Below are 141,341 nucleotides of genomic sequence, written 5' to 3'. Positions count from 1 at the left end.
GCGGTGGCAAGGAGTTAAATGTATTAAGCAATTTACAATTAATATAGAAGTCATTCCAGAGATAGCTACTAGAAAGAGTACAACAGGGCAATTAACCCACTAATACACTAGGCTATTACATCGCTATGTCTCTTATTTTAGCCTGAGGTGATTTGAAACGCATTGGATTAGAGGATATTACAGGAGATAGCATGAAAAATAGCTTAATGTAATGAGCCATCCCGTGATGTCTGCTATTAAAGATGATTTGCAGTTGAAAACTACAACATACAGTAGTTCAGCTATTTGAGGACCGATGGGGTGGGGGCTGGGGCTATGCAGTTAACCCTTCCCTCTTTCCCACTGCCCCAGCCCCCCACCAAATCCTCCACCACCCTCAAACCAAGATTATCAAGTGCATCTTATTAGGGACACAATAGCTTCATTGGGAGATTGGAGATTGAGGCCCTGGGTTGATAAAGAACCAATAATCTGCTAATAACCTTTAAAAAATAGATTCCCCCAGGGAGCCGCACTAATGGGCTGAGGCTGGGGAGAGAGGTTGATTGGCAACTCGGAAGCTGAAGGGGAACAGGGTATGTATGGGCTAGGTTGGGGGCAGAGGAGGTTGAGATGCCCGGCCACTTCCCAAGGGAGAAGCAGGGAGACGTGGGCATGGATGGCCTCTGAGAATCATGCCTAGGTGTGGGGCAGCAATTATGCCACACAAAACCCCCGACACAGCCAGCCTTTGTGCGGCATACAGGTGCAGAGGGCATTTCACTGGACTTCACAGGCATCCCAAGAGGCAGGGAAAAGGACACCCCCTGCCCCCGCTGCATGATAAAGTACCCGAGCTCAGGGGAAAGCACATGACTTACCTGGGGTAACTCAGCTAATTGTATTTTAGAAAGCAGGGGTGGGGGTGGGGGGTCAGGTAGGGAGGTAAAGATGGGTAGAGTTGGGGAAGGCTAGCGGTTTTTCACTCAAAGTCTGTGCCTGTTGCTTTGTGTAAAACTGGAGCTGTGACTGCCTTCTGCCAATAACTTTGTCTTCTCCCATGTCTGCCTTCTGAAGTTCTGTGGTTTGGTTTTATGGTCTCAGATCCATTTTCCATTGATTGCTGTGTGTGTGGTAGGAGGCTCGACATGCATTGGTTTCAGTTAAAACAGACATTAGCATGGCCATGCGCGAGCAAGCAGTGAGGAGCAGGCACGTGCTGGCCACCGTGCACAGTGGCCTTAGGAGTCCTGAGAGTCATACTGCAGACATGCAGTAGCATGGTAGGCAGGAGGGGGCGAGTGTCACCTGCTGGTAGGGGTAGGCACCTGGGAATGTATGTATCTCACAAACATGTGTATGCCGATGTGTGTGCACTGTGCACACGTGTTGGCCTCTGTGTCTGAGTGGGGACGTGTCCCTGGGCATGTGTCAGGCTATGTGTGTGTTCGTAGTGTCCGTGTCTTCAGGTGTCTTTGATTGTGGTCGGCCTTCATGGCTGAGTCTATGTACAATGTGTCAGAGTGTGTGTGTGTGTGTGTGTGTGTGTGTGTGTGTGTGTGTGACTGAGTACAGTTCCATGGACAGTTCCCTGTGTTGCATGTGGCTGTGGGACTGTGCCCCCTGGTGCTGCCACCACTGCCCACTGCCAGCTGCAGGGCCAGCCACAAACCGCCCCATCCCCACCCCAATGTCTTTTATCATCCTTTGCTGAGAAGGGGGGGCCAGGAGGACGGTGATAAATAAGGGCCACTTAAAATATGAGATGGCCACTCTGACTTTGGGGAATATTTCTTCTGTGGCGCAGCTGGTGCCGCCTCTGCCCTTGTGGGAAGAGGTCCCAGGGGCCGCCAGCCCCTGCCAGCTTCTTCAGGCTCCTGGGCCTCCTCCCAGCCACCCCTCCCCCTTCCGGACCTGCCAACTCTAGTCCAAGAGGCCTGAGGAGGCCTCCAGAGGAAGCAGAAGAAATGGCTGAAGCCAACTGGACAGACTGGGGAGGCAGGCCCTAGGTTGTCCCTTTCACAAGTTCAAGGCAGGCAGGCTTTCAGGCAGAGGCTTCCAGGCCTCAGGAGAGGCGGCCTCGTAGGGTCCATTCTGGCCCTCTTCCTTTCCAACCTACATATGGAGGAAGTTTAGGGGCCCTGGGGAACTGAGACACTGGGGACACAGGCACACGACTGCACACACCCCAGTCACCCGACTGTGAGCTCCTATAATGGGCCAAACCCCAAGAGAAAGGCAGGAAAGCAATCCGCTGTAGACTCTGTAGTGAGCAGCACCACGCAGGCACCGCCCACGCGACAGCTGCTATGGAGACACATTGAGGCAGCGGTCTGAAGAGAACAAGAGAAAGCAGAGAGGGAGCTGGGAAAGGTGTGTGTGAAGAGCGAAGCAGCAGCTAAGAGAGGCTCAGGGGGAGCGTGGTTCCGTGTGGAGGCTCGGTGCTCTCACACGAAGGGCAGGAGAAGGCCGAAGTCCGGCTTCATCCAGCAAGCTCTGCCCTGGTTAGAGGCTGTGTTCAGAGAAAGCAGCATCCCACATGGCCACATCTCTTTGGAAGGTTCCTTTGTCCCAGGTTCCTTTTGAATGACCCAGAACAAACAGCAGGACACTTCAACTGTATCTGTAAGACACAATTTCCTTAGAGGATCGTCGAGATGCCACACTGGCTAAAAGCGCTTGCTGCCAAGCCCGAGACCCCATGGTAGACAGAACCAACTTCTACAAATTGTCCTCTGATCTCCACAAGCACCTCACGGCAGCACAAACTTACCCATATACAAAATAATAAATACAAATAAAATTGTAAAACAGTATTCCCTTAGAAAGTCAAAAAAGGAAAGTGCCCTACGTGGTGGGATATAACTGTAGTCCTGGCACCTGGGAAATGGAAGCAGATGGGTCAGAAGTTCAGTGCCAGCCTCTACCAAAACAAACAAACAAGGAAGAAAGAAGAAATGGAGAAAGAAAGCAAGGGAGGGGAGTAGAAAGGGGGAGGAAGGGATGGGTCACAGACTTCTCATCAAAGAGCCCGCCACTGTCACTGCTAGCTGAGTGTTTCCCACTCTGGTGGGCAGGGAACCTGGGAAAGCGGAGCCTAAAGAAGCAGGCTACAGTGTCACGCGGCAGCCGACTTTACATGGTACCATATACTTGGGGAATTATGAGTCACATGAGTGTCCGATCACAAGGATAAGCTGCACGTGGTAAAGCCATGTGCATCTCCCACGTAGACAAACACCGACAGCCAGTTGTAATGAATTGCCGGAAACAAACTCACTCCTATCTGCTACACCTGAGAGGGGCCCCAATGCACAGTCCAAAAACAATTCTGCGTTTTCAAAGACACTGAAATCACAAGACTGCTTGTTTGTAGGAGTTTTCTTACAAGCACTCAAAAATCTTACTCCACTCCATTCTTGGACCACGTTCCAAAAATTGAAATGCCAAGACTAATCTGGGCTGACAGCCTGGAGGTGGAGACTCTGTGTGTTTGCACGCATGTGTGGGACCACATGTGAAGTGCATGCATGTGTGTGCATGTGTGTGCATGTGTGTGTGCATGTGTGTGTGCATGTGTGTGTGCATGTGTGTGTGCATGTGTGTGTGCATGTGTGTGTGCATGTGTGGGACCATGTGTGAAGTGCATGCATGTATGTTTGCATGTGAGTGTGTGTGGTCCCTTCATTTACACATCCCACTAACATGTCCCATGTCCCGTCCCATCCTAGGTGGCCGAGGACCTGTCATGTCTCATCTCTTCCTGCTAGGACCAGTAATGGGGCTGGGTAAGCCGGAGCCGACCTGAGCTAACCTGTCTCCTTCAGTTCCCCTCCCAGGTGCTGTCAGCCATCAGCCACGGTGCACTCACACCTGCAACACCATGACCTTCCTCCACAGGACCACATCCTACACAACACGGAGGAAGAGGAAGGACAGAGCACAGCTACCTCATTTTCCGTCTAGGGATGGCAGACCCCCTAGTTCCTCCAGGCGGGACCCCAGGACCTGCCACACCACACCTGGAGCTCCTGAACCCCAAAGGGCTCCCCCACTCCTTCCTCCCTACACATCCTCCAGCTCCCGGAACACCTTCCCAATATGTCTGCCTGCCAAAAAGGAAGCCTCTGGGTTCCTCCTCCTTGGCCCCTGACCTCTTTCTCCGACTGTGTGTCCTAAGCTCTGGATCTACTATTTAGAGCTCATAAGAATCCTTTGAGGTGCTGGGCAGTGGTGGCACATGCCCTTAATCCCAGCACTTAGGAGGCAGGCAGATTTCTGAGTTCAAGACCAGCCAGGTCTACAGAGGGAGTTCCAGGACAGCCAGGGCTACACAGAAAAACCCTGTCTCAAAAAACAAAAACAAAAACAAAAAAAACAAAAAAACCCAACAAAAACAAAAGAGAATCCTTTGAGGTGAGTAGGTGAGTTGTCCTTTTGTGTTATGACAGAATCTCAATGTTTTAGCCCAAGCTGCCTTTGAACATTTCATGCCAGCTGCCCAAGCTAGGGAGAGTTTTAACTCTGAATCGCCAACTGTCAGATGCAGAAAACTTCAAGCTGTAGCTAAGACAGCCTCTGGTTTATCATGAAGACACAAGAAAAGTGACCCCACCCTTACCCTCACACCCCACTGCTGTACTGACCCTCTCTTTGACATTTCACCCTAACCAACCCTCTCAGTCTGGACTCTGAGGGCCTGTCTGTCTGTCTGTCGTTCTGTAGCTTGCTGCTCCTGCACCATGTTAAAGGAGCTGCGTTATCTCATCCAGCCTCACACCTACCCAGGAGGACGATTTGATGTCCGCAGATGGGGAAACTGAGACTCACAGAGGTAAAGTAATTTGTCCAAGCCACACAGCCTGGGTAAGGCAGACCCAAGACTCACAGTGCCTCCAGACTCCTACTCACTCGCTCTTTGACCAGTTGGGTGGTAATATAGATTCTGTGCTCTGGCTTGTAGCCAGGAGCCAGCAACAGGCCTGCCGCCCCAGGCCCAGCAGAAAGAGATGAAAGGCGTCTAGGGCGGAGCACTCAGACCACAAGCAGACAAAGAGGGAGAAGTACTGGGGTCGAGGACTTGGCGGTCCCTATCCTCCCAGGAGCTCTAGGCCTATTGTCCCCACAAGTGCCCTCAGACTGTCAGAGCCAGGGCCTCATCTGGCCCTCAGAATATATGGCCACAGAATAATATGACAGCTGGGGGAGGAGGGTGGGAGTCTCGGGTGGAGAGGAGAATGAAGAAGGCTCACACAGCCCCCAGAAGAAAACTTAATAGTCTGGGGGCTCCCTTGGGTCCTTCTCATTAAAAAAAAAAAAATCTCTATTTAAATGCAAATTTGAGCCTGCGCTGCCGTGGGTTGGCAGGAGACAGAGAGACATCCAGGCGCTGAGTTTGCACACCCAGACTTCAGATCCTGCTCCCCAATCTTGTCTGAAGATCTGGGTCCTGAACCTGGTTTCCCTCCACCCTCCATTACCAGTCACCCCCAGCCATGGGAAAGCCCCTCCAAGGGACCTTTCCCACCTCAGCTGCTTTCTACGTCTCTGTCAGTCCTTCCGTCTGTGCGTCTGTCTCTACCTCCCATGTGCGCATACTCATATTCTGACCTTTCTATAGAAATACTGAGCACACAACACAAAGCACATCAGATTCCATGTTTCTGGCGGGATTTTAGTGTTGGGGTACGGGGCTTGTTTGTTGTTAAGAGAGAGAAAGAACCTGAAGTTGGATGGGTAGGGAGGTGAAGGAAAACCCAGGGGCAGTTGGGGGGAGAATCTGATCAAAATATATTGCATGAAGTTCTCAAAGAAAAAGTAAAAACACTTTTAGAAAGAAGTGTTGGACATAGGTTGAAGGTCTCAGCGTTAGCTTCTTCCATCACTTCTTGCTGTAAGGAAAGAACTGGAGCCTAGGGAGGGAATGCAGGACCTGGTGGTGGCAAGTGTGTCCCCAAATTTGAAACCTTCCATGGAGGTGGGGGAGAAGATTTTGAAGCAGACGATTAGAATGCAAACATGATCTTCAAATCAGGAAAGAAGTAAGACTTGGGTGGACGACAAACTGTCACATTGAGGTACACCCCAGTCAGCGTCACTTTAGGAAAAGTAGACAAGGATGGAGGTGTGGGGGGTAGTGTCTGAGACCCCACCTACCCCTACTGGCATCCCGTGAAAGAGGGGGAGTCCAACCCCACCACTAGGCTGCAGCCCTGGCTCTCCAAACCCATTACCTCCAGGGATAATTATGTGGCTGATGTGCCAGCCCTGTAGAGCTCTTGAGCAGCATTAACTCAGGATGAGGTGGGGAGGGAAGGTTGCCCTGGTTACCGCCATGTGCCCCCCCCCCCCCATTGAAGGTCTTCATCCAGGAGAAGTGAGCAGCAAGAGGCTTCATACATACATCCGGGGCACCAATCCAGGCGCATGCTCAAACTTAATCAGCCATCTCTATTTCTGCCTTGCCGGGGAAACTGAGTCAAGATCCTCCCCTAAGTGAACACAGAGGCATCTCATAGTTGAGAATTTCAACATTCCCTGCAAGGCTGCCTTCTCTCAGCCTCATTCCTCATCCTTCCTGATTCTCCACAGTTCCAATCCTCTCCAGCCTTTCCTGGCCTCACACCATGACTGGGGTCAAAGGAAGAGTTGGCGCAGGAAATGCCTGTTGAGACTGAGCAGAGGCCAGCTGCCTCATGAGAAGCTATGAGAGAAGCATGAGGAAGAACCCGAAGGAAAGCATCAGAGGGGAGGGTGGGAAGGTCCTCGGTCAAGGGAGCGAGATCCCAGGATGGACAACAGCTGCCTCAGTTCCCAGTCGTAGCTGGAGGAGAAGCTTACAAGCCCTGGATTCAAGCTGGAGATAGAGCGAAGAAAATTAGCCTGCAGCTCCCATGTGATGTGTCTGTGTGACTGCATGTGGGTCTAGTGACAAGAGCAGCAAGTGTGCAGAAGGGCCAGGCAGGAGCCCGGGAGCCATCCTTTTAAGGTGGTTGAGGATCAGAAGCCAGGGGGAGTTGAGCCTCTTCTATGGCTGTCCTCGGGAGGCAGCTGAGGGACACACACACACACACACACACACAAGCTGTGCCAGGCCCAGCTCCTTCCCTGAGGACCTCACTGGAGGCTCTGCTGCAGAGACAGGAGGTAACCCTCTTCTTCCCATTCTTCTCCAAGCTCCCCATATAACAACAGGAGCAATGAACAGAGAGATGCTAATACCCAAAGGAAAACATGTCTAAAAATCATCTGCCAGCCTTGCCTCAAAACTGGGATTTTACCACTAGGAAGTGTATTATAAGATACTTTTATTATAAGATACAATTCTAATAAATACAAAAGGTATTTATTAGAAGATACCTTTTCTTTTCGTATAATTATATAACCTTTAGTCATCATCTCCTCCTCTCCTCCTCCTCCTCTTTTCCTCCTCCTCCTCTCCTCCTCTTTCTTTTTAGAGTAGATAGATAGGAGGGGTGTACACTGAATGTTTTATTTGTTTGTTTATCAAAATACAACTTCACGATAGTTCTCTCCTTCCTCCACCTGAGATCTAGCTCTGGAACTCAGGCTGTCAGCTGTGGCTGCAAGCACCTTTACCTACTCAGCCGCCTCGCCAGCCCTGTGTGTTTTAAGTCAATCCATTCAAAAGGCTGAGGCAGGAGGATTGCCAAGAGTTCAAGGCCAATCTAGGTTACCTCAGGCGAGTGGGTATAAATGAGCAGGTGGTGAAGTTCTACAAATGAGTCACGCTTGAATCTGAGTGCCCACAGACACCTCACAGCAGGGGTGACTTCAGAAGCTACCAGGTAAACCCTGGGAGACCAGGGGCCATGCTCTCCACTCTGGAGAGAGAGAAGAGACAGTGGAACAGTGCCCTGCTTGACAAGTGCACAGACTCATTCACTCATTCACTCATTCACACACCACAAATTCATGGAGACTTACACACACCATGGAGTCGCCAGACAGGCCGGATGGACTCCCAGGAAACTACTGCAGTCTGCTTAGCTTTCAGCAAGTTGTTGGCATCCTACCCTTCAAAGCCTCCACTTTCCCATCTTTCAGAAGAACACATCAAATGCTTTCTACAATCCTTGCAAGCTTTGACTCCTTAGCCCAGCAGAGAGCTCCTCTCTCCTGTCTTTTGGGGAGTCTGCGTCAGACAGGCCTGGACTCTAATCCCCATCTTCCACTCACTAACGCCGAGATCCAGAGAGCTTGTTGGAGTATCTCTGTGAAATGATTTTCCTGTCTGTAACATGGAGTAGAACAGTTGGGTCTTAAGACAGCCAAACATCTACACATACTTATAGCAATTAGTCCTCAGGGAAAGACCCTGGAAGGTCTGTGCGCTCCTCTGGGAAGAATCCAGCCATAGCAGGTACGGACTGCCCACGCTGACAGGAAGCACACACACTGATGGGATCCCTTTCTTGGGGCAGGCCCCATCACTTCTTAAGCAAGTGGTCTTTCCTGCCTATTTGCAGCCTCATCCCCTGCACTTTCTTTGTTCTTTGTGTGTGTGCTAGTGGTGTGTGTGCACGTGTGTATGTGTGCATGTGGAGATCAAAACAAAACAAAGAAGGAAAAAAGTCTTCAGGTATCATTTTGGAGGTGTGGTTTTGTTTGTTTGTTTGTTTGTTTGGCCAGGGTCTCTCACTGGCCTGTGGCAGCACACACTCAATAGGGAAGAATGGCTGCCTAGCAAACCCCAAAGATCCACCTCCCGCCACTGCTCCAACACTGAGATCCCAAGAACATGCTATCCCAACCCTCACCCTGTGCCGTTTTACATGGGTTCTGGGGACTAAACTCAGGTCCTCATGTTTGCAAGGCAAGCACTGATTATTCCCCCATCCCCACAATCACCTTCATCATCAGCTCTATAAGCCAGGAGCCATCTCTACCTGGCAATGGGAGGCACAGAAGCAACCGCAGAAAACCAGATGCCCTTGCCTGCAGCCCACAGGACCTGTGCTGTCCAGATGGGGTAGATGCAGCCAAGGAACAGCTACTGCAACCCCCAGCCGCAGCCCCAGCTCAGCCCCAGCTCAGCCGCAGCCTGTCTCCACACTTAGCTACTAATGTAGTGAGTCCTATCAAGACACAGTGAAGCGGGGTGTAATTTTTGCAGAAAACAATGTGGGTGATGTATGCGCACAACTGGTACACAATAAAACTGTAGTAGAACGCAGGGAAAAAATGCACCCAGTCAATACAATAAAATCAGCACAAATACACTCGTGTAAAGCAAACAAATCTCCCAGTCCGAATGTGTGACAGCACACACAGGAGGGGGCGGAGCAGAGTGTCCGCACCAGTCAAGTGTTCCCAGAAATCCTGAGAGGAAATAGACAAGCTGACCAATGAGTCTGCCCCCCAAATAAAGAAATAAAGAAATATAAATAAACAAATATAAAGATGAAGGACTTTGGGGACTGGTTTGCATTTCTGGCCTCAGATTTCTTCTGGCAAGGCGACCAGGGGCTAGAGGCCCCCAAATTACCATTCATCTGGCCTTGTTGTGGAAATTTTCAAGGGATTTGCAGTAATTATATGACAAAATGCTTGCAAATCTCACTCATTGCTGAACAGAAACAGGCGGGTCAGGGATTGAACACTTTCAGCTGGGTAATTTGTAAATGTCAATCAGGCAACGGGGCAGAGAGAAGGGGGTGGGGGAGAGAGGGAAAGAAGCCAGAAAAAAAGACTGTAGTAACAAGAGGCTGCTTCCTCCTCCCAGAACTAGGAATCCAAAGGCACAGGCCAGACCCTGGCAGGAGCACCAAGAGAAGGAAGGGAGGAGGGAGGAGAGGGACACAGACACGGTGGGGACAAGCATGGAGCGGGGGCTGGGTGAAAGGAGATAGGGGAGGGAGACTTGTGGATGGAGAAGAGACTGAATCAGGAAAAACAGTTTAAATAAAACCAGGCGAGATTAAATTAACTGATACATACATTCCAAGAGGTAGGTCGCCGGAGCAGCCATAAATACCAGCCCCCTATCTCCTCTGCTCGAGACAGCGGGGAGAGCCAAATAAAATTAAAAGATATAACAATAAAAATTACAAATGAATCTGGAGGTCCTGTACTCCAGGTCTATAATGGAGGCTCTGAGCAAAACGAGCCTGGGGTCCTTACACAAACCAGGGAGCCCCTCCGTGTGGAGGCAGGGGGATTATGCTATTTGACTTTCCACTATTCGCTGGGTCTACAGCTTCACCCAACAGGACACTGGCAGGGGTGATGGTTTATCACCAAGGCAAGTGATTTTGCACATTGTAATTTACAAGGTCTTTTCTGGTTGTTACAGCCTGGGGTTGGGGGTGTGGGCTTTATTTCACTCGTTTCAGGGTGAGGCTTAAAGAGGCTGTGATGGTCAAAGCAACAGGTAGAGGGAGAATTTGGACCCAGGACCCCTTCCCACACCTCTCCTTCTTATGGTTTGAAGCTGTGTTTGAATCCTTGCTCCCCAGCTGCTGGATTCATTTTGGAAGATGGTAGAACCTCAGGCGTTAGAGCCAGGCTGTGGGAAGCAGGCCCGAGGGGCGGCCCTGGAAGGTTACAGCCTGCCCTGGCTGCTGCCTTCTCTGCTTCCCAGTCTCCTGGGATGTGAGCATCGGCCTGCTCCACCTTCCCTGCCAGGATGCAACCCTCAGAAACCAGGAGCCAAAAGAGTTCTTCCTCTTGTAGGCTGTTTTTGTCAGACAAAAGCAGTGAGTAAGTCACCCCCAGGACCTCCTGGGGTCAGGCTGTCTTCTAGCAGAGAAGCAGCATTCCATCCCTAAGCCCGGAGCAGCTTGCCTCAGGTTCTAAACTGGCCAAGGCAGCGTTCTCAGAGCAGAAACATCCAACTTTCCTCATTCGAGAGACTACTTCTTTTAGAATCTAAAAGTTGCCTGCCAGCCTGCCAGCTTCACGCACATTCCTGGCTATAATTCTAACACCTATAGAGTCAGGAGGTGCCAAATAGCCCCAAAGCTTCAATAAATCAAAAACACTTTTAAAGAAATGTTAATTTCTTCTCAGCACCATAGAACTGACTGAGGAAGGGCATAACCACAAAAGCACAAATATAAGATAGTCCCACCGGGCCTGGCGGCACATGGCTAAGTCTCCACACTGGGGAGGCAGAGGCAAGCCTGGTCTACATAGTAGGTTCCAGACTAGCTAAGGCTACACTGTGAGAGCCTTTTCTCAAGAGGAGGTGGGGGAGAGAAAACAGAGTCTCCATAGGTCTCCAAGCACATTTAGACATACCTGAAGCTCAGACGACCTGCTTTCTTGGGAGAGTTCCAGAGCCTGTCCCTCACCAGTGTCTATACCCTCAAGGGCTTCTGAGGGAGACAGCCTGGGCAAGGTTAGACCAGGATAATCTCCTAAGGAAGCAGATCCTGAAGAGAGCTGAAAGGGAAACAGCCTGGCACCATCAAAGCTGTGCTCAACAAAGCCTGGGGGAAACCAGAACAAAACCAGCTGACAGGTTGCTGTCTCACCCCCACCAAAGCCCCGCCCCATCGTGCACTTGTGTCGTAGGTCCCAGGTGGGACTTGTTGAGAGGTGTTTCTATTTCAGGGTTAAAGTGAACCCTCATGGCCCTGTAGTGTCCCATCTTCTTCAGGGGGACAGCGAAGGCTGGAGAACCCTTACTGCATGCTGCCTGCACACCAAGCAGCCATCCAGGCACAGAGCTGTGGCAGGAAACACAGAGGGACCGGAAGGTTTGCTCTCCAGGAGCATACAGCACTGTCAACATTGACATTTTTTTCCTAAGCCTAGAAGTGATTTTTGTCAGCACATAATTACATGCATTGTCTTCTGTGAGTTCAAAGTGTTTACTTGTGGAATGCTAACCAGTTGATAGTTCCCCAGCCCTGTTTAAGAATGTTTCTTCTTCCTCCTCCTTTTCCTCTTCCACCTCCTCTCTTCTCCCCCTCCTCCTCCTCTCTGTTGTTGTTGTTTTGTCCGTTTCCATCTTGCAATGGGGAGCTTGCCCTGATGCCCAGGCTGACCTTGAGCTCCTGGGCTCAAGCAGTCCTCCTGCCTCAGCCGCTAGAGTTGCTGGAGTTACAGGTACTCATCACATTCCTAGACCATTTATTTCTCTTATTCTTCCTCTCTCCATACACTCATTCTCTTACTGCGGCAGGGGTGCATGTTGAGGCATGTGCAGAGACCAGCTTGCAGGAGTTGGAGGTTTTCCTTTTACCTGTGGGTCCTGGAGATCAAACTCAGGTCATCGGGCCTGGTAGAAAGCACCTTCGTTCACCGAACCTTTCTTCTTTTTTTTTTTTAGATTTTTATTTATTATGTACAGTGTTCTGCCTGCATGTATGCCTGCACGCCAGAAGAGGGCACCAGATCCCATTACAGATGATTGTGAGCCACCATGTGGTTACTGGGAATTGAACTCAGGATGTCTGGAAGAACAGTCAGCGCTCTCAATCTCTGAGCCATCTCTCCAACCCCCAACCATCTTCTTTACATTTATAAATATTGACGCTTCAGGGAAAAGAGGCCACAGATTCATGGAAGGCTCTGGGCCCGGGAATGGGCTAGCTCTCAAAGCCATTTGTTAAGCAGGAACTGCCTCCATTTTGTTACTGTGTTCCCAGAGGCCCAGACTCTGGGAAAAGGGTGTGAGTACCCATAATCCTCTCCACCTACCATAGCTGAGAGCCTTCTTCCTCTGCCGCCCTCTCCCTCAACCAAGATCATAGCTCTGGAAGTCAGAGAGCTCTGCTCTGATTGGCTTAGCTTAAATCTGGGCCTGTTGCAATTCCTACCCACTTAACAATGAAAACCATCCAGGGGAAAGGTTTTCTGGAACATGCCCAAATGATCTGCTTAGTTTTAGCTGTGTAGATGCTGTCCCTGCAGAGACCCGAAGTTTGGAGTCTCTGACCATTCTTAGGGTCTCATGTCTTTGTAACTGGTTTGTGTCACCTGAAAAATCAGGCTACTTCCCAGCAGCTCTGATAGGAAGATTGTGAAGAAGATGAAGAACATACTAAGTATGTCCTGAAAATGGCTTTTTCCTCTGAGGCTCATAATAAGACATAATATTGGGAAGAATGAGGGGACTGGGTAAAGCTAAGTAGGGGTGATCTCCTGCCACTCCTGGGAGTCAGCAGGAAGTGCCATCATCAACATAATAATTGTTATTAGTATTATTTATTATTAGTATTATTTTCCAGAAGCAATGGGCAGTGAGATTGCCCACTCTGAATTCAGCAATGATGTCTCCCTGAGCCTCAGTTTCCCCATCTGTAAAGTGAGGGGGGTAACTGAAAGATCTGGAGGTGTCTCTAATTCTAGGAATTGATGTTGAAAAGAATGGGAGAGAAAGGTAGAGAGGGAGTGCGGTATAAACCTAAATGATAATCTATGACTGAACAGGGTGATGCTGGACCTGCTTCAGCCTGGGCACAGCCAGGAACTTCGTTGGCAGGGTGACCTGGAAAGTCAGTGTCCTAATGAGAAAGGTAAGCGGAGATCACCCAGGGAGCAGCGGCACCACCAGCTGCAACCAGTAAAAGAAGGAACCTTAGGGGGCAGGGGGAGGGGAGAGGAGGAAGACAAGCAGAGCAGCCCCCACCTGCTCATCATTGGCTCCACCCTCAGTTGAATTTAATGAATCTGAGAAAAATTACAAAGTCTCATAAAGCCACAAGTATCATAAAAAGTATAATAAAATTGAGAAAAGCTATTAAGTTATAAATACACCCAATGCGTACAACATCACTCAGTCGGGGAGGAAGTCGCTATAAAATAAAGTCATTCCACAAGTGACTAAACCTCTTAATTCACAAGGCTCACGCTGCCCTTTACTGGTGCCCAACCCCGGTGTCCTCTGTCCTCGACAGGAGTTTGTGTAACAAGACTTGCTTGTGACAGACCCCTGTAGGTAAGGAGACAAAGAAAGAACAAAGATCACACGGAGACCTACCTACAGACAGACGGATGGATGGGCAGGGACGGACAGACGGCAGGAGCTCTGCACCCCAATACAGTGGGTTCATCAGATCTCCAGTCACACACTGTACACTCGCAAAGGAAAAATGGCAAAAACAAACAAACAAACATGAAAGGCCAGTCCCAGAGGGGAATTGGTATCTGCTTTTGGCTGAATGCCCACTACCCTCCCGACTGGGCCTCAGTGAGTCCTGTGCTGGTCCTTCACCCACAGCCACCCAACGCTATGAATATTCATCGCTGTAATTAGAGAGCGAGCGGTGTGGGGGTGGGGAGCGTCCATCACCCATCACCGTTATTTGTGCGTCCAATAAAAACAAACACGCTAATGAGCCCCTTTCACAAGGAAGCTACAGAAAGCACTGTTCAAGTGCCAGGCTCAGAGAGAAAGAAGAACACCCCAGTACCCGGGGAGAGTGACCTCAGGCCGAGGATGCCAACCGAAGACCCTGAGAACCTCCCACACCCGGCAAAGAACCAGACGTCCTCTTCTATGAGGGGGGTCAGAAACACGCCCCCCAAGAGAAGGGTGTACAGCGGTCCTCACCCCAGATTGCAACAAACAGCTTTGTCCCACGCCTAAGCTGCGACCAACCTGATGACTCTAAAGATCTTTCCGGTTGTCTGAGGTATCTGCCCTTAGACCAAGGCCGGCGCCCTGGGCGTGGCTACCCTCCCAGAACACTGCCAGGAAGCCAGGAGTACTCTGGGATGCAGGCAGGAGGCTGGATGCTGAGTGCCAAGGGCAGAACAGTGGGTAGCAGTGGGCTCCAGGCTAAGAAGGCGCATGCCTGGCCACAGGAGAAGGCAGATGCAGGGTTTCTAAAGGTAGAGGAATTTGGGAGGCACGCTGGGGAGACAGGCTCTCCAGAAGGGCAGTTTTTGATTTCACCCATTTTACCAACTCAGCAAACAGGATCTAGAGGTTAAGAGCTATCACACTCCATCAAGTACTTGGCTTAGAACCAGGTGTGCAAGCAAGCCCCTCAACTTCAGGCCTGCAAGCTTTATTTGATGGTTGATAGAGGGGAGGGAGGCCCCTATTGAGCCCAAGAAGTCTCTGAATGTTAGTTGGGCATAGGAGGCTCAACTCTTCCGGGAGACAGTGTGAAGAGTCTCTGTGCCACCATGATTTGACCCGACACACACAGTATGCCCTTCTACCCTTCTAAGCATGATGGATGACCTGAGTTTACTCCTGACAAACACACATAGTAGGAGAGAACTGTTGTCCCAAAAGTTGTTCTTTAACCTCCACGCATCTTGAATGTGCAAATGCACACTGCTCACCCGTGTGTGTTCACATGGGCACACACATAAATAAATAAATAAATAAATAAATAAATAAATAAATAAATAATAAGAAAATAGCTGGGTGGTAGTGGTACTCGCCTTTAATCCCAGCACTTGGGAGGCAGAGGTAAGTGAATCTCTAAGTTTAAGGCCAACCTGGTCTGCAAAGTGAGTTCCAGGACAGTCAGGATTGCACAGAGAAACCCTGTCTCAAAAAGACAAGACAAAATATTTTAAATTAAATCATGGCAGACTCCTACAATGGAATACTATTCAGCAGTGCAAAGGACCCAGCACTGACACATCATGCACACATCGTGAACGAACCTGGAATATAGTTGAGTGCAGAAACCAGTTCCAAGAGGATGCATAAGGTATGATTTAATTATGTGATGCCCAGAACAGGCAACTCTTTAGAGATAGAAGCTACAGTAGTGGTTCCTAGGGTTAGAGAGACAGAGAATTTAGAAATGACAGGGAAGCAGGGCTTTGGGAAAGAGGTAATGAAACGTTCTAAAATCTGGTACTGATGGCGGCCCCACATCGGTGACTATAAAAGCCACCGAAATATGTATTTCATATGGATGAGTCGCATGGCATGTAAATTCTATCTCAATAAAGCAGTTAGCAAAACTAAACAAAGAGCTTGCTAAATGAAGGATTTGATCCAAAAGACTGTCCAGAAAAAGCAAATATATATAGACATAGTTGATTAGTGACCGATTAGCTCCTGGGAGGAGGAGGGGATTAACCGCAAAGAGGCAGCAGGGAACTGAGACCAGAGAAACCCTCAACTAGCTCAAGTGATGGTCGAACACCTCCAAACACTCCCTGGAAACCACTGCATACTGTACTTTAACCAGGTGAATTGTATATGTGTGTGAACTTTATCTTAACAAATTCTGTTTGTTTTTGAGACAGGGTCTCAAGTAGCCCAGACTGGCCTCCAACTTGCTGTGTAATCAAAGATGATTTAGAACCTCTGAGTGTTGGGATTATAGGTGTACCCTGCCACACTGGCCTTTGCAGTGCTGGGGTTAGAACCCAGGGCTTCATACATCCCAGACAAGCACTCCTCCAACTGAGTGCCAGCCCAGCCCCAAAAATATGATTTTTGGTTTTGTTTTATTTTTAACAGTTTACGAGGCAATCAGTGCATAAATTTAATCCCACCCCTTGGGAGACTGGGGCAGGAGGATCATGAGATCTAGGCTCAAACAAACAACCACAGATTGATGTTCCTTACCCTCAGATTTTCTGATTTTATAGGTAGCTAGAGAATCTGAATTTCCTAATAAGTCCCTTGCAGAAGTGGCCGCTGCTATAGTGATTCTCAACCTGTGGGTGGTGACCCCTTTGGGGGACTTGAAGGATCGTCTATCAGATATGTCGCATATCGCATATTTACATGATGACTCCTAACAATAGCAAAATGTAACAAAAATAAGTTTATGGTTCCTCACAGCATGAGAAACTGAATGCATTAAGGCTGCAGCATTAGGAAGGTTGTGGGCCACTGCTCTACAAGAAGGCCACGGCCATGAAGAAAACTGAAGTGGGTACCAGCTCTGTCAGGCTCCACCCATTCCTCCAGGGAGACCCAGGTAGATAGCCCATGCCATGGAGGGCAGGACCCACTTACTCTCCAGTCCAGGGCTTTCCTCAGTTTCAGAGAGCAGCATAGTTAATTTCCCAGCAGCCTCTCCACCATCGACTGAAACTGGCAGTGTAAATAGGAAATGCTGTTTATTTACCACTAACCTCTGTCTTGCTTCGCTTAAATACTGAGGGAAAACCAAAGCCATTAGGGTCAGGAGAAAATTACCAACATGCAGTGTCGCTGTGGGTGGGTGAAAATGATATTAGAGATGGGGGGAGTGGCAAAAAAAAAAAAGCAAATAGAGGAGGGAGGAGGGAGGGGAGGAGGGAGGATGCCTCCTACTAACAGAGCATGAAACACAATAAAATTAAATAAAGATCTAATGGATGGTGGGAAACCTCAGACCCAGGAAGGGGGAGTGGGGAGGGGAGCATTCTGTAGTTGTCTTTCTAATGTTTATTATATTTATTTATTTATGTGGGTGTGGGTGTGGGAGTACACACAATCCTCAATGTGTGCAGAGGCCAGAGGACAATTTATGGAAGTTGGTTCTTTCCACCATGTGGCTTCTGGGTACGGAACTCAGGTTGTGAAGCTTGGTGGCAATCACCTTCACCCACTGAGCCATCTTGCCAGCCCCAGGGAGTGGGTTTTAATTCTAGATCATGCAGAAGTTCCATTTTGTTCTAGTTTTCTGAGCCAAAGGACCCGGGAAACTGCTTCTCTTTATTTCTTTCACCAGAAAACTGGTTCAGAGAAAGTCTCAAGGGCAAAACTCACCATCACCCCCACCTTGGGGGTATCATTCATAGCTCTGTGGTCTTGGAGTCTTGGACTGCCCCTTCTCCTGAGGGTCCACCCCAGAGTATCCCACTTCTCCACGTCCCCACCCTGGCAGAATTAATTGGAGGCAAGAGAAACACATTTACTGCCTCCCTCCTTCTCCACACTAAATCTTGCCGCGGTGCTTCTAAAAGTCAATAAAACGAGAGGGGAGACGCGATAAAATTAAGGTGGAAGTGTGATGAGGAAAGGAAATAGGAATCTTCTTTTTAATTTAGCTTTAATTTTAATTTTTTTGTCACCTCTCCAAGCAGTCTTTCTGCCGTAGTGGTGGAGGGGGCGACCGGAGCGGGACCATTAGCCTGGGTTTTCAAGGACCAGACGAAAACTGCACACTGGGCCTGGTCTTGGGGAAGACATCAGTGGGAACAGGCATGGGGGAGGGAACATGCCTGCAAAATGCTGCCCATCAAGGAGCCGAGAGGGGGACCTCGTTCTCTGTGCGCCCGGCCTGTGGTCAGCCCTGAGGACTGTGTCTGGTGGGACACTGAGCAGGAACTGTGTCTTAGCTGTCCCTTTATCCACAGATCCTGGCTCGTGACTCGATGGCAGTGGTGATAGCAGCTAAGGTTCCTGAGTGCTCACTGTGTTCGTGCTGTGTTTGAGGAGATCCAGCACTCTCCAGCTCCTCTCTTTCTGTTCCTCACCTCAACGCTAGGAGGCACTGTTCCTCACCTCAACTCTAGGAGGTAGAGAAAAGAGGGAATGTTTGGGTTTAGTAGGTTTGCTTTGTTTTGAGACTTGGTGTCCAAGGTGTGTGTGTGTGTGTGTGTGTGTGTGTATAATTTTTAATGTGTCTTTCTGTGATTATATACATATGAATACAGGTGTCTGAAGACCCAGAAGCACCAGATATCCCTAGATCTAGAGTTATAGGTTATTGTGAGCCACCGTGTAGGTGCTCAACCAAACCCAGGTCCTCTGCAAGAGCAGTATGTGCTCTTAACCGCGGAGCTGTCTCTCCAGGCCCCAGTCTGAAACTCAAGCTTCTCCTGAGTGCTGGCATTACAGGAGTGCACCATCATACCCTGCTTTGATAATGGATAATTCTTAGTGAGTGGATGAATAAATGAATGAATGAAACTTAAATACAAAATCCTAATAAAGTAACCTGGGCATGGAGGTACATGCCTATAATCCCAGCCCTAAGGTGGCTGAAGCAGGAGGAATTTATGTTTGAAAACAGCCTAGACTGTAAATCAAGAATGCCTCAAAAAAAGAAAAAAATCAAACAAAAACTAATAAAATAACAAGATGTCAAAGACTGGGTAGGGAATGTAGCACAGTAGTGGAATACATGCTTAGCAAAGAGGTCCAGTGTGTGTATGTGTGTGTGTGTACACATACAGATGCATATATGTGTGTATGCATATATATGTATATGCATGTATATACACGTGTATATACATATAATGCACACATATAAACATATATACATACATGTATTGCATATAATGCACACATACATGTATATATGTATACATATGTGTGTTTATACATATATGTGTGTACATACATATGTGCATATGTGTATATATGTATATGCATACACATTTATAGTCTATTTCCCAAAAACCATTCACTATGAGTATATGTCCTTCTGTACATATGTAAGAAATGACACATGGATTTTTAGATGCTGCTTCATTTGCCTGAAACTATTAGTGGAAGAAAAACAGTGAAACTTCAAGACATCGGTATAGGCAAGGAAGGACCTTCTGAATGGGGTACAGTGGCTCAGGAAATGGGGCTGACAATCAACAAATTAAAAGGATTCTGTATAAGAAAGGAAATAGTTGCTGAGAGCAGAGACAGCTTATGGAATGAGAGGAAAAAATTACAGTTATATTTGACAGGAGGATTGATATATAGAATACACAAAGAACTGAAAAAAAACCAAACCACAAATTAAACCCAATCAATAAATGGGTTAATGAAATAAACAGATAGTTCAAAAAGGAAGAAGCACAAGAAGCAAGATGACTCAGCAGGTAAAGGTGCTTGTCACCAACCAGGACTAGCTGAACTCAGTCCCCAGGGCCCACAATGGTGAAAAGAGCTGTCCTTAGACCTCTACATGCAAGCTGGGATTCATGTGCACACACACACACACACACACACACACACACACACACACACACAACCGGATCAATAAAATTAAAAGTAAATAAAATAAACAACTTATCTTAACAAGATGAAGTTCAATGACCAAAAATATTCACTTTCATCAGAGAAATGTCCATCCCTTCTTACCCAAGTCATATGTCCGTCACTACAAAACCAACAAGGGGAACTGGAGGGATGGCTCAACAGTCAGCACTGGCTTCTCTTCCAGATGAGTAGGGTTCACCCACATGGCAAACTGAAACCATCTGTAACTCCAGTATATGTTTTTCTTGCCTCTAATGATACTATATGTGCATGGCTCACAAATATTCATGCTGGCAAAACACCCACACACATTAAAAAATAATAAAATGTCAATAAAATTGAAAACAACAAAAATGGACAGACAGAAAGAAACCCTTCTAAACTGCTGCTGATATGTAAGCTAGGTCAGCCACTGTGGACATCAGCAGGGAGGGTTCTCATAAGAACTGCAAATGGATCCTCTGAATGACCCACTCACTCTGTGGGTGGGTGGTTGACAGAAGGACCCCAACCAGCATGTCACAGAGACACTTGCACATCAGTGTCCATGCAGCACTGAGAGCCACCTAAATGCCCATAAACAAAGGAATGGGAAAAACTATCATACAGACACACACACATACACACACACAAAAAAAATGGAATTTTTCAGGCATAGAGAAGAATGAAATTATGTCTTATGCAAGAAAATAGAACAACAGAGATGATCATATTGCGAGGTAAACCAGTCTCAGAAAGACAAATAGATGGGGTTTTTTCTTCATTTGTGTTTCTCAGATTTTACATAGCTACATAAAATCACCATGTAACTGTAAAATGAAAGTATGAGTAGAGAGGTCTGTAGGAATGAAGGAGGGAACTAGGGAGGGAAGAGACAGGAAGGAGGAGTGAGGCTGCAGGGAATATGTTCAATATATAATATACGCTTGATGATCAAAAAAAACGCCTTGTTAAAAAGAGGGGAGAAGAAAGGAAGAAATTCTGTTTTATTAGGTTTTCATTTTTAAAATACCAATCCTTCAGTCAGACATGTCCGTTATCTCAGCGGTCAAGAAGCAGATGCAGGAGCATTACCACAAGTTTGAGGTCTACCTCGTTGGTCTGCATGACAAATTCCAGGCTAGGCACAGCTACATAGTAAGACATCATCTTGAAAAGAAAAAAAGAGGAAAAAAAGATTTTTATGGTGTGCTTGCTTTGTAATCTCACAAATAACAGCCAAGAACAATTCATTTGAGAGTATACACGTGCGTGCACTTGTGTGTGCACCTGTGTGTGAGTATGTTCGTTCACATATGTGGGGTATGTGTGTGTGTGTGTGTGTGTGTGTGTGTGTGTGTGTATAGTATGTGTGTGTGTATGTGTGTGTGTGTGGAGTGTGTGTGTGTGTATGTGTGTGTGTGTGTGTGTGTGTGTGTGTGTGTGTGTGTTTGGGCTTCCAGTTCCCCCACCCTCTCCCAGTGGCTGCTGTTCATCATAACCAGGACAATTAACCATCCCCTTATTATTCACACGTCATGATTACTAATCACCCTTATTAATATCCATGCTTTGCAAAACCAGGCAGCAGTTTGGCTCGGATGCTCTGAGCTCCGCAGGAATCCAATCCCGACCTCAGGCGAGTTCTTTCCACGTTGGTGCCTCCCACTCTCCTGGATCAGGGAAATCCGCCCTTTCCTACCCTTCCACAGTGACCCACGGGCCATGGTTGCTTGGCTGTGTTTATTCATAGTGACCTCACACCCCTGGAAGGCCATCTACCATCCGAACTCCATGCAGCACCTGAATCACAAACCTCCCTTAGCTGAACAGAAACAAAGGCTTCTTCCCACAACTGATTCCTTCTCGCAAACCACCCACCGTTGTAAGTAAGCTTTACACCAGACAGAGCCACAAACCCAGAGCATCATGGCTACGCCATTCATCCACGCTTAGTCTGTAACCATATTATTTTAGGGTGTGGGGCACACTAACAGTTCCGCGTTACATCAACAAAAGGTAACTGGCTGCTGGCTGTGTGTAACTCCCTGGCTGATGGTGTTTAGTGCAGGTATACACGGCGGCTCATTTTGCTCCTCAGTTTTGTGGGTGCAGCTCTAGGAAATGTTGAAGGGAGCGGTGTGTCAGGCAAGCAAGACCACATGGCCAAATATGTACACCCCAAATTTATAGTGCATCAGCATGCCAGCTAAAGGGGGCACTCTAACCTCTTCTGGCTGCAGGAGAGTCCAAATCTGTCACCAGAGGTGGTTCCATCCATTTTGGCTTCGGGTCTGGAGAACAGGTATGGACCATTGCCTGGCCCTCCTCAGAGGGAGAGGCTGGACCTGCTCATGAGACAGCCTGGGGTGAAATGATAAAAGATATTTGAAGAAAACACACAAGGCCTGGGCATGTGTTATAACAAAGTAAGTCCGTGTCATGTGCCTGACAACAAAGGAGTGACCAAACAAACGCTGATCCGTCAACATGATGGAATGCCGTGGCCACTGAAAGGACAAGAGAGTGTCACCCGCCACCTGGGGATGTCCGCAAGAGTCTGAATCAGCCTAAAGTCAGACAAAGGGAGGACGGGGAGGACGGAAGGAGGCGCGGCTGAGGGGCACAGCCCCGGGAAAGCTGGGTTCCAGTCTAAGCCCAGCCATAAACCGGCCGTGACTATCCCGGTTGTGAAAGGTGACCCTGGTGTCAGAACTGACCAAAATGTGTTTAGAAGTAAATTTCTTTGGATTTTTTTGGGGGAGGGGAGTAAGTCCATATGAGATAAAAGCAGGCTTACAGTATGAGCACTCCCATTTTAAAAAGAAAGAGAAATCCAGACATGGAGTGCACTCCTTGCACTTAGAAGGCAGAGGCAATAGATCTCTGTGAGTTCAAGACCAGCCTGGTCTACATAGTGAGGCCCCCATCTCAAAAGAATTTAAAAAAAATAGAGAGGAAAAGAGGAAAGGAGGGAAAGAGGGAGGAGACCGTGTCACTGTGTGTGGTTTTTGGGAGAGGGAGAGATAGACTGTGTTATTGAGATGAAAGGGCTATCTGGCAGCAGGTAATCCCCCCAGTCTATGTCCAGTGTCCAGAACCTGTGACTTCATTGTGTTACATGCCAAGGAGAGGTAAAGGCTATATTCGGAAGACTGCTCCCAGCTGGCTATAAAGTAGGGATGATGCAGGGCCGGGTGGGTGTGTCCAATGAGGTCAGAATGGTCCCTCAAAGATGAAGAGGGAGGCAGAAGAGCCATCTTATGAGAAGGGCTCCAGGCCGTGGCTGGCCTTGAAGACAGAGGAAAGAAGCCAGAGGCGGCCTCTGGACCACAGATGGCCTTGAAAAGACAAAGAACCAATATGGAGTTTGTGCCGCATGCCTGTATCCCAGCATTTGAGAGCAGAGGCAGGGGAGTTTCCATCCAACTCAAGGGTGGCCTGATCCATAAGTTCTAGGACAGCCAGGACAGTGAGACCTTGCCTCGCACAGAGAGAAACAAGTTGCACAAACCCACAATCCCAGCACTAGGGAAGAGAAGGCAAGGGAACTAAAAGTTCCAGGACATGGGACTGGAGGGACGCCTCTGTGGTTACGAGCATTTGCTGTTTTGACGGAGGACTCGCAGAATCTACATGGTGGCTCACAGCCATCTGTAACTCCAGCTCTGGGGGATCTGATTGCTCTTCTGGCCTCTTCAGGCACCAGGCACGCCTGTGGTACACAGACACACATGCAGGCAATGATCCCACACTGAAGAGATTGATTCCTCCCCCGACTGCCAACACATTCACTGTAACCCAGAGCGAGCCACCCAGGCAAAGAAAGGCATCTCGGGTAAGCCATGGAATCTGCACTGGTGTGTGGCCAAGATGTTTGGAAAAGAGCTTAGAGCTACCAGGAACTGTTAAGGGGGTATTCAGTCAGGAAGTGGGCTCAGGAGAAGTCTATACTGGGATCAGGAGAGGAATGCTTGGAACTCAGTAAGACTCCAGTAAAAACTGATTGTTTTTTTCTTTTTCAAGACAATGTCTCACCGTGTAGCCCTGGCATGTGCCACACCCAGCTTCTTTTCTTTCTTTCTTTTTTTTTAAACTATTTTATAGGTTAATAAGTATAATAAAGGTTTAAAAAAACATGAAAATGGACCGGAGATGTAACTGGTAGAGTGTTTGCTTGGCATGAGCAGAGCTCTTAATTTGGTCCACAGCACTGCATAAACTGGGCACAGTGGTGCACGCTTCCTTGGGACACGAAGGCAGATCAGTTCAAAATCACCCTCCATTACACAGGGAGTTTGAGAGCTACAGATGACTCCAGGTGGGGAGGGAAGGAGGGAGGAAGGGAGAGAGAGACAGAGGTTGAGAGAGAGACAGAAACAAAGAGAAACAGAGACAGAAAGAGACAGAGACTAAGATGGGGACAGAGACGGAGACAGAATATGAATTTCTCCTTGCTTTTTTTTTTTTTTTTGGATTTTTTTTCCCCCGAGACAGGGTTTCTCTGTGTAGCCCTGGCTGTCCTGGAACTCACTCTGTAGACCAGGCTGGCCTGGAACTCAGAAATTTGCCAGCCTCTGCCTCCCAGAGTGCTGGGATTACAGGTGTGCGCCGTCACCACCTGGCTTCCTCTTTGCTTTTTAGCCTCTGCTCCCAGGTACAAGCTGGCGAGTGAGCCTCCTCACCTTCGTTTTCTTGCCTCCCCGCCCCCTCATGGAAAACCTTTTCCTCTTCAGTTCTCCTGGGAAAGAAACACATCTAGACATCTAGAGCTCTAATATAAACATGAAAGATACAGGCAACATACTGTTTTCTCTCTCTCTCTCTCTCTGTGTGTGCATGTGTGTGCGTGTGTGTGTGTGTGCGTGTGTGTGTGTGTGTGTGTGTGCGCGCGCGCGCGCGCGTGTGTGTGTGTGTGTGTGTGTGTGCGCGCGCGCGCGCGTGTGTGTGTGTTGTCTAAAGCTGAACTATTAAGAAGATGGCTTCTAGCTGCTCTTTCCCTCTCTAAGGGTGAGGGTGAGCTGTGCGGGAGACAGAGCTGCGCCTCTGCCTGCCCTGCAGAACAGCTTTCTCGTTGATGTACTAACGTCAGGTTGTACACCCGAAGGTTACATGATGTTTTCTGCCTCCTTGTGGGACAGAGCCCAGCTGCACAATTGTTCCCTAGGTTCTTCTGTAGCTCCCCAGCAGGGAGTAGGATTGGCAAAGAGGAGCGGGAGGGGGGAATGCACCCCAAAGGGAAAGAATCCCCCCTATGCCCATTAACAGTCCCACCCAGGTCCAGCTCTGAGTTGAGTAGCTGGAGGGCGGGGGGATTCTATCTTCATCTGGAGATTTATTTCTTGACTTCCCTCAAGCCTTTGGGGAGCAGTGATACTTCTCAGCTGAGCCCGGCATTCATCTCCAGAGCTCTACCAGCATCTCATCCCAAGGCTATGACTTGCCAGGGCACCACATGTGCTCTAGGTCACACCCTCCAGAATCAGTGGCTACAATACCGCTGACAAAGCCGGAAGCAGTTTCTGTTAACTGAATGCCTGGCCCTGAGCCTAGTGCCTTCTAGGAATCTACCATTCATGATGGCCCTAGCCCAGAGACAGTATTATCCCCATTTTACAGATGAACTGGGGACTTGAAGATGGTAGAGGTTGCGTTAGTCACTTCCCCCACAGAGCCTGACGCCATGAGACTCCACAGCTGGTGGGGAGACCTGGTCTATCTGAGTGCCTTCACCCGAGCTCTCATAACCCCATAGGCAGAGAGAGCATAAAGGGCTCTCCAGCCAGCCTGTGTGAGCGTCTTCCCTGGGAGTGCAGGGTGACAGTCGCCGAAGCATCTGAGAGACTGGGAAGGCTAATCTACCACTTCATTTACTCTGCGTCCCCAATCCTTAGCGTTTGTGTTTGTCTCTGCATACATGACCCTTTGTCACCATAAACAATACCCAGGAGACTCCACACATAAAAGGGAAAGGTTGATTTTGGCTTGGGGATTTCCAGTGCATAAACACATTGTTTTAAGCTACCCCTAGAGGTGACAATGGCTGGGAGCATGTGGCAGAGTAAAACTGTTCACCTCAAGGCCAGGTAAGTAAAAGAGGAAGATGAGGGAGGGGCCGGTGTCCCTTCAAGGGAATACAACCAAAGACAGTCTCTAGGCCTGCCCTCCCAAAGGTTTCATCACTTCCTGAGAGTGCCAGTCTTGGGGACAAGGCCTTCACATATGGGCCTCTGTAAGACACTTGAGGTCTAAACTACAGTAGTCCCTGGGGTCTCCCATGCCTCAGTTTCCTTAATTGTAACAAACATGGAGTAGACTTCTGGAAAGAGGCCCTTGGCAAGCCTACCTCCTGCTTCCTCTCCCAAGCTGCTGCTGGGGTTTCCGCCCCCTCTGGGTTCACTGGGCCCTGACAGTGACAGGGTGTAGGGCAGGCACTGTGTGGCTAGACATGGCTGCAGGCCCTTCCATTTCTGTCCTTCCTTGCTGCCCTGATGACCAAACATTCTGACCAAAAGCAACTCGGGGAGCGAGGGGTTTATTTGGTTTATTCACCGGGTCAGGGATTCCAGGCAGGAGCCTGAAGGCAGGAACGGAAGCAGAGGCCGTAGATGAACGCTGCTTACTGGCCTGCTCATCTTGTTTTCTTACACAACCGGGGACCATCTGCCAGGGATGACACCACACACAGTCACTGTGTGTGTGGGACCATCAATCATTGTCCCCCCCCCCCAAAAAAAGATGCCCCTGATGACTTGCCCACAGGCCGGTCTGATGGAGACAATTCTTTATTTGAAGTTCCCTCTTTTCAGGTGTGTGCCAAGTTGGCAAAAATAAACCAGCACAAATTTCTAAGGACAGAAGTGCTAAATTCTAATGCCAGATGTTCTAGAAGATTGGACCCCATCAGGTGGGCAGGCTTTGGAGATTACTGACAGCCACGGAAGCTTCCACACCCTCCATCCCCAAACCCCTCACTCTATCTCAGTTTCTGGTGATGGGAAGAGATCCAAAACAGAGAACAGGGTCATAGGCTCCTGAGGGTGGCTTTGTGTGACTAATCCTATTTAAGTCTCCTCCAAACTCTGATCCCCAAACACCAAAGACCAAAAAGTCTCAGTGGCTCACCCAAGGACACATGGCTAAGACAGCTAAATAGGACAAAACCTCTCAGACCTCTGGGGTCTGGGTCTTGCCTCTGGAGCAAGGTTAGAACCCCCACCCCATCCCACCCCTATTCCCTCAGACTCAGGCACACACAGCCCAAGGCTCTCGGGACAAGACCAACAAGACATTCGGGAGTTCACAGCAATCAGCGAGAGGATAGCATCTCCATACCAGATGAACTGCTTAGCCTGGCCCCACAAATGCAGCTCCTCTTCTGTCCCCCCAACCCACCCCCACCCCGGCCTTCTCTCTCCTTCCTGTTCTCCCCCATCCTTCTCCCTCTCCCCTCTCCTCTCGCTGATTTTCTGTGTCCTTCCCACTGCTGCTGTTTAAGGCCTAAAAACACTGGGGCTTCACAAATCGTGTATGAGTGATGCTTGGACCCCGACCCCAGCCTGGCATCTATGTCCAGGTACCCTTAGCATAGCTCTTGTCCTGGGTTTCTGGCTCAGAGAGATCTGCCTTCCTCCTAAGCTATACCCACCCTGCCCACTGACCACGGGCACAATCGGAGCATTGGCCAGTATCAGAGCGCCACCTAGTGCACCTGGCAGGCAGCTGCAGCTCAGAACTCAGCCCGCACATTGTCTCCGTGAGTGGGCTGCTACTCAGGGCGCAAGGGCGGGAGAGGAAGGGTTACTAGACTGGGACACATCTTTACAAACGACCCAAATGTAGACTTTTCGCGTGACATTGAGATGGTAATTCTCCTTCAGTCACGGAGCCCTCAAGATCCAGTGAGCAACCCTTTCAGTTGCTTTGTTCTGGAGTGGGTGAAATGACTCAGTGAGAAAAGGCACTGGTCACCAAGCCTGGTAACCTGCGTTTCATTCCTGGAACCAAGATGGTAAAAGGAGAGAATCTACTGAGCACTGAGACCATACAAGAAGGCCAAGCAAATCTAGGTTTGAAGCTTGAGTCCATGTCCAGTGTGTGACTTTGAAAACTCACTCAGTTATTGTGAGCCTCATTGTCCTCATCTGTAAAATGGGGCTGTAATGAGAGTCTTTGAAGATAAGAGAAGCTTCTACCACTCAGCTGGAACATGTCAGCCACTGGTCAAAATGCCAGTAATTGCCAGACTGCTCCTTCTTTGTGCCCAGTCGCCCCACCTACCCTGCATGGATGGCCACCATTGTCTATCTGTCAGAGTTCCTGTGGTAGTATGTTCTTCACCTCCAGCTTCTGCAGATATTTCATTCCCTCTCCCTCACCCTGCCCCGACCTCTGCTGAACCCTCCCCCTTGCCCCCCCCAAGCCATGACCAGCACTGAGCCCACAGCAGGATCTGATTCTCTTAGAAAGAGAGGGCTCTATACAGAGAGCCCAGGTTTCCAGCTCCATCAAGGCAGCTTTTCACTTGGCTTGGAGTGCTGTATGCCTGCAGTGTCAACATTTGGGAAGCCATGGAAAGAGAATCTTGAGTTTGGGGCCATCCTCAGCTACACGGTAAGACCCTGTCTCTAAAGAAAAAAAAAAAAGCCATGGCTGGAAACACAGTTCAGTTGATGGACAGCTTGCCTAGGACACACGACATCCTGGGCTCTGTCCCCAGCACTGCATAAACCAGATGCCCTCAGAAGGGACTACCAGGCTCCCAGGACGAGCACATCTTTACTAGTCATGGCGGTACATTCCTGCTATCCAGCTCTCCAAAGGCAGAAGTGGGAAGATCAGAAGTTCAAGGTCATCCTTGGCTATGTAACATGTTTAAAGTTAGCCTCGGCTACATAAGACCCTGTCTCAAGAGGGAGAAATAAAGACGTAAGGTCACGTTAATTCCCGTGTTTAATTTAGTCCAGTAATGTGTCCTATTTATTGTTTGGGGCTGGGGATATAGTTCAGTTAATAGAGTGTTTACGTAGCAGAAATCCTTAGCCATATGGAAAGTTTGGGGGCTATCCTGGGCTACATGAAAGTCTGTCTCAAAGAAAAAGGGGAACCTGGCGAGATGATTGAGCAGGTGGCAGTTTGCCACTAAAGCCCAGTGACATGAGTCACTAAAGTGACATGAGTTTCATCTCCAGGACCCACATGGTGGAAGAGAAAACTGACTCCCAAAAGTTGTTCCTTCCACGTGCACTCCATAGTGTGTTGGCATGTACAGACACACAAAAACTGTGTGTGTGTGTGTGTGTGTGTGTTAAGCCTCTGCATTTTATGTTGGCACCTTAGCCTTCTCATTTGGGAAATAGTATTGAAGTCCCAACTCACACAGCTGGCACAAGGAAGAGTCCTTTTGCAAAGGCATTTGCAAAGAACACACAGGAGGCCCTCAGTAAACAGGATTTCTTATCATGGCAGCCTTTGAGGCCTGGCTGGTGTTGTGCAGCACACTGGAGGCACACAGGATGGCGGTAGCATCTCACCTCAGCAACTTCCACACAAATGTTGCCTAGGAGGCAAAGGTAAGACAGGTGATGCTTTGCGCTGCTGATTTAAAACCCAGGCAGGATCGCGGTCCACAGTCCATCAAAGGATGCAGGATGCCCCCGACTGGAGGTAAGGAGGCAGGAGGAGCTGCTTTTGCCCCAGGCAGGGATGGGAAACAGGCCAAGCAGGGTAGGGGGTGGTGGTGAAGGACCAACGGCCTCTTTATTAACATAATTATTTTATTTGCCGAAAAGTAATCATCCTAAGTGAGGTCAATGCGGCTGGCACAGGACCGGCCCTGCAGGCGGCTGGTCCACGTTACCATGGCAACGGAGCCCGACCACTTCCAGAAGCTGTGAAGGCTTGAAACTCCTAAGGAAGGAGACCCCCAGATCCTTCCTCCTCCCCAAGAGAAGCCTGGAGGAGACATTGGGAGTTCAGAAGCCCCTCCCGGCCTTCAGTATGTAGAACAGGAGTCGGGGGTGGGGTGGGGGCGGGGAACGGTCTAACCCCAAGTCACAGGGGTTCTTGAAGAGAGGGGTCTCGGCAGCTTTCATCGCATTCCATCCCACGGAGCCCTGAGGAGAAGGGGCCAAGCGCCATCACCTGACCTGCTTACAGAAAGCTGCCGCTCAGAGGCGCCAGGGACCCCGCCACATAGGCAGGGTACCCGAAGGTTTGGGAAATGGGGTCTGAGGATCGAGGCATCATTTTCAGTTGCCTTCCGTGTGACAATGATAAGGATTAGACCAGGATCTTGAATAACTGGAAAGGTTGTGACAGAAGAATAGACATTTACATGGAAGTCAGAAAGATCTGGATTCAAATTTCAGCTCTCTGCCTTCAGGCCACGTTTCCCTCAGCAGTTTGCACTGGGCCTCTCTTTAATCAGTTCTCTCTGCATATCTGACATACCGTCTGTCAGCCTCTGTGAAGTGCAGCTGTGACTAAGACATTTCCCCATCTGGAGTGCCGGCCAAATCAACCCTGTCCTTTGGACACCTCAATATGACGGCACCATCAAAAGCTCCTTCCGTCATTTCCACACACATCTCACAGGGGATCTGCTCTGGTGAAATATGTCTTGTCCCCAAATCCTCTAGTTTTGAAATCCAGTAGTGAGGGCCTCAGGCCGGAGGTCCTGGGGACGACAGCACTGCAAAGCTAAGGATGGCTGCAGCTCATCTGGGCTCAAACTTTGCTTGTGTCTACTGCCCTCTAGCGGCGAACTCTGCCATCACACGAGGCAGCTACAAAACCCCTGAAAAGTCAGGCACCACTGGGAGTTGACCTGTGCAATCCAGTAATGGGGGTAAGATCAGGAGGTGCTAAGTGGCACTAAGACTTCCTGATGTGGATGTGGGGGTGGGCTTGGGAGGGAAATACATTTTATGGGTGGAAACAGCACTAATAAAAGTCTATAACCTACGTGATTTCTCAGGAGCTGGAGACAAGAAGATCAGGAGCTACATGAGATCCTGTCTCAAGTGGGAAAAGCCTACATGGGGCTGGAGAGATGACTCAGGGGTTAGGAGCACTGGTCCTTAACCAGGTTCCATTGGCTGGGGTTCAGTTCCCAGTTAAGCAGTTTACAACCATCCATAACCCCAGCATCAGGCCCCTGTGCCACACAGATGTACGAGCCGGCAAGACACTTAAGACATATTTTTTTTTCTTTAAATGAAGATATGCAAGTCATATTGGAAAGAGGAGGAAGGAGCTGAGGCCCTTCTCCTGAGGCTCTGGTGACCCTGACTGAGACTCAATGATTTCGTTTGTCAAAATCAAACCCAGATCTTGACTCAATTAAGAATAGCCCCTAGCCGAGCAGTGGTGTCATATGCCTGTAATCCTAGCACTCTGGGAGGCAGAGGCAGGCGGATTTCTGAGTTCAAGGCCAGCCTGGTCTACAGAGTGAGTTCCAGGACAGCCAGGGCTATACAGAGAAACCCTGACTCAAAAAACCAAAAAAACAAAAAAAAAAAAAAAAAAAAAACATAAATAGCTTCAGGCCTGGTGAGACATCTCGGGAGGTGAACGCACTTGTTGACAGGCCTAACAACCTAAGTTCAGTCTCCAGGACCCATGTGGTTGAAGAACCCCCTCATTCATCCTCAAACTTCCACTTGCACAGCATGGTGCATGAGTCAGCCCCCAAATAATAAATAAATGTAATTAAAAAATAATCACCCCTGACCCCAAAGTTCTTCAGACCCAAAGCAGAAAAGAAGCTACCCTCCTCTTCTCAGGAGGCCAAATTTTGAAGGCCTTCCAACACCCCTTCCCGGCAGGTACAGGAGGATCTCAGTCTCCTGTGACATGTTCATGCAGAACTTCTGTTTAGAAACACCTGGTGTGTGGAAGACGCGAAGATCAACAACTCCATGCTCACAAGTCTCAGCTGTGATTGCCAGCTTACCCTTGGCCCGTGCCAGGTGATACCACAGTGTCAGGAGGTAGCAGTGGGGACTGCTCAGGAGAGGAGGCACTCACAGAGCTGACAGACACACCCCTCTTCCCCAGAGGATGCCTCGGGGACCCTGGCAGTCGAGAGCACACCTAAGGAAAGGGTGGGTGGTGGAAGAGAGGGCTTGTGGGAATCAGTCACACAGAGAGCCCTGAAAGATGGGGAGGCTCTTGAAGGGAGACCAAAGCAGCAGGGCCGAGAGGGCTAATCAATCAGCCTGGGAAGAGATGGCGGAAGGCAAAGCCAGGAAGAGTAGTTTTGGCTCCACAGCTGGGCCCCGCCCCTCAGCCGCTCCTCAATTGGCAGCCATGCTCCCGGCTAAGCAGGAAGCTCAGCTCCCGTCTAAACTTTAATCAACGGCTCACAGCCTGGAATCCAGCCAGCCATGTCCTGAAGCAGGTAGGGAGAGAGGTGTTGGAGTCTAGAAGCTGTGTGTGGACTCCATAGCAGGCCGGCCTGGGAGCCACTGAGTGTCCCTTCCTGCACAGGAAGAACACATGGGCTGAGCTGCATCCGTACAAGGGGCCAGACTCGTCCCATTTGGACTCAGCAAGAAAAGAATTCACCAATCGATTGAGGTGTGAGGAGAGGATAGCTCAAGATGTTCGTTCACCTGATCCTTACCTAGAGAGGTGGGTCTCAGCAAAGAAACATCAGCACCCCGATTTTCCCCTTAGGCCAGGCTGGCCCAAGGGATGAAAGGTATGGATCACGTTACCATACCAACTGGTGTAGATGAGAATGGAAAGAGAGAAGCTGCAAACCAGTATGTCTGCCCCATATAACTTATTAACATCCAGGCGAGATTAATCAAGCCCAGAAACCTCGAGCAGACCCCTAATTAGTTGCTGCTGATAACTATATTTGTCACGCTCTCCAATTATTCCACTGTAAATTTCAGAGTTTAATTGCACCTTCTTCTTCATTGAAGTGTCACTATTTGCACACGCTCCCCTAATTCTTTAGCAAATTTGACAAAATTCAGCATTAAATATAGATTATCTTTAGATTTCCATAATTAACACAACTAAACTGTCTCAGGCCTAAATATTTCTCCCAGCACCATAAATCTGGCCTGTCCCTGGTACCCAGAGAGCCGCCTCCAGCTCCTGGGCAGAAGCTGTAGGGAGAACATACATGCACATCCATGAGCTTGTATGATGCCCCTGTGCAAGGACAGGACCGGAGGTGGAGCAGGCTACATTTGGGACACACCCCTGCTGACACATCCCTGAGCAGGAGGCCCCTCAAGTTGCTGCAGTGGAGGCTGCTTACAAACAGCAGGTGATGCAGGTGGCAGCATCTGGATGCTGGAGCTAAGATGGGTGAGTTAGGGGTAGTGAGCTGAGGAGTGTAAGGACTCAGTTGATCACTTGAATACGCTATCGCACAGGGCCTTCGGGCTGAGTATATGAAGGTTGGGCTTATCGCCTCTGGTCCCTTCTATTAGTCTATAAGGAAAATGGCTTTAAGAGTTCAGCCAGGAGGGCTGGAGAGATGGCTCAGCAGTTAAGAGCACTGACTGCTCTTCCGAAGGTCCTGAGTTCAAATCCCAGTAACCACATGGTGGCTCACAACCATCCGTAACAAGATCTGACACCCTCTTGTGGAGTGTCTGAAGACATCTACAGTGTACTTACATATAATAAAGAAAGGGGGGGGAAAGGAAGAGAGAGAGAGAGAGAGAGAGAGAGAGAAAGAAAGAAAGACAGACAGACAGACAGACAGACAGAAAGAAAGAAAGAAAGAAAGAAAGAAAGAAAGAAAGAAAGAAAGAAAGAAAGAAAAGAAAGAAAGAGTTCGGCCAGTGGGTTGAGCAGGATCATGGTTGACCAGTTCTCTGAACTGGAAGATCTCTGTTTCGGGTCTATGCAGGAGGCCCCCCTGGATTCTGGTCAATGTGAAGCCTGAACCCAGATCCTGGACCAGCTCCTTATGGTGACCTGGGCTGGAAGAGGGGAGAGATAAGGATATAGCACCTTTAGGGCCTGCCAGGGGCCGCCTGGGACAGACTGGAGGACGCTTGGGCGTTAGAACCCGCCTCCACCACCCACCAGCTACATGGCTTTGGGCCACTTCTTAAATGTCTGTGATCCTGGCTTTCTTCACTTGAACAAGGGGCTATCTATTATTATTATTTGGAGAACATACTAATGATCTAAAGGCTCAATCATAGAAGCTTGGAAAAGGCTGACGTTTTCAAGGCTTTCTGAAGAACTGTGGTAACAGGTTCCTGGGCCTGTCCGGTTCTCAGTAAACTACAGTGATCAGATTAACGCACTGCTGCAGCCCCTCCGAGCACACACAGTAGGCGCTCAGTAAGTACTTGTTAGCATGAGCTAAGCTTGACCGTCTGTCCTCAGAAGCGCTTTGCCTGTACTCTCACCTGGTAGAGCTCTTAAGAAGTCCCACTTCCAAGTCCCTGCAGGGGAGAGGGAGCCCCACTTCCATCCCCCATGGTCCCCAGCTCCTAGCCACACTCCAACCCAGCCCCAGTACCCAGTCTTTCCATCAATACTGGCCTGGAGCAGCCACACTTGGATGCCCACCCAGATCAATAACCAGCGGCTGTGATTGATCAGCCCCTGGGGTAATGAGAGTCAGGGGAGAAAATAAAAGACGGATAGGCAGTGAGTGCAGTTGTGGGTCCAGAGAGGGCAGCCCCAGGGAGCCCTAGTAACAGCCCAGGGCAGGCAGACAGGATGAAGATCACCAGAAACCAGAGGCAGGGTGAGATGCTGGCCAATGAACAGAGGGCCAAGTAGAGCTCTGAAGAAGGCTCTGAGAAAGACAGGAGGAGGAGAAGGAGGAGGGCGAGGAGGAGCAGGAGGAGGAGAAAGAAAAGAAAGAAGAAGAAGAAGAAGAAGAAGAAGAAGAAGAAGAAGAAGAAGAAGAAGAAGAAGAAGAAGAAGAAGAAGAAGAAGAAGAAAGGAGGAGGAGGAGAAAGAGAAAGGAAAGGAAAAGAAAAAAGAAAAGAAAAGAAAAGAAAAAAGAAAAAAGAAAAATGGCAGCCTGTCCCTGGGAGAAAGCTCTAGTTGACAAGAAGAAACTAGGCTCCGGGGAAGGAGCACCAGGAGTAAAGCCAGGATTTGCACACATGTCTGTCTGGGTTCTCCAGGGGACTTAGACTCTGCAGTATCCTACAGTGGATCTAAGATGTCACTGCAGGCCTTATGGCCTGGGGCAATCCCCGTGGAAAGTTTCAGGGGCGGGGAGGTGTCCCACCCCTGCACTGAGATATCAGCTCAGAGCTCATCCACACTGTTGGGGGCTCGGGAGGAAGGCTGATTAGGCGTAGGGGTTGTCATAGACTTGGCTGGCTCTCAGCAGCAGGCCTCCTAAGTGGTGCTGGGCTAGAGGGTTCTTTCTCTGTCCCTCCCAATCCCTTTGGATTGCATAGAATGACCATGGGCAAGTGCGGTTTCCCATCTGCAAACAAGAAACAGCCATCTTGTGAGTACTGGAGAGCTGTGTGCCTCCTAGCCATCATCACCGACACCACTATCACCATATGCTCCTACTCTGATCTCAAACCCACCAAGGGTCTGAGAGCTTTGGATATGAGTAGGACCCAGGGCTCAGAGCAGACTAGATGCAGCCCCTCACACACTGCCCAGCCCTGCTGGCACCTTATTCCTGGAGGGGCTGTCTATGCTAGGCCCTGGTGTAGATGGTCTCAGCAGAGCCCCAGGCCTAGGAGGCCTGTGGAGCTTTCCTTTAGCCCTTATTGACCCATTCCCCTCCCCCACAGAACCAAAAGCACCTGATGCTGGGGATAACTGACCCCCATCCGCTGACTCAGTCTGATAGTGGAAGGTCAAGGCCCCAAGGCCCACGGGAAACATGTGGTGCCTTCCAACCTGCTACAGAGATAGGAAGGGAAGATGCTAGTGTCCAATCTCAGGATCTCTTCGCTGGTTTGGTTATTTAAACACCTAGGATGCCCTGTCCCTGTGCCAGGGCCTGAGCTACACAATGACTAGACTGGGGGTGTAGCTCTCTTGCCAAGCAGACACAAAGTCCCAGCACTGTGTAAGCCAGGCATGATAGCGTGCTCCTGGAATCCCAGCATAGTGGAGCCAGAAGTTTAAGGTCATTCTCAGCTACATAGTGAGCTTCAAGCTAGGCTAGCCTGAGCTACATGAGACCCTGTAGGTAAAAGTGCTTGTAGCAAAAGCCTGACAGACGTGAATCCAATCCTTGGAACCCATTCACAGAGTTCTCCTCTGATCTCCTCATGCGTGCTCACACACACACCCCTCACACACACCATCATCATCATCATCACCACCACCACCATCATCATCATAATCAATAATAAACCCAATAATCCCTGCCTGCCTATAGAGGCTGACAGAGGACCTACTTGCAAGAAGGGACCAGATCTACTCTTTCCTCTTCCTCTTTTTAAGGAAAATTGACCAATTTGTGGAACGTATCTGAGATTGATAATAAACCAGAGTCAACTGCTCTTCAAGGAATCTCCTTTCTGACAGCCACAGGCCTCAGTTAAAAAACAGAGAGCCTGAGGAACAAGGGGCCAGCAAAGGAGAAAGCAGGGCTGGCCCTTCCTGTCCCAGCAGCCAGTGAGGAGGGTGTGCTCTGAAGTGGAATTCTGTGAGGAGAGAGCCAGTGTCCATGGACGTCCTCCCGAGGCTGCAGTTGAAAGGAGCCTTGTTTAGGAGCAGACGCGTCTCAACCCAGTGAAGCCCCACCCCCGTCCCACACCCTTCCAATCTAGAAAGAAGCAGGCAGAGCTAGAGGCCCCCGGACTCCGGCCTTCCTCCTCCACCACCACCCTAGTCCGCGAAACAAGGCTCCGCCTGTAGGAAGGTAATGCCAGGTGCCCAGAGCGGAATAAGAGCCATTGCCGGCAGTTACTAAGCTCACAATTTATAGAGCACCACGTAGACCCCTGCAACATACGGTTTTCTCATTTTGCAGAAAAAAGCAAATGATAAGCAGTTCTCAGAAGCTTGTCCACATCAGGAAAGGCCAAGTGGGAACTGGACCTAAGGTGCAAGTCGCATTCACACTGAGGATGCTGAAGGAAAGAACCAGGTTGCTGTCCTGGGTGGACGGTGGGGGTGGGGGTGGGGGCTAGGAATGGATTGACGAAAACCTTCGGATGAGAGGCTGACAGGGGAAGGAATGGGCCACCCCAGTTGCTGTGTCTCCTGACCAGACCTCCAGGGCCCTCGGGAGTGGGGGATAACGATGGATTCGTGGTCAGTGGCGTCTCCCCTGGTGTGAGACCCTTCAGTGCACATCTGGAGCATAGGCCTTTAAGTGAGAACCACTGGGCTCAGGCTGGGTAGGAGGTGGTCAGAACTTTCTGGAGTGCTTCCCCCAGCAGGATGAGCCCAAAGACCCCTGGGAAGGTGTTAATGAAACAAGGAAGCTGTGAACAGACCCAGGAGTGATTCCAATCTGACACCTCCACCCCAGCCCCCACCAGTAATGAGCTAGGACCTGCCCTTCTCCCCAGGGAGAGGGTGAGGCGAGAGAGGGAGGGGTCCTTGGGTATCTTCTGGCTTCCGAACCCCCATTTCATCATCGTTATTTTTATTGTAGGACAAAGCTCACACTTATTGGGCACCTACTATTTCCCGTGCACTGTGCTAAGTCTCTTTCATATATCTGATTATGAATCCTCCCTTCTAACCTAGAGAGTTTAAGCCTGTATCATAAGCAGTCTTGCTTACATAAGCTACAGAGAAGCAATGTAGCTAAAGCAAAGCCAACATGGAGACCCTGCACTGTCCAGAGTCTGTTCACAGGGCCGTGTGTGGTGGTCCACGCCTATAACGCCAGCACTTGGGAGGCTGTGTCAGGGAGACAGTGAGCACAAGGCCAGTGCTAAAGATACAGCTCAGACAGTACAGGGTTTACCCAAGATGCACTAGGCCCTGGGCCTGAGCTCCGACATCACAGAAACCTATTTAAGGCTAGCAGTAACTAGAGTGAGCTTGAGGCTGCATGAGATCTTGCCTACATAAAAGTAATTACATGAAAAAGTATTTGTTCTCTGTGCTTGCTTTTGGTACAGTGCACCTGACATGTACCCACCGAGGACTGCACAGAGGGAGGCAGGCTGGGCTGGGAAGTAAAGGCGGCGCACCCACATGTGTCCTTGAAGTTCCAGAAGGCGAAGACAGAAGCATGGTAGGGTTCCAGCCTCACCTTTAGGGCTTCCTGTCTGTCCTCTGCTTCCCAGGTGTGCAGTGATCATTGAAGGAGATGCCTCACTGCAAACATCACTGAAGGAGGGAGAAGGTAGGAGGGGTCTGAAGAAGGGAGGGGCATGCTGGAAGGACCCCCACCTCCCAGCCGGAGGAAGGAGGGGAAGGGGCTGAGTAGAGTCCCTGTTTGTAAACGTCATTAATCAGGGATTAGCAGATGGGGATGCTAATTGCACCTGTGGAAGTGTGAGACCTCAAGGTTGATTACATTTACAAACAGTGGGGATCCCTGGTGCCTGGCCCTGCAGGGGCCATAGAGATCTAGTTTAGAGCCCCAGGCTTGGGGGAAGATTTGACCAATGTAGCCTCCTGATATATATATATATATATATATATATATATATATATATATATATATATATATATATATATGAGAGTAAAAGAGGGGTGTTGAGAGAGTGTGGGGTCCATTCAGCTACTGAGAAAATCCCAAATTAATTCCCAGCCTTCCTGAGACCCTCAACATCTTAACCAGGATGGAGAGGCACTGGGGAGGGAGCTGGCCAAAAGGGAATCCTGTAAATACTCTTTCACCCCTAGCCCTTCCCCAACTGCTCCCAGGATCCCAGGGTAAATCATTGTTGTTGCAACTGAGTGGGGTCTTAGAACCTGTAGGGAAACTGAGGCCAGGGTGAGAGAGAAGCACATTCTAGTGCCCTGACCCCCAGGCGTGTCCTCAGGTGCACTAGGGAACAGCGGTGCCCTCCAGAGGTGGGTGTGGCCTTTCCTTGTCCACTCTGGCAATACTGCATCTGCATCTGACAGACCACCGAGACCTGGATTTTTTAAAAAAGATTTATTTATTTCATGTATGTGGTTACACTGTCGCTGTCTTCAGAGACAGCAGAATGGCATCGGATTCTCATTACAGATGGTTTTGAGCCACCATGTGGTTGCTGGAATTTGAACTCAGGACCTCCTGGAAAAGCAGTCAGTGCTCTTAACCGCTGAGCCATCTCTCCAGCCTGGCCTGGATTTTTAAGAGATTTATTTTTATTTATATATGTATGAACGTTTTGCCCACGTGTGTGTCTGTGCACCATGTGGGTGCCTGGTACCAGAAGAAGGTGTCAGGTCCCGGAAGACTGGAGTTACAGATGGCTGTGAGCTGTTATTGAACCTGGAGGTGCAGGCAGTGAACTTAGCTGGTGAACTCTTTCTCCAGCCCAGTTTGCTTTCTTCTCTATACACCCTAGGACCACAAGTGGGCGGGGCTCTCCCACACCAATTAATCATCAAGAAAAGGCCCTCAGACTTGCCTCCAAGCCAGTCTGATGGAGGCATTGTCTCAACTGTGGTTCCCTCTTTCCAGATGACTCTCATTGTACTGAGTTCACAAAACCTAGCCAGCACAGTTTTAGACAGTCTCTTGAGGTCCTCAGTTCACACAGCGGGAGTCCCTCAGAGTCTGCGTGGGCACACAGAGCCTGAGGTTTGGGGTACTTTCCCAGCCTTCTTAATATAAACGGTCCACTTACCAGGGGTGCAGGACAGCTTAATTTCGTTCCAGGCTATACTGCAGGTAAGCCCAACGCAGGGTCATTCTGAGAGTCACTAAGCACCATCCAGCGAGATGATGCTTCCAAACTAAACAAACAGACCAAACCAGGGCATTGCCATAGTCTGATACTGGCTATGCAAAGCAGGCTACTCTCAAACTCATTAACACCCTGCCACCTCAGCCTCCTGAGGGTTGGGATTACAGGCATGCGCCACCATGCCTAGCAAGCCAGTGACTCATGAACTCAGAGGCATGACCCGTTGTTCATGGCACAGAGACACAAAATATACACATAAACAATTAAGACTGGGGCTGCCCAGCACTTGGGAGGCGGAGGCAGGCAGATCTCTATGTTCGAGGCCAGCCTGGTCTACAGAGTGAGTTCCAGGACAGCCAGGGCTACACAGAGAAACCTGTCTCAAATAAATAAATAAATAAATAAATAAATAAATAAATAAATAAATAAATAAAGATTGGAGCCGAAGAGATGGCTCAGCTAAGAGCACTGACTTCTCTTCCAGAGGTCCCGAGTTCAAATCCCAGCAACCACACGGTGGGACTCACAACTATCTGCAATGGTATCTGATGCCCTCTTCTGCTGTGTCCGAAGACAGGGACAGTGTACTTACATAAAGACAAATAAATACATCTTTTTTTTAAAAAATTAAAACCTTGTTTATTTGATTGTTTGAAATAGATGTAGCCCTGGCTGTCCGGGAACTTGATTTGGACACCAGGCTGGTCTTAAACTCACAGAGATCTGCCCGCCTCTGCCTCTGGAGTATTGGGATTAAAGGCACGTGCCATCATGCCTGGCAAAATTCAAATATTTACAAAAGAAAGGAGAAGGATAGGCTTAAGAGCTGCTTCGGTTACCACGCGGGTTGCAGCGCCTGAGTTGGTTCCGAGCACCGTGGCCAGCATCTCACATCCACCCGTAGCTGGCTCATCCGCTCTGGACTCTGAAGGCCTAGGCCCTCATAGCCTCAGACACACACTCAATAAAGTACACAGCATAAAAAGTAAGCTTGAAAGAAAACAGGCAAGAAAGAAATGCATTGGATTTGGTGGCTTAGGCCGGGAATCCTAGATACTCAGGAGCCAGAAGCAGGGGGATTGCAAGTCTGAGGCCTGCTTGGGCTAGAGGATAAATTTAAGACCAGCCAGGGACCCTGATTCCAAAAAATAAAGAGGGTTGACAATATAGATGAGTAGTAAGAGTAAGAGCGTGGCCCTGGGTTCAAGCCCCAGGACCTCCAAAAGAAAAAAAAAGTGGAGCAGGTCGGGTGGTTCAGTGGGTAAAGCACTTGTCCTCAGGCCTGAAGGCTTGAGTTCAACTTCCTGCACCCACATGGGAGAAGAACAGAACTGACTCCAGCAGGTTGTCCTCTGACCTCCACATGTGTGTTGTGACACGCGCACATACACGCACGCACGCGCGCACACACGCACACGCACGCACGTGCACGCACGCGCACACACGCACACACGCACGCGCACACACGCACACACGCACGCACATACACTCAAGAGTGAGCGAAAGCAGCAGAGAAAGGCAGGAGTCACCGGCTCCTTCCCCGGAGACATTCATTTATTTACTTTTAAAGGTTTACTTATTTATGTTTGGCCTGCATGGACCAGAAAAGGGCATCGGATCCCATTACAGGTGGTTGGGAGCCACCACGTGGATGCTGGGAATTGAACTCAGGACCTGTGGAAGTGCAGCCGCTGCTCTAACCGTTGAGCCACCTCTCCAGTCCCAGGAGACTGTTATTTAATTGATCTGGTGTCCCTGGGCACTAACAGTCACTCTCTTCCCCACCCGAGGGCTCCAAGGCACAGGCAATGTTAAAAATCTCTATGAGTTAATAAAAGTGACAGAACAATACAAAAGAAAAAAAATCAAATCCCTGCCCTAGGCTCTGGAGTGAGGCAGCGCCGTGCTGGGCTTGAGCTCGGTGGACCCTGGAGCACCTGTGGCACTTGGGGACACCCGGCTCAAGATGAGACCGCTGGTGGGGAAGTCACTGTCTTTCTTGGGAGGAAAGCTTTAAGGAACCCGTGGGCCCTGTGATGGTTCATCTGTATTGTTGGACATAACCCTGCGGCCATCAGGCGCGTCGGGCCAGGCTGGACTCCACCCCCACAGTCACCTGGCTACAGCCAGGTTTTCCCCGCCCCACAGTTACCTGGCAACAGCTAGGTGGCCAGGCCCACTATAAAAGGGGCTGCGTGACCCCTCCGCTCTCTCTTGCCCCCCCATGTTTCCCCCTCCCTACTCTTCTCCCCTCTTCCCTCGTGGTCATGGCCAGCTCTCACCCCTCTGACTTTTCTTTTTTCTCTTCTCTTTTCTTTTTCCTACTTTTCTATAATAAAGCTTTAAAACCATGGGCTGCCTCTTCTCAAAACCCGCTGTATTGAAGAAATGGAACAGGCCTCGTAGCATTCCCAGAAAGGACCATGGACTTCCCCGCCCGGCGGGCATCTTCCACGGGTGCACGGGCCCTTCTCAGGACGGCCCACAGCTGGGACCCCACCCCCCATCCCCAGGCCCCGGGGCAGCCTCCCTCCTCTGGTACACAGGGCTAGAACGGCCCCTCATTGGGGGCAGGGGCTGTCTCCGCAGTTATATCTGGCGCTTGCAGTCCCTATACAAGTATGCGGGCTCCGCCCGTTTTCCCTACACTTTATTGTTTGCCTGGCATCACCTGAGAGATACACCTGGGCGCATGGCTCCTGAGTGTGGGGAGCACCATGCCATGGCTGGAGTCCTGGACTAAAAAGGGAAAATGGGGGAAGAGAGCTGAGCACGGGCATCCTTCACCCCCTTACTGCTTTGATGGGGTGCATCGCCTCACACCATCCTACTGCTACTGTGTCTTCCCTGATCTGATGAATTGACAGTGTTTCCTCCCTTAGATGTTTTTTGTCTGGTATTTCCCAAACAGCAACAAGACAAGTTACTACTACAGGTCCTTTGTAAACAGATTCAAATTTTGGTCAACTCCAGGGAGATTAAAGAGGAAGGGAGGGTTCATTTATTTATTGAGCACCTACTACATACAGCTTCCAAGGATATAAAGAAGGCATGGAGGCAACTCATCCCAACTCTCACAGCATACAGGATTACAATTCCAGGGTTGCTGTCCTCCCATCCCACCCTCAGGGCTGTCGGTCAGAAATATCCAGCCGTGTGTGGAGACAGTTTTGGGTGGCTACGTCTTACAATGCTCCAGACAGTTCCTGCAGCACAGAGTTATCCAGCCTGGGGTTCAGCTGTAGCTCTGTGAATCTCAGAGTGAATCCCAGCTTGCACAAAGCTCTGGGACCTAGCCCCAGCAACATATAAATTGGGCATAGTGGGGTAAGAGGATCAAAAGTTCAAGGTAATCCTCATCTAAACAGCAAGTTTTAGGACACCATAGGTACATAGAACATTAAAGCCCCGTCTCAAAAGAAAACCAAAAGGCACTGCCCAGGATGTTTCCGCCCTTCCCAGCGGCACACAGCAGCTGCTGGGCTGGCCTTGCTGCTTTAAAGCTTGTTAAGTATTCCCACGTGTAGCCCAGGGTGAGACCACCACTTGTGGGACCCTGGAGGAGGGGAGCCCGTAGGGCTGCACAAAAGTAATCCTGACTTCATAGCCTCTCAGACTCAAAAAGGCAACAAGGGCCTGGGACCATAGGTCCCCTCCGCTGGGCTGGACCGGCCAGTGTGTGGAAGCTGTTGGCTCTTTTCCCTATCTCTAATGCCCCATCCCCACCCCCTCCCAGAGAGGGCTCTCCCTGTAAGGGGCTGCAAAACTATGGTGCAAAGAGCAATACTGCCACCTAATGGAGAAACTGGGCATGACAGCTCAGCTGCTAAGGGCTCCGGATGTGATCTGGCCTCTTCTCCCCATCACCCTGAGAGGTGTATATATACCTGTCCACTCAGCTTCCCTTTACTAACTCACCCCCACATTCCACACACCCTGCACTGGACTGCCTGGTTCCTCCACATGCCAAGACAGCCTCCCCTCCCCCCGACTTGTAGCAGGATCCAGGACAGATACTGTCTGTCCTAACCCGTCCTGGAAATTAGCAAACTACCATTTCCAACTGGATATGAGACTTCATTTGGTCTCTCAAGTCTCCTGACTGTAGCCAGTAAACAAGTAGAGGGCCCGTCACATCCAAGCCTGAGGATGGATGCGTGACTCAATCCGATTCCTACACAAGTGCATCTCAGACAGTCAGCCCACATTTGACCTGTTTTTCTGACCACAATGGTAGTCCTGGGTACTGGGCCTCTCTGAGTCCCTCAGATGTAGCTAAGAGTTCTCAGGAGTCTTGGAGAAGTGGTCCTCTCTCCTGTACAGGGAAGCCCTTCTTCTGACTGCAAATGGAGTGTAGAAGAATTCCTAAAGGCAAGGGGAAGATAGGGTCACCATGCAGGCAAGGCACACCTGTGAGACACATACATACCAGTGATGCGCAGAGGGAGAAGCTCGCTCAGGATAAATCAGTCAGAAAACGAGAGGAGACGGAAGGCGCAGACTCACCTGTAGCCACGGATACATTCAAGGACTCAAGCCCGGGAGGCAGGGGGCGTCTGGGCAGAATAGTAAGGAGCAGCTGGCAGGAGGCAAAAACCTCCTGGGACAGACCGGAGCCCTCACTGCCTGCAGAACACGAGACAGCGTTAGCAAGCCCCAGCCAGATGTCCACATGCTCAGAAAAGACATCTGCGGATATGAAAACAGGTATAGCCTACCTACCCAGCACCAGGAGAGTAGGTCGGTCCCAGACGAACTCTAGGCAGCTAGTGATGGGGACCTTGGAGGACTGGGAGATCTCAGGACCTGAGCAACCCACCGTGCCTACCACGAGCCACCCGTGCTGGGCCTTGGCCTGGAAGAAGGAAGAAAACACCACGTGCTGGTTCACCGAATCATCATCAGGACTATGGTCAAGGACCCCAGCCTTGCACACACACATTCACTGAGAGATGTCTTCAACTTAGGAAGTCAGTCAGGACCTCTACCCGGCCTGGATTTGCTCTGGGCACTGAGGACAGGGTCAAGAACACACAAAAACCCTAGGTGTGCGGCAGGGTGATGGTAGAAGTGCCCTTTGAAGTGATGGCAAAAAGCAGATCTGAAGATAACTATCAAGTTCTGGTAGACCATGGGAGAAGGTTCCAGACAGGGAGATCTGCAAGTATGGAGGCACAAAGGCCCCACCTACCTGTCATTCCTAAGAACTATTAAGTTGCCCAGTGGCAAGCCAATGGTCACATAGGGTTAGGTCTCAAGGACCACTAGAAACAGGGCTTTTATACTGATATAAAAGCTTTGAACCATTGGTTTTTAAGATATGAGCTCATAAGCTGGAGAGATGGCTCAGCGGTTAAGAGCACTGACTGCTCTTCCAGAGGTCCTGAGTACAATTCCCAGCAACCACATGGTGGCTCACAACCATCTGTAATGGGATCCGATGCCCTCTTCTGGGGTGTCTGAAGACAGCTGCAGTGTACTCATATATATACAAATACAATAAATAAACAAATCTTGACCCAGGGTTATTTTCCTGTCTTGTCTCTCATGTTCTGGGATTGCATGCATGTGCCACAGATCGAGTGCTTTGAAAGGTTATGAGCAAAGAAGTGAGGCAGTCTGACTCGGGCCTCATGGCTGACATTGTGCCTGCCATGCTGAGACCCGAGCCGCCGGGAGCTGGGAACTCCGCCAAGGGCAGCAGAGGAAACAGTGAGAGCTGCGGACGGTGTGACAGTAACTCCAAGGACAAGGATTTGGGGACATAGCTGTGGGATCAAGAAGTCAGAGATAATGTCTGGGCTGAACCACTGAGCTGGGCAGGTCCTAGACAAACAGCCTGGAAACCGGGAGTCCGAGACGTCCACTGAGGGAGCGAGGGAAAGAGCTGTGTAGCAGAGAGGGAATAATCTGGAACTGGGGTATGGAAAGCCAGGAGTTTAAATTTGACAGCGATGGGGGTGGGGGTGTGGCACACAACTCTAATCCTGGCACTTGGAAGGCAGGTGGATCCCTGTGAGTTCAAGGCCAGACTGATCTACAGAGTGAGCCCCAGGACAGCCAAGGATACACAGAGAAACCCTGTCTCAAAACAAACAAACAAACAAATAAATAAAAGTGAGACCTTAAGCCACAAAAGGGCTCAGTGCATAAAGGCACTGGCTACTAAATCTGAGCCCACATGGCAAGAACCAACTCCAGAGAGTTGTTCCCTGACCTCTACATGCACACGGTAGCACACATACCCACACTATTACATATATACATATAAACTTGAGAAACTAAAACAGGAGGATCATGAATCTGAGGTTGGCTACATATCTAATCCTTTTCTTAAAAAGCTAAGAGAAAGCCGGGCGGTGGTGGCGCACACCTGTAATCCCAGCACTCTGGGAGGCAGAGGCAGGCAGATTTCTGAGTTGGAGGCCAGCCTGGTCTACAGAGTGAGTTCCAGGACAGCCAGGGCTATACAGAGAAACCCTGTCTCAAAAAAACCAAATCCAAAAAAAAAAAAAGCTGAGAGAATAAATGAAGCTATGAAACTAGATTAGGAAAAAAAAAACATTAAGCCAATTTACATAAAAGAGACTTGGAACATGGCAGTGTTTGGAGGTCATGGGATCGAAGAGAATTCACCGGCGATGCTTACAGGAGAGCAGAGGCAAAGGGAAGGCCAGGGGAATGGGCGAGGCTGGGGCTCAAGGCAGCATGCCTGCCTAGGGTAAGAAGCTGAGTTTGATCGATAGCACTGAAAAAAAAAAAGGCCCAGGAATGACCATCTGTGCTAGATGCTGCAGACCTGTCAAGGATATGAGAACTAAGAATGTGCCTTTGAAGCGAAGTGGAGGATCATGTGACTGCCAGGGCTCTGATTTGGTGTGAGGGTAAGGTTCTCATTGACATGAGGTCAGATGGACACACAACACCCTTGGCATGCTGTATAGGGCTGGTATTGCTGGAGCAGGCTTTGGTAGGCAGTGGGGTGGCGTCCAGAGCTGCCTGCCACCTCCAGCGCTCCCCAGCAGCAGGTGGAGACAATCCTGTGGTCCAGCTGCTGGCAGGGCGTGTCGGATGTGATGAGAGAACTCCACTTCCCACCCGTCTCAGCCAGTTCCTCAGAAGGGGGACTGCCTGTGAGCTGAAGCCAGACATGCTTCTAGACGTGTGCTGGTCAATTTGAAAGCCACCGAGCACACCTGACCACTTCCTAAAGATTTTAACTTTGTTTTTACATGTATGAGGGTTTAACTGCATGTAAGTAACTACATGTGATCAATGCCTAGGGAGGCCAGAAGGGGGCATCAGATCTCCTGGAACTGGAGTTATAAATAGTAGTGAGACCCGTGGGTGCTTGGATTCAAGCACCGGTCCTCTTAACTGTTAAGCCATCTCCCCGGCCCTAGTGACTACTGAGGATTGAAATATGGCTATTCCAAGTTGAGATGTATTATGTATAAACATTTTAAAACGAGATTTATGCTGGGCATAGTGACACGCACCTGTAAGGAGGCTGACGAAGGATTATTTCTGAGGGCTCTGAGGCAGCTTGAGCCGCACAGTAACCTGTCTCAAACTTTTTTCATTAATATTTAAAATGTATGTTTTAATGATAATATTTGTGATATATTGGATAAAATCGTGTTTCTTTTTAGTTTTCTAGATTTGTTGTCGCCCTCTTGTTGTAAGACTGGATCTCACGTAGCCCAGCCTGGACTTGATCTTCCTGTCTCCACCTCCTAACAGCTGGAATTATAGACATGTGTCATCACGCCTGCGTGGTTACTGGAAAATGTGAAAATAGACACGTGGCTTGAATATAAGTTTATTAGGCAGCTTTCTTCCGCCTCTTTTCAAGGTTATTTTCTCTTTGAGGGATGGGGGTGGGGACGGGGAAGGACAGAGGTTAGAGGGACTGCCAAATGCGATACAATGCTGCCCCCTAGGGTCTGATCAGGAAACAAAGCTAAAGAACACTAAAGCTCGCAGGTTGCAAAGACTTGTTTAAATCACTTTCAAGTTAAGCTTCTATTCCAGGTACCCACGACTCCTGTCCACCAGCTCCCTAGAGTACTGCTGAAGTCCCACGGGCGTCAGACATTGACTTGTTGACATAGGTGGCCAAGGCGTGTAGGTAAAGTAAACGAAGCGAGGAAACCCCTAACTTCAGGCGATACTCTATTTTAAAGGCCCTGGAATCTTTCCCAGTGGGACTTAGAAGGTCGTAGGAATCAATGCCACCACGTCCCTTCTCTCCCTCCACCCCCAATCTTCTGCTAGCTGGAGATAGCTCTAAGAGCCCGAGCTAGACTCATCGCCTCTTCTTCCCCTCTCGCCCACTTTACCTGCAAAAAACCGGGCAGGTCAGGAGTAGCGAACACGTCCATCACCTCCATAGCCCCAGCGCTGGCCTTGCTGACTACTGGAGTAAGCGGACAGCTGCAAAGGTTCCCCACGACGCGTGTTAAACCTGGAAATCTCAAGCCCCGCGCCCTACACACCCCCGGGCTCCCCACCAGGTGCTTAGGAACTTGGCTCCGCCTCCGGATAGGGCGCAAACAGAAATAAGGGACGTCCGTGCCTGTTTCTCCGGCTGGTGATGACCCTGTCTACTCCGAGGAAGTGAGCGGAGCGCATCACAGCCCCAAAATTGCGGGGATCCTGGAGACCCTCAAGGACGAGCCATAGCTGCTGAGGGTCGTCGCCTGAGCTCGTGTCTGCCGCCTCGTCGCAAGGCCGGGGTCGCAGCGGGCTCACCTCCATGCACACGCCCTGGTGCACCTGGTAGCCGCACAAGGCATCCAGTTTCTGACGCCTGGGCCTCAAGACAGGGATGCCCCGAGCCTCGGCCACCCGGAGCAGCTCGGCCCGCTCCCCCTGTACCCCAGCCTTACCGGCCTGGAGCAGGAGCCGGGCCACGCGCCGGCGAGCGGCCCGCAAGGCCAGGAGGCATGGTGACAGGCCAAACAGTCGTTCCAGCCGCTGGGTCGGCGCCAGGTCATCTAGAAGCAAGCGACTCAGCTCCTCCCCGCCAGGCCGCTCCCCGCGCCGAGCCACCGAGGAGAAATGGCCGGCAATCAGGCGATCGAAGCACCCGATCGTCCGGAGGAGTCGCATTGCTCCAGCGGCGCCCAGGACGCCACTGACAGACAGCTGGCGAGGAACTGTTGGCCTCCCACACTTCGTCCCACTGCCCACAACCTGACTCTCGAGCCAAGACAGTCGCCTCCCAGACTCCCACGTGGGTCCCCAGCTTCCGGGTTCTGGAGGCCCCGCCCCCTGCCCGATGACGCACACGCACGCTTGGCGGCAACCACGTCTCCACGGCACCCCCTACAGGAGTGGCTCGCAGGGCCTCCACTGACGCAGGCGAACCCGGAGGCCGTGCTGAGAAGCTGAGCTGACCTTAGACTGCTGGGGTGAAGGAAGAAGTTAGGAGGCTGGGAGAGCCGTATTCACTTACTCATCCGCAAAGGCCAACTTATGACAATGGTTTGGCCATCTGTTCAATCGTCAGTCTTGGTGCCTTCCTACATCCAGGCACAACGTCACAGCTGGAACTTTTTCCCAGAAGCGTATCCTGGCCAGACCCTCAGCACCAGCCAGCAGAACCCCAAGAATATTGCCCATCTCCCGAAAGCCCCCAACGAGCCTATCGTATTTCTGCTGACAAGCAACCGATCCCCTTAGCCCATGGTAATACTGGGACTCCTTTGCCAATTGCCCACACTTCCTACTAATTCTTTTTAGCCTATTCTGTTTAAATATCTGTTAAAACTTTTTTTCCTTTTCCTAATGGTTCTTTTTAATTTTTTTATGTGCATTGGTGTTTTGCCTGCATGTATGTCTGTGAGGGTGTAGGATCCCCTAGAACTGAAGTTACAGACAGTTGTGAAAGACCATGTGGGTGCTGGGAATCGTACCAGGGTCCTCTGGAAGAGCAGCCGGTGCTCCTAACCTTTGAGCCATTTCTTCAGCACCACCACCACCCCCCCTTTTTTTTTTTTAAATCAGTGTCTCACTAAGCAGCACTCATGGATGGCCTGAAACTTGTTGTGTTGTCCAGGCTGGCCTCAAATTCATGGAGATCCCCCTGCTTCTGTTTCTCAAATGTTGGCATTTAAAGGTGTATACCAGTATACCTGGCTCCAACATATTTTATCTTTTACAATTCTTTCACGTGTGGGGCATATTGTCTGTCTGTATGGCTGTGCACCACATGTGTGCCTGGTGTCCCAGGAGGAGAGAGGAGGAGGTAGGATTCCCTGGGACTGGAATCAACATGTGGGCTCTGGGACTCAGGTGTAGGTGCTCCAGAGCAGCCAGTGTATGCACTTACTTATTCACGGATATATTTTGGAGACATATGTATCCTTGGCTCCTTGGCTGGCCTGGAACTAACCACCTCCTGTTCCCACTCCAGAAGTGATGTTCCAAATCTACCCACCTTCCCAGTTACCTGGAAGAAATTCTGAGACACCAACCACACTGATCACCAAGAAGGGGGAAACAACTTAAAGATACTTCTGAAGGCAGAATAGGTTGCAATCTTTCTCTTTAATTGTTGTGGTGAAATGTAGTAGGAGACAGACCCTGATACTCTGTAGCTGTGTTCAGAGTGCAGTGAGGACCCCAGGGTAAGGGCCAAAACTTGGCTGGAGAGCTGGGGGGGGGGGGATGGGAAGGGGGAGGGGAGCCTGGAGCCCTGGACAACCACACAGGTAAAAGATGAGGTCTTTGCTGCTCCAACCCTAAGGGGCAGGGGGTGGGGCACAAGAGGATAGAGCAACACCCCTTTTAGCCACATCCCTTTCCTAGGTCAAAAGGAAGAGGCATAGGAGAGCAAAGGTTAAGGAACCCCAAGAGGGGGAGTCAGAAGAAGTTAGATACAACAGTCGAGATTATATCTTCTCTCCCCAGCCCATTTTTTTCACATGGGAATAATCTGACGGATTTGTCTACCCCTTAGTGGAGTGGATACAGAAAGTAAGATCCAGGGTCCAGAAATCAACACCTAAAATCCGGAGGCAGGAGGCAAGCCATGGAGGGTGGGGAAGGTAGGAGCGCCCCACAGAACACTAGGTCACCTGCTCTGTGGGCCTCATCTGGATGTCACCAACCTGTGGAAAGCAGAGGGGTTGAGGCAGCCACCTGCTCAGAGATTCCCTGCTACCCACGTCTGGACAAGGTTAGACAGGCAGCTAAGGCCGCACTCACCTGAACATGTGGGGGCGTGCTGAGGACGTAGAGGACAGCCTCGGCCACGTCCTCTGGTCTGAGACACTGAAAGTCGGGGTGGGGGGTATTGAGACACGAGTAACCCTGACCCTGTCCCTGACCCAAGGTCCTTCCCACCTCTGAGGGACTCTAACATCCGCATTCTCACCCCAACCCAGGAGTGACAGCTCGGCAGAGGGTGCAGTCTGAGGGGACTAAGGACTGAGTAGCTTCTCTAGGCCCAGAAGGAGACCCACCTTTATGTGTTCATAGGTGGCAGCTGCTTCCCCAGGGTCCTTGTCATAGAGTTTGAAGGCAAACTGTGTCTCCACCAAGCCTGGAGAGATACACTGGGCCAACAGAGAGGGCCTGCTCAGGCTGTGCTCTATAGGCCTTGAGGAGGTTGAGGGGAAAGGGTCGAGGCCACGGGGCTCCTGCTTCACAGTGACATCTGCCTCATGCCCTCAGCCGTCCTCCTCCTTCCAAAGTTACCACTGAGAGTTCCGACTGGCAACTCTCACAAGACCCTGTACTATACATGGAACCCTTCCTATATGTTCCTTAAAGCATCATTCCATTTCACAGATGTGAAGACTGAGGCTTGGGGAGGTTCAGTGATTTACCCAGTCATGTGGGGTTTCTAGGGAAGAGCCCAGTGTGCTGGTATCCAGTCACTGTGTGCGATTTCCCTCAGTCTCACTCCATGTTCCCTTCAAGTTGTCCCTCTCCCACTCAAAGCATCAGTCTGGCCCTTGGCTTTGAGGTGACAGTCCCCATAAGGAGCAGCAGCACCCAGGACTTTTGCACTGTTGAGCCTGGGCATGTGCAGGCGGGAGGGCTGGGCCCACGCCATTCCCACCAGGGCTAGACCACAGCCTCACCGTGGCCCGGATATGGGTCTGGGCCTCCAGAAGCTCTTGCCTTAGTCCCTCTGTCAGTGCAGTGACGGCATACTTAGTCGCACTATAGAAATGGATCACAGACTTGGGTGGGACTCGGTGGCCACACATGCTGAGTGGAAGAAGGGAAGGGGAGAGAGGAGAGAGTGAAGTTCCACAGGCATGGGCAGTGCTCCTGTCATCCTGGTCAGCCTCCTCACCCAGAGGCCGACAGAGACACCTTGTTGGAGGGAACCCTCATGGCTACCCCTCCAGTTCGCTGAGTAAATCTAGTCTCTGGTGTCTGCCTGAGACCTGCTTTGCCTGGAAGCTGTGTGTCCTTCTGCTGACTACACACTCACTCCTGCAATCATCCAGCCTCGAAATGCTGTCTGTGTGCTCACTGATGTATATATCCACTGGGAGATTTCTGGGGTTGGTGCAGGCCATGCCCCCAACAGACGGTGGGCACTCCTATGGTAGAGCCTGTGCAGTCGCTTTGTACCACAAGGTGGCTTGATCCCAAGGCCTGAGGAAGAGGCACAATGGCGCTCGGTCCCAGGAGGGTTCCCAGGCATTGGCTATGGATGGCAAGGGGCTGAACTGCCCACTCTAGACAGCCAGAAGTGGGCATTCCCTTTCGCCAGAATCATGCCGTTTGGATATTGAATCCCTATTTCACTACAGAAGAAACTTCCGCCTAGAGGTTGAATGAGCTGTGACAGAGAGATCCCTATCTGAAGGGTGTCCCAAGACCTGAGCCTCAGCCACCTGGCCTCACCTGTTGATGTTAATGATGTGCCCGTCGTCTACATTCCTCTCCTTCATGGACTGGTAAGCTTCCCGCGTGCAGATGCTGAGGGCCAGCACATTCACCTGCGGGCCAGGGAAGGCAACAGAGTGTCTCCAGCTTGGTCCCAGTGAGCTGCGGAGCAGTCAGACCTCTCTCCCTCAGGAAACTAGTCACTCTGCTCAGGGACAGAGTCCAGACCTGCTCCTCTCTAAACAGACAGAAAACCCTCTTGGAATGCCCTAAATCTTTTTCTTCATACAAAGAACCCATCCCCGCTCTCTCTGCCCTTCTCGGCCACCCTGCTCCGATGTAATCCCCACCCATCATATGTGGAGAAAAGTTCACACGCCTGCCTTTAACCTAGACCCTGACTGGCAACAGGCCCAGGTGTGGGGAATCTTCAGAGGGTGGGGTCACCTGCCACTCCCAGCAGAGTTGACCTCAAGTCCCACCGTTCCCAGAGCAGAGGTCTAAGGAGCTATCTGCTAGGAAGCGCCTGTGTGCTGCCTGCTCCACCCATTAGCCTTGCCAGAGAGGCCAGCGGAGATAAGGTTTTCATCAGGTCCTCCTGCCTCTCTCCTCTCCAGGGGAGAAAGGACAGCTGGCAGATTAGCTGGTTCACTTTATCAGGTGTCACCCAGGCATCAGGACAGAACACCCTCAGTGAAGACCTGCCTAATACCAACACTTGGGTATTAGGATGTAGAAAGGGCCCAGTCCCGTTTCTGGTCCTTCTGTTTCTGGTCCTCTTAACAGGGTGGAACTGTGGGGAATGTGGAAGATGAACACATCCCTAGGAACACGAAGGAAGCCTCCTAGGTCTAGGGCCTACTAGGATGGGGGCTGACGGACTGAGGTGGTATTCAAAACAAAGAGGACTGGGGCACTTGGAAGTCCCTCATTCCAGGTGGGCAAGCTGAGGGCCAGGTTTAGATCCGCGCCTCTACACGGGAGGTTATCACTCTGCTCTCCCAGAAGACAAAGCTTCGTGTTTCTTGTTCAATGTTCCACTTTTAAGTACCCACTACCTCTGACCTGTCGATACCAGATATAGAGAGAGCTATAGCAATGCTTTCAGCCTTTCAAATACTTCCACACCGGAAAGAAGTAGTTCTCAGCCTTCCTAATCCGGAGACCCTTTAATACAGTTCCTCATGTAGTGCTGAGCGCCCACCCTTATTTTCATTGCTACTTCATAACTGTAATTTTGCTACTGTTATGATTCATCATAATGTAGACATCTGTGTTTTCTGGAGGTCTTAGACAACCCCAGTGGAAGAGTCATTTGACACCCTTCTAACGGGGTCATGACCCACAGGTTGAGAACCACTGCCCTAATGCCACCCTATGATACGTACAGCCCGGAAGTTGGAAACACACATCTTCCAGGCTGTGTTTGACCTGCACATGCTCTTATTACGTTTACTTACTTAGTGTGTGCGTGCCACACTGCTAATGTGGAGGTCAAAGGACAACTTGTAGGAACTGACTCTCTTCTCCCACCATATGGTTCCTGGGTCTTAATGGTACGCACCTTCATCCACGGGGCCATTTCACCAGCCCCCGGCCTGTACATGCTCTGAAGCATAATACAGACTCCCCATTTCTCTTAAACCAAAAAGATCTGCCCATACTGCAGTGGAACAACTAACCTGGATTTGAGCAGGGGCCACGCCTTTAAAAGGCCACGTGCTCTCTCTAGGTGTCAAACTTAATTAGGGATACAGGTCACGTAAACCAGTTAAGTTTGACAGGACTGGAGCTCAGAGGCTGTCATGAACTTGCCCGAGCCGCAAAGTTACAGCAGGGCTGGGTGCAAACATGACTTCTGTCATCCCTGTTCCCTTTCGTGCCCAGACACCATGTTCCCAGGTATCCAGCAGGGGCAGGGACATTCAAAAAACTATAGTTCTCTCCCCTGCAATCTTTTTTCCATCCCAACCAGTCTAGAGTTTAAGAACTGTTGGGAGCTGGAAGGGTTTTTATCCACTCACTACCCTTGTGAGACAAGTAGTAAGTGGAAATCAAAAACTGCCCTTGTGGGAAACTGCGCACAGGGTGCCGCGGCTCACAGGCCCCTGGTGTCTACTCTCCGCTCACCGCCCAGCCTCTGGCCCCACTTCTAGAACCCTTACATTGAACATGTCCTTCCATCCGCTGGTGCTGCCCGAGAGCAGGGTGTCGGGCCGGGCCATGCCGGCGTTGTTGATGCAGATATCCACGCCACTGTGCTGGGATCGGACGGCTGAGAACATGGAGAGGATGTCCTCCTCATTGGACAGGTCACATCTGTAGGGGATCAAAGTCCCGGGGTAGCCTGCACTCTTACATTCAGCAGCCAGCTCCTATGAAACCCAACAGGGGTCTGACTGGGGTGTGCTGCTCACACCAGAGCCTCCTCGCCCAGGGCCAGCCCGCCCTCCCCTCCCCGTGGCAGCCAGGCAGGGTCTGCCCATCCCCTAAGCTTGGTCAAAGTCCAAGGGGCTGGGGACACTCCCTATGAGAGGGAATAATGAAGCCAATCAAGGAGAGTCACAGATACATTAAACTCTTCAGGGCTGAGAAAGGAGGGGGCAGGGATCCCGGATGCGAGGAGATTTCTCTTTGGCACTTTCCCCAATACCCGGAAGTAAATCTATATCTATCTTTGGCCCCACACCATTCTTCCACTACTGCCAAGAGACCCTGAGCTGGTTACCCCAGGGCCCAAATTCTCTTCTCTTTAACATCACCTAGTCCCTCCCAGAAGGGCTCAGTTCTGAACTGCTACCTTCCTTCTCTTCCCAGAAGGCAGACAGAACTTTTTTGTTTGTTTGTTTTGTTTTGTTTTTCAGACAGATTTCTCTGTATAGCCCTGGCTGTCCTCGAACTTAGAAATCTGCCTGCCTCTGCCTCCCAAGTGCTAGGATCAAAGGTGTGCGCCATCACCACCCAGCAGATGAATCCTATACACAACCCTCAGCGGAGCTCTCCTCTGTCTCCCTACAGGTGGTCAGAATGTCAAGACAGACTCTCTAATCCCTACTACCCCACCCCACCCCAAATTTTCCCCACCTACTCTTAGACACTCCCTGTGCTTGTTCTCAGGACAGGCAGAGCCCGGAGAAAGCAGAACCATTGGGCACAGAGGGAACTGACATTTACAAGTTGGAAGCAAGTAGGCTGTGGGAGGCCAGAGAGTGGCTGAGCCTTGTGAAGGTGACTGTGTGAGTGCAGCCGGGTGCAGGAGAAGCTGCCCTAGAGGAAGGCCAACTTGGCCAACTGCCCTGGCCCAGAGCCCCTTCCTTCTCCCCAGTGAAGCTAGAAATAAAAGGCTCAATCAGGTGACCAAATAAATTCTTTCCTTCTCTTTTTGTTTTTGTTTTTTTGAGGTGGAGTCTCTCTATGTAGTCCTGGCTGTCCTGGAACTTGATAGGTAGACCAGGGTAGCCTTGACCCCACAGAGGTCCACCCACCTCTGCCTCCCCAGTGCTATGTCAGGTTCTTTACTGCTGTAACTTTCCATGAGTTAAAAAATAGTACCCCTAAGCCCCATTCCACCTGACTTCACTGTCAATGGCTACCTCACAGAATAGGATTTCTCCCAGTAGAATACCAAAACCCAAACTTAGTTTTAATATCAGCAAATCCATCAATGAATAAATCCAGATAGCAAGAAACCCAGGAATTCACACCCCCTCCAGACTAAAAGTCCCCAACAGCAAAGCTATGTGTGTATGTGTATATGTTCCTATTTGTATGTGTTTGTGTGTGTGTCTGTGTTTGTGTCTGAGTGTGTATGTCCGTGTGTCTATATGTATGTCTGTGTGTGTGTGTTTCTGTGTATGTCTGCCTGTATGTGTGTGTCTATGTGTGTGTCAGTGTTTATATGTATGTCTACAAGTGTATGTCTATGTGTGTGTGTATATCTGTGTGTGTGCATGTGTGTGTGTGTGTATGCATGTGTGTGTGTGTGTGTGTATGCGTGTGTGTAGAACATTACCCGTCTCCCTGTCATTGCCTCTCTTTGCTTCACTTCTGCCATCTCCATCTGGTCTTCAAAATGACCTGAAATCAGGGCTGTCCCCACATAGCAAAGAGGTTCTCGATTACTGACATGCAGCCACCCTAGGGCTGAATGATCTGCTTGGAGATTCCCTTGGGATTCAGGGATTCCCTTTTGGGAGAGAAAGCAAGACTGGCTTCAAAATTAGGGAATCAAAACTAAAACCAAAAAACCAGGGAATCCAGTTGTCCAATCCTGGCCTTAATCCTCTGGGCTCCAAAACTGGGGCTGGCCACTGTGCTCCGGGGAAGGGGAGGGGCGAAGAGAGGCACCGGTGGAGCCAGGTGACCTTGGGATTATCTGAGAGCCTATAAAGTGTACCTTTGGCCAGTAGCTGGGGAGGGGACAGTCCTCCTTCCTGCAACACCTTCTCCCTTGGCCTCCTCCACCCCAGGCCTCCTTCCCCTTTTCTGTCAGAGGACTTTGGGCCATGGTGAAGATAGAGCCCTGCAGGTGAGGACCAACCCACACACCTGATGGTCCTGCCAGCAAATGATGGGAATTTCTCTTGTCTTCTCTCAAATGGCCCATCTTTTCTGACCTGATGCTGCTCATAACTCCAGGAACCCCCAAGCATGTTAAGAGAAAAACTAGGGAGTTCTGGATCCATAACACACAGTCTTCTCAGGATTTATGCGTTTAATGCCCTATTTCACCTATTCAGTCCCACCTCGGGAAATGAATCAGGAATAAAGAGAAGAATCTATCAGGAAACATTCCAGTCACCCTTTAGGCTCATGGCGTGCGAATTCAGCCTCAGATATGAATTGAAAGGAGAGCTAGCTTCCACCCTAACCCCACCCTCAGTCGTGGGTCAAACACTCAAGACCTCTAGCTTCTTGTTCATTGGTTGGCCAGCACTTTATTCGGTGTGGCTTGGGTGAGGTCTGGGGACAAGAGGAAACTAACCTAGTCACTTAGGTAGCCTGGTGGCTTTTTTCCCCCTTCTCCCTGGCTGCCCAGCTAGTTAGCCCTTGACCTCTAGCCTCCTCTTTTACCTGCTAGTACGGGGGGCACAAGATGGCAGGGGTAAGGGAAGAGACTACCAGGGGTCAGGATTTGGTACACTGTGGCACAGGCTATGAATGGCTCTTTATAAAGATAGGTCTTAGAGAGAAGATAGGTCCTCTCATTACTAAACATCTATCACTCCTGCCCTCAAGGCCGTTGCAAATGGCCCCAGGGTAGCAGGCTGGAAAGAGCAGGGTCCCTGGCTCCGGCCACGGCCACTCTCCCTCCCCCCACTCAGAGCCCTACCCCGTGGAAACGACGTCCCCCGAGAGTGTCCCCGCTGCCCAGCGGAGCCTTACCTCGATGTTGCCAACGGTGCGGGCACAACCCACAACCTTCAGTCCCTGCTGGACTAATGCCCGGGCCACGGCCGCACCGATGCCCCCCGAGGCTCCCGTCACCAGTGCCAGCCGGTCGCGCCACCGCTCCATGCCAGCTCTAGTCATGATCCCGAGCCGTCTGCCCACCTCGTTCGGCGAACCAGGCACTGGGATCGCGGAGCTTCGTCTAGGGTTACTGAAGCTCGGTGGCTCCCTGGTCACTGCAGGGGGGGGCGCCGGCAACTTGGAAATGTTGGAGCTGCGCCTAGACCCACCCCCTGGCGGGCCGGCCTCCGGCCGGGGCTCCGCCCTGGGGATCTCGGCATTGGGCCACATGGCGTCCGAGTGGCCACCTTTTCCGGACACGCCCACGCCCGCGCGCGAGCCCGTCCCTCCCGCGGCAGGCGGAAACCGCACAGCCTTGAGGGTAGGGGCCCACCGCGGAAGTGGGGCCTGACAGCCGGTGGAGTTGCTTTTACGGTGAGCGCTTCGCTTTGAGGTGGAGAGCCTCCAGCCGCGAGGAAGAGGACGCACGCACTCAAGGCCTCCTTTGAGCAATCACCCCAACTTCCAGAGGGCTGACAGGATGGGGGACCTAAAGGTTACTCCAGTGCCCTCCCAAACCACTGGTGACTCACAGTAAGGATTCAGTCCAAAAAGCTTAAGTGTCTCTGCCATCAAGACCAGTTGACCTGAGGAAGAGCTGTTATTTTCTGTACCTGATCCTTTGGCCTTACTAGCCAAGTAAATGGTTAAAATGCCCAGGTATTGTACTCTACACCTAACTGGTACCCTGGTCTCCAACCGTCCTTGACAGCACCCACTCCCAGTACTATATGAGTGCAAATGTTACACGATGTACATCAATGGTTAGGCAGGCATATCTCATACAACATGCATTAATATACCCTTGTAAGAGTTTTGTTCTCTCGTACAGGAGACTCAACAGAGCTCTACAGGGCCTGGTGGCACAAACCGGGAAAGAGACATAGAAACAGGTCAACCGGTTCAAGGCTATCCTTTACTACAGAGTGAATTCCAAGCCAACTGAACATGAGACCTTTTCTCAAAAATAAAAAAGTAACTATACTGGCACATCAAGAGCTGTGATGGGGACTGGAGAGATGGCTCAGCGGTTTAGAGCACTGACTGCTCTTCCAGAGGTCCTGAGTTCAATTCCCAGCAACCACATGATGGCTCACAACCATCTGTAATGGGATCTGATGCCCTCTTCTGTTGTGTCTGAAGACAGCTACAGTGTATTCATACATAAGTCTTAATAAGGAAAAAAAAGGTGTGTGTGACCAGCAGCCCAGTCCTGGGACAGGAATGTGCCCAACCGTTTCCCCATTATTGCGTTGTCAGTTTTGTTCACAGCAGGCAGGACTCACTTTATACTCTGGCCACTCAGGATTTTAAATGCCTGCTATTGCCAGGTGGTGCTGGTGCATGCCTTTGATCCAGCACTCAGCAGGCAGAGTTCTTGAGTTTGATGCCAGCCTGGTGTACAGTGAGTTCCAGGACAACCAGGACTACAGAAGAACCCTGTCTCGAAAAAAACAAAATAAAAAACCAACACATTGCTATCTACCTTCTTCAGATAGCCATCCTTTATGATTGCTGGAGATGGATAAGTATCTCAAAGGTCTGGCACCTGCCTACCACAGTCACACAAGCCATATTGATGCAGTTCTAGGAGACTGAGGCATAATTGTAAATTTGAGGTTAGTGTGAATTAGTGAGACCCTGAGTTTAAAAGAAAAAAATAAATTCACTTGGGACCAGAGATGGCACAAGAGGCTAAAAAACACTGCCTGCCCTTCTCGAAGTCCCTAGTTCAATTTCCAGCACTTACCTGGCATCTTAGTATGGTCTGTAACTCCAGCTCTAGGTGATCCAATATCCTCACACAAGTACACAGGCAATCAAGAATACCAATGCACATTTTAAAAATAGTAAAACTTTTTCACTCAATAAGCACCCACTTGGCTATCCCTTCATCTGGCCACAGGACTTGAAACTACTGCTTTTGTGGATCTTATGTATAAGATCAGTTGGCAGAGTAAATGCCTAATAAAGAAAAAAAATGTCTAGCTAAGAAGATCTCTTCAAAGTTGCTTTGATGTTGCTCAGTGATCTACAATCCATTTTAAGGACAATTCAGAAGGTCGATCAAAGAAATGCCATCAACTACCTATGGTGTGGTGGCTCACACCTATAAAGAGGTCATACATTTAATGAGATAAGAGGATCATATTCAGTTCAAGGCCAGTCTGGGCCTTATCGACAAGATGCCAATGGTGAAAATTGAGTCTAAGCGTCACTGTTACCCATCTGAAATCTAATCGACAGACCCTATGGCTCACTCCAGCCCCACTGCCCAGACATCATGTCCTATTACTTTGTCTGGGGGCCAAGTGTTGTGACAGAGGCACAAAGCCCTAACTATGCATTTGTGGTGCTCTTCAACCTAGTCTTTGTGTTGTGCTCCAAGTGCATTTATATGTGAGCGCTCAGGCATATGTACAGGGCGGAGTAAATTGGTGTGGTTCCCCAGTCCATCTTTCTTTTATGATGTTATGTGGTGGCACACATATTTAATGCCAGAACTTGAGAAACAGACAGACCTCCATGAGCTTACCTAATCTACCAGGCAAGTTTCAAAAACAAAAATACATTTATATATTTATTGGTGGCAGACATGCATGCACTCATGCAGTCAGAGGGGACAACTTACGGGGTCAGTTCTCTCCATGTATGCTCCAGGAACCAGACTTGGGTTTTGAGGACTGGTGGCAAACACCTTCTCCTCACTGCATCCATCACCTTACTAACCTAACCCCATCATGTCTAAGATAGGGTCTTTCTCTCTTTGGCCATAGGTCAGCAAGCCAGTAAGTCTCAGGATCTGCCTCTGATGCCCAGCACTGGGGTTTTTCTTTTTTATCCGATTTTGTTTTTATTCTTTGACCGATTCATACAGTGCATGTATTAGTTCTTTCCCCTCCCCTCCCCCGCCTTACCCAGTCTTATCCCTCATTCAATCTATAGTTGTGTTTTGGGGATGGAACTCAGGTTCTTACAACCATTTGTCATCTTTTCATCACTGACCTGACTTATCAAATAGCAACAAAATACTACTCCCGGGAATATCTCCCCTTCAGTACTCAAGACAGCTTGTGACAAGTGGGGACTGTAAAGCTACACTGAGTTCATGTTGGAAAACAGTTCAATGTGGTCAGCTCTCATGGACCCTTCCCTCCAGCCTTGGAGGCTGATTACCAACATTCTATTTTCATTCTTTAATATCAATATGAACCTCTTTTAGCTTAATGTGTTTCTTTTGCCTCGTTGGGAACTTCTAATATGGCAATTCAAGTCTCATGAGAAAGGAAGGTACTAGCCAGTGTTTAAATGCTTTTATTCTTTAAGAACAAGACTAGAAACTGCTCTTCTCAGTTATCAAGTCTCATCAAAGGAAGAATTCAGTCTTGGGCAGTCTGAATCGCTACCCTCATTCATGATCTCTCCATCAACAATGGTCAAGTACAAAGTTCACAAGAGGCAAACACTAAAGTACCACCACGCTGAGTAGAAACATGTACACCACATTCTACTATGCGTATTAATAAATACTCTTTATTTTAAATTTTGCACATTGCCTTTAACATTTTGTCCAGACGCTTTGCAAGTGGATGTCTACTGTAAACCATATATCCAGCTCACTGTCATTTCTGTACAGAGGTGTAAGTACAACATTACTTTTGCCACTAAGCTGCTTTAGTAAGTCTCACAGGAAGAGAAACATTTAATGAAGAGATGGCTTAAATCATAGGCAGGCCTGTTCAGCCACGCAACTAAAGACACAAGCCTGAAGAAAGAACAAACGAACGAGGTTACCTCCACCGTCTCCCAAAACAAGGAATCACATTGATTTAAGATTTAAGGTAAATTTTTGTCAGAAGTCACTAAATTAGGAGTTTTTAAAAGAGAAGGCGCAGTAGTCATCTTGAGTGTTTCATTGAAAGACAGAGCTATTTTATTTATTTAATTTGCTCCAGCAGTTGTCAGCCAGCCACTACAAACGGGCCTCTTGTGATCATTTAAGCGGCAGTATTTATTAAATTTCTCCTTCAGATGCTGTCGGTATTGTTCTCTATTGCTGTAGAAAGACTGGTTATTAGCCATAAATGACTGTATTTCATCTTGTGAGATAAAGATTTCCTCATCTGAAGTACATTCAGACTCATCCTGCAAATTAAAGCAGTAGTTAAGGCCATGACAAAGAATGCAAAACAGTATGATTGGTGGAGCAACTAGAAATTATAGCAGCCTAGCTTTTAGTTTCTACCCAGTCACACAATCTCTAACTGGAATGCTCACAGGATAAGCACCATGCAACCCATCTTAGAAACTAGTGAAAATAAACCTAACTCAGCATGGATCCAAAGACTGAATCTATAATTGCCTCCTATATACCTATGAGCCCACCTTTTACCGTACTTCTCTGCCTTTAAAAATGACTAATAAGAGATGGATACAAATAATCACCAATTTTTAAATAAGCAGACTTATCTCTAGCTGGCCCTATGTTGAAAAACTTTTTATCTCTACAAATTAAGTAAAAAATAATTTATTTTATGTTATAAAATATGTCCTATATAAGTTATGTTATAAAGAATCACCACTAAACTTTACAACATACACAAAAATGAAACAATAAAATTCTTAATATTCCAAAAGACAGTTCCACCAGGACCTAAATGATGGCAGGGAGAGCAGTCTTCTCCCTTTCCTTTTCATGTTCAGGCACACACTACACAGTGACACTTGCAATACAGTACAGTTCACTTGATCCCTTAGGAGGTGGTATCAACTTACACCTCTCCCAAGGCCAGTCATACTTTTCTCCTATATGCCACTTAAAGGAATGATCTTGGAATGCAAGCTTTAGTTCAAGTTATTTGTAGTTTTTGTTCTGGGAGGAGGGAGTATGGGAGGCTTAAGACAGGGTCTCATCCTAGGAAGGCTTCAAACTATGCAGCTGAGCATGAGTCAAACTGTTAATCCTTCTTTCTCTTCCTTTGGGGTAGTGAAATTATTCTTATTCAATATTCTTTACAGATCTAGAAGGGTGAGTACTATACTGCCATGTGGATACATTTTGTTTACAATAACTCAGACAGACACATTCCTAGACATGACACCACTGCTTACTCTTCCAACTGCTCTAACTTTGAGACCAACAAGAATAAGACAACCAAAAGTCACAAAAGCCATCAGTGAGAGAATAGAAATAAAGTCATCTTTCATTTAACCTCTCTCTGTTTCCTACCTGAAACCTTCAAATATATCCCCCAATACATAGTAAGATATAGTAAACTACTTACAAGAAGTTCAACTAAGCTCTTGGCACCTTTTCCAGAGTCAGGACCAAATGACATTTCCGTAGGCTCTGTGAACTGTGGCACGCTTTTCCTATGCTCAAACCAAGGCAACGGCTGCCCACTCTTTTCAGTGCTGCAACAACTCTCAGGATGTGCATCTTTGGTCTTGTCACGGTGAAACACTGTGTGCATCGTGTTTCCTGAGGTCTCTCGATTACCTGGATCTGTAATACAGCTTCCAAGTTTTTGGATCTGAAACCAGGGCAAGAGATTTCCCAAGGAAGAAAGGGGAAAACAACAGCACTTATTATCCAAGGAAAGACAACATCCCAGGTGCTCAATGAGCTCCAGTGTAGCCTAGACAATCCAGACAAGACAGTCAAGAACAAAACAAATATGCAGTACAGGCTTGACAGTTAGCAGCAGTCACTGCTGTTCACAAGCATTTACACTATCAGCGTATGCTAACCTGCTATATATATAATCTTCATCTTCATGGGACCTAAAACACTCTATTATCCTAATTTGGGTAAACAGAAAAACTAACAAATTTCTCAAAATTATATAGCTAATTAAAATAATAAAGTATTGGGCCTAAAGAGATGGCTCAGCAGCTTAGAACACCTGCAGGGTACCCAGGGTCAATTCCCAGCACCCACATGGTGGCACAAAAGTCATCCTAACTCCAATTCTCAAGATACCCCGTACTCTTGTCTATCCTCTGCGGGCACCAAGCAAGCATGTGGTGCACAGACATACATGATGGTAAAATATTCATACACATAAAATAAATAAACCTAAAGAAAAAATAATTACAAAGTATTATAAGAAAGATTAGTAGCCAGATTTCCGATTCACCAGAACTTCTGGACAAATAAACACTCTCTCCTCATATCCATACCTACAAAATGAACAAGCAATGAAACTACACAAAACCCTCACTCTTGTTCGCTTTTTCAAGACAGGGTTTTTCTATGTGGCCCTGGCTGTCCTGGAACACACTCTGTGTCCTGGAACACACTCCAGGCTAGCCATGAATTCAGAGACCTGCCTGCCTCTGCCTCCCAATAGAGGGATTAAGGCGTGTGTCAACACTGTCCAGTTCAAAACACTTATTCTTAAAAAGCCCTTATCAATTAACCTATGCATGCCAATTCAAGTGAAATAGGTTGTTTTCAACTGCAAAGATTTATAATTGCAAACCACCACACTTACATGTTCATCGCATTTCAACATCTTGCTTTTCTTTTTCTTCTTTTTATTTTTTCCTTTTGTGTTATTTTCTTCGGAATTTGCCCAACATTCAACACAACTATCACCATCATCTTCTTTGTCTTCACAGTGATGAACACAGGAATCTTCACCTGCAAAAATTAATAACCCTTCCTATTTATGGTGTTCTATCAGCCACATTATAGATACTAATCAGGAAGTTTAACCCAAGCATACCATGTTCATCATGGTTACAAATTCCCTCGGTGCAGGCAACATCTGAACCTTCTCGAGAACCTGTTTCACTTCCTTCCATGCTAGATGAATATCCACAGTCACTACCATTACAGTGTGGAGATATGCCTGAAAATACAGCAGGTGAAAATAAAAATTAATTCAGGATCCATAGAGAAATATCAAATTTTATTGCTTATAGAATATAATGAAAGTATGATTACCATTTACATGTTTTGTGTCTTATAAGAAAAGAAATATTAAGTATCTGAAGATCATATGATATTGAGGTGATAAAGCAACTTTAAAATTCTAATTCCAGCAGGGCAGTGGTGGTACGTGCTTTTAATCCCAGAATTTAATAGGCAGAGACAGACAGATCTCAGAGTTTGACATCAGCCCAGTCTACATAGTGAGTTCCAGGGCAGTCAGGTCTAAAAAGGAACTCTGTCTTGAAAAGCAAAAAAAAAAATCCTAATTCCAGGGCTGGCGGGATAGCTTAATGGATAAAAGCACTAGCTGCTCTTCCAGAGGTCCTGAGTTCAATTCCCAGCAACCAAATGGTAGCCCACAATCATCTGTAATGGGATCTGATGCCCTCTTCTGGTGTATCTGAAGACACCAAGAGTATATTCATATACATAAAATAGATAAAAACTGTAAACAAACAAACAACAAAAAAACTAATTCCAAAAATTCTAAAACCACTTATATTTAAAGAATTTTGTTTTGGGAGAAGGAGGCTGGAGTACTGGCTCAGTGGTTAAGAGCACTGGCTGTTCTTCCTAAGGACCCAGGATCAATTCCCAGCATCCACATGTTGGCATACAAGTGTCTATAACTCCTGTTCCAGCAGATCCAACACCCTTACACAAACATATATGCAGGCAAAACACCAATGCACATAAAAAAAAAATGAATGGTCAAAAAAAAAAAAGTGGGTTTTTTTTGTGTGTTTTTTTTTGTTTGTTTGTTTGTTTGTTTGTTTGTTTTTTGCCTCCTGAGTGCTGGCATTAAAGGTGTGTGCCACTATGCCCAGCAAGAGTTTAATTTTTAAAAACAATTCTTTACTCACCTTTCTTTATTTTAGGGGACCCCAAAAGATTGCCACTGCTAGGACAGGTACATGATGTATTTTCATTGGTAACAATTACTTCTACACAAGTATTACCATCTTCAGCACTGCCACAGGCTTTGCAGCTATTTTCAATGAAGTCTGTTTCCTTTGAGAATGGACATTAAGAGAAAATAAAAAAATTTACTTACATAATGGCTACATTTTAACTTCCAATTAACTAATTAATAGTTATAGGTTAAAAATTTTAAAGTATCTGTATGAAAAATCACTGAGACTATCCAAAGGCTCATGTCAGTAACCCTAATATTTGAGACAGGAGGATTGCTCCAATTTTTTGAGAAAGGGTTTCTCTATGTACCCACTAGATGCTCTAGAATTTACTGTATGAGGAGGCTAATCTCAAACTCACAGAGTTCTGCCCGCATCTGTCAACCAAGTACTAGGATCAAAGGTATGCACCACCGTGCTTGGCTCCTGCTCTAAATTTGAGGCCTATCTGAGCTGCATAATAAGTTCTATGCTAGCCTGGACTACAGAGTAAGATCCTACCTCAACATAAATACATTAATAACAATAAACAAAAGTAGGCCAGGAAGTGGTGGCATATGCCTTTAATCCCAACACTGGGAAGACAAAGGCAGGTGTATCTCTCTCTCCTCCCTCCCCCCCCCCTCTCTCTCTAAGTTTGAGGCTAGCCTAGTGTACAGAGTTAGTTCCAGGACAGCCAGGGCTAAGTAGACACACAGTGTCTCAAAAAACAAAACAACAAAACAAAATAAAACAAAAAAACAAGCAAAAATACAAACAAAAAAAAAGAGGAAAAAAGTATTAACTTCCTTATAAATAAACAAAAAACAGAGTGCCAAAGAGGGAGAGGGGGAGAGAGAGAGGATGGGGAGAGAGAGGGGGAGAGGGGAGGGAGGGAGAGAGAGAGTAAGGGGGTAGGGGGAAAACAAATAAATAACTTTTTAAATAAACAAAAGCGTAAACAGTATTAAGTACTCTCAATATTGTCTGCTTACCCCCCATAGAAGTTCCCTAGAGGCAAAATGTTTTTTATTAATACTTAGATGTTACTATGTTCCTTTTCACTAAGTTAAGGCACTGCTAGTCCAGCCTTAGAAAGTCAAGACTGAAGCAACCAAAATGTAACTGAAGTCAGAAGTCATTGTCTCCATTCAGTTGTTAAACACTAAGCAAAACCCTTTTGTCTCATACCTTACCACTGGCAACTATTTAAGCTCCAAGCTGAATTAAGAACAATTTCATTTCACTTCAAAGAATGACTGAGACAAACTATGCTTATTCAAACTTGTAATATTTAGCAGGTACTTCCCTTAAAATAAAAAGTCAATTTGTCACTTAAAACAAAACACCACCCCCCAGTATTTGTTGTAAAAAAATAATGTTAATAATAAAAAGGCAAAATCCCTTACATCTTGAAACAATGGCCAGAATATTGAAAACTTACTTTTTTCTGAGATAAGGCTTCACTATGTTGCAATATTTTTAAAATCTTTGCATATGAGTACACTGTTGCTGTCTTCAGACACACCAGAAGATGGTATCAGGTCCTATTACAGATGGTTGTGAGCCACCATATGAAAGCTTGGAACTGAACTCAGGACCTTTGGTTTTGGTTTTTGGTTTTTTTTTTTTCCGAGACAGGGTTTTCCCTAGAACGCAGGACCTTTGGAAGAGCAGTCAGTGCTCTTAACCTCTGAGCAGGTCTCCAGCCCTTTAAAATCTTTTTTGATTAATATAGAGTGGGCTTACAATTTTCTAAATGGTCTATGATATCCCTAGTTTAATATTTATTACAGTAAATACTATTTAAGTATAACCCACAAAATGTTTGGGTACTTTAAAAAATAGGGGTTCGAAGGTTAAGTGATCAAAGAAAATCCATATTTTGACTTTGCTATAATGAAACAACTATCCAGCACACTGCCTTTATACAACAAACGCACACATTAAACATGGCTTACCCATGATTCTGGAGGAAAAGCCATACAAATAAAAAAAAAAAAACAGTAAAAATGCCCAAATCTACAGTCTTACTTCTACCCAAAGCAAGAACACATACCTTCTCTTGGCTTACTGCTTTCTCATCTGCTGTGTGTAAGGAAGTAGGAATATCACATACACACTTATTTTTTCGTCTGTTCTTCCGTTTTTGGCGTTTCTTTTCTTGCTTCAGTTCTCTAACTCGTTCTTCCTCTGAAAATTCCTCACAAAGTTGTTCCAAGCGGCTAATACCCTGCACTTTTTCCACAGTCATCTATTATAAAAATAAAGTTGAATGTAAAAGATCCAAAATATTAGGCCCATGATTAATAAACCCCAGTCAGAAGTGATCCACTTACCTCAAAGCTCTTACGTAAAGCATCAACACCAAGATAAAAGAGCATCTGCCACGTCTGCTCTTCGGCCCGTAGTTTTTGCCAGATCCGATGCAGTCGTTCGTAAAGATGAATCCCCAAGCAGGTCAGAACTTCTTCTTGAGCTATATCTATTGTTTTAGCATGTCTTTCTCTTCGCCTATTCAGGACAACCAAACATTAATTAACCCTTAGTGCTTTAAATAGTAGAACCTGAAAATTCAGATTTTAAAGTGCAAATCATACATTTACACACACAGACACACACACACACACACACACACACACACTTTTCGCCAATGAGAAATATACATGCAAGTAAAACTGAGTTCTAATACTGGTAAAAGTTAAGATAACTCAGGAACTGGCTCTAAGGAGATGGGTCTTAGAGCCCAGAGGTGCAATGGAACAGTTTCCCTCATAAGACATGGTAGACTCCTTTCAACTTCCAGCAAAATGACAACTATTTTTTGGTTGATTGGTAAACTGGTTTGAAGAAGACGAGGGGAAAAAAAGCAATTCAATCATAGGCAAAGGCCTTCTAGGGTCGGTCAGTGAAGTAATATTCACATTACTACAATTAAAAAACTGCTAGATGAAACCAGGACTCAAAAAAGAGTTGACACACATAAAACTCAAAGGAAAAATGGGTTTGAGGTAGTCTATGAAAAACCTAATTGTAATTTCATTTTCAGAGCAAAGCCAGATATTAATTAGGTTCTGCTATAATTTAATAATTACATAATACACATAGTCAATGAACTACATTCAATAAAGCATTTCTTAAGCGCCGTGCTGCTAAATCCTAACTTTTACTCAAAATTCACCATTGTGAATAAAATCTAAACATGATAAAGCAGGATGCATGAAGAAATACTCATTTCAATCATTTTCACGTAAAAATGATAATCTATGATGAAAGCCTACCTCTTCTCCAAACTAAGGAGCTAAGGACTAAAGCAAACACCAGAACACTTTTCTCACATTTTCATTCAGTTAAGAAAGCATAATTTCTTAGCATACCTTAATTTGTAAACTTATGTGGTGAGGCATAGGTGATAGAAATAAACTTTTGAGTAATAAAATGAAGCAAAGCGCTAGATAGCCCATTCTAGCAAACTACATACTCATACCCTCCTGCGAACTCTGGCTCAGCACGGCCCAAGAGATGTGCAATGAAGTCTGTCTCACAGCAAACATGTATGTGTCGCTCATGTGGGCAGCACCGCAAGCCTTCATACAGGGCAGCACAGTAGCCCTTCTCTTTGCTGCAGTCAAGTTCACCAATGAGGATATTGTATGCTCGGAGGACTTTATTTTTGCAATCAGTGCAAAACCTGTTTTAAAACAAACAAACAGAAACCTTCAAAATTAAGAATGGGGTATGACTACAGAGGCAGATGGATTTCTGAGAGTTCAAGGCCAGCCAGTTATAAAGTCTAAAAAATAATAAAAATAAAATAAAAATATCCTTTTAAAGATCACATGAATTCATCTTTGTTGACTAGAAATGATTTTAAACTAGAACATGGCCAGGCGGTGGTGGCGCACGCCTGTAATCCCAGGACTTGGGAGGCAGAGGCAGAACCCTGTCTCAAAAAAAAACCAAAAAAAAAAAAAAAAAAAAAAACCCAAAAAAACTAAAAACTAGAACATGGACTTAAATTTAAACATTTTTAGCTTTAAACATAGGCTTAAGGCAGGTATATGCTTGTCTCATAAAGTACATGTGATCTCCCACCTCAAGACTCCTGAGTGTTCAAACCTAGGTATATACCACCAAGCCCCACAGAACCTAGTTTATTTTTGAATCCCAAAACAAGAAAGACCCTGAACAGATAAAAACACCAGGCTTACAATATTACTAACTGGCTGTCAGAGGAGAACTGGCTGTCAGGGGTGTTGTGATGGAACAAAACAACAACAAAAAAAACCCTGACTCTCCCTGACTTAAATTCATTTTCAAGGAAACTCTGTGGTCACCTACATCCATATGCACACATCAATGGCTTCAGCCAAGTTTATGAAGATGATTCATGACCAAGATCCTATTCTTCTTGCCCGAGGGCTAGACCTATAATGTAAAATAGTGAGACACTAGAGACACCTAGTAGACAACTGCTTACACTTGGTGTTCCAGGGCTACACAGTTCTCTTCTCTGACCTCAGTTAATTCCATCTTCGGTTCAGTTCCCAGCACACACACACACACACACACACACACACACACACACACACAGTAGCTCACAACTGTCTTTGCCTCCAATTCCAAGGAATCCAATGCTCCAACCTCCATGAGGCTCCTATATACACATAATGCACACACACTACTACAATAAATGTAGCAAGGAAAAAGAGGAAGCCAAGTGGTGGAGGCACACATCTTTACTCCCAGTGTTGGAAAGGCAGAGGCAGGAGGATCTCAGATATCTGAGTTTGAGGCCAGCCTGATCTACAGGGTGAGTTCTGACAGCCAAGAACATAAAGAGAAACCTGTATCAAAAAACAAACAAAAAACAAAAGAGAGAGAAACAGAGAGAAAGAAAGATAGAAAAGGTAGATAGAAAGAAAAGGAGTTATTAATGAATAGGAAACCACAGAATCTGGGAAAGTATAATATAAAGAATTCCTATAAACTAGGCATGGTGTTTTACACCTGTAATCCCTAAACAGTCAAGGCAGAAGGATAAAGCCAGCCTAGCCTACATAGAAATTCTGTATTAATTATGTATGTACACACATTTATAGAGAGATATACAGATAAACAAATATGTTTTTCTTAAATCAGGCATAATGGTGCATGCTATAATCCTAGCAGTCAGAGTAGTCAGAGGCAAAAGGACTGTTCCAAGATCAAGGTCAACCTGGTGTACAACTCAATTTCTAGGCCAAGCAGGATACTATGGTTTTTAAAATTCTCAAAATAAAAGCCCCTTTAGCTAGGCACAGTGGCACAAACCTTTAATCCCAGTACATGGGAGACAGAGGCAGGCAGACAGTGAGTTCTTGCACAGCAGATCTACACAGTGTGACCCTATCTAGAAAACAAAAGAGTATCCACAGCCCACCTATGTAGCCCCACCTAACCTGAAACTCTATTTAGGGAGCAAGAGCAAGATGAGCTCAAACATGCAGAACAAAGATCTCTCAGATTCTGCGTCTTGAGTGCTGGGATTATAGATATATACTATCATGTCTAGCCCAAAAGAAACCCAATTTTAAAAATGGGCGGGTCTGAGGAAGTTCATATGGCCTCTGGTTTACATTTCTCCAGACATGATATAAACATAACCAATAAGTGAGTGAGAAGATCCTCAGTGTCACCAATGCAAAGTCAAAACCACAACTGTCCTCACTCCTATTCAAACAGTTACATTAATAGACAAAAAGTGAAACAAGCACCTAGATGAAACCAATGGTCACAGGAATGCAGAGAAATTACTGCTGCATGCTGTTATAGGATCATAAAATGTCAACACACTATGAGTGGTGGTGTACACCTTTGATCCCAGAACTCAGGAAGCAGAGGTAGACGGATCTCTGTGAGTTCAAAGCCAGCCTATTCTATGGATAGAGTTCCAGGACAGCCAGAACTAAACAAAGAGAGCCTGTTTCCAATAGTTAGATGGATAGATGGACAGACAGGACAGAACACCATGAAAATTAATATGAAGGTTCCTCAAAATAAAAACTAGAGACAAGTGAGATGGCCTGGTGGGTAAATGCACTTGCTGCCAAGACTAGAGTCCTGAGTTTAACTTTTGGGACTTATATGATAGAAGGGAACCAACTTCTTTTTTTAAATCTTTTTTTTTAAAAAAAACATTTATTTATATGTAAGTACACAGTAGCTCTCTTCAAATACTTTTTCTTCTGGCTCGGACCCCACTCGCTGTAGCTGTCTTCAGATACCCCAGAAGAGGGCATCAGATCTCATTATGGATGGTTGTAAACCATCATGTGGTTGCTGGGATTTGAACTCACAACCTTCGGAAGAGCTGTGGCTCTTAACCACTGAGCCATCTCTCCAGCCCTAGGGAACCAACTTCTAGTATGTGCATGCCCACACTACACCGTTACAAATAAATAAAATGTGATTTAGAAAAATAGAACTACCATATGATTGAGGAATCCCACTTCTAGGAATAAATTATGTACATTTTGCAGGATAACATTGACCATATAGCAATATTCATGATAGTCAAGATATGGAAATAGATGAATAAAGGAAATGTATTTTACACACACACACACACACACACACACCACTATTCAACTTTTAAAAAGGAAAACAGAGGTGGGTACATGGTGGTATGTGATTATAGTCCTCATTGCTTGAGAGACTGAAATAGGAGGTACACTTGAGCCTTGGAATTTGATGCCAGCCTGTGTGGAAGTTAAAAGTAAAACTTTGAAGAGTCATGTCTCTCCTTCCACTGTGAAGGGTGAGTTGTCAGACTTGGTGACTAGCACCTTTACTCAAGAGAAAGAAACAGGAGAGAGAGACAAGAAAGGAGGAGGGGAGATGGTATATAATAAGACCATTTAGAAGGCAAGTGAGGGCTGGAGAGTTGGCTCAGTGGTTAAGAGCACTGACTATTCTTCCAGAGGTCCTAAGTTCAATTTCCAGCATCCACATGGTAGTTCACAGCCATTTGTAATGGGATCTGATGCCCTCTTCTGGTTTGTCTGAAGACAGCTACAGTGTACTAATATATATAATATATATATTAAGTAAATATTTAGAAAACAAGTGAAACAGATTATACTTCAAAAACTAAAAGGAAAACTTAAAAGCCAAAAGGGTCTGCAAACATTCTGACATTTCCATACTGTCAAATACAATCCTAAGTAAACATTACTATGTTGTCAATCCTCACAATTTAATCTAATCCCATAGTAAACCCTGCACTAATACTGTAATTATTTTTAGTTGGGTAAAGTGGCATACCCTTTTGATGCCAGCACTGTGGTGGCAGAGGCAAGAGGATCTAAGTTCAAGGCCGGCCTGGTCTACAGAGTGAGTTCCTGGACAACTCAAGGCTATACAGAGAAACCCTGTTTCAAAAAAACCAAACCAAAACAACAACAACAACAACAAAAAGCAGCTGTACTTTTTCTTAAAACCTGAGGCATGGCTCAGAAGTGAACACTTGTTGCTCTTACAGGATACAGATTTGTTTTTCAGCATCCACATCCAGTGAACTCAACATCCTCTGGCTTCTGTAAGCACATACACACATGGTGTATAAACGAACATTCAGACCCACATACATACACATAAAATAAAATAATATCTGAGATGGCTCAGTGGTAAAGATGCTTGCCAAGCAGGTCTAGCAACCCGAGTTCAACCCCAGAACTCATGTACAGGTGAAGGAAAAGTGAGTCCACTGTTCTCTCATCATCACACTGGAGCACATGCATCCATGCACGAATATTAGTATATACAGACAAAATCAAAAAAGAAATGTCCAAGTTTTAATGGGTAGAGCAAATTCTATGCAATCTCAATCTTTTCTACATATAAAATTACTCTTCTAGTCAAATTTTCTTCTCATTCTTAGCTATTTATAATGTATATTACCTTATTTAAAACAAAGCCAAAATATAGGAAACTTTAAAATATTAGTTTATTATATGACCCCAGAAGGACATTTTATATCATTTAGTCTTCTCTCTCAAACCCAAACCATCAATATATTGTCTACTTTTTGAAAACCAATCAAAGACAAAAATGAGAAAGTTTATAACTAAACAAAAAGAGCTGAGTATACAGTTCATTAGTTCATGACCATTTTAAAAACATGGATTTTGTTAACACCTATATTTATAATTCATTTTGATTGTTTTTTTGTTTTTCAAGACAGGGTTTCTCTGTGTAACCTTGGCTGTCCTGGAACTTACTCTGTAAACCAGGCTGGCCTGGAACTGGCAGGCCTCAAACTCAAGAGATCTGCCTGCCCCTGTCTCCCAAGAGATTGAAAAGCATAGCAACCAGACTATAATTCTTGTTTTTTAAAGTGAACCCAAAGTCAAATGTAACAAATCTGTAATAACAGATCTGTCCCAATAAGAACACCAACAAAACAGCTAGATGGTTCCTTGGCCAGTTTCTCTCCTTCCTAAGGGATTCCAAATGCTGAGGGCACTTAGAAAATTCCTTTGTAATAGTATTCTACATAGAAAAATACAAGGTTACAAGAAACAAATATATTCTAACTCTATTTAAAGATTCTGATAAATAATTACAGAAGAAATATTTTAAATTAGGAAATAAAAAGCTTTTTGGAGTAAAACAGGTCTCCTGTATGCCAGGCTGCCTTGGACTCATCACCTTGCCTCTACCTCCCAAGTACTGGGATCACAAGCTGGTTTAATCACCTCTAATTTATGCTGGGGCTGAGGATCAAACCCAGAGCCTGATGCATGTTAGGCAAGTACTTTACCAAATGAGCCACGACTCTAGGCCAAAAACTTGCTAGTTTAATTTTGAAAATTTATCAAGCATGATTCCATTAGAAAAAAGCAGAAATATTATACTTTTCTAAAGTGTTTAACTATACTTCAATAGATTCAGTCAACCTGTGTCTCACGAAAGACCAAACCAGAACAAATGGTAAATATTAAAAAAAAAAAAAGACGAAAACAAGAGAAATTGCTTCCATTGTTGAGAATAAGTACAAACTACTCTTGCAAAGGATTGGAGTTTGAGTCCCAGCATCCATGTCAGACAGCTCACAATCACCTATAACTCCAGCTCTAGGGGTCCCAACATCTCTGGTTATAAGCTACACACAAGCTGGTTACCCCCCCCCCACACACACACACACACGTGCACAGGTGCATGCACTCACATGCGCACAGACATACACAATTTAAAATAATAAAAACCCTGGCTGCAGTAGTACATGCTTTTAATCCCAGTACTCCAAGAGGCAGAGGCAGGCATGATCTACATAATAAATTTCTGAACAGCCAGGGCTCATAGACTTTGTCTCAAAAACAAAGAAACAAACAAACAAAAACAACAACAAAAAAGCAATTATAATAATAAATCTTTAAAAGGAAGAAAGAGACAAGAAGACTAACACTCAAAGCCACCTCATAAAAAATTGCCTACCATGACTCCTAGTGCAGACCTCAACAGGACAACTGGAATACTTTTACATTAAAGAAGCCAGTGACAGGCTACTCCGAATGGCTGACATCTGCGATAACTTCCCCAGTTTATCATGATGACCTTTGCACTTACCTGTGCTTTCGAAGATATGTTTCTAGTGTTTCTAAAAGACAACTAGAGTCAATTAAAACTACTTCATCCCTGCATTCCTGGGACATGAGTTCCCAAACATCCATCCAACATCCTCTGTAAAAAGAATAAATATTAGTGAAAAGGAGGAATACATAAGGTGAAAGGTTTAAAAAGGCAGAATAAAGGATTGCTTGGTTTTACCTGGCTGTTCCCTGGAAAGGTCCATAATGGAAAATGATCCTACACTTGCTGTCCTTCCTGTGGTCTTCACTACTTCTCTTATCTGTACTTAACTTCTCTGAACTGACACTGCTACTGCTCCCTTCACTGCAGTACAGTATGGTACAAAGCTTAGTGACACTGAGATAACCTGAAGAAATAATCTCTAAGGTCTATGTTAAAATCATGAATTCTTTAACATATTAAGATATTAGTAAATAAATCTGCAAATTTGAATAATGAATCATATATTTAACCATAATACATTGTTACTTAATGTGTTTCACACATTTACATCAAACACTTGATTATCAAGTTTACATTATTTACAGTTATAAAAATAGAAACTCATTTATATATTAAGCATTTTACAAGCAAATATACTTCAAATGTTCTAAAGCCAAATGGTATTTAAAAAGTTATAGTCTTTTCACCTATTAAACATGGATCAATCTTTAACCAATTGAAATTTCTTTATTTAATGTGATCATTAAATGATTAAGTCACTCTTATTTACAGCTAGCTCTGGCAACAAACTTATCTAGTTTTTTATTTCCAAGTAGCCATGAAAGTCACATATTATTCTGACAAAGTACATACTTAATAGCCTAAGTAAGTAGCAAGTACAACACACATAATCTCTTTAAACTTACTAAGAATTTCCCAGACCCTCCTCTGAGACTAGAATCAGTGTGACATTGGTGCAGTTTGCTGTGCAGCAGATGTGCAGTCTACAGAAATGTCTGTCTATATTCCATTTAAGGATATTCTTCTAGATTTTTCACTAATTCTGAACTGGCTCCTGCCTGATCTTCTGCAGGTCTCATTACAATCCTAGAAAGTCAATGTCGTGCCTGCTTAAGATGGTAAAACCCAAGTCTTTTCATAGCTAAATAAGTATTTCTCAACTCTCAGTTTAACATGTCATTATACAATCCAGCACTTTAATCCCACTAAGGGGAAAAAGTCAAAATGAGATTCTACCTACTCTGACAATGAAATAACTTCTACTCTATTTTACATGTTAAATCCTCTATCTCAAGTCTCATATTCCTCTTTTGATAGTTAAGTTTAAATAACCTACCATTTAAATCAGAATCTAGGACTTATGACTTGGATGACTCCTTTAAGACATGTTTTCTGAAGAATCTCAGTCATTTCCTTCTTCTACTCCTGTACTTTCCATTTAAGGCTTAACACACTACAACCTTGTATTCATCATTCAACACTATCCACTCTGCTCATCAACAGCGCTGTTAAACCAGTGTCTGTTCTGGGGTCCTTGGTGACTAAGGAACATTAGTATACTGATCAGACCAGTCTCAAACACCCTTCCTCAGCATCCTCCTACCCAGCTAGCCATACTCTTCTGATTAACTGAAACTTCCCCCCATTCCCTGTTCTTGCTCTTCTTTCTTTCTACATGGTTTTACATTTTGTTTTCTCAGGGTATCCTTAATCACTAACTTCTGGCCTTCAAGTCTACAAGTCTGGCCTGGATCTTTCTTTTAGATACCAAACTTCCAGACCAAAAAACAAAACAACACAAAACAAAACCCACAAACTAGGATTTACTTGCATAGCTAAAAGAACACCCTCAGTAAAAGCGACCCAACCACTGTTCTTTATACAGCTAGAACCCAGTGAGAATACTTTCCTTGGAAAAGGAAAAGGAGGAAGAGGCTAGGGAACAAGCAAGAAACATAAAATGAAGACTTAACAGCAAACAATTGTGGAAGCCTTTCAAAGTACTCTACCTACTCAGGTATCCTGACTAAACAAGACTATAATCACTGACTACCATCTACACACACTGGGGAATAACTAAAGCTACCTTAGTTAAGTCACACTACCTAAGATCAACTAGTTCCACTTATATTAATTTCACATTCAATAAACAATCTTCCAAAAACAATTGAATTTCCATGTAAAGAAGCTATACTTGAAAGAGAATGACTTACTTTTATTTTTGTAAGCTACAAGATATGAAGATAGCCTCATAGACAACTAACAAAAAAGCAAGTCACTACTGAACCAGAAAAGCAGTTGGAACAAAACAGGAAGAACTGGTCTTCACAGGAAAACAGCAATGAGAACAGGTATGTAAGCTGCTGGACCATCTACTATTTTTTATTAGTCTTCAATAAAGAACCACAAAAGAAGAAAACAAAACCATAAAGCAGACCTTTTTACTATTTAATATTGCTCAACTCATTTTCTAATGAGAAAATTATTATTGAAATGAACATTTAAGAGAAGAATCCTCTAACAATATAAAGAAAAACATGTAGTAAAGACAGATGCAGTAGTCAGTCCATGCCTGCTATCTCAGTACTAGAGAGGTACTGACAAGATCAGGAGCTCAAGGTAATCTTCCACTATACAAAAATTTCAAGGCCAGCCAGGGCTACATGAGACCCTGTCTCCACAACCACAGTAACAACATTCCACAAATATATGGAATAGCTTGAGAACTACTATAAACTGTACAGACGTTCACTGGTTTCAAAGTATTTAGATACTATGGAATATATGGGTCTTGTTCAGATCTGACCTCAACAAACAAATGCAAAAAGATATTTTTAGGCACTGCAGAAAATCTAAGTATCAACTGGGTGTATAATTATTATAATTAATTCCAATAGGTGCTATACCATTGTGGGTATGAAAGAAAATATTCATCGTTTTAGAAGAGCATGTAAATGGAGAATAGCAGGATGCCTTGAACTTTCTTTAAAATATTTCAGCAAAGAAAAAAGCAAACAGATGAATGAAACAAATGTTTCATTCAAAGTTTGCTAAGTGCTGAATGTGAGTAAGATACACAGAACAGCAGGAACAGCAGGAGTCCCTGCAGTGTCCACTTGTATTCACAAAGCCGAGGTTGGAGGATCATTGGAGAGGAGTTCCTGACTAAAGCAAAATTCTGAGATGCTATCTCAAACAATAAGTCTCTACTTCATGGTCTTTCTACTTCTCTGTATTCTTTAGCTTACATGATTTTTTGCTTATTTATTTTTGAGATGATTGGCCTAGAACTTACTATGCACACCAGGTTAGCCTCAACTCACAGGGATTCGCCTGTTTCTGTTTCCAAATATTATGCTACACACTGGAGTCCTGATAAAAAAATTTTTTTTAAATGATTTTTTTTCCCCTGGGCATAGGAAAACCTGGATATGTGGGTCTTTATGTTAGAGAAAGAAAATGTCTATAAAATAATTCCAATGACACTGAGATATTTAACTCAGAACAGTTTTATATCACTTTATTCTTCCCCAAACAGAAATTTATTTCAAACTCCCTGTAAATCATGTTGACTCTATCCTTCCCAAGAATACTTGGGGCAAACCAGCAAACAATTGTGGCACTGTGCCAGGAAATGGGGGCAAACCAGTATTGTGTATCCAATCAAGAAGAATTAGTTACACAAATACACATCACCATAACTGAGTAATGCTTTTATTTTATCCTTAATAAATTAGGGAAACCTAAAAATAAGAAAGACAAAAACAATTTAAACATGATGATCACAAATCAAATAATATTACTATCTTGAAAACTTTAAAATTAGTGACATAAATTTCTCATATTCTTAATTCCCTACAACATAAAGGAAAAAAACTTAAAGCTCAGTGACCTTATATAGTTTCAATGCAGAAAGACCCATAGAACCCAAAAACATGCTTATTTTGACATCTGTCAGAATGTAATCCAATTAACAAAACTAGCAATGTTATCATTTTCACTAAATATGACTAACATTAATATACTTAACATTGATGAAACATTTTGACATTTATTTCTACTTACCCCAAAGGTTTAGGTTTGTGTGTATCTAAAGAGTGCAACTGACACCTCTTGTTCTTCTTGCTTTTTGGAATAGCATCTATCATATCATTTAGTTTGGACCTAGTAAAAAAAATAAACCATTAAAGGTTTGTCATTTTGGTTTCAAATTTTAAAAATTTCTGTCAGCTGCCTTTTTGTGAGAAGTAATAATTAATAGTATTACATCACCTATCCTGACTGTCTCTATAGTAAATACCCAAAGCAGTCTACATTTATTTCCCCTCTCCATACCAGTTGGAACAAACCCACTTTACTCAGTGCCCTCTGTTCCTAGACTACAACTCTTATCCTATGAGCTACCAGTGTGCCTGACACTCTGGTATTTTAGATACTGTTTACATGATTTTCACCCATCTTTCTTCCCTCAAATGTTATATAAATACATACTACCCTTGAGAGGTAAACCACAGAAAATTTGTATGAATATACAATGTTGGACTGGCAAGATGGCTCAGGGTTAAAGAAACACATCCTACATCCAACTAATTAGCAAAGCACATCAACTTTTATAACCTTTATATAGATTACAATCCTATCATTTATATCCCTTGTCCAACCCACCAACCTCTAGTTGAGTCAACTGTAATTTCCCAAATGGTTCCATACTGCCACCATTGCCTTTTATATTCTAGGCTTCACTTAGCAAGAGTAATCCTTTTAAATCAGAATATCAGATTATGTTAGTCCTATGTTTAAAAAAAAAACTCTAAAGCTTCTTCTTCAAGCTGAAGCTATAGCTCGGAGGTATCATCACACTTGCCTAAAATACATGAAATCTTTTTTTTTGTTTGTTTTGTTTTTCAAGACAGGGTTTCTCTGTATAGCCCTGGCTGTCCTGGAACTCACTCTGTAGACCAGGCTGGCCTCGAACTCAGAAATTCGCCTCAAACTCAGAAATTCGCCTGCCTCTGTCTCCCAAGTGCTGGGATTAAAGGCATGCACCACCACTGCACGGCTTATACATGAAGTCTTAAGATCAGTCCCATGAACTTCAAAATGAATTTTTGTTTTTTTAAAAATTTATTATAGCCGGGTGGTGGTGGCGCACACCTGTAATCCCAGCACTCTGGGAGGCAGAGGCAGGCGGATTTCTGAGTTCAAGGCCAGCCTGGTCTACAGAGTGAGTTCCAGGACAGCCAGGGCTATACAGAGAAGCCCTGTCTAGAAAAAAACAAAATAAATAAATAAATAAAATAATAAAAACTGTTTTAATTACATTTATATATGCATGTATGCATGCATGTATGTGGGTGAGTTCAAACACATGTGGAGATCAGAGGAGAGTGTTTGGGAGCTGGTTCTTTCCTTAAACCATGTGGATCCTGGGGACCCATTAGTCTTGACAAGTAGTACCTCGGTCTGCCTATGAAGCTATCCCTCCCTTATCTATCTATACAAACATCCTATTTACACAGTCCTCAAAATATTTCAGGATTCTATCATTTCTTGGTGTCTTTATCACCTGTAATCAATGTCCCATTCCCCACTTAACATTGAACAACTTAATTTCTTGATTTCTGTAGCTACTCTTGTACTCTCTTCACAGTATTCTCAATAAAAAGGTCAGCGTAAGCCAAATTTCAAGTGAGACTATATTTTTCATCTCTAAAAACTCTCCAAAACTTCCTGTGTACTCGAGAGTAAAACCCCCAGCACGACCTATAAGGTACTAACTACCACAACGGGATCTTCATTACTCTTCGGATCTCATCCTTTATTACTGCTCTCTTTACTCAGCTGGCTCTAGCCAACATGCTCTTGTTCCTCAGACATGTCAAGAAAATTCTAACCTCTGACCCTTTATTCTTGCTATTCCTTTTGTTCCTTCATCCAGAATGACGTAGGATCCCTCCTCCCTTTATTCATTTCTTTATCAAATCATGCTCTTCATATTAATTTAATCCACTCATGCCCTGTAATCCATCTAACTGTTTTCTTTGTAACTTGTACTTAATACACTATTTTTTGCTTACTTTATTTATACCTTTCTCCATAGGAAAGCAGAAGGAGAAGCTACTCAATAAGACTGTTAAATTCAATCTCTGCTCTAACCAAATAAAGGTTTCCCCTCATTGCAAGGCCTCATTGTCATCAAGTCATTTAAAATTAAAGCATTTATCTTAATTAGCTCTACTCACCCATGTACATAAAATAACGTATAAAGCTTTTTTGCATCCGTCATGCAGCCCCGAGTCAGAGACAGTACTCCCTTGGGCCCTACTGTCAGGGGTTCAAGGGCAGGATTTCCAGACTCTACAAGCTGAGAAAAGAGGCGTTCCACACTTCGACGACAACCAACACATGGGACAAGCTGAGAAAGTGCACTCAAGACTTCGCGTGATGTTACCACCATGGCAATACTTAAATCTTGTTGCTTAAGCATACTGTGTCGCTGAAAGGGAGAAAGACAAATGAAGATTCCTTAAGACATAAAACCACTCTTTTATTACTGTTGGCTTCTAACTTTGAGAAAGAACCAAGCCTACGATGAGTAACTAATAAATTAACGTACATGAATGTAACCTACTGGTTCGGACAAGAAAGAAAAATGGAATCCACAGCAACAGAGAAATGGGCGAAAAGCCTGACAAGTAATTCCTTCTAATTAAGGAAGGGAACTGTTAGGTAAGAAGATAATATTCGGTATTTCTTCATTTTTACCATTAGCTTTTCTTTCTTTTTTTCTTTCTTTCTTTTTTTTTTTTTTTTTTTTTGGTTTTTCGAGACAGGGTTTCTCTGTGTAGCCCTGGCTGTCCTTGAACTCAGAAATTCGCCTGCCTCTGCCTCCCAAGTGCTGGGATTAAAAGCGTGCGACACCACCGCCCGGCACCATTAGTTTTTCAAAGTGATTTTTAAAAGTAAAAAGAATTCTTAAGTAATCTAACAACTCATTTCCTATTATCTTAATTATAAATTTTTGAGTATTTAAAAAGTATCTTATAGGGCTACACAGAGAAACCCTGTCTCAAAAAACCCAGTATATATATATAAAATCTTATGTCTAAATAAAAATTAGTAAATTCATATTGCAAAATTGACCTTAAAAATATATTTAAAAAGCTGGGTGTGGTGGCACACGCCTGTAATCCCAGCACTTGGGAGGCAGAGGCAGGCGGATTTCTGAGTTTGAGGCCAGCCTGGTCTACAGAGTGAGTTCCAGGACAGCCAGGGCTACACAGAGAAACCCTGACTCAAAAAAAAAAATACATATATATATATATAATATATATCATATATTATATATATATATACACACACACACACATATAAAAATACTCTAGCCCCCAAGTTAATAAAATGTTGCACACCCTATCTTATAAAAACTAGGAAAGATGACCTGATAAAATCAAAGACTTTTAGACCTGTAAAATGTAAACACAACTCAATTCTTTCACATGAATAATCTATAAATCAGGTATATAACTATATTTACTACAAAAGTAAAAATGAAATCACTTCAATGCACTATTAATACCTAGGCTTTTGCTCCTTTAGGAAGGACGAAGAGGAAGAGGAAGAGGAAGAGGAAGAGGAAGAGGAAGAGGAAGAGGAGCAGCATCAGCAGCTGCAGCTAACGTGTGGTAGGACAAACTAATTCCAGGACATTTGGGGCAGAAGCAAGCAGATCTCTGTGATTTCAAGGCCAGTCTACATAATTATAGGCCAATCAGAACTACAATATTTGCTCTCTCAAACAACAACAAAAAGAAATTACAAGTTACAGCTAAATATTAAATGGCCTAAAAAACATATACATACATAACTGAAAACAATGACTTAAAAACCATTACCTGAATAAACTGCTTTAGTTGTGCACCATTATTCTGATGCCCATCAAGATTTAAAACATTGTCAGGAAATTCCATCACCATCTTGAAAGGCAAACAGAACAGAAATCACTCATCTGGTTCTTTGTACACATTGTACAGCATACAGTAAATTTTATAAACTATTAGGACAGAAACATCTATTAAGCTAAATTGTCTCCGCAAAAAGGGGTCTTGATATTCAGTGTACAAATTTTTCTATTTTAAAATTTCACACACAAACACAAGCACACGTACTAAGGTTGGAGAACAACTTGCAGTAGTCAGCACTTTCATTCTACAATGTGGACCTTGAGAATCAAATTCAGTTTTCCAGTCTTGGTAGACACAGTACCTTTACCTGCTGAGCTGCCTCACTGGCCAAAAGTATATAAATTTCTAAAGACAGACATAGTGTGGTCATTAGGACCAAAGGCACTAAAGGCAAACACACACAGTAGAAATCCAGGCTCTGTCACTTAGTATCTATGTCAAGACTCTGGGCAAGTTATTTAACTTGTATTACCTTATTTGTAAAATAAGATTGAGTAGTAATTTCTAGTATCTACTTCATAGAGCAGTTGTAAGAATAAGCTGTATTTTCTAAAGTGGTAGTAGGCAATAATATTTAGCTAGCTACATTAATTAAGTTAGTTCCCTGTAACTGTGGAACATCAGATTTCTTTTGTTAAAATATATTTGGTGCCCAGTGAGCTGACTCAGGTGACCATCAAGGTGTTTGCTCTCAAGCCTGATAACTTGAGTTTGATCCCTGGAACCCAAATGGTGAAAGGAAGAAAATAAACTTCTACAAATTGTCTTTTAGAACCGGGCAGTGGTGGCACACGACTGTAATCCCAGCACTCTGGTTCAAGGCCAACCTGGTCTACAGAGTGAGTTCCAGGACAGCCAGGGCTATACAGAGAAACCCTGTCTCGAAACCTCCCCCCCCCCCCCCCCCCCCCCGCAAAAAAATTCCAAAAACCAAAAAAGAACAAACAACAACAACAAAAAACTAATTGTCTTTTAACCTCTAATGTTCACTATGGGACATCTGGCCCATCCCCCACCCCGACAAAGAAATGTTTTGCTTTTTTTTTTTTTTGAAAACTAATACATATTTTGAGCTGGGATATAGCTTGGCACTAGAATACTAGCCTAGCTAGTACTAACAGAACCTACTAAAGGTTCTGGGTTCAATTCCCAACTCCACAAAAAAAAAAAACAAAACAACTAGCATTTATGTAACTTAGTATCTAGCATTTACTAAAGGTTTGTGCTACATTTGATGAAAAAGGAAGCACTGAGGTATTTATTCAGTTACTAAAAACTATTACCAGAGGAATTTAGGAGGTTTCAGTGTGTGATGATGTAAATTAGTAGGTTCACTGATCTGTGACATTACAGATTTTAAAATCCATGAAGTGGAGGGAGGGCGAGTCCAGCTCCAAGGTCATCCGACGCCTCTGATTTGGCTGATTCTGTACTCATGCACACATATGCACCTACAGGCACATGAGCACATACAAACTCATGGGAATAAGATGTTTTTTCTTTTTCAATCCATAAAGTTATATACTGATGCAGAAAAGAGCTCAACTGTAAGATGAGAAAGCATCACAATTCAGAGATGGGTGAAAATGTATGCCTTCAAAACGGTAACATTGCACAGGACTGGAGAGATGGCTCAGCACTTAAGAGAACTAGTTCTCACAGAGGATCTGAATTCCATTCCAGCACCCACATGGCAGCTCACAACCTTTCACAACTCTCATTTCAGGGGATCCAGCAGCCTCTTCTGACCTCCAAGGACACCAGACACACAAATTGTGCAGAGATACATGTGTACATATATTTCATACCTGTCTTAATAAAAACAATGTAAAAAATATCAAACATACTATACAAGGACAAACTATTTCCAGATAACAAGGGTTCAAATTCCTGTATATCCGATGAGTCAAAATAGAGCAATTTGAGACAAAAACAAGAATAGCAAACCCCACTTCATTGAATGTTGCCTTAAAAAGATCCTTTCCAGGCTTGGTGTGTGAAGTAGATATGTGCCTGCCTAGCATGTACAGAGCTGTGGGTTGCATAAATCTTCATGTGCATACTAGCACAGGCCTATAATCTCATCATTTAAAACAGGAAGATCTGAAGTTCAAAATCATGCAGAGGATTCCAGTTTTAAAGACTCAAAACTGCATGGACAATTTTGCATGTATATAGTTTAGCTTATAGAAAAAGAGCTGCCTCAAACTCCTAATCCTCCTGCCTCCACCTCCCAACTGCTGCAATTGCAGTCATGAGCTACCGTGCATGGTTTTCTTTTCCAAATGTATTACAATACACACATACTACTTATTAACAAGGAGCCGGTGCTCCCTGCTTCCATCTTGTAAGACAGGCTTCCACTTCAATAGTTTTTATTGTTTATAGTTTCTTCTTCAATATGCATATATAAAATGCCTCAATCTTACTGCTTAAAAGCTTCCAATAGCCCGGGCGGTGGTGGTGCATGCCTATAATCCCAGCACTCTGGGAGGCAGAGACAGGCAGATTTCTGAGTTTGAGGCCAGCCTGGTCTACAGAGTGAGTTCCAGGACAGCCAGGGCTATACAGAGAAACCCTGTCTCGAAAAAACAAAAACAAAAACCAACAACAAAAAAAGGTGTGCACCACCACTGCCCACTGGCTGTCCTTCATATATAGAATAAATTAAAACTTAATCTTTGGGCAGTGGTAGCGCACGCCTGTAATCCCAGCACTCTGGGAGGCAGAGGCAGGCGAGTTTCTGAGTTCGAGGCCAGCCTGGTCTACAGAGTTCCAGGACAGCCAGGGCTATACAGAGAAACCCTGCTTCAAAAAAAAGAAAAAGAAAAAAGAAAAAAATCCAAAAGACCAAAAAAAAAAAAAAAAAAACTTCCAATTTTCAAGTTTGTCAATCACAATATCTTGTTTCTGCTTTACCCCCACCCCATCTCGTTTTTGTTTTTGAAGACAGGGTTTCTGTGTAGCCTTGGCTGTCCTGGAACTCATTCTGCAGACCAGGCTGGCCTTGAAATAAGAAATGCACCTGCCTCTGCCTCCTGAGTGCTGGTACTAAAAGGCCACTGCTGCCCAGCCAGTCTTCGCTTTACTACCTCCAATGGGTGGTGGTAACAACATTTACTGTAGCTTCATTACTAAGTATGTTCTAAGCACTCTGATATCATCTTTACTAAGTAAAACTGAAGTCATTCATATAATTCTGTAGCTATAAATAATCTGAGAATCACTTTAATGTACAGTCAAAATATCTAATATGTATATTGTCCACTATATTTATTGTAGTCGAACTTATCAAAATTTAAAAGTAATAATCCTGATATTAGAAGCCTTGGTCTAAGCTAGACATGATGTTACATATTTATAATCCCAGCACACAGGAGGTTGAGGCAGAAAAATCATGGGTTTGAGGCTAGCCTGGACTACATATTAAAAAAATACCTATGCTTCTACCTCATAACCATCATCACTCCAAACTCTGGTCCTGAAAACTAAAACTAAAAATAGTTAATTTCTAATCCCACAGGCTAGAAATGTGGCTTTTGTCTACCACAAACAAGGCCTTAGGATTGACCTCCAGCACTGGAAGGAAAACAAAACAACAAACTCACATGTTTCTCAGAATCACCTCACAGGACTTAAGAGACTAAGAAATTTAACTGTCAAGCTGGGCTTAGAGTTGGGAGTACAGTACTTGTCTAATATGAGCAGTCCTGTGTTCAGAGCAAGAAAGGAAAATAAAATTAGGTAGCAATCAGTGGCTTGAGAGGCTGAAGAAAGAGGATCTAAAGTTCAGGCCAGGGCCAGCACGGTCAGCAGGTTAAAGTGCTTGCTGCCAAACCTGATGACCAGAGAGCTCAATTCCAGGAACCCACACATTAAAAGGAAAGAAACAACTCCCTCAAAATGTCCTCTGACCTGGACCACATATGTGAGTGGGGGTGGGTATACATGTTCATACACATAAACATGCATACAAATAAATAAATGAGCTTTTAAAAAGGTTTGGGGCCAGCCTAACCACCTTATTGAAACCATATCTGAAATTTTAAAAGGGGGGGGGGTTGGGTTTGCGGCAACAACGACCCTGTAAAGATGGCTCAGCAGTTAAGAACTGCTCTTTCCAGAGGACCCAGGTTTCATTCCCAGCATCCACATGGTGACTTACAAACATCTGTAACTCCAGTTCTAGGGGATGAGTCTTCCTTTTCTGCCTGCCAAGAACATCAGACATATACATGGCGCACAGATACACATCATGCAGGCAAACAACCACACACATAAAAATAAAAACTTTTTTTGTGAAGGTATGAGGATGTTTACTCATTAGATAATTTGCAAAGCATATGGGAGATACTGGATTCAAACACTAATAAAATATAGACACATATATGCACACAAATGAAAGAAAAAAGAACAAATACACAGGTGCCAATACTCTTAACAACTAGCATAACTATCAAAATCAAATCGTTTCTGAGTTGACCTCTTTATATTTTCTCTTGAACCACATACTCTGCCTTAAATAATTACCCCATTCTTGCCTTTCGAACATTTAGGATAACAGCTTTTTATTTTATTGTTTTCTAATCAACTAGTGTATGTCATTTAATGTTTTAAGAAAAATGTAAGAAAAGGGAAAGGCCAAGGGGCCACTAGCAGTGTTTTCCTCCATTCTTTCAAACCACTTCCTTGACTTCTCTTAGATTCTGGGTTACCTACAGGAAGTCAGCCCTGTAAAGTACAAGAGGTGTGGTTTCACAGAGGAATCATTAGTGTTCGCTGCATGATGAGGATACCTATCCAGAGCCATCCAAAAATAGAACAAGTCATTGCGCAGCGATGACTACTTTGTAAAGTTTATTGCATCCATTACTGACTTTCACTCTTAAGCATCTGCCCCAGTTTTACCAGGCCACAAAAAAAGAAAAAAAATTTCAGTACATTCCCATGAGCTCTAATCAATAAGATTAAGATTGCATTTATCAAACTGTCATTTAGTATTACTCTTCTGTAACATTATTCACAAAAATTACTTAAGTTTAACATGCATTAGGAGAGTTAAATACTAAAGAGCTAAAAGAAAACACTAAATACTAAACTTGTAGCAAATGCTAAACTCCTAATCCTAGGATTACTATTTTCTGCTTTTTAGGCTCAGACAGTTCAGAATGCCTATCAATTTCTAGTCTATTTATTATTCTTATTGGGGGGTTGGGGTATATCTATGCCAGAGGTGCTTGTATAGGAGTCAGAGGAACCATTTCTTCCTTTCTACCATTTATATCCCAAGCAATGAAGTTATATCATCACACTTGGCAGCAACTGCCTTTACCCACTAAGCCATTTTGGCACCCCAGTTTACAGTTCTTTGGATCAATTTGAATTAGAAGAGTTATCTTCTAAAAATGTTGCAATAATTCAACAACATGAAACAAGAAGCTTGTAAAATGTTCTTATCCTTCAGTAATTCTACTCCCAAAAGCCCAAGGGGAAAAATTTAATAACTCAATGCATTACCCATATTATTAAATATGGATATTATTAAAAAATGGTACTATTCAAAAATGAGAAGTCAGAACCTCATGGAAGGGTGACATGAAATATACAACTTGTACAACCATTAAAAGCATTAAAAAAACGACAAAAAGTAGTGGTGCACCATCTTTAATCCTAGCATTTTTGAGTCTAAAATAGGAAGATCATTTAAGTCCAGGAATTTGAGACCCCATCTTAAAAAAAGAAGAGAGGGCCAGAGAGATGGCTTAGTGGGTAAAGGTGCTTGCTGTAAAGCCCAACAACCTGTCTTCCATCCCAAAGCTCACACAGTGGAAAGAGAACCAATTCCCCATCAACAGTCCTCTATCTTCCACACATATATTATGGCATACATACCTACATGTACACACATACACAAAATGAATATATATGTGTATGTGTATATACACATATGTATATACATATATACATATATATGTATATATGTACACACACACACACAAAATGTTCCAGTGTAACCCTGTCTTTGTGCAGTGATAACCAGAATGAACTAGACTAACATTTTTCTGCAAACAAGGTTGCTAAAACCATTTACTCAAAAGATCACAAGGTTCCCCTTTGGGTTCCTAGGAACAAAGATCAAACCAAGCTAGCTTCAGGCAAACACAGCCATCAAATATCAATGGACCACTGCACAGCACACACCTCTGTTTCCTCTTCCCACTTCCCAACAGGTGTTCTGTTCTATATTCTCCCTTTAACTGGGATTGAGAAGAAAGATCTTGAAAGAAGCTTGCATCCCTACATACAGCATAGCTTTATGTGAATTTTCGGTAATACTCATTCATTAACAGCATTCAACAATAGTTCACAAGTTTCCAAGACTAACAAAATTAATTTGTCCTTAGTGACAAAAAGTCATTCCTAAGCATGGAAATATACCTATTATTTGAAGTTATTTAAATAAGCTTAAATTGTCTTCGTAACGAGTCTGTAATAAAAGCAAAATTCAGACACCCAGTACAAGGCAAAAGCAGGTTACACTAAACCATAATATAAATATATCTATAAAAAAAACTGGAAACTCACATCATTGTCAAGAATGTAACATACTGTTCACTTTAAAGTGCTTTATGAAGTAAATATTGACTAATGTGCTACATTCACACTAAAGGTGGTTATGTGAGAGGTAAGTGTAAGTTATCTTAAAATTTGTAAATAGACAAAATTTAAAATGTTTTTTTCTGTTTTCATATTATATACTAAAAAAAAAAAAATTATCCAAACCTCGGGATTAAGGGGAAAAATGCACTTTCGGCACAAAAAAAGGTTATCATCAAACTGTGTTTTTGAAGGTTTTATGGTGAAGGGGACAGAAGGTAATAACAAATGAACTACACCAAGCTCTGTCACAAAAGAAATCATTTAACTGGTTTCTAGCTTTTTTTAACTATCTTAAATACAAGACCATTAAAATTAAAATTCAAGAAACCATAACTAATACATACAAGTAATTTCTAACATAAATTCTACTCAAATCATTCGACTATTTTTTTAAAGGACGCTTTCTCTTGAAAAGTTCCACCTAAGTGAACAAGTCAATAGCTCCCCTAATTCTTTAAAAATACTGACACTCTTAATTGAGACTGGCAAAAAGAAAGGCTCAAACTGGCATCTCCACAATGACTTGCATTTTACATAAAATGTTAAAACCTTCAGTACATAACTACAAATTATTTTTTTCAGGAAGATAACCGATCTGCCTTTGAGTGGAAAAAAGTCAAAGGTCGAAAGACTTATCTACATCAGATCACAATGGGCGAGTGTAAAATCCAAGAGCGTCAGCATCAAAATGAAGATTTCAAAACTTTTTCGGAGAAGGTTCATTTAACTATGGTAAGCAACTGCATTTGCTTCCTGCTCAGAATCAACACAAATTTCTGCCATTTCCTTTTAAAGGAAACAGTACAACAACATAGGGCAGAGGGTCGGCAAAGGTATACCAACACCAAGTCTTAGAACAACCATCTTCCCACGTTTGTTTTTCATATCCACAATGAGCAGTCAGCTTTTCATATTACTTTACACAGTCAATAATTTGGTCTTGGGCTACTTGTAAACCAAATAATGCCCCAAGAAGATCCATTTTGAAGAGTCATGGCTTAACACAATCATTTCAAGAATTTTAATGTACTAGGCAATATGAGCTGTATTAAGAAATCAAGTCATTTAGGTGGAATCTTCAATGTGCAAGAGAATGTCACTCTGCCCTCAGTAATTACGTTTATGTAGTGATAGCTACAGTGTTAAAACAGAAAATACACAGGTAACAATGCAGCTGCGACATTTTCAGATAATTAAGCCTCCCGGAGGGTAAGTGGTTTCTGTAGAGGATAGGCCCTAAACGCCCTAGCTCCTTCAACCCTTCTCCCAGGCGCGTGCTCAGGCAAACAGCGTCTCAAAGGAAGATATGAAGGCCAAGGGTTCTGAAAGGGAGGAAGACCTGAGGAGGGGACCTCCAAGTGCGTTCGGGGGCGCTGGATCTGGGGCCTGACAAGGAGCCCAGAGCAAAGGCGAGTTTGTGGGGCCTGTCGGAAAGGCGGCCTCGCCTAGGAGTTGCAACACTCTTTCTCCAGTGCGCAGAGCTCGGCCTGGGGGAGGGGGAGGAGGGGAAACAGCTGCCAGGGCAGCAGCGGGCCCAACCCGGCCCAGCCCGCTCACCGTGAGGGTGTCGTCTATGTAGAGGGGGATCTGCCTCCTCTCGAAGGGGAACTCCTCCTCCCCGTCCCTGCACACTGCCACCAGTCGCGCCATCGTCCCCGACGCAGCCGTTGCCACCGTCACCACCTCCTCCCAGCTGCCGCTGCTGCCGCCGCCGCCGCCGCTGCTGCTGCTCCTGCCGCTGCTGCCTCCTCCCAGCTCCTGCCTGCAACAGCCAAACCCCGCGAGCGTAAGCACCCGCCACCTCGCAGCACATTCGCCACGGGGGAAAGGGGTGGGGGGGCGCGGAGCAAGAGAGGACGGGAGAGCCGCGCTGCGTTTCCCATCACCCGATTCCACACGCGCTCAGCCAATCAGCGCCCCGCAGCGCCGGGACCCGCCCCCTCGCGCCGCCTGCCCTCCCCCACCTACCCCCCGCCCGTCCGCTGGCCTCCAGTCAGGGTCCAAAGGAGAGGCGGAAAGGACCTGCTGGCCCCGGGACATCCCCGCCGGGCTCGGGAGTCCGGGCTCCAGGAGCCCATTCCCGCCTCGGCTCCGCAGCCCATGCCCGAACCCCGCCGCTGACCCCCTCTCCCCTGTCGGAGCGCCCCGCCCAGGGTGGCCCCTAGGCTGCAGTTGCCCAGCGCCACCCCGCCCCTGGGAGGGGTCGACCCCGCCTCGGCTCTGCAGAGATCGGGGTGGGGGCAAGCTCAGACCCAGTCCTCACCCAGGTCGGAGAAGGGCTCTCGGTTCTGACCTTCACTGACTTCGCGGACGCCTCCCTGACCCCCACCTCTGCTCCCCGTTACCGGCTGACGAGGCCCGCGTCAGGGCCGGCCTGGGCGGGAGCGCGGCTGCGAATGCCGTTTCCTCTCCAGGCTCAGTCAGCCGCTCGCGCCACGGGGAGTGTGGGAGGGAGGGCGGGGGACGTGGGGAGGGTGGGGCCGAGAGGGCCGCGAACTCCAGACGGGGCCTGCCTCTTCTCGCGAGACCGCGGCCGCCTCGCTCCTGTCCCGACTTTCGAAATCGGCGTGTAGGGGTGGGGGGGACCTCCCTGTGCCGTCGCGCTCGGCTGACCTGCTTGGTGCCGCGGATTTGCCAAAATGAGCGTGAAACGGGGCCAGTAGGGAGGCCGAGCGGGGGTAGCCCGGGTCCCTGCCCGGGACGGACTGGGATCTGCTCTCTGGAGACCGGTGGGGCGAGAAGCCCACTCCGGGTGGACCCAGACGGAGCGGCCCTCCGTGCAGAGACCTTTGGCCTTGTTTTCCAGGTTTGACACTTGCGGACTTCCACCACTGGAAGGCTGGAGGAAAGGGCCCTGCTACCCCGACTGACCCAGCCCGCCGCCTTAGGGGGACTGCGTCAAGATCTCTTGACAGGATGGGAAATACGTGCAGAATCTGTTGTTAATATAGACAGAAAATGGAACTGTAGTCTATGTGCAGCTGTTGTTACTGACTGAAGGAACTTCTTGAGTTAATATTAACTTAAGGGACTCCCTTGGGCAAAGTACTGATAGTGGCCAAAGGCCCTTCGGTCTGACCATCTTCCGAGAAGCAGAGCTGCTGTAAGGACAGTTCTGACCACTGCCACGTTCTCGGTCCTAGTCTAAGGAGGTCCATTGTAACGCCGAAAGGATGGGAAAGGTTTCGTCTAGATGGTTTTAATAATAAATCCATTCGCTGCTTTTACAACTACCTGATCTTAAGGACAGATCGAATATTTTCTGGTAAAATAGGCAAAAGCTGTTGTTACTGACCTTTAAAAGTATTTTGATCACATGAAGTCTTTCAAGTCACAACCAAAAAAAAAAAAAAAAAAAAAAAAACCATAGTGCATCCTTAGCCATGTTGACTTATGACATTGTGTGGTCATTGTTAGAGTAGGTGACATAATAAACTGGAAGAACCATTGTGTGTTCCCAAAGGTGTGATTACCCAGTAAATATGTCTTTGGGCCATACTAAAAGCAGAACAGTGTGATCTTTAGCTTAAATCCAGTTTTTCATGCACCTTCTGACAGGTTAGAATACACAGTAAAAATACGGATATTTTTAGGGAATCTTGTGGTTTATGTCTACAACTACTACAATCCATGTACCCACTTTGATTATTTGAATTTTAGGTTATGCTTGGTAACAAATATTGGCCAATACTGTATATAGCTACTACAATTTTCACTATTAAATACATACCAGGTACTAGTAAAGAATCAAGCTATGAAAACAATGGCATTTGACAAGCTAGAATACCTTGTTTTCACTATAATGGCTGTATTTGATGTGGTAAAATCAGTGACATGATGTTATTTAAATTAGTACATCTGAAAAATCTGTAAGTTGGATTTTCCTTTTCTTGATCTGACAGTATGAAGTCTTTTTTTAATTAAAAATTGAAACACAAGGGCTGAAGCAATGGCTCAGTGGTTAAGAGCACCGACTGCTCTTCCAGAGGTCCTGAGTTCAATTCCCAGCAACTACATGGTGGCCAACAACCATCTGTAATGAGGTCTAATGCCCTCTTCTGGTGTGTCTGAAGAGAGCAACGGTGGTGTACTCATATGTATAAAGTAAATAAATCTAAAAAAAAAAAAATTGAAACACAAGCCCAGTATGGTAGCACATATCTGTAATTCCAGCACTTGAAGAGGCAAGACAGGGAGTTTATATAAATTCAAAATCAGATTAGATTGCAGAGACCCTTTCTCAAAATAGGAATTAAATAGACATATTAGGTATTCTTTTTAATAAACATAAATTAAAATGTAAGCTCCTTAAAGGCAGGGATTTTGTCTCATCTGTTTGTATTCCTGGCACCTATACCAGAAACATTAGAGCTCAGTAAATCAATTGTGACCATTCTCTTCTGAAAAACAAATCAGAAGGAGTTTTGACTACTAATTCTGATTTTATGAATTCATTAGCTTTTCTTTAGGACATTAGGAATTGTAAGAGAGGAAAAACAGTGTACAATTTGTCCTTTTTAGTTAACACCTGTAATTATCAAAGATATAAGATTAGTGAAACTAGAAAAGTATGGAGGGCTAGGATATAGTGGTAGAACACTTGGTCTAGCAGGCTCACAAAGCCCAAGGTTCAATATCCAGTACCACAAAAATAAATAAGTAAATACAATATTAAATAAGAAAAGTGCCAGATATGGCACACACCCAACACACCTGAGGCAGAGGCAGGTAGATCTCAGTGAGTTCCAAGCCAGCCTGCCCTATATAGTGACATCCCATCTCAAAAAAAAAAAAAAAAAAAGAAGCAGTTGTTAACAAAAAGCAACACATCAAATGAGAGCTGCATTAAGTCATAAGATAACTACTTTCTCTAACTGAATGTATTAGTTAAGTCACTCTGCCTTCTGGCTGCTCCAACAGATAAACTGTGAGGTACTAGTACAGTGTATGACACAGCAGAAAAATCAATCACCTTTCCTAGTCATCCTAAATTTACATACTATAAAATCTTATTGGTTAAATTTCAAGTCTTTTTAATTGAAAATAAAATCTGATGTAATTGTAGTCAGCAAATACAAAGTCATATTAACATTAAATTAACCATCACATTTAAGACTAAATTAACCACCAAGCTAAGAAATTGAACAAAACACATTTAATAATTAGTATATTTACATTAAAAAATATATTTTGAGGGCTGGAGAGAAGGCTCAGAAGCTTTAAGAGCACTGACTGCTCTTCCAGAGGCCCTGAGTTCAATTCCCAGCAACCATCTGTAATGGGATATGATGCCCTCTTCTGGTGTGTCTGAAGACTACAGTGTATTCACATACATAAATAAATCTTTAAACAAAAAATAGATTTTGAGAGTTAGGAGTATGGCTCAGTACAATGTTTGCCCAGCACACTGAAGTTCTGATTCACAGCACCTCAAAACATATAATCTGTAATATGAAGACAACTAATTTAAAATAGCAAACCTGTATCAGGAGGTTCTATCTACTCTAAACTACACAAATAATTTAGATTGCTAATAAATAACAAACACCCTGACCAGCAGCTATTTTAACACAAACATTATAATCACTTAATTACATATTCAATGAAAAATCACAAACACAGTGCCATAATGATATATAGAAAGTAAAAATTAGCAGGGCGGTGGTGGCGCACGCTTGTAATCCCAGCACTCGGGAGGCAGAGGCAGGTGGATTTCTGAGTTCGAGGCCAGCCTGGTCTACAAAGTGAGTTCCAGGCACAGAGAAACCCTGTCTCGGAAAAAAAAAAAAAAGTAAAAATTACCACCCATCTTCCAGTGTCAAAACTATCAAGAGTGGGTGTTGTGGCTCATGCCTGCAATCCCAGCACTGAGCCTGAGGTAGGAGTACAACTGTAAGCTCCAACAAGGCAAAATCTATGAACAAGTTCTTTAAAGTACTGGCGTTTTCTAAGTTCCAATAAGTAACAAGACTGTTTACTTTCGTTTTCCCCCTGAGGGTCTCTGTACATAACCTTGGGTATCCTGAAACTCAACATGCTGACCAGGCTGGCATCAAACTCACAGAGATCTGCCTGCCTCTTCCTCCCATGTTCTGGGATTAAAGTTTCATGCCACTTCTGTTGGCTTATTTTACATAATGTTGACATGTATTAAACATCCGAGTACAAGTACAGACACAAGAGTATTCCTTAAAAAAAAGGTAAAGTTTAATTTCTATCATAGGGGACTGAAACTTCATAATAAAGTATGGTTAAGACTAGACTGCAAAGAACACATTCCCCCCACTCTCATTCTTCTCCACTAAAATAATAATATTCAAATACATATTTCTTACCTACTCATCATCAAAACTTTATGGTTTTACCTTGTAAATCAAGTACATATATAACTAAACAGTTGGTAAACATATAAATACTGAGCACAACTAAGGTCCATAAGGTACCACTGTGTAATGTATCAACCGTCAGGTTAATCAGACCAGTTGTTATATTTGACAGTAAGAAAAAAAACAGCTGGTTTCTGTTCAGAGCTGTGATCAAACAAAGACTGGGTTCTTTTTTTTCAGCTTCTAGTATTAGAGATTCAGAATGTCTTTGATTTGTGGTAGGAGACTGTGTAAGTTTCCAAGAACATGGAACTAGAGTCCCTTTAACTAGAAACTTGGCAAAACTCAAAATTATACCACCCAGTAACAGACAACTAAGAAGCATCAGGCTGGAAGCAACCACCCACAGACAAAAGGCTAAATTAGCCATTCTTCGAGAAACTGCTTCTATGTTTACTTGCACTATATGAAGAGAAATGAAGAGGCCAACAGCTACTGAGAAAACCCAACAAGTAGCTTTTATCCAGTCTCTGACATGTGCTCTTCTCTTAAGCACATACAATCCTGTTTGTACACCAACCATGTGTATTGCCACATATCCCAAAGTGGAAATTATTCCTTCTCGGTTAGCATTGAACAAGCCAACTCTTGTGCCCCTGCCATCAGTGCCATACAAAATTATCTTCTTGAGTGGAGTAAAGTCAAGGGCTAGCTGGTATACCACAGTAATGCTGAGAGCCACAATCCACGACTTATTTAAAGGAAAAATAATCAAAAGCAGTGATGTTATTAGTTTCACAACTATGATGGTAAAGAAAAAATTCCAGTGAACTCCATATTCAGTTGAATGTTCCTGGTAGCCTATGGATTTTATAATGACTAACCTTCCCATTCCTAAGAAGAATAATGGCCAGACAGAATACAGGGATTTTCTAAGATAATTAAATCTAGACCCTTCTATATATTTCCTTCTAACCTCTGGACAAACCATTGCAGCCCCAAAAATAAAGCCACCTACTCCAAAATCCATGGCTCCTGTCCCATAGAGTTCAGTCTTGGCAAATCTTCTAGGGAAAAGTGGGAAATCCACAGCCAAAATGGCAATAGCAGTAAATACACTGTTAGTGACCCGGTAACAGGTGATGGCTGGGTTGTACTCTGATTCTAGGCTGGTTTTCAAGAAGTTTGCAAAGACTTTCTGCACAGGCACTTTGGCATAGCAAGTCCTCCTGTGGTATATCTGATACAGCAGCCATGCTCCACAGACAATCGCAGTGAGATTCTCAAGGAGGATAAAAGAAGACAATACAGTTAGAGTGATCACTAGGGGGACTATCAAGACCACAAAGTCCATGAGGAAGCGTGTGCTCCAGGTGTTTGAGAAAGAGCACAAGTGCTGTGAGAAAATGATCAAAAGGCCTCTACACAGGATACAGAAGGCAGGGAAGCACAGGCCCTCGGTCACTTCCACCACACTGGTCCCACTGAGGTTACTGACAAAGGCTTCCTTCAGCTGCTTTTGAGACATTTTTTTCCTTCCTGTGAAAACAAGAACAAAAAAATGGATTTGAGGAAAACAACATTGTTGTGAAGTCGGTAAATACCTATCTACCTAACTTGAATTTACATATTTTTTGTTAAATTGTCTTCTCAAACAAGTTTAAGGGCTGGAGAGATGCCTCAGTGGTTAAGAGCACTGCCCGCTCTTCAGAGAACCCAAGATGAATTCCCAGCACCCATATGGAAGCTCACACCTGTCAACTATAGTCTCAAGGTGCCAGATGCCTTCCTACACACACGTGGGCAGGGCAGAACTTCAGTCCCCACTGGTTTCAATTCAGGGGCAGAATTGTCCTGACTCTCCTAGAACCTAAGATTATAGGAAGAAGTCAACATTGACACATTAAGAGTAGAGTATGAAATTTCTAGTATACAGTTTTATCTTCACTATAAGGCAAATTCAAAACAAAACTTGCTTAACTCCCAGATAACTTTGTCTGTTTTGTTTTGTTTTGAGACAGTTTTTCTGTGTAGCCCTAGCTGTCCTGGAACTTATTTTGTTTACTGGCTTCAAATTCAGGCTTCTGCCTAGAGAGTGCTGGGATTAAAAGCCCAGCACTTTTTGTTTTTTGTTTCTTTGACAGAGTCTCACTGCGTATTCTGAAACTTAATATGTAGATCAGTCTGGCCTTGAATTCAGAGATCCACCTGCCCTTCCCCCATCCCCTGCAATGGTTAAAGACATGTACTACCACATGATATAGCCATACCTAGTCTTAAAAATTTAGTAAAAAAGTAAATTTAGGATATGAATCCAAATGGCATCACAGTCAAGAATTCCTATTACCGGCATAATTTATATTCATTCTTTCTCTCCAATATACAGTTGCACATAGAAAAATGACATTATGATCTTTAAAATAAAACTTCAGGGGCTGGGGAGATGGCTCAGAGGTTAAGAGTGCAGACTGCCTTGCAGAAGTCCTGAGTTCAGATCCCAGCAACCACATGGTGAGCTATCTCACAACCATCTATAACGAGATCTGGTGCCTTCTTCTGGCATGTAGGCAGAACATTGTATACATAATAAATAAATCTAAAAAAAAAAAAAACCATGCAGGGGGAGGAAAAACTTCAGGAAGGGAAAGAGAATAGTTATAAATGTATTTTAGAGTTAGGGTTCTTGGTTTCTAACACTGGGTACATAAAGAATGCATGAGCCCCAGGTTGCTATTTTCCTCTTACAGCCATATTTTCAGATTAAGAGCAGGCGGACAGAATGGATGCACAGTGCATACCAGTGCTAGTGGCTTCTTTTTACGCAACCTAAAATCTGTCACATTTTAATGTCTGAGACGTTGCACCGAGAAAGAACACATCTGACGGTCAGAGGTGAATAACGTCCCTGAAGAGGAGACTCTGCATCAGCACCTTTGACCTTCTAAGTCTTTTTCCTGACAGACCTCGCCACAGCCACGCCCTGCCCTCGGACTGAGGGTCTTCGGCGGTGACAGAACAGACTCCCACTGCACCTGCGGGCACCCTCCGCTTCCGCCTCGCGAGCGGCGTTTCCGGCCGTCGCGGCGCAGTCTTTTCTTCCGGGACCGCAGATTCCGCGCGCCCCCGGCCGGGATGGCGACAGTCCCCACCCCGCCGACTCCCCACGCCCTTCAGTATCCTGGGCTGGTCCGATCCTCTCAAGACCTAGGGGTGCCGAGGGTCCGTGGGAGGGGCGTCTCACCTCCGACCCTGGGCGAGGCGAGTCAGGTAGAGGGTCCCGGGAGCCCGCGTCAGCCACGGCCACGGCGACGGGCAGCAGAGCAGCGCAAGGGCTCTCGGGAACCGTACTTACCCACCCAGAACTCGGGAGGCCACAGAAGCACCACACCTTACCCCGGAGTCAAAAGACCTCACCTCGCAAGAGCCCCGCTGGCCCGAGCCCGCGGCCTGGGACGGGCCACGTGCGTCCCGCGCCGCGTGTGCGCGCCCCGCCCCTGGGGAGGAGCCGGCGGGCTCCCGGCCATCTAGCTGCGGTGACAGTGGTCCGCCGGCGCCCGGGAGGTCCCGGCCTTCTTTCTTAGCCGATCTCGCTCTCTCTCCTCTACGGGCTCTTCCCGCCGCCTCACCCTGCCCACCCGCCCTTCCAATCGGCCTGGGCGCCCCGGCCGTGGGACCGGTGAGTGCCACTCTCCGCCTAGATCCAAAACCCCTCACCGCCTGAGGGAATAGGGAGGTCAGTGTGTCTCTCAGAACTAAAACAGAAGGAGGCCTCTCACTTTCTAATTCAGCATTTCGCTTTTTACCCTCTTATGACCTAGGAGGAGGTAGCACATAGCTCGTGGCTTTTGCTCAGGACAAGGACCTTCACGGTCACTTTTCAGCTTGCCAGCAGGGGGCCACAGAGGGGGGTGTTTCTGGCTGCAGGAGTCTGTCCCTTTCCTTGTCCTACCCAGAGACGGCGGGAGAGGCTTAAGGAAACTGCGCCCTTGACTAGGGTCATATCCACCTTCCCAGGAAGGACGCATTCTCCCTGTACCAGGTGCTTCCGGAGTGGTATCCCAGCCCTGGGCACCTTGGGCACGCTGCCAGTGCTGGATCCCTCCAGGAATCTGGAGCAAAGCAGGCTGAGACCCCCAGGACCCTGTCCAGCTCTTTTCCTTATCGCCCTCCTGCTGTACTTCTGACAAAAAGAACTCGGAAGCAGAGGCAGAGGGGGTGGCAGTCTGGTTACCACTTGCCTTGACTTGGCCCTTCACATATTCATTACTCTCTTCTGCCTACTGTGGTCACACCCTTTCCAGAAATTCTTGGTGGTAACCGCGAGTAGAGGGAGCTGGAGAACTGGAGACAACTGCTCTGATCTGATTTGACTTCAACGGGAGCTGATGCTGCAGAGTAATGACCCGCATTTACTAAGCTCTCGCAGGTTCTTACCTGCAGGAGCCATAAATTTGCGCTTTGTAGTATGGTATTATACCATTGGCAGTTGTATAAAAATGAGGCTTACAGAGCTCCTCTAATGTATTCTAAGAGGGTTGTGAGCTTTGGATTTTAACTTATGCTCTGTTGTGGTCTCCTGATCGGCCTTCCTCTTAAGATAAGCTTCCAGCCGAGTGTCCAGAGACCCTTGGGTGATGGGCTCCAATATACACAGTGATATTGTCTAGCAGAGCCCTGATTCCCTTTTCTTTTTGAATTTTCCCTCTCCCCATTTTATGGAAATCCCTGGTCCTGCTTCTTTAAAGATTAGGTGTGTTCAGAGCCTCACAAAATCTGTATCAGGGTTATTTCATCCATCCATCATAGATGTCCCCCATCCTCAACCCTCATTGCTAGGCAGGGATGGGAGCCTGGGACAGACACTCCAAGTCTGACTGAAGCTCACCATTTTTCAGATAGATTCCTCTCTCCTGGTCTCACCTTGTTTGTTTGAGACACGGTCTTAGAGTGTAGCCCAAACAGGCCTCAAACTCTGAGATCCTCCTGCCTCATCCTCTTGTATGTTGAGATTGCAGGCACATGCCACCAGTCTCAGTCTCGTCTGTTGGGCAGTGGGCATTCCCTACCTGTTTAATGTGTCCAAATGGATCATCAACTCTATGCATGAAACTAATGTTCCTGCACAGTGATACATTCAGATTTGTACTGTGCTTTCAAACCTTGAACTTACTGACCTTCATAACCTCTCTATGTAAGGTAAATTTAACTATCCCTATCTTCAAGGTGAGAGTTTGGGGCAGTAGGGTTGCCCTGGGGCCACATACCCATCCAGTGACTACAATTCCCTTCCCATAGGGCAGCTTCCCAGGGACATCAGTAGTTGACTCCAGGCCTATTCTCCATCAGCTGCTGGCTACATGTATGTAGGGTGTTTCTGTCTAATGCTGATGATACGGCCAAGGCTACCTCTTCATTCTCCATAGCATACTGACCCAGACGATCTTGCAACCCCAGCCTATCACTTACTTCCCTTAAAATTGCCCCTGGCCTTTTACTGTGAGAGAAACATCAGAGAGTATTCCAGGTAGTCTCTGGAGGCTCTCAGCAAAGGTGCCTTGCTTCCTAATTGGCAAGGGGACGCACAGATTCTCCCTCTCTGCCCAGGCCTGCCTGGTTCTCATTTGGGATCCTCCTGCTTGGTGGGAGGAGCAGGACTGAGTCATCCCAGAGAGGCCCTCACCTGTGTGTGGCCCTTGTCTTCTGTCTCACGCTACAGGTTTCAAGATGACTCGTCTGCGATGCCCACACACCTGAGTCGTCTTCTGGAGTGAGGGCCTCATGACCAGGTTGAAAGACAGTACTGCCTGTGTCTGTGACACAGAACTCTGGCTGACCACACTGAAGCACAATGCTCCAGCAGGTAATCCCTCAAGCCAACATTACTGAGCCCCACCAAGCACTTTCCTGCTTGCTTGTCTGAATAAAGACTGCAGTGCTTCTAGTGAAGGACAGGAAAGACCCTCTTTTCCCTCTTCAGATAGGTATCCCAGGACTCTTCCTGATACCTAACTTGAATGACTCCCTTTTTGTGGTTTTGTGCCTCTTTTCCTTGCAATGATTACGGGGAGATAGGTAAAGAAATCCAAATCACATTGATAACCTAAAATGGGGGCATATCCTGACAGAAGTTCCTGACTGTTTTGTTGCGTCACTTTGGAAATTTGGGGCCTCCAAGAATACTCATTGAATCATCCTTTAAGAAAATCAAGAGGCCCAGCAGCAATGGTGGTACATGCCTTAAGTCCCAGCACCTGGGAGGCAGAGACAGGCAGAGATACTTGAGTTTAAGGCCAGCCTGGTCCACAAAATGAGTTCCAGGACAGGCAGAGCTACACAGAGAAACCTTGTCTTGGGGGGGAGGGAGGAGGGAGAGGGGAGGAAGGGGGAGGAGGAATGAATTAGCCAAGCAAGCTGGGCATGGTAGCACACATCTTTAGTGCCAGCACTTGGGAGGCACTGGCAGGGAGATCTCTGTGTGTTCAATGTCTAAAAGAGAGAGACAGAGCCTGTCTCAAAAGAAAGAATTATCCAAGTGGAGAAGGAACATGATTGGTTCAAACGAGAGGTAAGCCTGTGCAAAAATGTAGGAGACGGTAGGTAGCTTAGGTGGAATCTGGCATGCAGCCTCTGAAAAGGCTGGGACCCTGATCTGCAAGGAGGGAACCATCCTCCACTGTGGAGCTCTAGCTCATGTACATAGCATCCTTTATAAGTAGCTCAGATCCAGACAGCACAATGCTGTATATTTGCTGAAATTTTATTTTGCTAAATGTTGCCCCATATTAAGGGCTCGGGGAGTTTGTGCTCTAGTGAGCCCCAGCAGACTAACCAAGGTAGGACTTCTCAGGCTCAAGAAAGTCCTGGTCAATGCTGCTGGACCATTGAGCCATTTGCCAAGAAATAGACTTGAAGGCTAAGAAAAGTAGGCAAGACAATTTTCTGCTTTGGGCTGTTGAATTTTCTTTTTTCCGTATTCCTAAAGTAATCATCTTTAGCACAGCTGCACTAGGAACTGCCCTGTGTTTGGCCCTTGTTAATAGGAGGCACTACGCTTGAGTATGTTGCTTTAGTGAAAAAATATAGTCGTATGTACTACACAGTGTTGTATGTCCTCTTTCTGGAGACCCTGCTCAGACAAGTGAAATGACTGCCTCAAGGTCACATTCATTATCAGGGATTTGGAAAAACAAAGGAAGGCAAATGAAAAGGACATTAAAGTTGCCTCGTCATCCTATCCAGCACAGCATTGTAAAGAACAGTTAGACTTTTTGTTTGGTTTTTGAGACAGGGTTTCTCTGTGTATCCCTGGCTGTCCTGGAACTCACTCTGTAGACCCAACTGGCCTCGAACTTAGAGATTCATCTGCCTCTTCCTCCCGAGTGCTGGGACCAAAGGGGAGAGCCACCACCCAGCACAATCTAGCTCTCTAATCCAAGCTCTTGATCACCAGACTCAAAACTCCCAGTCAGTCAAAACTGTTCCTAAATTGTAACTGGGTTTTGTGTTTTGTTTGTTTTGTTTTTTACATAGGCCCTTTCTCTTCCTTTCTTTTCCTACCTCTCCCTTCCCTTCCCTTCTCTTTCTTTTCTTTCTTCTGTCTTTGCCCTTCCAAAGATTCAGCTGTGCTGACTGCAGCAATTACCCTAGATAACAAGAGCCTGATTCGTACATTATGATGTGTCTGAGCCTCACAGTCTTTAAAAGAAACTCATTACAGTGCTGCTCAAACGAAACAAGCTACCTTGGCTTGTTCCTGATGGGTTAAGCATTTCGAGTTCATCAGTCTTGTTGAAAACACACCATACCACGACTTTAGCCTCCCTAAGCCGATTCTCTTCCCACTCCATCCTCTCTGGAGGACAGACAGCAGCTCTGTAGGGCTGGGAGCCTGTAGCCTAAAGGCTGCCTTAGCTGGAGCTCATAGCAGAGGAGACAGGACAACATTGATTATTAATACATACTATCAAGGCCTTGATTAAGTGCTCTGTGTGTCTCTTCCCCCCCCCCCAACCTGGTAGTTGAGTTTATCTTCCTTTATTTATGGGGGAGTAGGGAGGGAACATGGCTCTTAGAAGTGAATTATCCAGACTCTCATGCTAATAAGTAGCAGAGCTGAAACTTGAGCCACCTGGATCTTGTAGAAACCTGTTCTTTCTCCTCTGCAGGCTCCACCCATATTACCTGCCAGCTGGTCTGAGGCCCGGGTCTCATGGCTCTTGTGTTGTTCCCCTCCAGGTGAATGGCCACAGTTCAGGCTCTGATGCCCAAGGTAGGGCATCTCTCAAGCCAGACCTAAGGGAGTTCCTGGGTGGGGAGGTCCCACTGCACCAGCTGGATGACCTCACCAAGGTGAATCCCGTGACACTGGAAACAGGTATGAGCCTTCCTCTTCTCCAGACTGTTGCTCCAAAAGAATAGGGGCGCAGCAAGGATCTTCAGCACTGTTTCCTCAGTTCAGACCACGAACTGAGACTCCTGACTTGGCCTCTGCCCCAGGAAGCCTGGCACTGCACCTGGGCTCCCCAGGGCAGGCTTTGCTCTAGGTTTGGGACTCGTCTTAATTAGATCTTATATCTATTCACTGGGGAGCTACAGGGTTCTAATGGCATTTAGCTAATTATAGAGGGAAGGCTGCTTAACAGATATGTGTCTGGGGTTCTGTCTGTATTTGAGCCAGACTTCGCTAACAGCATCTTTGCCTCAGTCCTAAGGTGCCTGCAGGCCCGGTACATGGAAGACATATTCTATACCAATGCTGGCTGTACTTTGGTAGCTCTGAACCCCTTTAAGCACATCCCTCAACTCTATGCACCAGAGCTTATGCAAGAGTACCATGCTGCACCTCAGCCTCAGGTAAGGCTTCCGGCTTCTGTCTAAGCCTCCCTGCAGTCTCTCCAGCCTTCATCTATGCAACAGTGATATAATCATTCAAAGCCTACTGGTGCCATGTCTTAGCCCAACAAGAACTCTCAGAAATTTGGACACATAACTAAGGTACAATGTGGCAGACAAATAGTTTAGGTTCCAAGCCTGAAACCTAAAATAAATACATAAAACAAAGAATTTATTGCTACTACTACTACTATGAAGGATTTACAGACGTAATTGTGTCCTTAGCTATCTTTTTAGAAAAGAATAAAAGTATGTATAAAAAGGATTGTCTGTCTTTGAAAAGTCTTTTTTTTTTCCGGTTTTTCAAGACAGGGTTTCTCTGTGTAGCCTTGGCTGTCCTGGAACTCACTCTGTAGACCAGGCTGTCCTCAAACTCAGAAATCCACCTGCCTCTGCCTCCCAAGTGCTGGGATTAAAGGCATGCGCCACCACCTAGCACATGTTCTTCTATACTGAGAATAAATTACAATACGAAGACAAGAATAAATTCTTGAGGAATGGGAGGCAGTGGTGTAGGCTGGGAATGGACTTCTGTTTAGGAGGAGGCAAGAAGCAGCTGTCTGGCTGGAGAAAGCCTGGGGTGAGGTGATCAGTAAAGGGTTGAGATGACTCCACTGGGCAGACCTCCCACAACGTGCAGGAGGTGGGCCTTTGGACAGAGTCTGCCAGGGGAATGATAAAAGTGAAAGAAACGGAACACTTGAGGCTTCTTAACAGTCCAGTTACTAGGCAGGTACAGCAAGGTCAGTTAGAGAAAGACAGCTCTCAGGAAGCTGTAAGTGATCACTGCTGGCAGGCCAGTGAGGCGTGGTGCAGACGGCACTGCCCTCGAGTTTATGTAAGGAGAACTTTCCAAGTGGGGTAAAAGACGTTGATCCTGAGAACCCACCTGCTCTGATATCTGTCCACTTCTGAAATGTCAGATCATGGTCCCCACTTTTCCATGCTACCCGACTGGATGTCAGCATGTTGAGGGCAGTATTTGTTGAAAGACTGGCTTTTGAATTCAAATCCCACAGATGTCCTTACATGCTGAGTTCTGTAGCAGGTTATTATTAATTCCTCTTGAGCCTCACATAGCTCATCTTTAAGGCTAGCCTGCTAATTCTTAGGTAGTCTGCGCTGTCTAATTTATGTCAGCCTGGCACAAGCAGCTGGGGTCACCTCGGAGGTGGGAACCTCTGAGAAAATGCCTCCATAAGACTGTAGGCAAACCTGTATGGCATTCTCTTATTTAGTGATTGATGTGGGAGGGCCCAGCCCATTGTGGTCCTGGATGGTCCTGGATGCTGTAAAAGCAGTAAGAGCAAGCACTCCTTTATGGCCTCTGCAAGAACCCTGAGGGTATTTTCCCTCCCTGGGTTCCTGCTCTGCCTGCCTTCAAAGATGAACTCTGATACAGAAGTGTAAGCACAATAAACCCTTTCACCCCAAGTTGCTTTGGTCACGCTATTTTCTCACAGCAATAGAAACCCTAACTAATACAGGCAGTAAGTTAAAAGGTTTTTTGTTTTGTTTTGTTTTGTTTTGTTTTTCAAATTATAAATAAGCAGAAGAATCAGACTATTACAGAAAAATGTAGAGTTGGCTCTGTTGGTCAAGTGTTCACCTCGAATACACAGAGATCTGAGTTCCATCCCCACAACTGTAGAAACCAGGTATAGTGGCACTTGGGAGGTAGAAGCAGCAGGATCAGAAGTTCATTATCATCCTCAGCTACAAAGCAAACCATCTGGACCACAGAAAAGCCTGTCCATCCTTAGTGGGGAGGGGATGGCTGGAGAAATAGATCAGTGGTTAAGAGCACTGACTGCCCTTCCAGAGGTCCTGAGTTCAATTCCCAGCAACCCTATGATGGCTTACAACCATCTGTAATGGGATCTGATGCCCTTTCTGGTGTGTCTGAAGAGAGCTACAGTGTCCTCATATAAATAAAACAAATCTTTAAAAAAATAAATCTTAAAAAAAACAAAACAAACAAACAAACAAAAAAAACCACTTTCTTCTCTCTCAGAGAAGAAACTAGGATTTAACAGCAACATGTTGGCTCACATGTTGACTCCAGTCCCAAGGAATCTTGACTTCAGATTCTGGCCTCCAAGGGCACTGTATATATGTGATACAGGCATACATGCAACAAAACGTCCATACACATAAGAAAAAAAATTTTTTTTCAAGACAGGGTTTCTCTGTGTAGCCCTGGCTGTCCTAGAGCTCACTCTGTAGACCAGGCTGGCCTTGAACTCGGAAATTCCGCCTGCCTCTGCCTCCCAAGTGATGGGATTAAGGCATGCACCAGCACTGCCTGGCCCAAGAAAATGTTTTGTTTTTTTTTTTTTAATGTAAGAAATAGAATCAAATGCGAGCATAAGGTCCCAGAGTGCTGGAAGCTAGCTGTGTCCATACTGAGCGAACCTCGGTGGATGACTCAGCCATAGGTGTTTTGTAGTTGGGCCTAACTTCATGGCATCTGGGCAAGTATTTTTGGAGGAAGCATGCTAGCACCACTCCTGGTAGCTTCCCAGTCTAGGCTGTCACTGAATCGCTTTCTCGTGAAAACCAGTACTCATGTGCCTTTGATATTCCAGAAGTTGAAGCCCCACATCTTCACTGTGGGTGAGCAGACCTATAGGAATGTCAAGAGCCTGATGGAGCCCATCAACCAGTCCATTGTGGTCAGTGGAGAGAGCGGAGCCGGAAAGGTGAGAAGGCCAAGTTTGTACCCAGTCCCTCAACCTAGCTAGGTGAGCAGGAAGGCACAGGCCATTGCCAGCAGCATCATTGGCCGCGGAGTCGCTCACAGACAGGCTGCCTGAACCAGGGAGTCAGTCTGCTGTGGTCAGCAAGCACCACACCAGAGGTCAGAAAATGAGGCTCCAGGGCAGCCTCCACTGCCAGCTCTGCTGCCACCCTGATGAGATACTTTCAGCTCATGCAGCTTTACTCTCTCACTGACGGTGCCTCTGGAATCTTTAGAAACAGCAGTCTGGGAGTCCAGCATAGTGGTACAACAGATAGTGTACCTCAGAAAGGCTCGTAACATCGAAGGCCTGAGTCATTTCACTTGTGAAATGAAAAGGAATAGAGGGCCAACACCAGCATGGGACCTCTGTGTGAGTGTGAAGGAGCCTATGTTTGACGTGATGGCACACACCTGTAATGCCAGGATTTCAGAAGTGATGTAGGAAGATCACGCGCCAGCCAAGAGTAGGTAGTGAGTAGGTAGTGAGATGCTTTATCTTGTTACACTTAGAGGATCAGGTTCAGTTCCCAGCAACTGTGTGGTGGTTAATAAGCATCTGAAACTAGTTCCTGAAGATCTGATGCTCCCTCTGACCTGTGGACACTGCACAGAGGTTTGCAGAGATACATTCAGGCAAACAACCATACACATAAAATAAAAAAATAATAATAGCTATTAAAAAAAAACTTTTTAAAAACCCTGCTGGGGTTATCGATGATGTCAAAGGCTGTGTGAGAAGCTCCTGGTATGGCCAGAGGGCCTTATAGACAGAAGAACCTCAGCTGGTGAGATGGGTGTTGCATAAACAAGAATGTCTACAGCTAGTGAGAGGAAGCCATCAACTCAGGCCTCACCCAGCTGCCTCTCCCTTCCCACAGCACTTTATGAGGGTTCTTTGGACTATAAGCCCCTTTGACCTACACTGATGTCAGAGTCTAGGACTGGGGAGAACCTGGTTGAAGACCAACACAAGCAGAACTCAATAACCCTTCACTGAGTAGCCATTATGGCCATGGGCTGGGCCTGCTTTCCTTTTTTTACTTGTAATTAGTTGCGGGTGGGGTGGCACTTGTGAACAGTACATGTGTAGAGGTCAGAGAAGAACTCTCGGGAGTCAGTTCTCTCTTCCCACCAAGTGGGTCCGAGCACAGAACTCAGGTCATCAGGCTTGGCATTGAGAACCTTGACCTGCTAAGCAATCTTATTGGCCCTTTTTTTTATATTTTTGCTGTACAGGAGATTAAACCCAGAGCCCGGAATATGCTCTTCAGGCATGCTACCAAAGAACTATGATACATCCCTAGACCTTACTTTATTTTTTAATTTTGAGTCAAGGTCTCAGTAAATTGACCAGAATGGCCTTGAACTCACATAGTCTAGCCCTCTTCTGGCCTCTATGGGCACCAGACATACCTGCAACCAAAACACCTGTAAACACAATAAAATAAAATTAAAATCTAAAGTATAACTTTAAAAAAGACCTACTTCAAAGTAGTCAGAGTTATTATTCCCATATTAATTGGAGGCAATATTTCAATCCATAGTGTACCTTAAACAAGAGGGAAAAACCAGTTGCCTGTGTTCAGCCCCAAGCAAAAACACTGTAGAACTCAGCTTGCTTACATAGTGGGTTAGAGGCATAGCTGCGTAGGAGACTACTTGTCTGGCATTCATAGGCCTTGAGTTCATTTCTTAGCACCACCAAAGTTAAATACTAATCAAATCCAAAGTCAGCAGAAGAAAGACAATGAAAAATAATAATCTAGAAAACAAAAACAATGTAAAAACCAAATGAATTCCAAGGATTTTGTTTTGCAGTGTGAGTTTTGAGTTGCAGATTATGTACATGCAAGGTGAATGCTCTACCACTGAGCCCCATTCCCAGCCAACACAACCTTTAAAAAAGATGGATAAAATCTGCACCTTCATGATGCACATACATACACATAGACACATAAAATTAGATAAACTAAGTCTTTCTTTAAAAAAAAGTTAAAAGCGATATTATTCTTATTATTCTTGCAAAGAAAGTGCCAGCCAGCTCCAGATAGCTTCACTTATGAACTCTGCCAAGCATTAAAAGAAGAAATGCTACAAACCCTCAAAGTCTGACAGAAAATAGAAGAAAGTGAACGCCTCTAACCTAAAGAATTTGCTAAGAAAAGAGATGGGGTGAGTTGCTAGGAGTTCAAGGCCAGCCTGAACCATAAGACCTTGTCTCAAAAAAAAAAAAAATATCGGGAAAGGTGTAATTTATCACGGTGATAGGACAAAGTCAGCACAGAAAAAGGCAATGTGGAAAGGGCCAGCTCCACTAATGCTGTGATGTGCATTTATAATCTCTAAGGAGACTAAAGGACAAAGCAGTAGGTGTTTAAGTAACATATCTCATTTTGGCTGATTAAAACCAAGGAGTATAAATTTTATTAGATTGACTTTAAAATAGAGCACTGCCATTTAGTAGGTTGTTTTTGTTGATTTTTTTGTTGCTATTGTTGTTTTGAGACAGAGTCTCTGTATATTCCTGGCTGACCTGGCATTCACTATGTAGACAAGGCTCACCTCACAGAGGTGCCTCCTGCCTTTGCTTCCTGGGGATTGGGACTAAATTCATATGCCACATGCTCAGCCAATAGTAGGTTTTGTGAAAATAAAGTTTAAAAGATTTGGCTTTTTTGTATCATTTTCCTGTCTTGTTTCATCAGTTAAAAAATAGATATATGGAGGCAAACATGATGGCGCACACCATTAATCCCAGCACTCGGGAGGCAGAGGCACTCGGTCTCTGAGTCCCAGGCCAGCCTGATCTACAGAATGAATTCCTGCACATCCAGGGCTACACAGAAAAACCTGGTCTTGGGAATAGAGGGAATAGATGGAGCTCAGCATGGAGGTTTACGCCTTTAATGCACTGGGGAGTCAAAAGTGGGAAGATGTCTGTGATCTCAAAGTCAGCCTGATTCACAAAGAAAGTCCCAGGCTAGCAAGGACTACAGAATGAAATCCTGTCCCAAAACTAAATAAATAGGACAAAAATAGATACATAAACAAGATACGAGAAATAAATAAATAAAAATAGATAAAAACCCAAAATCTTCGGGGTCTGTAAGTAAATGCACAGAAAGCCTCCTATAAAATAATCACTAATGGCTGTAAGGCCTCCGAGATGGTGAGTGTCTACCAGGTCTGGGCTTGAGGTGTGTGGAGGGTGTCCCTTAGACACTCTTAGACACTCCTTAGAGCGTCTTCTGAGCTGAGAGAAGCAGAAGTGTGCACCCCCGCTTCACAGATCAGAAGTGCCTTGCCCAAGGCACAGCTGAACTCAGCCTCCATGCGTTTGTGTAGGCAGCAACACTGGCTGCATGGACCCTCTAGTGGGTCTCTCTCTCTCTCTCTCTCTCTCTCTCTCTCTCTCTCTCTCTCTCTCTCTCTCTCTCCCTCTCCCCTCTCCCCTCTCCTCTTCTCTCTCTCTCTCTCTCTCTCTCTCTCTCTCTCTCTCTCTCTCTCTCTCTCTCTCTCTCTCTCTCTCTCTCTCTCTCTCGGGCCCTGTAGTGGAGGGAATAAGGAGGACTCTACCCACATGGCTGTCTTTGCTACAGACATGGACATCCCGATGCCTGATGAAGTTCTATGCTGTGGTGGCTGCCTCGCCTACTTCCTGTGAGAAGCAGACGATTGCAGAGAGGATTGAACAGCGGATCCTGAACTCCAACCCTGTCATGGAAGCTTTTGGTGAGCTGGGTGTCCTCTTCACTGCACCACAGTCCCACTTCCTCTTGGATTCGCCCCTTCCAGGAAAGAGCTAGTACTTGAAGACTTCTCTTTGGGTTGAAGAATGACTCTCTCACTATGTAGGTTCTAGCCTCTCCCAGATTCTCTCAGTTTCTATTTGTTAAAGGTGCTACCATATGGGATACAGCTTGGTGCTAGAGAGTCCTTTTTAGGTAGAGCTGGTGCCATCTGGCATATCTAAAACAGTTGGATAGAAAGGGCCTTGGCTCATCTAGTCTAAATCTTATCTTTCCATTGAGTTTCCTAATGTTCCAAAAGAAGGAAATTTGTCAAAGGTGGCATAGCTTTTGTGGGGTGTGTTGTTTGGGAGGGGTTTTCCTTTTTTGTTTGTTTGTTTGGTTGGTTGGTTTGGTTTGGTTGTTTTTTAGAGGAGGGGGTTGTTTTGCTTTGTTTGGGTTTTCTACTTTTTGTTTTTTTGTTTTCCAAGGCAGTTCCCACTATCTAGCTCTGGCTATCCTGGAACTCATGAAGATCAGGCTTTCCTCACACTCACAGAGATCTGCCAGCCTCTGGCTCTGATTAAAGGAGTGTGCAATGGCACCTGGCTTATGGTGGTGTACCTTTTAGTGTCCATGTTGGTCCTGGAGTCCACAGGCTGTGTCTGTCTAAAACCTGAAGTAACAGCTTGCTTTCCCTTCTTCCTTGACTGGGGCTAGAGAGAGAACTCAGTGGTTAAAAGCATTTATTGCTCTTGCGGAAGACCTGAGTTCAGTTCCCAGCACCCACATGATGGCTCACAACCATCCCACAACTCTACTTCTATGGGATTGACCAGCTCTTCTGACCTCTTGCAGGCACCAGGCACATATATGGTACACATGCATGAATGCAGATAAAACCCTCATACAAATAAAAGGAAAAGCAGCCCTGACCACCTAGGCTTGTGCATTCCTGTTCCTGGTCCAGAGCCCATTTGCCAAAGCCCATGTGTCCAGTCCTTAATCCTGACCCCCATGACAGAAAAAATCAGCAAAGGGGCCTTTGGGTGACAGGGCCTTAGGAGACAGGCTCAGCCACAGCAGCTTGTGAAAATTCTGCAAGCCTGGGGAGCAGGTATAAATACAGGTGTGATCTCTAGGGAACGCGTGCACACTGAGGAATAACAACAGCAGTCGCTTTGGGAAGTTCATCCAGCTGCAGCTGAACAGGTAATAGCTACTGCCATTCAGCAAATGGGACAGTAGAGATGGGCATTGGAAGCAGCCGGGCAGTCACCATCCTGGGTCATGCCCCTGGGCTAAACCATCTCAGAGCTTGTATGTTGTATCTATGGGTTTCTCGAGCTCAGTGACCGCTGGAAGTATCCTGTTTTTAACCTAGAAAGCCATAGCTACTGTGACCTAGAGCTACAGTGTTCTTATGAGCTGTGTGCTCATGGTGGCTTCTCATGCTCAGAAATTTCTTGTTAAATGCCTCTTTAGGATATTACCTTGAGCCTGAAGCTAGGGCATTGGCTCACAGAGGTGATTGCCATGCCTGCCTGGGCTACATGCAAGAGAATGTCCCAGAACACACAAAGGCATTCTGAATTTTGTTGTTTGAGACAGATTCTCGTAGAACCCAGGTTAACCTTGAACTCCTGCTCTTCCCTGCCACTACACCTGGCTTCCCAGGGACACTCTGAATGTTCCCTACCCAAGAAAAGCTTGGAAGGGGTCTGCTAGGTAGCAGTCTGGTGTACAGCTATCACCACTGGCTGTGGGATGAAGGGATAATGCTGGGCTCTGCTTCTGTGTGCCAGAGCCCAGCAGATGACGGGAGCTGCAGTCCAGACCTACCTCCTGGAGAAAACCCGTGTGGCCTGTCAGGCCTCCAGTGAGAGGAACTTCCACATCTTCTACCAGGTCTGTGTCAGATGCAGTGCACTGTGCCATATGCAAGGCTGGGTGGCTTGTCCCTCTATCCCTAGCATGCTCCAGCCCTGGCCCCTTGGCTTGCTCTCAAACAGAGCTCACCAGGCACCATTTGGGCACAAAGGTTTTGCTGCCTCTGTCAGACCAGAAGGCCCTTGAGCAGGGCTTTGTCTTCTAAATAGAAGTTATATTACCCGCACTCGACTGAGGGCACGTTAGGATGGACATTTTCTCACCACAGCGTGAGGGCTGCTCTGGAATTGTTCCTTCCCTGGACTGGGCTTTTCCAGGGCATTGGTAAGGCTCCTTGCACCCAAAAGAAGCTTCTTTTGGGGAGGAGATATACCTCTCTAATTGAGATAAAGACTCCCCTGCAAGAGTCACACATTCTGCATCAGACCACCAGCTTTCCCGGAAGATGGTTGTTTTAGTGAGGCTGGAGACATCTCAGACAGAGATATGTTCCTTATACCCCATGCTCTGCGCTCAGCCTTTCAGTGTTGCTGCCATTTCTTGCTCCTCATTCTAACCCCAGGCTCGCAGGGCCTCCCACCCTCAGCTCAGCCTCCTGTACACCCCTTCCCACAGATCTGCAAAGGAGCCACCAAGGATGAAAGGCTCCAGTGGTACCTCCCTGAGGGAACTGCCTTCTCCTGGCTGCCCAATCCAGAAAGCAGTTTGGAAGGTAGGGAAAGCCTCCCCAACTGCCCCCAAAGCCCTACCCATTCTGCCTAGGGCCTGTCTCCTTCCCCCACTGACCCTGCTGACCACTGGGCTGTGACATGGATTCTTTTCAGAGGATTGTTTCGAGGTGACCAGAGAGGCCATGCTCCATCTGGGCATCGACACCCCCCACCCAGAACAACATCTTTAAGGTCAGAAGAAAAGCCGTGCTACTTACACTTAGAGATGATGGTAGCCCTTCTCAAGGACTGTCCTGGACGTGGGACTCTCCATGAGTGCCCAGGACTTGAGGCCCTATTGTACCATATCCAAGGAGCTGGCTGCTACTCTGTGGGGATGGATCCTGAAGACAGGTGCTAGACTGGACTGGCCCATAGAGTCAGTGAGTGGCATGTCATGTAGTCCTTGAGAAATGATTCAAGGTGCAGTGACCATCAAGCCCAGAACACAAGAACCTTGGGGCAGGCTTTATTACCATGACAAGAGAAATTGTCTTTTCCTGCTTGTCTAACACTTGAAAGCCTAAAAATTATATTCACGCCCCTTAGCTCACTTGGTTTTATCAAGTCTCTATGCATAAAGATTTTTTCCATTTTATACTTGAGAAAATCTGAAGTAGAGAAACCCAAGACACCACAAAGAGACAAAGTTGGTTTCAGGAGTTGTCATTCCAAATGCCCACCTCTTCCTCTTCCCCAACCCTGTCCTCTGCCTCTCCCGCTCCCTCTGGGAACCCAGAGAGCCAGCCTCATCGGCCTTTGCTCAAGGCCAGTGCTTCCCTCACTTCCTCATCCCCTAGAGCAACAAGATGTAGAAGGTAGGCTGGGAACAGGGACAGGGAAGCCGCTGCAGAAAGATGGGGATATTGATGACCTCCACATGGTGCTTAGGAAGCTAAGGTGCCACACCCAGTATGGACACTGTGAGATAAGAATTTGTGCCGAAGGACAGTCCATGGAGACCAGCCAGAGGAAGTGGACAACACTGGGAGTCTACGCATGGGTGCTGGTTTGAAGGTGTTGTGGCATACTCAAGTGGCAGGGAAGACACCATGATCAGGAAGGTGCTTTCCCACTGCAAGACTCGTCCATTCCACTAAAGATGTTATGACCCTGTGCCACAGCCATGCTGTCCTGGTAGTTTGGGACCAAAAGACCAGTAGCATGTAGAGATGATCTGTCTTGGGACCAGGCAGCAACGGTTCTCTTACTGTGAGGTCCAGGAGTTCCAAGGTTACTAGACCTTCCAAGGGTTCTCCTTGTCATCGTGGCTTCTTGAAGTTACCTATATAGGTCACTGAAGGCACAGGCAGAAGGATGGTTCCTACTGCAGAGACTAGGATCACAGTTCCTCCCCTAAGCTGGACTGTCACAGCCCAGTAATGCTGAGAAAGGGCCCAGGAAACCATGGCTATGCCCATCCAGCAGAAATGTCCCTGGCTGGTAACTAACAGGAGCAGTGCTCTGTGCGGGCTGTTCTGAAGTGAGCAGTGGGACAGGATGGATGGAGGCAGGCCCTGCTGGTTGCTCTGGAAGGTATCTGAAGTCCTGCTGCCTAGACACTAATCTCTCTTCTCTCCTAGGCTGTCTCTATTATGGGCATCCTCATGGCATGTGCCTCACAGAATGTTGAAGAGATTGTGTTGGGATCTCTACCATATGAAATCATGTCTGACAGAGATAGACAGAGGGGCAGTCATCGGGAGCTCCCTTCTGCTGTTGTGACATCAGCATGAGGACTCATCTTGGTCAGGTCAAGCCCCTGCTTCCTGACCATCCCTTCTGCCCTTCAGGTCCTAGCTGGACTACTGCACCTTGGCAATGTCCACTTTGTTGACTCAGAGGATGAAGCCCAGCCCTGCCAACTGATGGATGGTACCAAGGGTGAGAGAAGACGATGGGGGAATGCACCTGGCAGGGATGACTGGTGTTGGTAGAATGCGGTGGGAAATTGAAGGGCGAACGTTTCAATCTAGTACCCTTGACTAAACCATCTGCTGTAAGGCCCACCATGGATAATACACTCCTCAGCCTCTGATGAAGCCAGTAGTGTTGTCTCCAATAATCAGAGTCAGGTGGCTTGGAAAGTGATTTGTCCAATTGTAACACTGTGACTTCAAGTCCTGCCTCTACCATGTAAGGAGGCCTTGGGCAAGGCTCTTCATCCACTCAGTTCCAGTGGAGGATGTTTGCCTAAGGAGAACTCTCCTCTCCCAGTTTCTGTCAGGACCTCAGCCTTGCTGCTGCAGCTCCCAGAGAACATGCTGCTGGAGAGTATGCAGATTCGAACCATCAAGGCAGGCAAGCAGCAGCAGGTGTTCCAGAAGCCCTGCTCCCGAGCAGAGTGTGACACACGCAGAGACTGTCTGGCCAAACTGATCTATGCACGGTGAGTGATTTACTCTGGGCCTTCACTTGCCCATAGGTTCTTAGCCTGTTTTGGGTTGAACCAAACAATTGTCAGGCAATAGATATAGGTCCAAGATGTGGAGGCTGGAGAAAGCAGACCAGTTGCTGGGCTCCCAGGAGATGCAGGGCATGGCTCCCAAGTTTGCCCTAAACCTGGCCTCTTTGCCTGTATTGAATGGAGAAGTTGCTCCAAAAGTGATCTCCACCTTTCCAGTTCCAGGTTCAGACTGCTGAGTAGTAGCGAGGCGCCTCTGTCACCTGTACCCTGGTGCCTTAGGTCATTCATCTGGGGAGTGGAGCCAGAAGCTCCGCTCACTGTCAATGCAACCAGGATGCCCAACAGGCGGGAGCCCAGCAAGGCAGGGAAGGTGGGTCCTCACCTTTCTTAGGACATGTCTAGGCACCTCTGGTCTATCCTCTGGCCATGTGGTCAAATACTGTCTCATCTAGTGTTATGAGAACCTTCAGAGTACCTTGTAAAGGCTATCAAGGGCTCAGATGCCCCTGAGATTATTATGGCCAGTGTTTAGATAGGTGTGTGTGAGATCTTGAACAACCATGTTCAGAGCCAAGAATCTGAGGTCCTCCTAAGCCCATAGCAACTAGAGACACTTGTGCCTCAAAGCAGGTCTTAGGGTTTTTTGAATTTTGAAATTTGGGTTATTTTAAGACAGGGTCTTACTGTGTGACTGGCTGGCCTGAAATTCACTGTCAGAGCTGTAATTAAAGGTGTATGCAACTACACCCAGCAGCCAAGAGATTTTTAAATAACTCTACAAATTACTGCACATGGAAAATTAGAACGAGCTCTTCTAGCTAAAGAGCATTTAACATATAGAAGCAGTCATGTTACATGAGTCCACTCATTTTAGTATATTGTGTGAATGTTTGAACCGCTTGCCAAAAAAAAAAAAAAAAAAAGTTCTGATTTAAACCAGTTGGAGAGTAATTACTTAAAGAGAAACTAAGGCATAGTGACCACCTCTAAGCACGTTTTAGGCTGCAGTAGGGGTTGCTAGTTCCATACCAGAGTCTTTATGTAGGCCCTTTTTCCAAAATGGGGGTAAGGGAAGGCAATGTGCAGGATTTTTCAGGGGAATTCAGTATACTCAGCTTATTACAAACACAACTGGGACCTGCCAATATCTTCTAGTCACGGTATTAGCTGGTGATGGGTCGTGTGACTGATGCAGACCTATACCCTGCCTGACCCAAGAGCTTAGCTGTCCTGTCTTGCTAGAACAGGTTAGATTTGTGTATACCTAGAAATATATGCCCAGAACCTGCCTCTGCAATAGGTCAAGATTGCATAAGCCAGAAACAAGAGGATTGGGCCTTTGGTGTGGTAGGTTCAGAACTCTGGGCCTTTTAGCATGTGGCAGGTACCCTTCCTGGGAGGTCAGTTTTAACACATCTATTCTTTCCCACCAACAGGCTATTCGACTGGCTGGTGTCTGTGATCAACAGCAGCATCTGTGCAGACTCCAGCTCATGGACTGCCTTCATAGGTAGCAGGGCTCACCCTGCGGGAACCCTCCAGAAACAAGCCATTGGGCCCGGGGTGGAGGAAGGGTCCCTGGGTGACCTGGGTGCCCGTGAGCAGCTCCTTCCCTCTCTTTGCTTGTGTCCCCATCCATCTATCCATCTATCCATTCATCCTTCCTTCCTCCCTTCCTTCCTTCCTTCCTTCCTTCCTTCCTTCCATCCGTCCATCCAGGAGTTTGGTGATATTTCTATGTTTAATTGCCCACATATGACACGTCTGTGGCTCTTAGACCAGTTTATGTCTTATCCCTAATGTTTCTTTTCTTCTAGTCCCAGGAAGGTACAGTTGAGGGCAACATTGTTGTAACTTTGGGTTGGGTGAGTCAAATAGGGAAAAATTAAAGCCTAGAGATGCCAACACAGTTTGTTTAAAGAGGGCCATGAGCTAGGCTGATGAGATAAGGTCCTCTGAACAAGGTCACTAAAGAGAACGTTCCCTGGTATCACACAAAAACAGGACCCAGTATCAAGGGGACCCTGTTGGGGCCAGAGGATTTAGACTTGGAAGTGGGCTAATACCTGGGCTGCCCATCACTGAGATTTGTGGCTTTCTGCTTGCTCTGATGTAGTATGGGGCACAGGAAGAGGTCCTGGAACCTACGTAGGTGGGTTGTGGGAGCAGGAGACTATCATCACTCAACCTCATCCTAAGCCTGACTGAGGCCTCAGCACCGGTGCAGCCACTTGGGCGCCTGTGGTCGTCATCTCTACCACCATGTGGTAGCCCATGGTTCTCTCCTCTCTTCCCAGGTCTGCTCGATGTGTATGGGTTTGAGTCATTTCCTAACAACAGTCTGGAACAGTTGTGCATCAACTATGCCAACGAGAAGCTACAGCAGCACTTCGTGGCTCACTACCTCAGGGCCCAGCAGGTGAGGGACAGGGCAAGGCGGGCCATCCTTCTGGAGGCACCTTTGTTCCTTGTTGTATTAATTGATAAATGATAACTGTGTGTAAGAAACTGTTTTAATATACTCTTGTTCCTTAATGCTGTTCTGAGACTCGCTTCCCCACCCCTGCTCCTAGGAGGAGTACGAGGCTGAGGGCCTGCAGTGGTCATTTGTCACGTACCAGGACAACCAGACCTGCTTAGAGCTCCTCGAAGGGAGCCCCGTCAGCATCTGCTCCCTCATCAATGAGGTAAGGCCACCCGGGAAGCCAGAGGGCCGGGCAACAGAGCTCTGGGCTTTTCTGGTGCCCGGGTGATTATTTTGTGTGCTCTTTTGCCGTCTCTCTCCCCTGTCTACAAATAAGTAGACAATCCCCGTGCTTTCCCCTGGAGCTGCTCTAATGCTTGATAGACTCTGCTACCATGGGTCCAGACACTGAGGAAGACCTCGTCACTGAGGTGACTGCCCACTCCCTTCCCACAGGAATGCCGCCTTAATCGGCCGAGCAGCGCAGCACAACTACAGACGCGCATCGAGAGCTCGCTGGCAGGCAGGCCCTGCCTGGGCCATAACAAGCTCAGCCGGGAGCCCAGCTTCGTGGTTGTGCACTTCGCAGGCCCTGTCCGGTACCACACCGCGGGCCTGGTGGAGAAGAATAAGGTGAGCCTGGGCCACAGCACAGAGCTCCCAGGTGAGACAACTGAGTCGCTGCTGCACGGACAGAGTAGTTCCTGTAGGGCAGCCTCTCTCTCCTCAAAACCGCCTAGGATCTGTGCTAACCCACCCTGGCCTGCCTTGAAGTGCTCCATGTTACACATGGCTCTTCCTGATCACAGGCCCAGTCTTGTTGGGCAAGGATTCCAGCCTGCCCGCCCAAGAAGCCCTGTACCCAGGGAGGCACTAGGCAGCGGCTCACCTCTCTGCCACCCTTTCCCTTTCCAACAGGACCCTGTTCCCCCTGAGCTGACTGGGCTCCTGCAGCAATCCCAAGACCCCCTGCTCAGAATGCTGTTTCCTGCCAACCCTGAAGAGAAGACCCAGGAGGAGCTGTGTGGCCAGAGCAGGGCTCCTGCATTGACGGTGGTGTCCAAGTTCAAGGTGTGTCTGGTGATGCTGACAGGAAGTGCTCAATACAGTGTCTATTGAGTGCTCCTCAAAACTAGGGCTGTTCACTGGGGAGCAGTGATGTGCCATGCAGAAATAATCCCTGTCCCATCAAGTTTATGCTTCATGAACAGACAAGATATCACCGGGTATGAGGATGAGGTACAAGGGGGGCTCTCAGCCTCTGCTGATGGGGCAGTCATAGGAGAGACACTTCATATGGCGCTGTGCCCTGTTCAAAACCTGCGCTTGGCTGGACCAGACTACCACTTCCCTTGATATTATCTGGACATGTGATAATGTGTGAAACTTGTTTGAGCTGCTTACCTTCCTGGGGTCTCTTGAACACTGTCCTTCAACAGCTTTTTCACCCATCCTGTCCCTTTTTTAAATTTGTTCCTGTTCAGATGTTAGCCCTACGTTACTCTCATCTCCTATGGCCCCCTGGGAAACCCAGGTTTATTGTCTGATGAGCATGCTACGGCCAGAGCCTCAGACACTACCGACTGTACCTGCACAGCATGTGTGTCATTAGGCAGAGCTGTGACATAAGCAATGAGTGACAGCGTCCACACTACCACGGTACCAGGTATCAGGCGTAGGCCTGGGGGATGGACAGAAGACACAGACTTCGGGTCATTCTGTAAGGAGAATGCCAAAGCTTTACTGAGGAACCAGCAATATATATACTTGAGGCCAGAAAAAAACAATCATAGCCATAGATCAGGCACCTGGGAAGTCCCTACCACACCAGGCGGGAAAACAGAAATCAAGCTGAGCTGCAGGATGTTCCGCTCTCAGGAAACCTGTGCGAACAGCTCAGCAGAGGGCATTGAGCTAAGCTCACGATGCCCAACAATGAGTCACATTCCACTGGCACATAGGACAGGCTTAATAATGGAACATCAGGGGTGGTGTGAAGCGGCTCTGCAGGGAAATAATCCTAGGGCAGAGAGGAGAGGGAAAAGCCCCAGACTAGCGGCTCAGTCAGTAAGAGGCACCAGTCCAGAAGCATCCCTAGACAGAGGGTGAGAAGTAAGGGGTGGATACCATGTGCTTCGCACACGTTCTTTAAAAATTTCCGGTAGTCCCCAGGTTATATGTGAGCCTGATCTCAATACTGGGGAGCCTCCAAAGACACAGCATACTCACACCAGCATCCAGCTTATGCCCCCGAGCTGCCCCAGTCCTGCCTAACCCCAGATTTCTGTGTCTTCAGGCCTCACTGGAACAGCTCCTACAGGTCCTACATAATACAACACCCCACTACATTCGTTGCATCAAGCCCAACAGCCAGAGTCAGCCCCAGACTTTCCTCCAAGAAGAGGTAACTAACCCTGAGCTACAGCTACCTAGCACCAAGAATAAAGAGGAGAGCGTCTCCAGATGGGGTGGTCACTGGCAGTCTCTTGCACTGGGCCGATAATGAGGGCTTATCTCCCTGCTCTGGCAGGGCAGTTATGAGTGTCTGGATGTTCTGTATACTCCAACAAAGCCTGACCAAGGTGGCACGTGGGGACACTAGAGCATCTCGCTCCCTGCTCTCCTAGTCTATACCTGACAAGAGACTTGAAAAACTGTTCAGGGCAATGGGTGTTTTGTGATTTGTTCAACGTCCATACAGTCCATGAAATATGGCTATCTCTGGACTGTGACTCTCAATTTCCAGCCTACATAAAATCATTCCTCAGAGTTTCGGGCTCTGAGGGAATATAGATGATATGTGAGTTGTGGACAGCACTGAAGAATGTCCCACAGTCACCTGCTAAATGGTAGAGTTTGGGTTCAAATCACATAAGAATCTTCACAACACAAACTTCTTTGCTTGAGCAACTCTGATGCAGGAAGAGAATAGGCAGTTCTGTATTTTGAACAACCCTGGGGTGGTAAGACACAGAGCCAAGCCTGTATGTTTTTGCGAGCCTTAGCTATATGAGGAGCATGTACCAGACAGGACCTTTGCAGCTCCACCAGGACCTCTTCTAGCAGGGAGATTGTCAGGCCCTCTCGGTGTCTCATGATCCCCCAAAGATAGACATCTCCATCAGCCAATTCTGCCTATCATTAAAGGTCAGGACCAGAGATACGTAGAAGAAATGACATTTCTGGCCTGTAGGTACTTGCTTTCTTTCCCCACCGTTATAGGTCCTGAACCAGTTAGAGGCCTGTGGCCTTGTGGAGACCATTCACATCAGTGCTGCTGGCTTTCCCATCCGGTAAGTAAGCCACATTGCTGCAGGGCCAAAGCCTGGTGGCACTCAGAACTTGGGCCAGGCAGAGGGAGGTGGGGATTAGGAGAATGGCAGGGCTGTGGCAGTTCACCTGGAAGGCAAGGGATGGCACCTTTACTCAGTTATTCATTGTGTAATCTCGGCCCTCATAGGGCCTACATTCCTATGGAAACAAGAAAATTAAGTATGAGCCAGACACAGTAGCACACACCCAGCACTGCAGACAGTGAGGTAGGAAGACCAACAGTGAGGTGGGCCTGGGCTGTGTAGAGTTTGAGGCTGAGCTACAGTGAGATCCTAGAGAATCACCTAAGAATGATTCAAACGTCAACAAAAGGGCTGGGTGGGTGCTAGAGAGATCGATGGCTCCGAAGTTCAGAGTAAATGCTACATTCTTGTAGAGGACCCAAGTTTAGTTCCCAGCAGCCCCCCCAGGGCACATCACAACTGCTGTAAGTCCAACTCCAGGATGATCCAACCCCTCAGGCCTTCATGGGTGCCTGCACTTACAGGCACACACACACACACCCACTCACTCGAGACACACACATAATTAAATAGATTAAAAACAAATATTTTTTTAAGGTTCTGGGGCTAGAGAGATGGTTCAGGGTTAAGCGCACTGGCTGCTCTCCAGAAAGACTAGCGTTCAATTCCCAGCAAGCACATAGCAACTAACAACCATCTATTAACTCCAGTTCCGGGGCATCTGAAGCCTTCCTCTGGCCTCTACAGTCACCAGGCATGCACATGGTACACAGACATATATATATGCCTATATATAGGCAAAACTCTCATAGACATTTTTTTTTTAATTTCAAAGTAAATTTTTTTAAAAAACTAATAAACCGCCAGGCAGTGGTGGCACACACCTTTGATCCCATCATTCGGGAGGCAGAGCCAGGCAAATTTCTGAGTGTAAGGCCATCCTAGTCTACAAAGTGAGTTCCAGGACAGCCAGGGCTACACAGAGGAACCCTGTCTCAAAATAAATAAATAAATAAACAAAAATACATTTTAAAAGGGTCTGGGAATCGGCTCAGTGGGGGAGGGGCTTGCCAGGGCCTAAATCTGGGTCTCCAGCATCCATGTTAATTAAACGCTAGAAATTGCAACAATCATTGTCACCTCAGCATTGAGAGATGGCACAGAATTTCAGCCAGTCTGGTTAGTCAGTGAGCTCCATGTTCAATAAGAAACTCTATCTCAAGAGAGAGAGAGAGAGAGATGAGAGATAAAGACTTTCCATTGTCAAAGTAAAGCGTCCACATGTGCAAGCACGCATACGTGCACACTCACACACACACAAGTGCAGGTACAACTAGTGCTGGGAAAGAGAACTTGTTGCTGGCATGCAAGGAAAATCCATGGGCTGGTTCAGTGCGGGTCCAGAGAAAAGGAAAGGGCCAGCCTGGGGGAACTTGGAACAGAGGACAGCCATAATGCTGTCCGGAAGTGAGACACCAAGGGACTAGGCCACAGAGAAGCAGCAACTGGGACTGCAGGAGAAATGGAGCCAGACACAGCAGGCCATGCAAAGCTGTGACAGTTGCCCTGTGTGCTCTGGAGGCTGTTGGTCTGAGAAGGGAGTGGCAGTATCTTATATTGTCTGCTCACTGGAGGTCAGGTGCAGGGTTAGGATCGATGAGGGGGGCCGAGTGAGGGGGCTGTTGCTAGTACCTAGGAGGCAGGATTAGCTATAGGCCAGACTGGGATAGAGCTGACAGTGAAGAGAACTGAAGGCTTCTTCAGACTCAGGGTGGGCTCAGGGAGTAGTCAGTTTCCAGGCTGTAGAAAGAACCTGCTGTTTTCTGAGGCAGATGGTTGAATCAGGACAGTTTACCAAAATGGGTTAGTCTGGGGGAGGCCAGAGCTGGAGTGTGAAGGAAAAAGGAAGTGAGAGTCAGGAATTCTCCTGTGGTTTTGTCACATTTCAGACATTTCAGAGACAAGCCTCAGTAGAGTTTTAAGAACTGTGCAGGTATACGCTGCCTGTCCTCAGTGGGTGTGAGCACCCCACTGCCAGCAGGGAGGCATGCCCCAGCACATGGAAGTCACAGAGGACCTAGCACAGTTCTCTCTCCATTGTATGGGTCTTCAGGATGGTACTCAGGTTGTAAGGTTTGACAACAGGCATTTTTATCTGCCAAGCCACAAACTCACTATTTTTTTGTTTGTTTGTTTGTTTTGTTTTTCAAGACAGGGTTTCTCTGTGTAGCCTTGGCTGTCCTGGAACTCACTCTGTAGAGACCAGGCTGGCCTTGAACTCAGAAATCCACCTGCCTCTGCCTCCCAAGTGCTGGGATTAAAGGCGTGCGCCACCATTTTAAATGGTATCTGCAGGCTTCCCACTGAGTGACCCTGGGCATCTCTAGAACATAACCTCCTCCACTCATCCAGGGGTGAGAGTCAGGGCACGCTGGTGTTGAGTCCCAGTTAGGGACCTGGCTGACAAAGTCATTCTCTGTTTGCCTGCTTTGGCTTCTAGGGTCTCTCACCAGAACTTCATAGAAAGATATAAACTGCTGAGAAGGCTCCAACCTCGCACATCCTCTGGCCTCAAGGGCATGGGTCCTGCCAAAGAGTCCTCTGGTGAGTGGGGCCCTTTTTTTGTCATTTGTTTAGTCCTAGGTTACTGAGGACTTACCTGTGCGACCTGGGGGTGAGGGTTCAGAGACTGATAGTTGCTGGAATAATGTGGACAATAAACCCCAGTTGACAACAGTGTAGACAGGTAGAGAGCTTCCTCTGGTGTCACGGAGAGGTGGACATGGGAGAGCTTATTGGGGAAGTAGTATGAGGGGATAAGCTGGGTTAGCCACGTGACAACACTGCACATGACAAAGGTAATCTGAACAAAAGCTTCCAGGCATGAGACAGAACAGAAGATATGAGCAATTCCACACAGCAGTAGTAAGGAAGGATGGGGTGCCAGGTGGGCCCTAGTCAAGAAACATGGGCTGAGAAGCCGGGCAGTGAGGGCTGGGACACACCATTAATCCCAGCACTGAGAGGCAGAGGTAGGCAGATATCTAAGAGTTGGAGGCCAGTATGATCTACAGAGAGAGTTCCAGGACAGCCAGGACAACACAGAGAGACCCTTTCTTGGAAAAAACAAACATGGACTTTATGTCTGGGTAGATGGGGTTCCATTCGTGGGGACAGCCAGTGTTCTATCCGCCTCATGCTTTCCTCTGCTCTAGGGGCCTTGGGGAAGGTCCTGGGAGTGAGGCTGTGGAGCTGTCCAAGTGGAGAAGCCAGAGCTGTGGGCAGCTGAGTAACAAGTGGACAAAGCTGGTCAGCGTTGGTAGGCATGAGTCCATACAGATACAGAGGCAGACAGACGGAGGCCAGCCGCCCTCGTCAGTGGAAGAACAGCGTAGAGAACCTGGACCGGCCACACGGCCTGAGCTCCAGGTCCCAGGAGGCATCAAAGGGAGATGTGTTTAAGGCACTTGGGCAAAAGTCTAGCCTGTGACTATGAGTTGTCTGGCAGTGTAGCTGTCCATAACTAGGAATGTGGAAATGTTAAGGACAGGTGGAGGGACAGACACAAGGACAAATCTTAGCCAACTACATCTGCCCCCCACTCCCCATGCTCTTCTGTGCCCCATCAGTGAGTTCTCCTCTTCTTGGGAGTTGTGTCATGTTTCCTTTCCCTTCCTTTCTCTCTCCTCTCTCCATGGTTTGCTCTCCTGTCTGTCTTCCAAGCCCCTCTGGGCGCTGGTCCATTTTGAAGATGTCTCTCATCTCTCGTCTCCAGCATCTGCTTTGGTAGCCTCTGTCTCCAGAGAGGCACTAGGCAGCTAACTGTGGTCAGAGCCCTCAGGTAAATCCTTCCACAGGAGAGGCAGCCCTGCAAGTCTGGGAGGACTATGGCACAGCGGGGTGTGTTCTTCCTGACTGACTAGAAGGGGTAAGGGGTGGGGGCTGCGGGAGGGGCCAGGCATCCAGCTCCCTTTGCCAGCCTGTCTAGGGAAGCTTCAGGACACTCCCAAATAGCCAGGATTCCGGGGGACACCAGAGCTACCTCTACCCACAAGAGAGGGGCAAAGGAAGAAATGACTAGAACTGCAAGAAAGAGGCTTAAAGAGCTGTAGAGAGTTCAGTCAGTTTCTTCAGCTACAGAGCATGCGGGGAAGCAGGGACTGATGGGGCCTTTCTCCTACCCCCAGAACAGCCTCTGTGTGCCAAGGAGGCCACACTGCAACCTCTCCTGCTGGACATTCTCCGTGCGTTGCCAGCTTTGATTCAGACAGCAGCCACTCCCAGTGACCCAGCTAAGACCACACAAATCCCACTGTACTGTGGCAGGACAAAGATTTTCATGACTGACTCCATGGTAAACTGGCTGGGGGATGAATTATGGGTGCCAGCTGCAAGTGCAGGCCCTCCTCAGGGAGAGGAGAGGCAAGCACCTCACCTGATGGGTTCCCCTTCTCAGCTAGAGCTTCTGGAACGTGGGCGTGCCCAGATGCTGGAGCAGTGTGCCCGATGCATCCAGTGTGGCTGGAGGCGACACCGGCTCCAGAAGCAGGAGAAACAGAGGCGGGCTGCCATGCTCATCCAGGCAGGTGGGTGGGGCTGATTCCATATGACGGGTGAAAGCTCATAAAGGCCAAGCATGGTATACCTGTGAGCCAGCATTGGGAATGAGATGGGAAGATCTCAAGTTTGATGCCAGCCTGGGCTATGTATGAGTCCTTGTCTCAAAAAAAAAGAAAGAAAGAAAGAAAGAAAATGTAATTTGTCTTTGTGATGCCACAAGTCAAACCCAGAGTTTCAATCAAGCTAGACAAGTGCTATACCACAAAGCTACAAATCCATACAAACGAAGCTTTAAAGGCACAGATAACCCAGATCCCTCTTCTTCCTTGGCACTGCTGAGGTCTGAGTCTGAGGTGGGCCCTCAGCAATTAGAGCTCCCAGCAGCCCTTCAGTGGGAGTGGGTGGGCATCTGCAAGACTGTAGGCAGGGTTACATTAAGATTTACTCGTGTGTGTGTCTGTGTATGTGTTACCATATGCATGTCCTTGGAGGCCAAAAGAGGGAATCAGATCTTTTGGAATTGGAGTCAAGAGATTGTAAACCACCATGTGGGTTCTGGGAACCAAATCTGGGTGTTCTGCAAGAACCACTGAGCCATCTTTCCAGCCCCTCAAGAATGACTTTTGTATTGACAAAGTGTATCACTGGAAGAACAAATTTCATACTTTCACTCTGGTGGTGGCCACATGACTAATAGTTCTAACGATGGTTCTGATGTCTCTTCTGTCTCCTTAGCTTTCCGGTCCTGGTTAACTCGGAAACACATCAAAAGGTTACACAGAGCTGCCACAGTCATCAAGCATGCCTGGCATAAGTGGAGAGTGAGTATGACCAGGGCCAGGCTGGGCAGTACTTGAAGACTGGGATTCTGACTGGCCCGAGAGGGACGGTCTCTGCCGCTGTGGTGTAGGCCGTGCTGGCAGGCCACCAGCCTCAGCCTTGTGTCCATCTCTGTATGACCAGATGGGCTGAGTGCATATGCACTCAAGAACAAACTGCCCAAGGAGCTGCGGTTTCTGTCCTGCCGCATGGAGCCGCTCTAGTTCAGGGCACCTCGGCCAAAGGCCTTGAGTTTCTATCTGCTAGAAAGATCTAGTAATATGTCTCAGCCAGGAAATGTGCTTACTGCCAAGCCCATCCCGCCTGAGTTCAACCCAGGGGCCCTTGTGGTAGGCACCGAGCCCCCAGCAGCTGTCTCCGACCTTCACGAGTGTCCCCTGGCATGTTCACAGCCACACACATAAGTACACTCAAAACAAATGGCATGTTTGATTTTGTTTTGCTTTTTGAGACAGGGTTTCTCTGTATAGATCTGGCTGTCCTGGAATGTAGAACAGGCTAGGCTCGAACTCAGAGATCTGTCTGTTTCTGTCTCCTGGGTGTTGGGGCTAAAGGTGTGTGCCACCATACCCAGCTATTTTATTTTTATTAGAGAGCTAAATCCTAACTACCCAAGTTCAATCCCCAGGACACACAAGTTGTCCTCTGATTTCCACATGTCCACTGCGGTATGCCTCTATGTCAAATAAATGGATGCAAAAGTAAATTCTCTTAGGAAGAGGGCTGGACAACCTAAAGCTATAAAGGAATGTTCTCTCTTTAAGATCAGAATGGCCTGTCTTGCCTCTAAAGAACTGGATGGTATGGAGGAGAAACCCATGCCTCAGGCTCCTGGTGCCCTGCATTCTTCACTGTCCCCAGCACATACCAGGTTCCTGGGAGCAATAATCCACCTCTGGCCCCTGGGACTGGTGCTGGCCAACTCAGCTGATGGTGTACGTGGCTTTCAGAGGAAGCTGGTGGCCCACGCCTGCCTTCGGCTTCCCTCAGGCAGCCCCAGCAACAAAGTCCAGACACCACAACAAGACCAGGCTGGTATTACATCCATCAGAGCACTGCCCCAGGTATGTTCTCGTTCTGTGATCTCATGGCAGTCCTTCCCACAGCTCCAAGCTCTTCATTGAGAAAGACAGGGAACAAAGTTGGAGCAGCACAAGACTCCCTCACCCTGCTGGGTAAGCCAAAAACTACAGGCGTGCGTTACTGCCGCTGTTTCAACTAATGACCAGGACTCTAGAGAGCTCTTCAGTCTTACACTTGATCTTGGCCAATAGGCCGAGAAGCGATAGCCTCCAGTTTTAAAACCACTTCCAAACAGTTTGCCTTTGAAGGTTTGGCTCTGCCCCACAGTGTGAGCTCCTCAGTTAGGCATGTTAGCTCAGCCCTGGGTCCTCTACCAGATGGACACAAGCAGTGTGTGAGGATTAGAGAGCACGGTTAACCTAGGTAGGACACAATGAGTCCCACTTGGGAGAAATGAGTGTGGCTATGTTACCTCAAATGACACTGCATTTGGCAGTTTCTCAGACTGCATCATTTGGTTCCTGGTTGTCACTCTCAATGAAGAACAGCAAATGTATGCCCAGTCCTTTATGTTGTGGAGCCTGTCCACTTGAAAGCAGAGCCTCACAGCTGGCCTCAGCTCAGCCACTTCCCTGGATCACCTCAGTGATGCCACATCATCTCAGAACTTCCATTTTCTCCTCTGTGAGCCTGGGTTAGTACTTAACCCAGTACAAGGGACCATAGGAAATGCAATCAACAAGATGCTATATAATATGTATAGACTCTCCCTGAAATTGACAGGGGTAAACAGAAGTGTTCTGATCTTACAGCTCTAACTAGTTGCAAGACTCCTAGTATTTCCTGGCTCACGATGAATGAGTGTGAGATTTTATTCCTATATTTATCTGAGCCCTGCCACTCAAAGGATGCATCTCTTTCTTCCTAGGGCTCGATAAAGTTTCACTGCAGGAAGTCTCCACTTCAGTATGCTGACATCTGCCCTGACCCTTCAGCCTCTAGTGTTACTGGCTTTAATCAGATTCTGCTAGAAAGACACAGGCCAGTCTAAGTGTGATTCTTCTACCCCCACCTGCCTGAGTGATCTTTAGTGCCTTTGTTTCCACAAGGCCTTTCCTGCCAGCTGCCTTGCCAAAGACATCTGATCCCACAAGCAAGTGCCAAGCTATTCCCACAGCGACTCCAACTGCACGTGCAAACAAATTCCAGCCTGAACCAGGGCTTCATGGCCAGAGTGCCAGCCTTCCAGGACTGTGGCCTCAGCACTGGCAAGATCTAGGGTGCTGGGTACCAAGCCAGGATTGGGGCCACAACATTCCAGCTCACTGTCTTCAGGCTCAGGCTCATCAGATGTAGCTGTCCATTCAGAATGCTGTCACTACACCAAGATGGGTACTGGGCCATCTGCAAGCACTTTACAAGGGCCAGGTGACCCTAAAGTTGGCTCTAGAACTTTGGCTAGGGGAAAACTTGCATATATTTCATTAAGGGAACAATAATATTTAATAAACTGATTTATTTAATGTTACCAAGAACAATGAACAATACAGGGTCAAGAGAATCACGCCTTAAATTTAATAACACTATCAGTTTTTAATTCAAATGGATACACTTGATATTTATGATGTAACTCTGAACTGTACAAGAAATAAAATTTAGATCCACCATATAAATACAAATAACCAACTTTTTGTTTTTAAGTATTTTATGTAAGTTTTTTTCCTGTACATATGGCTGTGTGCCACACGAATATAGTACCTGGAGGCCAGAACAGGGTGTCAGATCCTCTGAAACTGTAATTACAGTTGTAAGTAGTCAAGTGGGTGCTGAAAATTGGGGTTCTCTGGAAGAAGCAGTCAATGCTCTTAACTGCAGAGCCATCACTCCAGGGCTACAAGTTTCTTCTCCATGAAGGCTATGCAGCAAGCCACGTGCTGGAGAAGGCCCACATGTGCTATGATGGCAGCCGCCGGCAGCTTGAGCTAAGAATCCCTGTTCTGGGACGGCTCCACGATCCTTAAGCAGCAGTCTGCAAACTCCACAAACAGGGGCTCCTGCATGCATGCTCTCATGAGCCTCGCTTTGTCGTCGCCCTGATCCAGGCTCAGCATCAGCTGCCTCAGGTGCGGGTTGAGCAGTAAGCTTCTTAAAGTCTCTGATTCGCCTTAAAGATCAATACCAGCTTTAAGTTCAAGGGGACCTGTGGCAGTGTCTGAAAGCTACATGTTTCTAGGGTAATCAACTAGAAAGGAGTTATATTTCCACCATTATGTGTGCGCGCGCAGTGAGATTAGCACCAATAACAGAATTCTTATCTGAGAAGCCATCTAGGAAAGGTGACCTTCCTAAAGGAGGTCCACCATCTGCATGGTCTGTGATGTGTAAGTTCAGAGAATCAAGGCCTCAAGAGACTTCACCCCAGGATTGCTTCCTGCAGCTGATATGCCTTTCCTGCCACTATTACATAGCCTAAGGATTCCTGGGCATTAGCCCACCCTATGCACACTTCCTGCAGATCAACATAAAGATGAACGTTCACGAATTAATGCTATTTAGATGAATTAATAATTCTATAGAAAAAATTATTTGATTCAAATAATTTTAGGAAGAAAGTTTTAAAAGATGGTTTTAGTTGTTTTTCTAGAAAGATGTAATACAGTCAGAATTAAGAATAAGTCGGGCAGTGGTGGCACACACCTGTAATCCCAGCACTTGGGAGGCAGAGGCAGAGGCAGGTGGATTTCTGAGTTCGAGGCCAGCCTGGTCTACAGAGTGAGTTCCAGGACAGCCAGGGCTACACAGAGAAACCCTGTCTCGAAGAAAAAAAAACACCCCCCCCCCAAAAAAAAAGTTCTTAGCATAGTACAGGAATAAAGAGTTAAGGTTTTAGCAAAAAAACAGCAAGAGTTAAGTCTCCAGCATTTAATAAAACAGACATTTATAAAGATAAAGCAGAGAGATAAAAAGGTTGTCATCGATTTTCAGCCATAGAATAAGCTAGTATTAAGTCTCCAGAGGCCTCAGCTGCAGCATCCAGTACAGTTAGCGTTACAAAGCCAGAGGTCATCAGTCTTCTGGTCTTCATCCAACCCTTTGCACTACCTCAGCTCCAAACCCCAAAAGGTCAGGGCAACCCCCCAGCATTCTTACGAGGGACCAAAGCAGCAGTGCCATAAAAATGTGCATGAGTGGGCTGGAGAGAGCCCTCAACAGTTAAGACCTCATACTAGCCTACAACCGCCTCTTCTTCCACTGCAGGGGCTCCGACTCCTCTGGGTTCTTGGCACCAGCACTCGTGCACACAACTACACTTACACAAGCACCCATGCACGTAAAACGTGGGTTAACACCATACCCAGTCCTTTTTTCTTTTTTTTTGGTTTTTTGGATTTGATTTTTTCGAGACAGGGTTTCTCTGTATAGCCCTGGCTGTCCTGGAACTCACTTTGTAGACCAGGCTGGCCTCAAACTCAGAAATCCACCCGCCTCTGCCTCCCAGAGTGCTGGGATTACAGACGTGCACCACCACCACCCGGCTCCCAGTCTTTTTTATAACTGGACTGTAAACTGAACATTGAAGACAGGTAATACAGGTCTCTCCCACAGACCACTGTAAGGCCATAAGTTAACTATTCTCAAATGTGACTACAGTACTAAAACATCAGTAAATCTAAGGAACCAAGGGATGCTAGAAAAGTGCCTGATCTGAGGCTGAAGAAAGGTAAGCAAAGAAAATGAATTATAGTTTTAAGAGTAGAATTATGCGCCGGGCGGTGGTGGCGCGGCCTGTAATCCCAGCACTCTGGGAGGCAGAGGCAGGCAGATTTTCTGAGTTTGAGGCCAGCCTGGTCTACAGAGTGAGTTCCAGGACAGCCAGGGCTATACAGAGAAACCCTGTCTCGAAAAAAAACAAATCCAAAAAACCAAAAAAAGAAAAAAAAGGAAGAGTAGAATTATGCCAACCGCACAATCAGTAGGATTCCAACATAACATCTGGCATGGGAGATTTGAAGCCAACAAACTGACAATTCTTTAGCTAGACAAGACTCTCATGCCACACTGCATAGTAACCTTAGAAAGAAGCAAGCCCCTAATCCCAGCTCTCAGAGAGGCAGAGGCAGGCAGATACCTCTTGAATTTGAGGCCAGCCTGGTCTACACAGCACATTCCTAGCCAGCCAGAACTATGGAAGAACTATGATGAGGCTGTCTCAAATAAATAAATTCTATTTATGTAACACGAGGAGGCCAGAGGTCCACACTGGGTTCCTTCCTCAATTGCAACTGTTCTCTGCTTTTTTTTTTGGAGACAGGGCCTCAACTGTAGCAGCCCTGGGAGTGCTGGGGTCAAGGTTCACACCATCACTCTGCTCCCACCTTACCTTTGGTGGGGTGGGGTGGCTCGGGGGGACAGAGGCTCTTACCAATTTAGATAGACTGACTGCCAACAAGGTACAGGGCTCCTCCTGTGGCCACCTCCCTAATGCTAGGATTAAAGGCAAGTCATAAAGCTTACACTGTAAGCACTGTCAATTATGCAATCTCTCTAGCTCCTTTACAAAGAAAAATCCCATTTTAAAAGATTAAAAAGGTAGCTAGGCGCGGTAGTGCACGCCTGTAATCCCAGCACTTGGGAGGCAGTGGCAGGCGGAATTCTGAGTTCGAGGCCAGCCTGGTCTACAGAGTGAGTTCCAGGACAGCCAGGGCTACATAGAGAAATCCTGTCTCAAAAAACCAAAAAAAAAATAAATAAATAAATAAATAAAAATAAAAAAATAAAAATAAAAAAATAAAAAGGAGAGCTGGCAAGATGGCTGAGCAGGTAAAGGTGCTTACGGCCCAGCCTCGATGACCAGAGTTCAGTACCTGAGACAAAGCTGTCCTCAGACTTCTACCCGTGCCCATCAAGGCGGATACACCAAGGAGACGCCGCAGTGGTTAGAGCACTGGCTGCCCTTGTGGGGGGCCTGGGTTCAGTTCCCACACCCATGCTGAGTGGCTCACAAGCACCTCTAACTACAGGTCCAGAGAACCCAATCCCTTCTGGCCCCCTCAACCCAGATGCAGAATTTAAAAGTAAATCTTTAAAGACAAAAAGGGGCAGGCTGGAGAGATGGCTTAGCGGTTAAGAGCACTGACTGGTCTTCCAGAGATCCTGACTTCAAGTCCCAGCAACCACATGGTGGCTCACAACCATCTGTAATGGGATCTGATGCCCTCTTCTGGTGTGTCTGAAGACAGCTACAGTGTACTCACATACATAAAATAAATCATAAAAAAAAAAGAAAGAAAGAAGAAAGAAACAGAAAGAAGAGAAAATGTATCACCCAGAAGCAGAGGTTTTGCCTCAGTTCTGAGGTGTATCCGAGCTTCCTGCCAAAACAACTCAGAGAGCCAAACACATTCTATACAAAGGAAATGGTGTCAGAACACCCTTGAGAATAGTCATATTGAGGGAATTCTCAGTACTTGTGAGAAAACTCCCAAGGAACAAGACTTTTGTGACCTGGTTCTTCAATAGCACGGATTTTTTTTCTTGGAATGTGGAAGTTTACATCATTCACTGCTTGACATCACTCATTACAACTGGCTATTGTTATTTTGTTTTGTTTTGTTTTTTTCGAGACAGGGTTTCTCTGTGTAGCCCTGGCTGTCCTGGAACTCTCTCTGTAGACCAGGCTGGCCTCGAACTCAGAAATCCGCCTGCCTCTGCATCCCAGAGTGCTGGGATTACAGGTGTGCGCCACCACCACCTGGCCCTTGTTAGTTTTTTATATGCCCCGATGGAAAAACACGTTTCTGTCAAGCATAGCTTGTCCTTGTGATCGGACACTGTAGTCGGGTCCCTCTTACCCGAGGGTATAGAGTGATGGGAGACTCTTACCGAGGGTACAGAGCTGGCTGCTGCACAAGATTCAGTCTGTCCCCCACCCTCCCAAGCTCCACCACTGCCTTTAGAGCACAAACAAAATGGCTACCAGTTAACAAGCCCAGCATAGACTCACCTAGATTCTTTAAATTCTGCAGAGACACTCTGTCTTCCTCCTCATCACTGTTGAGGAAATCAGCTACAGAGGAGTCATCATCTGAGGGGTGTAGAGTACAACTGGTCAGGCCTCAGGAAGCCAGGCCAACCATGTCACGACCAGCAGTCGTGTTCAGATAAAATGACAGCTTGCTTCTCTGGTTTCACAACTAAATGAAGGGAAGGTGGCAGAATGGTGACTGGGCTCAGCGTGTGCATGCCGGGGCGTCAAGCTTCCTGTGTCTGCAGGCGAGGAGTCTGGTCTGCAGATAGCACCCTACCTGGCCTTGTCATGATCTAGGGCTAATGGCTGTGAACTAGGCCCTATAAAACCTGACAAGCACAATACCCACACTTCCAGCCCGGGCAGCTAAGCCCATGCCCACACTACATGCATGGCCTGGCTCTTCTGTGACTCTTAAGAACCTCTGAAAGGAACAAACGAGGCAGATACACAATGCCCAGGGGGCATTATGGACAGAGAATTCATGGTGCATGAAATATGAAATAGAGGAGGGCTGGCCCAGGCCTCCTCTAAATCTAAGCAGACTCCCACATGGGCCTAACCCCAGGCCCCAAGGCCCCCTCCCCAGAGCCAAGCTTCAGGATGCTGGGAGCACCACCTGTGACAGACAAGCTGTGCTCCACCCTGCGACTGGGGCTGCTGAGGCTGCTGTTCTCCTCAAAACACCCTGCATCTGTCCACTTACCTCCTCTCCTCCCCTTCCCACTTACTATCTCTGAAATCCCTTGAAGATTGCTTGTTTAAAACTGACTACCTCACTAGGTAGTGGTGGTGCACGCCTTTAATCCCAGCACTCGGGAGGCAAAGGCCAGCTAGCCTGGTCTACAGAATGACTTCCAGGACGACACAGAGAAACTTTGTCTCAAAAAACAAACAAACAAACACAACAACAAAAAACCCAACCACCTCACCTTTGTTCTCCTCAGAGCTCACAGGAGCTGCTGTTGTTTTCTTCTCAACAAGATGGACTTCAGAGTTGCACTGCTCTGAGAGGGACATAAATTTCAGGCATAACCAAATACAACCCCTTCGTGCCAGCCAACATGGCCGCAGGTCCCCATCAAGCCCACTGTACTGAATGTGTACTAGGCAGAGACACACAGAGGGAGAGACAGGTCAAACTAAGAGATTGGCCAAAGCCGGGCAGTGATGGTGCACGCCTTTAATCCCAGCACTTGGGAGGCAGAGACAGGCGGATTTCTGAGTTTGAGGCCAGCCTGGTCTACAGGGTGAGTTCCAGGACAGCCAGGGCTACACAGAGAAACCCTGTCTCAAAAAAACCAACAAAACAGAGACAGACAGACAGAGGCACCAAAGAGAACCATGAGTAATTCTGAATCTGGCAGAAGGGTTGAGGAAGCTGGCTGAACTCATGAATGTCGAGCAGGTGGTCACGTGCCCCACCACCACTTTCCCGGGACTTTCCCCAGGATTAATGACAGTGATTTCTGTAAACATAACACAATGTATTAACATTTTCAGGTACCACATCTATACACCATAGGAATACAGACATGAAGGTCATCACTGCCAGATCAGAGGGGTTTAATAATCTGGAAAACATGGGTAAGGTGAGAAAAGTCTGGTCTAAGTCTACCTGAGGAAGCCCAGAGACTTAAAGGAGAGAGCTTTAGCAGGCAGAAAGAAAGCATTTTGGCAGGGATAGGTCTGTGCCTGAGAAGGGAGAAAATAACAGAGAGAATGAGTATGTTACATGTGTGTGCAGTGCTTCCGAAGGCCAGAAGGAGCCAGAGCCCCTGAAGGAGGAGGGGTATCAGATCCCCTGGGAATGGACCTATACATTGCCTACAGTAGGCAGGTGCTAAGAACCAAACTCAGAACCTCCGGAAAAGCAACAAGCTCTTAACAGCAGAGCTCCAGCTTTTTTCTCAAGAGGTCAAGAACTTATTTTAGCCAGTTCTGGTGGCATATGTCAGCACTCCTATAATCCTAGCATTTGGGATGAGACAGCATGATCGTGATAGGTAGGCCAGTCTGAACTACATAAAAAAGAACCAGTCTCAGCTGGGCTGTGGTGGCGCACGCCTTTAATCCCAGGACTGGGAAAGCTAAGGCATAGGTTTTGTGAGTCTGAGTGTAGTGTAAGATATATAGTGAATCTGAAATACTGTCTCAGCACAAAATAAAACAGCACTTGGGAAGAAGAGGCAGGCAGAGCTCTATGAATTTGAGGCCAGCCTGGTCTACAGAGCGAGTTTAAAGGCAGCCAGTTCTGCACAGAGAAATCCTTTATTGAAAAGCAAACAAAAGAAAAAGAAGGAAAAGAACGTGTCTCAAAACACCCACACAGAAAAAGAAAACTCCTATTGTAAACAATAAGCCGTTATTTTAAAGACAATCATTGCTGGCTAATTCACCTCTGCCAAGGCAGCTTCTGCAATAGTGAGTGAGGGGCTGCACTAGAATGTCAAGACGAAAAAGTAGCTAAGGCTTTTCCCAAGAAAGCGGTTGACTTGCTTTGGATTATTTGAAACAGGATCTCAGTCTGTAGCCAGGCTGGCCTTGAACTGGCGGGAATCCTTCTATTTTGGGTTCCTGGGGCGTGGGACTACGGGGTATGGGGCCTGTACAATACAAAGATGAAGCAAGGGCTGCGACGGTCGCCCGGGGAGGTGGAGGGGAGGTCTTACCTTTGTGCTTCTGGAAACAGGCGACCGAGCAACTGTAAGAAAGACAGGCTCGGGTCAGTACGAGCGGCCGCAGCACGCACCCCTTGCCCGCAGCCACCGGCCGCAGTACGAGCCTCCCACCCGCAGCCCGGCTTCCCTCCGAGCCCGGTACCCGCTCTGGCTCACTAGGGAACGCGGCAAGCCGGGCAACGGTATTTCGGCTTCTCCAAACAGATCACACAGACCGCAGTCCTACAATTCAATGACGCCATGACTACCCAGAAGGCCCCGCGCTCACCCTTTTACCTAAACGAGAGCCAATCACCGCGCTCCGCACTTATAGGCAGTCAGAAGCAATGGATTGATCCTGTTCTTTGTTCTAGGCCTCGCATGTAGAGTGTCGATATAGTCGATACGCATTTAGCTCTACTGCTGTCAGGGTTGGTTTTGTTTGTTTGTTTGTTTGTTTGTTTGTTTGTTTGTTTGTTTGATCCGATTAGATCAGGCCACGGAACTCAGGATTCTTCTACCTCTGCATCCCTAACACAGACATCACGAGTGTACATGATGACCATGCTTAGTCAAGGACATGTTTTAAAAAGTCATTTGTGTGCCTGTGTCAACGTAGATGATGTCCCTGCCCTGAGAAGCCAGAAAAAGATGTCAGATCCCCTGGAATTAGAGATAGGTGGGTTTGAGTTTCCTACTATGAGTGTTAGGAAGCAAACTCTGTAACAGCATCTAGCGCTCCTTACCGCTAAGCCATTTCCCCCAGCCCAAGAGACATATCTTGAGGTTGAGCCACTGACAAACGCTTATTGAACTCAAACTGTGAGTTCTACCATGTCCAGACACTGGGGATGGTTAGAAGATGGTCTCTTCCCTTAGAGCATAAGGCTTGAAGTGAATGCAGAATGGGGAAAGGACGAAGGAAGAGACTGAAATTTTAGTGTCAAGCCGTGCATTTGCATGACTCTGAAAATGAGAGTTCTCTAACTATCGCCCCTCAGTTCTCTTGTGCTTCACACCACTACGCAGCCATGGCGGGGAAAACTGACCACAGAGCAGATCAGTGGCTAGGCTAAAGCAATCCAGGCTAATGAGTCAGAATAGATGGACTATGACTAGCCTGGAAGGCCATTAGACTTTAGTTATAGACAGAGTCATGGTTGGTTAGTATTTTGAGACAGGGACATGGCTGGCCTTGAACTTGTATGTAGACCTGGCATGCCTTGAACTCACAGAGATCTACCAGTCTCTGCCTACCAAGTGCTGAAATTAAAGGTGGTGTAAAATATTCACCGGAGAAGACTGCTCAGACATGAGTTAAGCTACAAGACAGTCTGTATTAGCTGGTCCGAGAATGAACTGGGTGTTTGGGATCCCAGTGTAGCACAGAGCCGTTCTCATGATGAGCTTTTGAGCATAAAAAAAAGTATCTGTTAACATAATTCAGTTAACCATTTGCAGAAGTGGAACTACAGAAGCTAAAAAGTTAGGTTAGTACATGTAGAGACTTTCCCAGAACGACGGGCTTTGATAGATTAGCCATTTGTTTTAGTTTTAGCAGATGGTGCTCTCTGTGTTTCAAAGCCTAAATGGAATGTCCGTCATGGAGTCAGTTGTGTGAAGGTCTGGGAAGCTGTTGCAGGATGTGTCACCACATGAAGGTCTGGGACGCTGTTGCTGGATGTGTCACCACGTGAAGGTCTGAGACGCTGTTGCAGGATGTGTCACCATGTGAAGGTCTGAGAAGCTGTTGCAGGATGTGTCACCACGGAAGGTCTGAGACCTGTTGCAGGATGTGTCACCACGTGAAGGTCTGAGAAGCTGTTGCAGGATGTGTTACCATGTGAAGGTCTGAGACGGTGTTGCAGGATGTGTTACCATGTGAAGGTCTGGGACGCTGTTGCAGGATGTGTTACCATGTGAAGGTCTGAGAAGCTGTTGCAGGATGTGTCACCATGTGAAGGTCTGAGACGCTGTTGCTGGATGTGTCACCACGTGAAGGTCTGAGAAGCTGTTGCTGGATGTGTCACCACGGAAGGTCTGAGACCTGTTGCAGGATGTGTTACCATGTGAAGGTCTGAGACCTGTTGCAGGATGTGTTACCATGTGAAGGTCTGAGACACTGTTGCAGGATGTGTCACCACGTGAAGGTCTGGGACGCCGTTGCAGGATGTGTCACCACGTGAAGGTCTGGGACGCTGTTGTAGGATGTGTCACCACGGAAGGTCTGAGAAGCTGTTGCAGGATGTGTTACCATGTGAAGGTCTGAGACGCTGTTGCAGGATGTGTCACCACGGAAGGTCTGAGAAGCTGTTGCAGGATGTGTCACCACATGAAGGTCTGAGAAGCTGTTGCAGGATGTGTCACCACGGAAGGTCTGAGACGCTGTTGCAGGATGTGTCACCACGGAAGGTCTGAGAAGCTGTTGCAGGATGTGTTACCATGTGAAGGTCTGAGACGCTGTTGCAGGATGTGTTACCACGCCCTACTTGGAATCCTGTGTTTGTCTGTTTGTTTTTAATATTGGTAACATTCCCATCTTAAAGAGAAACTTGCCATCTTACCAAGATTGATTTATTTATTTATTTATTTATTATTTATTTTATGTATATGAGTACACTGCAGCTGTACTGATGGTTGTGAGCCACCATGTGGTTCCTGGGAATTTGAATTCAAGGCCTTTGCTCGCTCTGGTCCTCCCCGCTTGCTCCTGTCTACCCCGTTCACTCCAGTCAACCCTTCTCACTCCAGCCGAAAGATTTATTTATTATTATATGTAAGTACACTGTAGCTATTTTCAGACACACCAGAGAGAAGATTTATGTATGTATGTATGTATGTATGTATTTTATGTGTATGAGCATACTATAGTTGTACTGATGGTTGTGAGGCACTAAATGTTTGCTGGGATTTGAACTCAGTGCTCTTAGCCACTGAGCCATCTCTCTAGCCCGGAATCCTGGTTTTTTTTAAGAATCTTGATCCTCTCTGAAGCTCTGAATTTGGTCCAACCTAACTTCAGCTTCCAGGACCGTAAATCACGTTCCTCCCCAGATGCCTCCTCTTCCAGGTGATCCTTTCAGGCTCTGGGGTCCTTTGTTTGTTTGTGTGTTTGTTTTTGTTTTTGAGACAGGGTTTCTCTGTGTAGCCCTGGCTGTCCTGAAACTCACTCTGTAGACCAGGCTGGCCTCGAACTCACAGAGATCAACCTGCCTCGATTTCCACCTCTATTTCTGGGGTCCCTTTTAATAAGTGTGCCCAAGAGCATCTGAGCCTACTGAGATGGATCTACTGCAAATTAGGTAATGCCTGAAGCCCTGACTCCCACTCTTTGAGTGTCTTAGAGGGCTTGGTTGCTACCTGAGCCCTTTCATCAGTTAGAGTGGCTATCCAGGCCCAAATTGTTGAGTTACTGAAAGGCAAATGAAAATCATACTTTTTTTTTAACCCGTAGCTGGCAAAAGGGTTATTTTCATGATACTTGGAAGTTCTCTGATCTCCCGGATCTCTGCTACTGACAATTCTGACTGTCTCGGTAGGAAGTCTGGGAGGTGAGCGAGAGTCCTTCTTTGGTAAACCGCTGGAAGGCTGTCCAGGCCCTAAACGTTGTCCTTCCACCAAAGTAGAAAACCCCTTTGGCTCTTTGCTTCTGTCAGCCTGTCAAGAGCCTGCTTAGGATCCAATACAAATCCACACTGACCCAATTAACCCTTTGTGTTCCTAGTCTTCAACAGAAGTATCACCTTCAGTTTGAACCCAAAGCTTCCCA

At 46.6% G+C, this 141,341-nt stretch overlaps 6 protein-coding genes and 1 long non-coding RNA gene across 15 annotated transcripts; 2 read left to right on the top strand and 5 right to left on the bottom strand.

The window, feature by feature from the left end:
- Positions 1-42,584: 42,584 nt before the first annotated feature.
- Mrm1 (mitochondrial rRNA methyltransferase 1) lies at positions 42,585-49,567 on the bottom strand. The gene is made up of 5 exons (XM_052194557.1): positions 48,185-49,567; positions 47,949-48,042; positions 44,329-44,461; positions 44,113-44,232; positions 42,585-43,971 (listed from the first exon to the last, which is right to left on the bottom strand). The coding sequence occupies exons 1-5, from the start codon at positions 48,718-48,720 to the stop codon at positions 43,892-43,894; spliced, it is 963 nt and encodes a 320-aa protein (XP_052050517.1). The 5' UTR covers positions 48,721-49,567; the 3' UTR covers positions 42,585-43,891.
- A 574-nt stretch (positions 49,568-50,141) lies between these two features.
- Positions 50,142-58,152, bottom strand: Dhrs11 (dehydrogenase/reductase 11). Of its 2 annotated transcripts, none has more exons than XM_052194554.1 (7): positions 57,847-58,152; positions 54,627-54,836; positions 52,480-52,574; positions 51,702-51,831; positions 51,078-51,170; positions 50,821-50,886; positions 50,142-50,723 (listed from the first exon to the last, which is right to left on the bottom strand). In XM_052194554.1, exons 1-7 carry the CDS (start codon positions 57,991-57,993, stop codon positions 50,682-50,684), a joined length of 783 nt encoding a protein of 260 aa, XP_052050514.1. In that variant the 5' UTR covers positions 57,994-58,152; the 3' UTR covers positions 50,142-50,681. The 2 variants fall into 2 exon arrangements, with proteins under 2 accessions (XP_052050514.1, XP_052050515.1); XM_052194555.1 differs by lacking the exon at positions 57,847-58,152 and adding an exon at positions 57,207-57,268 and having other exon boundaries at positions 54,627-54,780.
- A 3,332-nt stretch (positions 58,153-61,484) lies between these two features.
- Positions 61,485-92,088, bottom strand: Ggnbp2 (gametogenetin binding protein 2). Of its 4 annotated transcripts, none has more exons than XM_052196692.1 (15): positions 91,974-92,088; positions 91,563-91,767; positions 83,277-83,357; positions 81,624-81,877; positions 79,447-79,545; positions 75,616-75,741; positions 75,415-75,528; positions 69,287-69,496; positions 68,145-68,319; positions 67,865-68,059; positions 65,776-65,923; positions 64,704-64,829; positions 64,470-64,618; positions 63,258-63,506; positions 61,485-62,118 (listed from the first exon to the last, which is right to left on the bottom strand). In XM_052196692.1, the coding sequence occupies exons 1-15, from the start codon at positions 92,081-92,083 to the stop codon at positions 61,915-61,917; spliced, it is 2,445 nt and encodes an 814-aa protein (XP_052052652.1). In that variant the 5' UTR covers positions 92,084-92,088; the 3' UTR covers positions 61,485-61,914. The 4 variants fall into 4 exon arrangements, with proteins under 4 accessions (XP_052052652.1, XP_052052654.1, XP_052052655.1 ...); XM_052196694.1 differs by having other exon boundaries at positions 69,293-69,496; positions 91,974-92,087; XM_052196695.1 differs by lacking the exons at positions 75,616-75,741; positions 91,974-92,088 and having other exon boundaries at positions 91,563-91,682.
- On the top strand, positions 91,697-93,238 carry LOC127694923 (uncharacterized). The gene is made up of 2 exons (XR_007979875.1): positions 91,697-91,791; positions 92,812-93,238. It is a non-coding gene; the product is annotated as an uncharacterized LOC127694923 (long non-coding RNA).
- Positions 93,239-95,145: 1,907 nt separating this feature from the next.
- Positions 95,146-99,828, bottom strand: Pigw (phosphatidylinositol glycan anchor biosynthesis class W). Of its 5 annotated transcripts, none has more exons than XM_052196701.1 (2): positions 99,746-99,828; positions 95,146-97,870 (listed from the first exon to the last, which is right to left on the bottom strand). In XM_052196701.1, the coding sequence occupies exon 2, from the start codon at positions 97,857-97,859 to the stop codon at positions 96,351-96,353; it is 1,509 nt and encodes a 502-aa protein (XP_052052661.1). In that variant the 5' UTR covers positions 97,860-97,870; positions 99,746-99,828; the 3' UTR covers positions 95,146-96,350. The 5 variants fall into 5 exon arrangements, with proteins under 5 accessions (XP_052052661.1, XP_052052660.1, XP_052052657.1 ...); XM_052196700.1 differs by lacking the exon at positions 99,746-99,828 and adding an exon at positions 99,684-99,741; XM_052196697.1 differs by lacking the exon at positions 99,746-99,828 and adding an exon at positions 99,573-99,643.
- A 6-nt stretch (positions 99,829-99,834) lies between these two features.
- Positions 99,835-130,570, top strand: Myo19 (myosin XIX). Its single transcript, XM_052196691.1, is given in 26 exon segments — positions 99,835-100,064; positions 102,048-102,191; positions 104,567-104,705; positions 105,036-105,184; positions 107,812-107,925; positions 111,566-111,698; positions 112,837-112,906; positions 113,500-113,602; positions 114,200-114,296; positions 114,409-114,461; positions 114,463-114,486; positions 116,088-116,178; positions 116,512-116,683; positions 118,138-118,211; positions 118,999-119,120; positions 119,275-119,388; positions 119,622-119,798; positions 120,084-120,236; positions 121,462-121,569; positions 122,388-122,458; positions 124,962-125,065; positions 126,649-126,815; positions 126,918-127,047; positions 127,757-127,842; positions 128,626-128,925; positions 129,813-130,570. Coding segments are annotated over 25 exon segments (2,886 nt in total). The 5' UTR covers positions 99,835-100,064; positions 102,048-102,179; the 3' UTR covers positions 129,936-130,570.
- Positions 130,437-137,851, bottom strand: Znhit3 (zinc finger HIT-type containing 3). Its single transcript, XM_052196702.1, has 5 exons — positions 137,750-137,851; positions 137,585-137,616; positions 135,845-135,919; positions 134,889-134,969; positions 130,437-131,048 (listed from the first exon to the last, which is right to left on the bottom strand). The coding sequence occupies exons 1-5, from the start codon at positions 137,833-137,835 to the stop codon at positions 130,867-130,869; spliced, it is 456 nt and encodes a 151-aa protein (XP_052052662.1). The 5' UTR covers positions 137,836-137,851; the 3' UTR covers positions 130,437-130,866.
- Between the last annotated feature and the right edge of the window lie 3,490 nt (positions 137,852-141,341).

Source organism: Apodemus sylvaticus, chromosome 10 (assembly GCF_947179515.1).
Source record: "Apodemus sylvaticus chromosome 10, mApoSyl1.1, whole genome shotgun sequence".
Classification (NCBI taxonomy): domain Eukaryota; kingdom Metazoa; phylum Chordata; class Mammalia; order Rodentia; family Muridae; genus Apodemus; species Apodemus sylvaticus.
This window is presented reverse-complemented; position numbering and strand designations above follow the sequence as displayed.

Excerpts from the sequence above, each read along its gene's own strand:
- Mrm1 (XM_052194557.1), bottom strand. The coding sequence starts at position 48,720 with ATGCGACTCCTCCGGACGATCGGGTGCTTCGATCGCCTGATTGCCGGC. Across the intron at positions 44,233-44,328 it reads ACCTACTCTCCTGGTGCTGG|GCAGTGAGGGCTCCGGTCTG; the intron begins GTAGGTAGGCTA and ends CGTGTTCTGCAG. Across the intron at positions 43,972-44,112 it reads GAATGTATCCGTGGCTACAG|GAATTCTTCTACACTCCATT; the intron begins GTGAGTCTGCGC and ends CCTTGCCTTTAG.
- Dhrs11 (XM_052194554.1), bottom strand. The coding sequence starts at position 57,993 with ATGACTAGAGCTGGCATGGAGCGGTGGCGCGACCGGCTGGCACTGGTG. Across the intron at positions 52,575-54,626 it reads GATGGAAGGACATGTTCAAT|GTGAATGTGCTGGCCCTCAG; the intron begins GTAAGGGTTCTA and ends CCTGGCCCGCAG. Across the intron at positions 50,724-50,820 it reads GCACGCCCCCACATGTTCAG|GTTGGTGACATCCAGATGAG; the intron begins GTGAGTGCGGCC and ends TGCTTTCCACAG.
- Ggnbp2 (XM_052196692.1), bottom strand. The coding sequence starts at position 92,083 with ATGGGCTCCTGGAGCCCGGACTCCCGAGCCCGGCGGGGATGTCCCGGG. Across the intron at positions 91,768-91,973 it reads GGCCAGCGGACGGGCGGGGG|GCAGGAGCTGGGAGGAGGCA; the intron begins GTAGGTGGGGGA and ends TGGCTGTTGCAG. Across the intron at positions 65,924-67,864 it reads AAGCAGTAAGCCAAGAGAAG|GAAACAGACTTCATTGAAAA; the intron begins GTATGTGTTCTT and ends CCATTCTCAAAG.
- Pigw (XM_052196701.1), bottom strand. The coding sequence starts at position 97,859 with ATGTCTCAAAAGCAGCTGAAGGAAGCCTTTGTCAGTAACCTCAGTGGG.
- Znhit3 (XM_052196702.1), bottom strand. The coding sequence starts at position 137,835 with ATGGCGTCATTGAATTGTAGGACTGCGGTCTGTGTGATCTGTTTGGAG. Across the intron at positions 134,970-135,844 it reads GAGCTCTGAGGAGAACAAAG|ATGATGACTCCTCTGTAGCT; the intron begins GTGAGGTGGTTG and ends TACACCCCTCAG. Across the intron at positions 131,049-134,888 it reads GCAGAATTTAAAGAATCTAG|GCGAATCAGAGACTTTAAGA; the intron begins GTGAGTCTATGC and ends TTGATCTTTAAG.